The sequence below is a fragment of the Leuresthes tenuis genome, unplaced genomic scaffold (assembly GCF_036924035.1).
Source record: "Leuresthes tenuis unplaced genomic scaffold, fLeuTen1.0.hap1 SCAF_35, whole genome shotgun sequence".
NCBI classification, from domain to species: domain Eukaryota; kingdom Metazoa; phylum Chordata; class Actinopteri; order Atheriniformes; family Atherinopsidae; genus Leuresthes; species Leuresthes tenuis.
Genome location: NW_027325389.1, coordinates 1,027,945 through 1,151,570, shown reverse-complemented (window position 1 = coordinate 1,151,570; position 123,626 = coordinate 1,027,945). Strand labels below are relative to the sequence as shown.

Below are 123,626 nucleotides of genomic sequence, written 5' to 3'. Positions count from 1 at the left end.
GAACGTATAAAAGAAAAGTCTACTCACGTTTAAAAGAAAAGTCACTTCATGAAAACGTTTAAAGAAAAGTCACTTCATGAAGAACGTTTAAAGAAAAGTCACTTCATGAAGAACGTTTAAAGAAAAGTCACTCATGAAGAACGTTTAAAGAAAAGTCACTTCATGAAGAACGTTTAAAGAAAAGTCACTTCATGAAGAACGTTTAAAAGAAAAGTCTTCACTGAAGAACGTTTAAAGAAAAGTCACTTCACTGAAGAACGTTTAAAAGAAAAGTCACTTCATGAAGAACGTTTAAAGAAAAGTCTTCAATGAAGAACGTTTAAAGAAAATCTTCACTGAAGAACGTTTAAAGAAAAGTCACTAAATGAAGAACGTTTAAAGAAAAGTCACTTCACTGCAGAACGTTTAAAAGAAAAGTCATTCATGAAGAACGTTTAAAGAAAAGTCACTTCATGAAGAACGTTTAAAGAAAAGTCACTTCATGAAGAACGTTTAAAGAAAAGTCACTTCATGAAGAACGTTTAAAAGAAAAGTCACTTCATGAAGAACGTTTAAAGAAAAGTCACTTCATGAAGAACGTTTAAAGAAAAGTCACTTCATGAAGAATTTTTTAAGAAAAGTCAATTCATGAAGAACGTTTAAAAAAAAGTCACTTCACTGAAGAACGTTTAAAGAAAAGTCACTTCATGAAGAACGTTTAAAGAAAAGTCACTTCACTGAAGAACGTTTAAAGAAAAGTCTTCAATGAACGTTTAAAAGAAAAGTCACTTCATGAAGAACGTTTAAAGAAAAGTCACTTCATGAAGAACGTTTAAGGAAAAGTCACTTCATGAAGAACGTTTAAAGAAAAGTCACTTCATGAAGAACGTTTAAAGAAAAGTCACTTCACTGAAGAACGTTTAAAGAAAATCTTCACTGAAGAACGTTTAAAGAAAAGTCACTTCACTGAAGAACGTTTAAAGAAAATCTTCACTGAAAAACGTTTAAGTCACTTCACTGAAGAACGTTTAAAAGAAAAGTCACGTCATGAAGAACGTTTAAAGAAAAGTCACTTCATGAAGAACGTTTAAAAAAAAGTCACTTCATGAAGAACGTTAAAAAAAGTCACTTGAAGAACGTATAAAAGAAAAGTCTACTCACGTTTAAAAGAAAAGTCACTTCATGAAGAACGTTTAAAGAAAAGTCACTTCACTGAAGAACGTTTAAAGAAAAGTCTTCACTGAAGAACGTTTAAAGAAAAGTCACCTCATGAAGAACGTTTAAAGAAAAGTCACTTCATGAAGAACGTTTAAAGAAAAGTCACCTCATGAAGAACGTTTAAAGAAAAGTCACTTCATGAAGAACGTTTAAAGAAAAGTCACTTCATGAAGAACGTTTAAAGAAAAGTCACTTCATGAAGAACGTTTAAAGAAAAGTCACTTCACTGAAGAACGTTTAAAGAAAATCTTCACTGAAGAACGTTTAAAGAAAAGTCACTTCACTGAAGAACGTTTAAAGAAAAGTCACTTCACTGAAGAACGTTTAAAAGAAAAGTCACGTCATGAAGAACGTTTAAAGAAAAGTCACTTCACTGAAGAACGTTTACAGAAAAGTCTTCAATGAAGAACGTTTAAAGAAAATCTTCACTGAAGAACGTTTAAAGAAAAGTCACTAAATGAAGAACGTTTAAAGAAAAGTCACTTCACTGCAGAACGTTTAAAAGAAAAGTCACTTCATGAAGAACGTTTAAAGAAAAGTCACTTCATGAAGAACGTTTAAAAGAAAAGTCTTCACTGAAGAACGTTTAAAGAAAAGTCACTTCATGAAGAACGTTTAAAGAAAAGTCACTTCACTGAAGAACGTTTAAAGAAAAGTCTTCAATGAACGTTTAAAAGAAAAGTCACTTCATGAAGAACGTTTAAAGAAAAGTCACTTCATGAAGAACGTTTAAAAGAGAAGTCACTTCATGAAGAACGTTTAAAGAAAAGTCACTTCATGAAGAACGTTTAAAAGAAAAGTCACTTCATGAAGAACGTTTAAAGAAAAGTCACTTCATGAAGAACGTTTAAAGAAAAGTCACTTCACTGAAGAACGTTTAAAGAAAATCTTCACTGAAGAACGTTTAAAGAAAAGTCACTTCACTGAAGAACGTTTAAAGAAAATCTTCACTGAAAAACGTTTAAGTCACTTCACTGAAGAACGTTTAAAAGAAAAGTCACGTCATGAAGAACGTTTAAAGAAAAGTCACTTCATGAAGAACGTTTAAAAAAAAGTCACTTCATGAAGAACGTTAAAAAAAGTCACTTGAAGAACGTATAAAAGAAAAGTCTACTCACGTTTAAAAGAAAAGTCACTTCACTGCAGAACGTTAAAGAAAAGTCTTCACTGAAGAACGTTTAAAAGAAAATCAACTCACGTTTAAAAGAAAAGTCACTTCACTGAAGAACGTTTAAAAGAAAATCAACTCACGTTTAAAAGAAAAGTCACTTCATGAAGAACGTCTAAAGAAAAGTCACTTCACTGAAGAACGTTTAAAGAAAAGTCTTCACTGAAGAAAAATTAAAAGAAAAGTCACTTAAGAACATTTAAAGAAAAGTCACCTCATGAAAAACGTTTAAAGAAAAGTCACTTCACTGAAGAACGTTTAAAAGAAAATCAACTCACGTTTAAAAGAAAAGTCACTTCATGAAGAACGTTTAAAAGAAAAGTCACTTCATGAAGAACGTTTAAAAGAAAAGTCACGTCATGAAGAACGTTTAAAGAAAAGTCACTTCATGAAGAACGTTTAAAAAAAGTCACTTGAAGAACGTATAAAAGAAAAGTCACTTCACTGAAGAACGTTTAAAAGTAAAGTCTTCACTGAAGAAAAATTAAAAGAAAAGTCACTTCACTGAAGAACGTTTAAAGAAAAGTCACCTCATGAAAAACGTTTAAAGAAAAGTCACTTCATGAAGAACGTTTAAAGAAAAGTCACCTCATGAAAAACGTTTAAAGAAAAGTCACTTCATGAAGAACGTTTAAAAGAAAAGTCACTTCATGAAGAACGTTTAAAGAAAAGTCACTTCATGAAGAACGTTTAAAGAAAAGTCACTTCATGAAGAACGTTTAAAGAAAATCTTCACTGAAGAACGTTTAAGTCACTTCATGAAGAACGTTTAAAGAAAAGTCACTTCATGAAGAACGTTTAAAGAAAAGTCACTTCATGAAGAACGTTTAAAAGAAAAGTCACTTCATGAAGAACGTTTAAAAGAAAAGTCACTTCATGAAGAACGTTTAAAGAAAAGTCACTTCATGAAGAACGTTTAAAGAAAAGTCACTTCATGAAGAACGTTTAAAGAAAAGTCACTTCACTGAAGAACGTTTAAAGAAAAGTCACTTCATGAAGAACGTTTAAAGAAAAGTCACTTCATGAAGAACGTTTAAAAGAAAAGTCTTCACTGAAGAACGTTTAAAGAAAAGTCACTTCACTGAAGAACGTTTAAAAGAAAAGTCACTTCATGAAGAACGTTTAAAGAAAAGTCTTCAATGAAGAACGTTTAAAGAAAATCTTCACTGAAGAACGTTTAAAGAAAAGTCTTCACCGAAGAACTTAAAGAAAAGTCACTTCATGAAGAACGTTTAAAGAAAAGTCACTTCATGAAGAACGTTTAAAGAAAATCTTCACTGAAGAACGTTTAAAGAAAAGTCACTTCACTGAAGAACGTTTAAAAGAAAATCTTCACTGAAAACGTTTAAAGAAAAGTCTTCACTGAAGAACTTAAAGAAAAGTCACTTCATGAAGAACGTTTAAAAGAAAAGTCACTTCATGAAGAACGTTTAAAAAAGTCACTTCATGAAGAACGTTTAAAGAAAAGTCACTTCACTGCAGAACGTTAAAGAAAAGTCTTCACTGAAGAACGTTTAAAAGAAAATCAACTCACGTTTAAAAGAAAAGTCACTTCACTGAAGAACGTTTAAAAGAAAATCAACTCACGTTTAAAGAAAAGTCACTTCACTGAAGAACGTTTAAAAGAAAATCTTCACTGAAAACGTTTAAAGAAAAGTCTTCACTGAAGAACTTAAAGAAAAGTCACTTCATGAAGAACGTTTAAAAGAAAAGTCACTTCATGAAGAACGTTTAAAGAAAAGTCACTTCATGAAGAACGTTTAAAGAAAAGTCACTTCACTGAAGAACGTTTAAAGAAAAGTCACTTCATGAAGAACGTTTATAGAAAAGTCACTTCATGAAGAACGTTTAAAGAAAAGTCTTCAATGAAGACATTTAAAAAAAAGTCACTTCATGAAGAACGTTTAAAGAAAAGTCACTTCACTGAAGAACGTTTAAAGAAAATCTTCACTGAAGAACGTTTAAAAGAAAAGTCACTTCATGAAGAACGTTTAAAGAAAAGTCACTTCATGAAAAACGTTTAAAGAAAAGTCACTTCATGAAGAACGTTTAAAGAAAAGTCACTTCATGAAGAACGTTTAAAGAAAAGTCACTTCATGAAGAACGTTTAAAGAAAAGTCACTTCATGAAGAACGTTTAAAGAAAAGTCACTTCACTGAAAACGTTTAAAGAAAAGTCTTCACCGAAGAACTTAAAGAAAAGTCACTTCATGAAGAACGTTTAAAGAAAAGTCACTTCACTGAAGAACGTTTAAAAGAAAAGTCACTTCATGAAGAACGTTTAAAGAAAAGTCACTTCATGAAGAACGTTTAAAAGAAAAGTCACTTCATGAAGAACGTTTATAGAAAAGTCACTTCACTGAAAACGTTTAAAAGAAAAGTCACTTCATGAAGAACGTTTAAAGAAAAGTCACTTCATGAAGAACGTTTAAAGAAAAGTCACTTCATGAAGAACGTTTATAGAAAAGTCACTTCATGAAGAACGTTTAAAGAAAAGTCTTCAATGAAGACATTTAAAAAAAAGTCACTTCATGAAGAACGTTTAAAGAAAAGTCACTTCATGAAGAACGTTTAAAGAAAAGTCACTTCACTGAAGAACTTTTAAAGAAAATCTTCACTGAAGAACGTTTAAAAGAAAAGTCACTTCATGAAGAACGTTTAAAGAAAAGTCACTTCATGAAAAACGTTTAAAGAAAAGTCACTTCACTGAAGAACGTTTAAAGAAAAGTCACTTCACTGAAGAACGTTTAAAAGAAAATCTTCACTGAAAACGTTTAAAGAAAAGTCTTCACTGAAGAACTTAAAGAAAAGTCACTTCATGAAGAACGTTTAAAAGAAAAGTCACTTCATGAAGAACGTTTAAAAGAAAATCAACTCACGTTTAAAAGAAAAGTCACTTCACTGAAGAACGTTTAAAAGAAAATCAACTCACGTTTAAAGAAAAGTCACTTCACTGAAGAACGTTTAAAAGAAAATCTTCACTGAAAACGTTTAAAGAAAAGTCTTCACTGAAGAACTTAAAGAAAAGTCACTTCATGAAGAACGTTTAAAAGAAAAGTCACTTCATGAAGAACGTTTAAAGAAAAGTCACTTCATGAAGAACGTTTAAAGAAAAGTCACTTCACTGAAGAACGTTTAAAGAAAAGTCACTTCATGAAGAACGTTTATAGAAAAGTCACTTCATGAAGAACGTTTAAAGAAAAGTCTTCAATGAAGACATTTAAAAAAAAGTCACTTCATGAAGAACGTTTAAAGAAAAGTCACTTCATGAAGAACGTTTAAAGAAAAGTCACTTCACTGAAGAACGTTTAAAGAAAATCTTCACTGAAGAACGTTTAAAAGAAAAGTCACTTCATGAAGAACGTTTAAAGAAAAGTCACTTCATGAAAAACGTTTAAAGAAAAGTCACTTCATGAAGAACGTTTAAAGAAAAGTCACTTCATGAAGAACGTTTAAAGAAAAGTCACTTCATGAAGAACGTTTAAAGAAAAGTCACTTCATGAAGAACGTTTAAAGAAAAGTCACTTCATGAAGAACGTTTAAAGAAAAGTCACTTCATGAAGAACGTTTAAAGAAAAGTCACTTCACTGAAAACGTTTAAAGAAAAGTCTTCACCGAAGAACTTAAAGAAAAGTCACTTCATGAAGAACGTTTAAAGAAAAGTCACTTCACTGAAGAACGTTTAAAAGAAAAGTCACTTCATGAAGAACGTTTAAAGAAAAGTCACTTCATGAAGAACGTTTAAAAGAAAAGTCACTTCATGAAGAACGTTTATAGAAAAGTCACTTCACTGAAAACGTTTAAAAGAAAAGTCACTTCATGAAGAACGTTTAAAGAAAAGTCACTTCATGAAGAACGTTTAAAGAAAAGTCACTTCATGAAGAACGTTTATAGAAAAGTCACTTCATGAAGAACGTTTAAAGAAAAGTCTTCAATGAAGACATTTAAAAAAAAGTCACTTCATGAAGAACGTTTAAAGAAAAGTCACTTCATGAAGAACGTTTAAAGAAAAGTCACTTCACTGAAGAACTTTTAAAGAAAATCTTCACTGAAGAACGTTTAAAAGAAAAGTCACTTCATGAAGAACGTTTAAAGAAAAGTCACTTCATGAAAAACGTTTAAAGAAAAGTCACTTCACTGAAGAACGTTTAAAGAAAAGTCACTTCATGAAGAACGTTTAAAGAAAAGTCACTTCATGAAGAACGTTTAAAGAAAAGTCACTTCATGAAGAACGTTTAAAGAAAAGTCACTTCATGAAGAACGTTTAAAGAAAAGTCACTTCACTGAAAACGTTTAAAGAAAAGTCTTCACCGAAGAACTTAAAGAAAAGTCACTTCATGAAGAACGTTTAAAGAAAAGTCACTTCATGAAGAACGTTTAAAGAAAATCTTCACTGAAGAACGTTTAAAGAAAAGTCACTTCATGAAGAACGTTTAAAGAAAAGTCACTTCACTGAAGAACGTTTAAAGAAAATCTTCACTGAAGAACGTTTAAAAGAAAAGTCACTTCACTGAAGAACGTTTAAAGAAAAGTCACTTCACTGAAGAACGTTTAAAGAAAATCTTCACTGAAAAACGTTTAAGTCACTTCACTGAAGAACGTTTAAAAGAAAAGTCACGTCATGAAGAACGTTTAAAGAAAAGTCACTTCACTGAAGAACGTTTACAGAAAAGTCTTCAATGAAGAACGTTTAAAGAAAATCTTCACTGAAGAACGTTTAAAGAAAAGTCACTAAATGAAGAACGTTTAAAGAAAAGTCACTTCACTGCAGAACGTTTAAAAGAAAAGTCACTTCATGAAGAACGTTTAAAGAAAAGTCACTTCATGAAGAACGTTTAAAAGAAAAGTCTTCACTGAAGAACGTTTAAAGAAAAGTCACTTCATGAAGAACGTTTAAAGAAAAGTCACTTCACTGAAGAACGTTTAAAGAAAAGTCTTCAATGAACGTTTAAAAGAAAAGTCACTTCATGAAGAACGTTTAAAGAAAAGTCACTTCATGAAGAACGTTTAAAAGAGAAGTCACTTCATGAAGAACGTTTAAAGAAAAGTCACTTCATGAAGAACGTTTAAAAGAAAAGTCACTTCATGAAGAACGTTTAAAGAAAAGTCACTTCATGAAGAACGTTTAAAGAAAAGTCACTTCACTGAAGAACGTTTAAAGAAAATCTTCACTGAAGAACGTTTAAAGAAAAGTCACTTCACTGAAGAACGTTTAAAGAAAATCTTCACTGAAAAACGTTTAAGTCACTTCACTGAAGAACGTTTAAAAGAAAAGTCACGTCATGAAGAACGTTTAAAGAAAAGTCACTTCATGAAGAACGTTTAAAAAAAAGTCACTTCATGAAGAACGTTAAAAAAAGTCACTTGAAGAACGTATAAAAGAAAAGTCTACTCACGTTTAAAAGAAAAGTCACTTCATGAAGAACGTTTAAAGAAAAGTCACTTCATGAAGAACGTTTAAAGAAAAGTCACTCATGAAGAACGTTTAAAGAAAAGTCACTTCATGAAGAACGTTTAAAGAAAAGTCACTTCATGAAGAACGTTTAAAGAAAAGTCACTTCATGAAGAACGTTTAAAAGAAAAGTCTTCACTGAAGAACGTTTAAAGAAAAGTCACTTCACTGGAAGAACGTTTAAAAGAAAAGTCACTTCTGAAGAACGTTTAAAGAAAAGTCTTCAATGAAGAACGTTTAAAGAAAATCTTCACTGAAGAACGTTTAAAGAAAAGTCACTTCATGAAGAACGTTTAAAGAAAATCTTCACTGAAGAACGTTTAAAGAAAAGTCACTTCACTGAAGAACGTTTAAAAGAAAATCTTCACTGAAAACGTTTAAAAAAAAGTCTTAACTGAAGAACTTAAAGAAAAGTCACTTCATGAAGAACGTTTAAAAGAAAAGTCACTTCATGAAGAACGTTTAAAGAAAAGTCACTTCATGAAGAACGTTTAAAAGAAAAGTCACTTCATGAAGAACGTTTATAGAAAAGTCACTTCATGAAGAACGTTTAAAGAAAAGTCACTTCATGAAGAACGTTTATAGAAAAGTCACTTCATGAAGAACGTTTAAAGAAAAGTCACTTCATGAAGAACGTTTAAAGAAAAGTCACTTCATGAAGAACGTTTAAAGAAAAGTCACTTCATGAAGAACGTTTAAAGAAAAGTCACTTCATGAAGAACGTTTAAAAGAAAAGTCTTCACTGAAGAACGTTTAAAGAAAAGTCACTTCACTGAAGAACGTTTAAAAGAAAAGTCACTTCATGAAGAACGTTTAAAGAAAAGTCTTCAATGAAAAACGTTTAAAGAAAATCTTCACTGAAGAACGTTTAAAGAAAAGTCACTAAATGAAGAACGTTTAAAGAAAAGTCACTTCACTGCAGAACGTTTAAAAGAAAAGTCATTCATGAAGAACGTTTAAAGAAAAGTCACTTCATGAAGAACGTTTAAAGAAAAGTCACTTCATGAAGAACGTTTAAAGAAAAGTCACTTCATGAAGAACGTTTAAAGAAAAGTCACTTCATGAAGAACGTTTAAAAGAAAAGTCTTCACTGAAGAACGTTTAAAGAAAAGTCACTTCACTGAAGAACGTTTAAAAGAAAAGTCACTTCATGAAGAACGTTTAAAGAAAAGTCTTCAATGAAGAACGTTTAAAGAAAATCTTCACTGAAGAACGTTTAAAGAAAAGTCACTAAATGAAGAACGTTTAAAGAAAAGTCACTTCACTGCAGAACGTTTAAAAGAAAAGTCATTCATGAAGAACGTTTAAAGAAAAGTCACTTCATGAAGAACGTTTAAAGAAAAGTCACTTCATGAAGAACGTTTAAAGCAAAGTCACTTCATGAAGAACGTTTAAAGAAAAGTCACTTCATGAAGAACGTTTAAAAGAAAAGTCACTTCATGAAGAACGTTTAAAGAAAAGTCACTTCATGAAGAACGTTTAAAGAAAAGTCACTTCATGAAGAACGTTTAAAGAAAAGTCACTTCATGAAGAACGTTTAAAGAAAAGTCAATTCATGAAGAACGTTTAAAAAAAAGTCACTTCACTGAAGAACGTTTAAAGAAAAGTCACTTCATGAAGAACGTTTAAAGAAAAGTCACTTCACTGAAGAACGTTTAAAGAAAAGTCTTCAATGAACGTTTAAAAGAAAAGTCACTTCATGAAGAACGTTTAAAGAAAAGTCACTTCATGAAGAACGTTTAAGGAAAAGTCACTTCATGAAGAACGTTTAAAGAAAAGTCACTTCATGAAGAACGTTTAAAGAAAAGTCACTTCATGAAAACGTTTAAAGAAAATCTTCACTGAAGAACGTTTAAAGAAAAGTCACTTCACTGAAGAACGTTTAAAGAAAATCTTCACTGAAAAACGTTTAAGTCACTTCACTGAAGAACGTTTAAAGAAAAGTCACTTCATGAAGAACGTTTAAAAAAAAGTCACTTCATGAAGAACGTTAAAAAAAGTCACTTGAAGAACGTATAAAAGAAAAGTCTACTCACGTTTAAAAGAAAAGTCACTTCATGAAGAACGTTTAAAGAAAAGTCACTTCACTGAAGAACGTTTAAAGAAAATCTTCACTGAAGAACGTTTAAAGAAAAGTCACTTCATGAAGAACGTTTAAAGAAAAGTCACTTCATGAAGAACGTTTAAAAGAAAAGTCACTTCATGAAGAACGTTTAAAGAAAAGTCACTTCATGAAGAACGTTTAAAGAAAAGTCACTCATGAAGAACGTTTAAAGAAAAGTCACTTCATGAAGAACGTTTAAAGAAAAGTCACTTCATGAAGAACGTTTAAAGAAAAGTCACTTCACTGAAGAACGTTTAAAGAAAACCTTCACTGAAGAACGTTTAAAAGAAAAGTCACTTCATGAAGAACGTTTAAAGAAAAGTCACTTCATGAAGAACGTTTAAAAGAAAAGTCACTTCATGAAGAACGTTTAAAGAAAAGTCACTTCATGAAGAACGTTTAAAGAAAAGTCACTTCATGAAGAACGTTTAAAGAAAATCTTCACTGAAGAACGTTTAAAGAAAAGTCACTTCATGAAGAACGTTTAAAGAAAAGTCACTTCATGAAGAACGTTTAAAAGAAAAGTCACTTCATGAAGAACGTTTAAAGAAAAGTCACTTCATGAAGAACGTTTAAAGAAAAGTCACTCATGAAGAACGTTTAAAGAAAAGTCACTTCATGAAGAACGTTTAAAGAAAAGTCACTTCATGAAGAACGTTTAAAGAAAAGTCACTTCACTGAAGAACGTTTAAAGAAAACCTTCACTGAAGAACGTTTAAAAGAAAAGTCACTTCATGAAGAACGTTTAAAGAAAAGTCACTTCATGAAGAACGTTTAAAAGAAAAGTCACTTCATGAAGAACGTTTAAAGAAAAGTCACTTCATGAAGAACGTTTAAAGAAAAGTCACTTCATGAAGAACGTTTAAAGAAAAGTCACTTCACTGAAGAACGTTTAAAGAAAACCTTCACTGAAGAACGTTTAAAAGAAAAGTCACTTCATGAAGAACGTTTAAAGAAAAGTCACTTCATGAAGAACGTTTAAAGAAAAGTCACTTCATGAAGAACGTTTAAAAGAAAAGTCACTTCATGAAGAACGTTTATAGAAAAGTCACTTCACTGAAAACGTTTAAAAGAAAAGTCACTTCATGAAGAACGTTTAAAGAAAAGTCACTTCATGAAGAACGTTTAAAGAAAAGTCACTTCATGAAGAACGTTTATAGAAAAGTCACTTCATGAAGAACGTTTAAAGAAAAGTCTTCAATGAAGACATTTAAAAAAAAGTCACTTCATGAAGAACGTTTAAAGAAAAGTCACTTCATGAAGAACGTTTAAAGAAAAGTCACTTCACTGAAGAACTTTTAAAGAAAATCTTCACTGAAGAACGTTTAAAAGAAAAGTCACTTCATGAAGAACGTTTAAAGAAAAGTCACTTCATGAAAAACGTTTAAAGAAAAGTCACTTCACTGAAGAACGTTTAAAGAAAAGTCACTTCACTGAAGAACGTTTAAAAGAAAATCTTCACTGAAAACGTTTAAAGAAAAGTCTTCACTGAAGAACTTAAAGAAAAGTCACTTCATGAAGAACGTTTAAAAGAAAAGTCACTTCATGAAGAACGTTTAAAAGAAAATCAACTCACGTTTAAAAGAAAAGTCACTTCACTGAAGAACGTTTAAAAGAAAATCAACTCACGTTTAAAGAAAAGTCACTTCACTGAAGAACGTTTAAAAGAAAATCTTCACTGAAAACGTTTAAAGAAAAGTCTTCACTGAAGAACTTAAAGAAAAGTCACTTCATGAAGAACGTTTAAAAGAAAAGTCACTTCATGAAGAACGTTTAAAGAAAAGTCACTTCATGAAGAACGTTTAAAGAAAAGTCACTTCACTGAAGAACGTTTAAAGAAAAGTCACTTCATGAAGAACGTTTATAGAAAAGTCACTTCATGAAGAACGTTTAAAGAAAAGTCTTCAATGAAGACATTTAAAAAAAAGTCACTTCATGAAGAACGTTTAAAGAAAAGTCACTTCATGAAGAACGTTTAAAGAAAAGTCACTTCACTGAAGAACGTTTAAAGAAAATCTTCACTGAAGAACGTTTAAAAGAAAAGTCACTTCATGAAGAACGTTTAAAGAAAAGTCACTTCATGAAAAACGTTTAAAGAAAAGTCACTTCATGAAGAACGTTTAAAGAAAAGTCACTTCATGAAGAACGTTTAAAGAAAAGTCACTTCATGAAGAACGTTTAAAGAAAAGTCACTTCATGAAGAACGTTTAAAGAAAAGTCACTTCACTGAAAACGTTTAAAGAAAAGTCTTCACCGAAGAACTTAAAGAAAAGTCACTTCATGAAGAACGTTTAAAGAAAAGTCACTTCACTGAAGAACGTTTAAAAGAAAAGTCACTTCATGAAGAACGTTTAAAGAAAAGTCACTTCATGAAGAACGTTTAAAAGAAAAGTCACTTCATGAAGAACGTTTATAGAAAAGTCACTTCACTGAAAACGTTTAAAAGAAAAGTCACTTCATGAAGAACGTTTAAAGAAAAGTCACTTCATGAAGAACGTTTAAAGAAAAGTCACTTCATGAAGAACGTTTATAGAAAAGTCACTTCATGAAGAACGTTTAAAGAAAAGTCTTCAATGAAGACATTTAAAAAAAAGTCACTTCATGAAGAACGTTTAAAGAAAAGTCACTTCATGAAGAACGTTTAAAGAAAAGTCACTTCACTGAAGAACTTTTAAAGAAAATCTTCACTGAAGAACGTTTAAAAGAAAAGTCACTTCATGAAGAACGTTTAAAGAAAAGTCACTTCATGAAAAACGTTTAAAGAAAAGTCACTTCACTGAAGAACGTTTAAAGAAAAGTCACTTCATGAAGAACGTTTAAAGAAAAGTCACTTCATGAAGAACGTTTAAAGAAAAGTCACTTCATGAAGAACGTTTAAAGAAAAGTCACTTCATGAAGAACGTTTAAAGAAAAGTCACTTCACTGAAAACGTTTAAAGAAAAGTCTTCACCGAAGAACTTAAAGAAAAGTCACTTCATGAAGAACGTTTAAAGAAAAGTCACTTCATGAAGAACGTTTAAAGAAAATCTTCACTGAAGAACGTTTAAAGAAAAGTCACTTCATGAAGAACGTTTAAAGAAAAGTCACTTCACTGAAGAACGTTTAAAGAAAATCTTCACTGAAGAACGTTTAAAAGAAAAGTCACTTCACTGAAGAACGTTTAAAGAAAAGTCACTTCACTGAAGAACGTTTAAAGAAAATCTTCACTGAAAAACGTTTAAGTCACTTCACTGAAGAACGTTTAAAAGAAAAGTCACGTCATGAAGAACGTTTAAAGAAAAGTCACTTCACTGAAGAACGTTTACAGAAAAGTCTTCAATGAAGAACGTTTAAAGAAAATCTTCACTGAAGAACGTTTAAAGAAAAGTCACTAAATGAAGAACGTTTAAAGAAAAGTCACTTCACTGCAGAACGTTTAAAAGAAAAGTCACTTCATGAAGAACGTTTAAAGAAAAGTCACTTCATGAAGAACGTTTAAAAGAAAAGTCTTCACTGAAGAACGTTTAAAGAAAAGTCACTTCATGAAGAACGTTTAAAGAAAAGTCACTTCACTGAAGAACGTTTAAAGAAAAGTCTTCAATGAACGTTTAAAAGAAAAGTCACTTCATGAAGAACGTTTAAAGAAAAGTCACTTCATGAAGAACGTTTAAAAGAGAAGTCACTTCATGAAGAACGTTTAAAGAAAAGTCACTTCATGAAGAACGTTTAAAAGAAAAGTCACTTCATGAAGAACGTTTAAAGAAAAGTCACTTCATGAAGAACGTTTAAAGAAAAGTCACTTCACTGAAGAACGTTTAAAGAAAATCTTCACTGAAGAACGTTTAAAGAAAAGTCACTTCACTGAAGAACGTTTAAAGAAAATCTTCACTGAAAAACGTTTAAGTCACTTCACTGAAGAACGTTTAAAAGAAAAGTCACGTCATGAAGAACGTTTAAAGAAAAGTCACTTCATGAAGAACGTTTAAAAAAAAGTCACTTCATGAAGAACGTTAAAAAAAGTCACTTGAAGAACGTATAAAAGAAAAGTCTACTCACGTTTAAAAGAAAAGTCACTTCATGAAGAACGTTTAAAGAAAAGTCACTTCATGAAGAACGTTTAAAGAAAAGTCACTCATGAAGAACGTTTAAAGAAAAGTCACTTCATGAAGAACGTTTAAAGAAAAGTCACTTCATGAAGAACGTTTAAAGAAAAGTCACTTCATGAAGAACGTTTAAAAGAAAAGTCTTCACTGAAGAACGTTTAAAGAAAAGTCACTTCACTGGAAGAACGTTTAAAAGAAAAGTCACTTCTGAAGAACGTTTAAAGAAAAGTCTTCAATGAAGAACGTTTAAAGAAAATCTTCACTGAAGAACGTTTAAAGAAAAGTCACTTCATGAAGAACGTTTAAAGAAAATCTTCACTGAAGAACGTTTAAAGAAAAGTCACTTCACTGAAGAACGTTTAAAAGAAAATCTTCACTGAAAACGTTTAAAAAAAAGTCTTAACTGAAGAACTTAAAGAAAAGTCACTTCATGAAGAACGTTTAAAAGAAAAGTCACTTCATGAAGAACGTTTAAAGAAAAGTCACTTCATGAAGAACGTTTAAAAGAAAAGTCACTTCATGAAGAACGTTTATAGAAAAGTCACTTCATGAAGAACGTTTAAAGAAAAGTCACTTCATGAAGAACGTTTATAGAAAAGTCACTTCATGAAGAACGTTTAAAGAAAAGTCACTTCATGAAGAACGTTTAAAGAAAAGTCACTTCATGAAGAACGTTTAAAGAAAAGTCACTTCATGAAGAACGTTTAAAGAAAAGTCACTTCATGAAGAACGTTTAAAAGAAAAGTCTTCACTGAAGAACGTTTAAAGAAAAGTCACTTCACTGAAGAACGTTTAAAAGAAAAGTCACTTCATGAAGAACGTTTAAAGAAAAGTCTTCAATGAAAAACGTTTAAAGAAAATCTTCACTGAAGAACGTTTAAAGAAAAGTCACTAAATGAAGAACGTTTAAAGAAAAGTCACTTCACTGCAGAACGTTTAAAAGAAAAGTCATTCATGAAGAACGTTTAAAGAAAAGTCACTTCATGAAGAACGTTTAAAGAAAAGTCACTTCATGAAGAACGTTTAAAGAAAAGTCACTTCATGAAGAACGTTTAAAGAAAAGTCACTTCATGAAGAACGTTTAAAAGAAAAGTCTTCACTGAAGAACGTTTAAAGAAAAGTCACTTCACTGAAGAACGTTTAAAAGAAAAGTCACTTCATGAAGAACGTTTAAAGAAAAGTCTTCAATGAAGAACGTTTAAAGAAAATCTTCACTGAAGAACGTTTAAAGAAAAGTCACTAAATGAAGAACGTTTAAAGAAAAGTCACTTCACTGCAGAACGTTTAAAAGAAAAGTCATTCATGAAGAACGTTTAAAGAAAAGTCACTTCATGAAGAACGTTTAAAGAAAAGTCACTTCATGAAGAACGTTTAAAGCAAAGTCACTTCATGAAGAACGTTTAAAGAAAAGTCACTTCATGAAGAACGTTTAAAAGAAAAGTCACTTCATGAAGAACGTTTAAAGAAAAGTCACTTCATGAAGAACGTTTAAAGAAAAGTCACTTCATGAAGAACGTTTAAAGAAAAGTCACTTCATGAAGAACGTTTAAAGAAAAGTCAATTCATGAAGAACGTTTAAAAAAAAGTCACTTCACTGAAGAACGTTTAAAGAAAAGTCACTTCATGAAGAACGTTTAAAGAAAAGTCACTTCACTGAAGAACGTTTAAAGAAAAGTCTTCAATGAACGTTTAAAAGAAAAGTCACTTCATGAAGAACGTTTAAAGAAAAGTCACTTCATGAAGAACGTTTAAGGAAAAGTCACTTCATGAAGAACGTTTAAAGAAAAGTCACTTCATGAAGAACGTTTAAAGAAAAGTCACTTCATGAAAACGTTTAAAGAAAATCTTCACTGAAGAACGTTTAAAGAAAAGTCACTTCACTGAAGAACGTTTAAAGAAAATCTTCACTGAAAAACGTTTAAGTCACTTCACTGAAGAACGTTTAAAGAAAAGTCACTTCATGAAGAACGTTTAAAAAAAAGTCACTTCATGAAGAACGTTAAAAAAAGTCACTTGAAGAACGTATAAAAGAAAAGTCTACTCACGTTTAAAAGAAAAGTCACTTCATGAAGAACGTTTAAAGAAAAGTCACTTCACTGAAGAACGTTTAAAGAAAATCTTCACTGAAGAACGTTTAAAGAAAAGTCACTTCATGAAGAACGTTTAAAGAAAAGTCACTTCATGAAGAACGTTTAAAAGAAAAGTCACTTCATGAAGAACGTTTAAAGAAAAGTCACTTCATGAAGAACGTTTAAAGAAAAGTCACTCATGAAGAACGTTTAAAGAAAAGTCACTTCATGAAGAACGTTTAAAGAAAAGTCACTTCATGAAGAACGTTTAAAGAAAAGTCACTTCACTGAAGAACGTTTAAAGAAAACCTTCACTGAAGAACGTTTAAAAGAAAAGTCACTTCATGAAGAACGTTTAAAGAAAAGTCACTTCATGAAGAACGTTTAAAAGAAAAGTCACTTCATGAAGAACGTTTAAAGAAAAGTCACTTCATGAAGAACGTTTAAAGAAAAGTCACTTCATGAAGAACGTTTAAAGAAAAGTCACTTCACTGAAGAACGTTTAAAGAAAATCTTCACTGAAGAACGTTTAAAGAAAAGTCACTTCACTGAAGAACGTTTAAAGAAAATCTTCACTGAAAAACGTTTAAGTCACTTCACTGAAGAACGTTTAAAAGAAAAGTCACGTCATGAAGAACGTTTAAAGAAAAGTCACTTCATGAAGAACGTTTAAAAAAAAGTCACTTCATGAAGAACGTTAAAAAAAGTCACTTGAAGAACGTATAAAAGAAAAGTCTACTCACGTTTAAAAGAAAAGTCACTTCACTGAAGAACGTTTAAAAGAAAAGTCTTCACTGAAGAAAAATTAAAATAAAAGTCACTTAACTGAAGAACGTTTAAAGAAAAGTCTTCACTGAAGAACGTTTAAAGAAAAGTCACTTCATGAAGAACGTTTAAAGAAAAGTCACTTCATGAAGAACGTTTAAAGAAAATCTTTACTGAAGAACTTTAAAGAAAAGTCACTTCATGAAGAACGTTTAAAAGTAAAGTCTTCACTGAAGAAAAGTTAAAAGAAAAGTCACTTCACTGAAGAACGTTTAAAGAAAAGTCACTTCATGAAGAACGTTTAAAGAAAAGTCACTTCATGAAGAACGTTTAAAAGAAAAGTCACTTCATGAAGAACGTTTAAAGAAAAGTCACTTCATGAAGAACGTTTAAAGAAAATCTTCACTGAAGAACGTTTAAGTCACTTCACTGAAAACGTTTAAAAGAAAAGTCACTTCATGAAGAACGTTTAAAGAAAAGTCACTTCATGAAGAACGTTTAAAGAAAAGTCACTTCATGAAGAACGTTTAAAAGAAAAGTCACTTCATGAAGAACGTTTAAAGAAAAGTCACTTCATGAAGAACGTTTAAAAGAAAAGTCACTTCATGAAGAACGTTTAAAAGAAAAGTCACTTCATGAAGAACGTTTAAAGAAAAGTCACTTCACTGAAGAACGTTTAAAGAAAATCTTCACTGAAGAACGTTTAAAGAAAAGTCACTTCATGAAGAACGTTTAAAGAAAAGTCACTTCATGAAGAACGTTTAAAAGAAAAGTCACTTCATGAAGAACGTTTAAAGAAAAGTCACTTCATGAAGAACGTTTAAAGAAAAGTCACTTCATGAAGAACGTTTAAAAGAAAAGTCAATTCATGAAGAACGTTTAAAAAAAGTCACTTCACTGAAGAACGTTTAAAGAAAAGTCACTTCATGAAGAACGTTTAAAGAAAAGTCTTCAATGAACGTTTAAAAGAAAAGTCACTTCATGAAGAACGTTTAAAGAAAAGTCACTTCATGAAGAACGTTTAAAGAAAAGTCACTTCATGAAGAACGTTTAAAGAAAAGTCACTTCATGAAGAACGTTTAAAGAAAAGTCACTTCACTGAAGAACGTTTAAAGAAAATCTTCACTGAAGAACGTTTAAAAGAAAAGTCACGTCATGAAGAACGTTTAAAGAAAAGTCACTTCACTGAAGAACGTTTAAAGAAAATCTTCACTGAAGAAAAATTAAAAGAAAAGTCACTTCATAAAGAACGTTTAAAGAAAAGTCACTTCATGAAGAACGTTTAAAAAAAGTCACTTCATGAAGAACGTTTAAAAAAAAGTCACTTCATGAAGAACGTTTAAAAAAAGTCACTTCACTGAAAACGTTTAAAAGAAAAGTCACTTCACTGAAGAACGTTTAAAGAAAAGTCACTTCACTGAAGAACGTTTATTAAAGAAAAGTCACTTCATGGAGAACGTTTAAAGAAAAGTCACTTCATGAAGAACGTTTAAAGAAAAGTCACTTCATGAAGAACGTTTAAAGAAAAGTCACTTCATGAAGAACGTTTAAAGAAAATCTTCACTGAAGAACGTTTAAAGAAAAGTCACTTCACTGAAGAACGTTTATTAAAGAAAAGTCACTTCATGAAGAACGTTTAAAGAAAAGTCACTTCATGAAGAACGTTTAAAGAAAAGTCACTTCATGAAGAACGTTTAAAGAAAAGTCACTTCATGAAGAACGTTTAAAGAAAAGTCACTTCACTGAAGAACGTTTAAAGAAAATCTTCACTGAAGAACGTTTAAAAGAAAAGTCACTTCATGAAGAACGTTTAAAGAAAATCTTCACTGAAGAACGTTTAAAGAAAAGTCACTTCACTGAAGAACGTTTATTAAAGAAAAGTCACTTCATGAAGAACGTTTAAAGAAAAGTCACTTCATGAAGAACGTTTAAAGAAAAGTCACTTCATGAAGAACGTTTAAAGAAAAGTCACTTCATGAAGAACGTTTAAAGAAAAGTCACTTCACTGAAGAACGTTTAAAGAAAATCTTCACTGAAGAACGTTTAAAAGAAAAGTCACTTCATGAAGAACGTTTAAAGAAAATCTTCATGAAGAACGTTTAAAGAAAAGTCACTTCACTGAAAACGTTTAAAGAAAAGTCACTTCATGAAGAACGTTTAAAGAAAAGTCACTTCATGAAGAACGTTTAAAGAAAAGTCTTCACTGAAGAACGTTTAAAGAAAAGTCACTTCACTGAAAACGTTTAAAGAAAAGTCACTTCAGAAGAACGTTTAAAGAAAAGTCACTTCACTGAAGAACGTTTAAAGAAAAGTCACTTCATGAAGAACGTTTAAAAGAAAAGTCACTTCATGAAGAACGTTTAAAAGAAAAGTCACTTCATGAAGAACGTTTAAAGAAAAGTCACTTCATGAAGAACGTTTAAAGAAAAGAACTTCATGTCTCCTCTCCTGTGTCCTCTCCTGCCTCCTCTCCTTTGTCCTCTCCTGTGTCCTCTCCTGCCTCCTCACCTGTGTCCTCTCCTTTGTCCTCACCTGTGTCCTCACCTGTGTCCTCACCTTTGTCCTCACCTGTGTCCTCTCCTGCCTCCTCACCTGTCTCCTCACCTGTGTCCTCTCCTGTGTCCTCACCTGTATCCTCTCCTGTCTCCTGACCTGTGTCCTCACCTGTGTCCTCTCCTGTCTCCTCACCTGTCTCCTCACCTGTGTCCTCTCCTGTCTCCTCACCTGTGTCCTCTCCTGTGTCCTCACCTGTGTCCTCTCCTGTCTCCTCACCTGTGTCCTCTCCTGTGTCCTCACCTGTCTCCTCTCCTGCCTCCTCACCTGTGTCCTCTCCTGTCTCCTCACCTTTGTCCTCTCCTGTCTCCTCTCCTGTGTCCTCACCTGTTTCCTCACCTGTTTCCTCTCTTGTGTCCTCTCTTGTGTCCTCTCTTGTCTCCTCACCTGTGTCCTCACCTGTCTCCTCACCTTTGTCCTCTCCTGTCTCCTGACCTGTGTCCTCACCTGTGTCCTCACCTGCCTCCTCACCTGTGTCCTCTCCTGTCTCCTCACCTGTCTCCTCACCTGTGTCCTCTCCTGTCTCCTCACCTGTGTCCTCTCCTGTGTCCTCACCTGTGTCCTCTCCTGTCTCCTCACCTGTGTCCTCTCCTGTGTCCTCACCTGTCTCCTCTCCTGCCTCCTCACCTGTGTCCTCTCCTGTCTCCTCACCTGTGTCCTCACCTGTCTCCTCACCTTTGTCCTCTCCTGTGTCCTCTCCTGTGTCCTCACCTGTTTCCTCTCTTGTGTCCTCTCTTGTGTCCTCTCTTGTCTCCTCTCTTATCTCCTCAACTGTGTCCTCACCTGTCTCCTCACCTTTGTCCTCTCCTGTCTCCTCACCTTTGTCCTCTCCTGTCTCCTCACCTTTGTCCTCACCTGTGTCCTCTCCTGTGTCCTCACCTGTTTCCTCTCTTGTGTCCTCTCTTGTGTCCTCTCTTGTGTCCTCTCTTGTCTCCTCACCTGTGTCCTCTCCTGTGTCCTCACCTGTGTCCTCTCCTGCCTCCTCACCTGTGTCCTCTCCTGCCTCCTCACCTGTCTCCTCACCTGTGTCCTCACCTGTCTCCTCACCTGTCTCCTCTCCTGTCTCCTCACCTGTGTCCTCACCTGTGTCCTCACCTGTGTCCTCTCCTGTCTCCTCTCCTGTCTCCTCACCTGTGTCCTCACCTGTGTCCTCTCCTGTGTCCTCGGCCACTGTGATAGATGGCGCTCAGGGACAAAGCAACAGGCAGTGTGCGACCGCCAGCTTCTCTCCACGCTGGCATAATAAACCCTGATTCCTGTGGACAGCAGCAGCATGAAGGCAAACATCAGGTAGTCTGCGACCCCAGAGGAGCTGCGACCCCAGAGCAGCTGCGACCCCAGAGCAGCTGCGACCCCAGAGGAGCTGCGACCCCAGAGCAGCTGCGACCCCAGAGGAGCTGCGACCCCAGAGGAGCTGCGACCCCAGAGCAGCCCGCTTCCTTTCAGTGTCGGACATTTTGTCCGGGGATCAGTCAAAGTTCTTCAGCACAATCTGGCGCTCTCCTCCACATCACGAGGAGTCCTTCTACAGTTCATCAGCTCCTTTGAACTGCATGAAAATCAATGAGCTGCACATCTTCTGTGTGTCGTCAGCATTCCAGACAGGTACTTCCAGTACCTGAACACACGCAAAATGCACTTTTATGGGTTTTTAAGCAAACACAAATGAGCTTAAAGCTTGAAGTGTTTGTTGTCCACAAAGAATATAAATAAAGTTGCTGTATTTCATGTGACATAAATGCAGAAGAAGAAGGTTTTCTGTGGCCTCAGCGGGAGGAAACAGAGAGCTTTTAGTGGCAGTTTGGGTAATGCAGGGAAGAAGCCAGACTCCTGAGGGAGATACAGTCCGACAGAGACTTTATTTCTCTCTTTACTCACCTTCCCTTCTCTCTCCAGGATCTGTGGCATCATAAAATGCAGCTTTGCTTTGTTGTAGCATCTTTAAGAACTGTTTTTGGTCTCCAGCCATGGATCTAAACTTTGATTCCTCAGACAGACTTTAGAGAATCTTTAGCACAACATTAGCTTGTTGTTCTCGCTCTCTGCTCACTTTAAATCGCCTTTTAGCCCTTTATCTTATGCTTTGTAATAACTTTAAGGCTGTAACTCAGATCAGGTCCAGTTACTGTTTCAGTTGACCGCAGTTAGTTAGTTAGTTAGTTAGTTAGTTAGTAGTTAACTTGTTTTCCTTTTTAATCCCCATAAAGTATCATCTTGTGTACTTTATAATCATTTTTTGAGCATAATTACAAACCAACAGGATAAACTGTGTTAAAGATTAATTTAATTTGAATTTTGCATCATAATTTTTCATTTCTTTATTGTGCAGTGAAACATCAGAACATCATTCCTCTTGTGTTTTACACCAACTTATTTGAGCAAACATGAGAACATCGCATGCATTTCATGGAACAACGCTGTTTTTTGTTAAATCCAGCTCAAGGTCACTGAAAGCAGGATTAATATTGCCACATTTCTTCTCTCTGTTCTTCTCCAGGTCCAGTTTCCCGCTGCGTGTCTTCACCTAAGAAGAGAAGAAACTCAGATGCTGTCGGCCGCTTGTGTTTGCTTTCTGCTCAGCGCAGCGTTACTTACTCTGCCTTTGAAAAACGTGATTAAGTAATAAAGAGTCGTGTCTTCTTTCATCAGCGTCAGCCTGGGCTCCACTTTCAGCCTCCAGCCTCCTTAAATGTAGATTAAATGTAGCATCAACAGAGCTCACCGGCAGACAGGAGAACAGCATGATCCCATACTCAGAGGAAAAGGATATTTGCCTGTTAACACGCTGACGATCAGGCCCACACTGATCGCTGTAATGGTTCCAACTGGGCTGAAGTACAGGTAGGACAGAGAGTACCACTCTGCCAGCACAGGCCTGATGGGAGGAAGAGATACATTCATATGAGAGAAAATCTGCACAAAGAGAACAAACTGTTCCTCAGAACTTTCTCCTTATCTTAATATAAGCACAACGGATTCAAAGAGGGACTCATTTTAATAGAATATCTTTAATTATCTGTCATAAATATCTTAGCTGAACTGAAGCTGACAGCAGGGCAACAGCTGGGTCCCTCCGTTGGTCCCAGGATTGTCGTCTAGCAGCTCCTACACCACGCCTAAGACAATCCAAACTCTGTTCATGTGTCGTCCCACGATGGTGGAATGACCTACCGAGCGCTACCAGAACAGGGGCGTCCCTGTCTATCTTCAAGAAGCTCCTGAAAACCCAGCTCTTCAGAGAGCATCTCCTATCCCAGCACTTACCTTGTACTTCCCTCCCCCCTCTATCTCTGCACTTTATCTTTCTGCACTTCCTTCTATGCCTGCACCCTATCTCTACTCTGTCCCCTCTGACAGAGTCGGACTCCTGGGTTCCTTCTATGGAGCTTATTGTTAGCTTTTATAAAGCTGTTATATTTTCATTTGTAAGTCGCTTTGAATAAAAGCGTCTGATAAAAACAGAAACAGAAAACATCTCATCAGTTCACATTCAGACACTTGCTTGGTGTCATCGAGGACTGCAGAGGTGGAGCTTGGTTGTGTTGGGAGGGCAGTGGAGGTCCAGTTAAAGCCATCTGTCACGGTGAGGTTACAGCCATCGGTGCTCAGCGGCAGAGGCCGGCTCATTGCCGGAGGGGGGGGGTACATCTGGGCTCCGATGCCCACCCACAAAGACACAACCAACCCCGACACCAGACCGGACAGAGCTCCCTGGAAGACGAGAGACTCATTCACCACCACATCACTGTCCGTTGGAATATTAGCTCGAATCCGTGGAATTATGATCCTGAAAATCCTGAAAACTTACTTTTGAGTTGGCAAATGGACACAGGATGCCCAACGAGAACAAGCCAAGTAAAGGACCTCCGATGACCCCAAAAATACTGATGGTTGCCTGTTTGGGGAAGCACACGTCATTATATCATCACGATAGATCACACGGTTATTTAAGACCACTCTACCTGCAAGATCCCCCCCATGAGTGAGGCCAGTCCAGCCATCCCGATACATAAAACTCCATAAAACAGACCTGCAAACAGTTCAAGCCTGGTTACCGAACAGCTTTAACCTTATTTACTGAACATGCTGTGCCTAAGAGCTGTCCACTCACTCATTCCTTTTGAGACCCAGGATAGGTGTTTCTCAGACATGTGGCTGTGTGGTCTGATGATGTCCTCCACTGTCACCGCAGCCAGTGCGTTGATGCTGGAAGACACCGTGCTGGGGGTCAAATAGCCCCCACAGCACACCCAAAAGCAGTTCAGTCTCAGAGGGGCTGTCATACCGCTGCCCTGCTCAAGCAGTTAGCAACCACTGCATTAATTAACGCAGTTTTTGAGAGAGATAGCTTCAAAGTTGAGTATTAACCTTAGAGATCCGCTATATGCTGCAGCAACAAACAGACCAGGAAGGCCAGGATAGTCCCCCAAGATGTCCATCACCAAATATGGCATGAGCTGCGGAGAAGGTGATGCTGGGTTAGCATAAATCATCAGCTTGTCATGTTTCTGGACATACTTAATCAAAACCCTGGCGTTAATGTTTTAAACGTCCACTGAACTTTAGTGGAAGAGTTGCTACCTGATCAGGAGCAGAGACGAATCCTGTGGTCCACGGGTCACAGCTTTTATAGACCGAGTACAGACACATTCCTGCAAACACTGAGCACAGCAAGATGCACCAAAGGCCTAACAGGTTGATGTACAAGGAACTAGAAAAGATAAAGGACACACATTAAGGGCAGCAAAGATGCATTTGATCATAAATATCTCCCAGTGTTTCCCATGTGAGGTAAAGGATAAAAACAGATGCAAACATAGCAGCATGAGCTCTGACCAAAAGAGGTTAGAAACGTCTGGTGTAACTTTCCTTTAAAGTCCGAGTGAATTCAGAGATTTGTATGGAAACATATGTGAAAACTGTGTTTAATTAAAGGTGGATTCACATTTCTGAGGCAAAGCCATCCCGCTAGCTTAGCCTCAGGCTAGCTGCCAGCTAGCTAAATGTGCTGCTTTCATCACTGTAAAGCATGAGTCAAAATGCAGATGAGTTAGTTAGTTAGTATCCTTCACTGAGGGATCATTATGGATGATGAGAAAAGGGAAAACTGGGAAGCTGAAACGCTTATTCAAACCTGTTCAAACAATCTTTCTGTTGTAACTGTAGATAATCGGTGAATTAAGGTGGTGCAGAGCTGCAGGGAGATGGTTGAGGATCACCACCAACACCTGCCTCATGTTTTTAAACGTAACATTTACAGATTGTACTGCAGATAGCTGTGTGTTGGTATCTAAGAGTTATTTTCCTGTGATGATGACATCTTATCTGATTGACTAAATGTGAGTTCTTAATAACGCAGAATAACTTGGAACACTGATTTATTTCTGCTCCCACCTGCTCTGGGAAACTCTTCTCTTGGTGAAACAGGACTTACAGTCTGGCATGAGTCATGGATTTGCAGGAGATGTATCTTTGAACCTGAGCCTGGTTGATTCCATAGACACTGATCCAAATAAATGTCCCTCCAATAGTTAAAGTCCAAAAAGTGTTTCTCCTCAGAGGGTTAGCATCAAAGCTGAAAAAGAGGGACAGTTTTTAATCGAATTGGTGAAATGAACCCATTCATATCTACATCTGCAATGAATATGGTGCAGAAACACAAGATCCTCCCACTAATGATGCTTTAATCTGTGATTATCAAATGTTTTTTCTTCCTTTTCATTACCATCAGATGGATGTGGAAGGTGTTTCAGATGTTTGAGGTTATTCAACTTTTTGGTGTCGTGGAGAGAAATGGCTCAAATATTTCAGCACAACAAACATAAAACACATTTTTATAGCATCAATTGTTGCTAATATGGGATATCCACCCATGAAATGCCTCCTGGGGCAGCTGTGCTGCACCGTGAGAGTCATTCAACTTGATATTTTCCTTCATACTCACTCCAAAAAGTTCAGTCTGCCTCCATGCTGTGAGTCTGAGATAATGTTGATGACTCCACCTTGTAGGACTGTAGCCCGGATGATCACAGCTATGAATCCTGCCAGCATGACACCAAGCTGGAGAGGGAAATATTCATTTTATGGACAAGTTAACAAGCTTAAAATACGACTTATCTAACAGGATTCCACCAGCCGTGTTACCTGGATTACATCTGTCCACACCACTGCCTTCAGACCGCCCTGAAACAGTTTCAACCACAGTGATGTGAAAACCTGACTGTTGTGCACTTCAGGACTCATCCGTGCAACTTTTTACTCACCATTGTGCAGTAAAAGGTACAAACGACTCCTGTTGAAATGACCGCACCCCACAGATCCATACCAGTCACTGCAGAGAGAGGACGGTTTCAAACTGTGGTCAACCAACTGGGCAAAACCAAGTAGCCTCAAGTGTCCTCATGTGGGAATGTGTCATGAAGCCCTCTGCTGTGCACTCACACCAACATACCTTGGTTTAAAGCCAGAGCCGGAGCATAAATGACAATTCCAGTGTAGAGGATCTGCAACAACAGGTGACACGTTTGTGGTTTCACCGTAAGAAGGCTGTAATCATGTGTTGACTGGCCTGAAACTCACCGTCTGAACAATAAAGAGCACTGTTCCCAGGAGACGGGTTGCTCTGTTGAAACGCAGCTCCAGATACTTCCAGAAACAAACCAGATCACAAATTAACGACAGAACTGAGCACCAACAGGGGATCTGACATTTATTTTTTACTCTAAATTAGTCTAAAAGCCTTTTTTCCAACCAGTTAACCCTTTAATGTCACATAAGTGACTATTTTATGGCAATAAAGTGTCAAAAAACATCTTTTAACAAATTATTCCCATTATTTTTGCCCCAAGGAACAAAAAACAGGAAAGAAATGCTGTTTATCCACTCTTCATCTGTCATCCATCCGCCCCCCCACCCTCATCCATCCATCTTTCAGTTTAAGTTGAGTCTCCTTCCTGCAAACAACCAATCAGAAGCCTTTCCAGATCAGAAACCTTCATCCTGATCCATTTCCTTCACACTTTAACTCCTCATTAAACCACATGACGGGTTCTTGCTCGTAAACAGGTGAAGTTCGGATTGAATAAAGGTAAAAAGTGCTCGGTTGGATATGAAATGAACTGTCTTGGTTCACCATGACGCCCTCCAGTCTCTAAATAAGTACTTTCCGGTTCATTAAAAGTGGTAAACAAGCCTTTTGGGACAGTTTCACTGGTCGTTTGCACACAAAGCTGAGTGCCAGTTGTATGACCTTCCTCAGAATCCATCTCACTCCCATTTTCCCCCTAAATCTACTTCCATTTCAGAGTTGGAGCGCAGCCATATCTTTCTCCGACTACAACGTGCTCTTTTGTGTTTCTGTGTCACTTTTGCCAGCCCTATCATCAGCCTTGTATTTGCACTGTAAGAAATCAGATATCAGGCTCTCCTTCCCCATCAGTGTTTACAGTATTCCCCACATTGTACAGCTCTGAGCCAAAGAGAACCGTAAGACATCAGAAACAAACCATGCACAACATAAAAGAATATACACAGCAGGACTGACCTCATATGTGCTGGTGATGGACAGCTTGTAGAAGACTGGGAGAAACACCTCAGAGGTGACCAGCATTGTTATTGCATAAGAGAGGGCATAAAATCCAATGTTGGCTCCATAGCGGTACACCTAAAGAGGGGAAATATGAATGAGTGAGGCAGCGTTTGAGTTCTGGACCTGCTGAATCAGGCTTACCTCGGCCGGGTTGGACAGCACTGTGATGGCTGACATGAAGCTGGCGGTCAGGGACAGGGAGACGGGCAGAGCCGACAGTCTGCGGCCCCCCGTTAAGAAGTCCCCGGAGCTTCTCTGGCTCCTGTCAGCCCAGGCGTAGTAGACCCCGACGGAAGCAGACACCACCAGCATGAGAGCAAACACCACATAATCTGCTACGGCAAAGGAGCCGGTCACCGGAGAGCCCCCTGACATTTTTAGGGGGAAACTTTGAGGCTAATTAGAAAGTAATCCCAGCTGTCCCATGTGTTGTGTTCTGTGTGCAGGAAAAGAAAAGAGGTCCCGGCACATCACCGACTCACTGAGCTCTGAGCTGAGAGCAGGATCACAGACCGAAACCTGTGCACATGTGTGTGCATGTGAGTGTGCATGTGAGTGTGTGAGGGGGAGAGAGAAAGAGACACAAAGAGTTCCACCAGGCCAAGAAATATTTTGATATCAGCTTTTATAACCACAATATGAATATTTTGATTAAGAAATACAAATAAAAAGTTTGCAATCAGCTGTTTGGAGTTACTTTTGCACAAAGAAGATATTTAAATGGATCGAAGTTGGGTTTATGGTCCTTATAAACATCTCATATCCTAACTTTTACGTTAAAATTGTGTTTTAATTCAGAGAATTGTAGACGGTTTGTCCTCTGCTGTTGCGTCTTATCAACGCTGCTGTGAACCAGCTACTGATAACAAACCCTTCTTTCAATTTTAGACCATTTACCAAAGCGGCTGATTAATCTAGGATTTTTACAGATACGTTTATGAACGGGAAAAGGTTTTGAAATTTGTGGGACTGGGTTTTCGTGCTGGTTTTACTCTCAGACCGGCTGCTGGTAACAAAGTGCCTAAAGATCCAGTTTAAAATGGCTTCTTTGCTAAGTTGTCTGTTCTGTGTCGACACAACACTGGTTCATCCCTTGAGTTAGGAGCCTTTTTTCTGCCTGAATGGGTCAAAGGTCAGAGTTAAGTGGCTTAAAATGATCAGGTACAAGAAATGGACTGAAAATTAGTGAAAAAGCAGCAAATGTTCAAACTTTAAAAGAGTTTCAGAAAGAGAGGAGAAGTCAGGTCGCCTTAAAAGTAACTAAAAAGTCGGAAGGAAATAAGTAATGAAGGGTGGCTTATTCAATGTTTCGATTCAGTTTAATTCAGTTTATTAATAAAGGGGGCGTGGGTTGGTGACGAAGTTGGTGACGTGGACAGGTTAATTGTACCTTAAACTTAATTCTTTAACACATGTAAACCAGCGGAGAAGCAGAAAGGAGCAAAGCCGGAAATCAATAGAGGTGTACCATCTTTCCTTTTTTCTTCTTCTTCGTTTCTCTCAGTCCACCACGCGGATAAGTTTTCCCACAATGCTTTGCTTTAAACATGGCGGCGCCCTGGTGTCGGCGTGTGTGTAAACAGTAGTAGCATTAGCTACAGGAACAGAAACACGCTGCAGTTTTCATGACTGGTTAAAACCCGCGTCGGTTCTTTGGACTTTCTTCTTCTTCTCTTATCAAGCGCCGAGTCAAAGATGAAGATCAAATCCAAGTCTTCGTACCACAAATCTGAGAACACCTTCAGGGTGAGCGTCCACAAACTAAACTCAGCACGATGCTAACGGCGTAGCAGAGATGTGGTGGAAGCGTTAAAGGTTTCTCATCCATTCTGACTTATTTCTGTCATTTTCTGCTTCGTTTCTTCCAGTTTCTCACTTTTGCTGAAAGACTCGCCAACGTTAACATCGACGTCATCCACCGCATCGACAGAACCGGGTCTTATGCTGAGGTTTGAGCTGCCTGTAACAGTCTGTAATAAGTCTGTCTGCTTGGAGGTGATTTTCATTCATTTTTCTGCCTTTACAGGAAGTAGAAACCTACTTCTCGGAGGGACTCACGAAATGGAGAGACCTGAACCTGACAGAGCATTTCAGTATGTAGAAAGCATTTTTAACGTTGTCTCCTCGCACTCAGCGGGATGCAGGGACTCATTCTTGTTGTAAATCTGTAAATCTCTTCCTCACAGCTGCCTTTTTGAAGGAGGTATCCAACAACAGCCAGTCGTTCAACCTGCTGGTTTTCCACCAGAAAGCCATCGTGGAGAGTCTGAAAACGCACCTGGCTGTGAGGGACAGTTTGGCCTACCAGCCTCTGCTGGAGTAAGATGCGAATCTGGGATTTTAACAGAGGATACAGTCTGATTTTTGTCTGATTTCTGCCACCTGCTTGTGTTTTCCAGCTTGGTGGTGCAGCTGGCCAGAGACCTGCAGACGGACTTCTACCCACACTTCCCCGACTTCTTCGTTCTGATCACCTCGCTGCTGGAGACGAAGGACACGGAGGTGCTGGAGTGGGCTTTCACCTGCCTCTCCTACCTCTACAAGTACCTGTGGAGGCTGATGGTGAAGGACATGCCCAGCATGTACAGGTGAGCCTGGGCTGCAGCCACACGGCAGCAGGAGGGTTTACAGAGGACTGTCTGACATAAAGCTTCTCTCTGCAGTTTGTACAGCACGCTGTTGGCCCACAAGAAGGAGCACATCCGCAACTTTGCAGCTGAGAGCTTCTCCTTTTTGATGAGAAAGGTGGGTTAAACGCCGGCGCTCGGACACAGATGGCTGAGCGGTGTTTTGGGCGTTAATGTTCTCCTTTCGCCCCACAGGTTCCTGACCTGGACGCCCTGCTGACCCACGTCTTCTCAGACCTGGAGCAGCACCCCGATAAGGTGGAGGGAGCGGGTCAGCTGCTGTTCGAGATGTGCAAAGGAGTCCGGAACATGTTCCACTCCTGCGCCGCGGCGGTGAGTTTCTTCTTCTGTTAACGCAGCGATTTACGAGTGTCAGAAAAATTCTCTCAAAATTAGGCTCAGAGTCGCTGGAGACGATGAACACAAAACATTTATTTCTTGCAAGAAAGAGACGAGTCGGCACAAGCTGTCAGGAAGCTGCTCAGAGCTGTCTGCTAACAAAATGGTGCTATTTATATTGTTTATGTTTGCTGGCCACATAATGTTATGGGAAGAGACGTTCAATGTTATGGGAAAAGGCAGTTCTCACCTTTTAATATTATGGGAAGAGACGTTCAATGTTATGGGAAAAGGCATTACTAGCCCTTTAATGTTATGGGAAGACGAGTTCAGACAGTCAAAACACTTTTGCTTGCTACATAGCATTATGAGAATCAAAAGACAGGAGGAGGCCTCACAGAAACTCTTATTCATGCAGCTTTTCTCATAGTATAACTCTATAATTTTTCTAACAACGAGCCTTGCTTCTCGCCGTGCTCGTGGAACAGCAGATTGATTCTGTCATTTCGGTCTTTGCAGGCTCTCCCTGTGGCTCTGAGTAAGCTGGGTCCCGTCACCAGCCGGGCGGCGGCCCTGCCGTGGGACGCGGTCCGGGACGCCCTGGATCACACGGCCCAGGCTGCTGCCGGTTACGTGGACCGGGAGCACTTCCTGGTTCTGTGGGATTCGCTGCAGGTAAGGCTTCCCAGTTCATCTGAGTGGAAGGTAGTTCCTTACAGGTCCTTCAGTCCTTGGTGTCTGCACAGGTCAGCCTGGGGGAGATCTTAGCTGCTGCGGACAAACCAGAAGACACAGAGCCGGCCATAGAGCAGCTGGAGAGGCTGCTGTTTATTCTACACACCCTGGTGTCCCACAGGGACGGAGCCAAAGTCACCAAGCCGGAGGCAGTCTGCCAGGTAAGAGAGAAGTTTCAGTTAGTGCGTTTTCATCTGATCTGAAGGCGTTCGGCTGCTCATTTTGGATGTTTGGTCCAACCTGCAGACGGTGCTGCGGCTGCTCCAGAGCTCCACCCTGTCAGCCTCCTGCTCCCGGCTGCTGCTCCAGGTGACCTCCTCTCTGCTGCTGGGGGAGAACATCAGCCTGCCCAGAGCGCTCATCCAGGACACCGTCCAGAAGGTGCGTGTCAACTGGGAAAGAGCCTGTTTCCAGTCAGATTAAACGTGTGTTTGGTCATGTGATCACAGGTGGAGCGTCTGTTTAAGGCAGATTTGTTGCTATGACATCCTGAAGTGCAGCCAGAGAGGTTCTGATGCTGAATGAGTCAACAGAACTGAGCAGAACTGAGCCTCAGTCTCTCCTCAGCTGTATTTGATGCTGTCCACCTGTGATTGGACCCAGCAGTCTGAGCAGAACTGAGCCTCAGCTGTGATTGGACCCAGCGGTCTGAGCAGAACTGAGCTTTAGTGGTGGTTTTACTTTCCTCTCGTCCCAACCAGGTGTTTAGCAGCACTTTGGGGCAGGATCTGATTCTGGAGTTCACCAAGGAGATGTTCGCCATGACCCAGTTTGAGCAGGTGAGCTCGCCCCACCCTGATGAACAGCATTTGTTCTGTTCTGGCTTGTTCTGACGGAGCGTTCTCTCCTCCAGCTCTTCCTCCCCACCCTGCTGCGCTTCGCCGCTGGTTTGTTCTCCCGTGGCGATGCCCTGTCTCTGCACTCCGGTCTGGACGTTCTGGCCACCCTGATCCTGGCTAAAGCCCCGCCCCCCACGGACGGCTCCATGGCCTTTGAAACCTACCCCCTGCTGTTCACCGGTCAGACCACAGGGTGAGACGGCGCCGCCCTGCTTTAACAGAGCCTGAGCAGTTGTGTGCAGGCTGGTGAATGTGTGCTGTCCTCCTGCAGAGTGTTTGGCAGTAAAGAGGCGAGCGCCGTGACATCAGAGCAGCTTTCAGTGCCAGAGCTGGTGCTGTCGATGCTCAGACTTCCAGAGACCCGGTCCATCACGAACCTGTCGCTGCCGTGGGCCGCGCTGGTGCTGCTGCCGCACCTCAGGTAACAAATGCACGCAAAACCGTGTCCATCGAGAACAAAGTAAGGGAATTAGCCTCCTTACTGTGAGGCGGGGTGAAGAATTCAGTGTATTTTCTCAGCTTTAGTGTGTGAAATGATGCCTGCCTGCGCTGTTTCTCCTCCTCTCAGACCCCTGTCCTCAGCCAGCGTTGTTCCTGCTGTGGCAGCTTTCTTAAACCATCTGCTGTGTGAGATAGAGGCTGAAAATATGGGGAAAGGTTTGTGAAAAACACATTTGCACCACAGCAATCTGCCTGTTTTTCCCTTGTTTGTTCTTATCTAACTGAGTTTGGGATGTTTTTAAGCAGCATCTCTGGGCAGATGGGGTGTATCTACCAGTGAATGCAGCGCTGTCCTGGTTCATTATTATTTCATGAACTTTGCCTGAAAGTGAGCTGCGATGTAAAGGAGAGGATGACAGAGGAGACCCTGTTTCCTTCCCTCTTCACACGCTCTTACTCATTGTTAGCTGCTGTTAGCTGTTAGCTTTGTAATCTTGTCCCAAAGCCTTGTTGTGGAGACTGAAGCTCTGCTGTCTCCCCCCAGCGGCTCTCTTTGCAGCCAGGCAGGCCCTCAGCTGCTTGCTGTCTCTGGACAGCTCTGCTCAGCTTCTCTCTCTGGTCCCCCTGGAGAAGGTCATCGTGATCCTCCGGTGAGCATCGTGTGTCGCCGCCGGTCCGCCGTTTCCTTGCTGCTCTGTTTTAACCTGCAGCCGTGTTCACAGGAAGTTTCCCACGGACCTGTCGGCGCTGCTGCTGGGAGACCTTTACTACACCCGCCTGTCCCTCAGCGGCGTCTCGGGCCACCTGTCCCACGGCGCTCTGCTGGAGCTCTACGACATTCTGCACCCCAACCTCTCCTCCAACGTTTCAAAGGTTGGTGCCGATGAGCTGCAGCCTCTTAGTGCTGCTTGAACTCGCTGATTGTTTGCTCAGATTTAATGGATGCTTTCTTGTTCAGATCCGCCTGCTGACTTTGAGGATCTTCTCTCAGTTTGAGGCAGAGCTCCCCCCACAGGCCGAGGTATCTGTCAGTGAATGGAGGTGTAGGATTGGTCCAAACGGTGGGCGTTTTAGTGAAGTCTGTCACCTGTGTGCAGGGCGAGGAGAGCGCGGAGGTGCAGGCTGTGTTCGCCGTCTGCCTGCAGGCGGAGCTGGTGCCGGCCTCGGTGCAGGACTACAGGGAGAAGCTGCTTCACCTCCGGAAGCTGAGGCACGACCTGGTGCAGCGCAGCCTGCCGCAGGGGCCGCCCGGCGCCTTCCAGCAGGTACACAACCGGCCCTGAAACGGCAGCTTTTAGGCTGACGGGTTAATGGTCTCTGTGAGATAAACGGCTGCCCTGAAAGTTTCCACTTCTGATCCTGAAAGCAGGCTGGATGGCCCTTTGGGTCCACTTCTGATCCTGAAAGCAGGCTGGATGGCCCTTTGGGTCCACTTCTGATCCTGAAAGCAGGCTGGATGGCCCTTTGGGTCCATTTCTGATCCTGAAAGCAGGCTGGATGGCCCCTTTGGGTCCATTTCTGATCCTGAAAGCAGGCTGGATGGCCCTTTGGGTCCATTTCTGATCCTGAAAGCAGGCTGGATGGCCCCTTTGGGTCCATTTCTGGTCCTGAAAGCAGGCTGGATGGCCCCTTTGGGTCCGTTTCTGATCCTGAAAGCAGGCTGGATGGCCCTTTGGGTCCATTTCTGATCCTGAAAGCAGGCTGGATGGCCCCTTTGGGTCCATTTCTGGTCCTGAAAGCAGGCTGGATGGCCCCTTTGGGTCCGTTTCTGATCCTGAAAGCAGGCTGGATGGCCCTTTGGGTCCGTTTCTGATCCTGAAAGCAGGCTGGATGGCCCTTTGGGTCCGTTTCTGATCCTGAAAGCAGGCTGGATGGCCCTTTGGGTCCATTTCTGATCCTGAAAGCAGGCTGGATGGCCCTTTGGGTCCATTTCTGATCCTGAAAGCAGGCTGGATGGCCCTTTGGGTCCATTTCTGATCCTGAAAGCAGGCTGGATGGCCCCTTTGGGTCCGTTTCTGATCCTGAAAGCAGGCTGGATGGCCCTTTGGGTCCATTTCTGGTCCTGAAAGCAGGCTGGATGGCCCTTTGGGTCCATTTCTGATCCTGAAAGCAGGCTGGATGGTCCCTTTGGGTCCATTTCTGGTCCTGAAAGCAGGCTGGATGGCCCCTTTGGGTCCATTTCTGATCCTGAAAGCAGGCTGGATGGCCCCTTTGGGTCCATTTCTGGTCCTGAAAGCAGGCTGGATGGCCCCTTTGGGTCCATTTCTGGTCCTGAAAGCAGGCTGGATGGCCCTTTGGGTCCATTTCTGATCCTGAAAGCAGGCTGGATGGCCCCTTTGGGTCCATTTCTGGTCCTGAAAGCAGGCTGGATGGCCCCTTTGGGTCCATTTCTGATCCTGAAAGCAGGCTGGATGGCCCCTTTGGGTCCATTTCTGATCCTGAAAGCAGGCTGGATGGCCCCTTTGGGTCCATTTCTGGTCCTGAAAGCAGGCTGGATGGCCCCTTTGGGTCCATTTCTGGTCCTGAAAGCAGGCTGGATGGCCCTTTGGGTCCATTTCTGATCCTGAAAGCAGGCTGGATGGCCCCTTTGGGTCCATTTCTGATCCTGAAAGCAGGCTGGATGGCCCTTTGGGTCCATTTCTGGTCCTGAAAGCAGGCTGGATGGTCCCTTTGGGTCCATTTCTGGTCCTGAAAGCAGGCTGGATGGCCCCTTTGGGTCCATTTCTGATCCTGAAAGCAGGCTGGATGGCCCCTTTGGGTCCATTTCTGGTCCTGAAAGCAGGCTGGATGGCCCCTTTGGGTCCGTTTCTGATCCTGAAAGCAGGCTGGATGGCCCTTTGGGTCCATTTCTGATCCTGAAAGCAGGCTGGATGGCCCCTTTGGGTCCATTTCTGGTCCTGAAAGCAGGCTGGATGGCCCCTTTGGGTCCGTTTCTGATCCTGAAAGCAGGCTGGATGGCCCTTTGGGTCCGTTTCTGATCCTGAAAGCAGGCTGGATGGCCCTTTGGGTCCGTTTCTGATCCTGAAAGCAGGCTGGATGGCCCTTTGGGTCCATTTCTGATCCTGAAAGCAGGCTGGATGGCCCTTTGGGTCCGTTTCTGATCCTGAAAGCAGGCTGGATGGCCCTTTGGGTCCATTTCTGGTCCTGAAAGCAGGCTGGATGGCCCTTTGGGTCCATTTCTGATCCTGAAAGCAGGCTGGATGGTCCCTTTGGGTCCATTTCTGGTCCTGAAAGCAGGCTGGATGGCCCCTTTGGGTCCATTTCTGATCCTGAAAGCAGGCTGGATGGCCCCTTTGGGTCCATTTCTGGTCCTGAAAGCAGGCTGGATGGCCCCTTTGGGTCCATTTCTGGTCCTGAAAGCAGGCTGGATGGCCCTTTGGGTCCATTTCTGATCCTGAAAGCAGGCTGGATGGCCCCTTTGGGTCCATTTCTGGTCCTGAAAGCAGGCTGGATGGCCCCTTTGGGTCCATTTCTGATCCTGAAAGCAGGCTGGATGGCCCCTTTGGGTCCATTTCTGATCCTGAAAGCAGGCTGGATGGCCCCTTTGGGTCCATTTCTGGTCCTGAAAGCAGGCTGGATGGCCCCTTTGGGTCCATTTCTGGTCCTGAAAGCAGGCTGGATGGCCCTTTGGGTCCATTTCTGATCCTGAAAGCAGGCTGGATGGCCCCTTTGGGTCCATTTCTGATCCTGAAAGCAGGCTGGATGGCCCCTTTGGGTCCATTTCTGATCCTGAAAGCAGGCTGGATGGCCCTTTGGGTCCATTTCTGATCCTACGCAGCACAGTTTCCCACTTCCCTCTCCGGCCTCAGAGTTATTTGTGCATGTGGAGCAGCTCTGGTGCCTTGCAGTGACGGTGCCTCCTGCTTCTTCTTTCAGGTGCCGCTGCGGTATCTCATCGCGATGCTGTTTGTCAACTTCAGGCCGCTGTGGGACGCAGTTATTGAACTTCTTGTGTGAGTGTTGAGTGTTGAAGAATCCAACATGTCCACTGAAACATGCATTTAGCTCTAATCAGCTTCTCTAACAGGAGCCATGCCAGAGGGATGGATAACAAGGACTTCTGGGGCGTTTACCACGAGCATCTGGAGATGGTGGCAGAGCTGGCTGGTGAGGGGGGGGGGCTTCCTGTGGTGCCACCCCAGTTTAATTTAAAGTTAACGGACCATCATGTTACAGAGAAGGAGCTGCACGAGGATGATGAAGACGGGAGTGACGAGGAGGACCTGCAGAGCGAGCCGGGCTGTGATGTCATCGAGAGCGGCGACGTTGGGGTGCTGTTCTTGGAGCAGCTAAAGTTGACCTCTGACCCCAACGAGAGGACCGACTTCCCCAACTTCCGCAGTCTTCTGTGGCGAGCCATGACGCAGGTCCCCGACAGGGTGGAGCCCCGCAGCCGAGAGCTGAGCCCGCTGCTGCTGCGCTTCATCAGGTCGGTGCCGGCTGTTTCAGGGGAAAGATGGAGCGTCTCCAAAGGGTTGTTCAAGTTCGAGCTGATGTTTTCATGGCAGGAATGAGTTCTTCCCCGCCGACCTGCTGGTGGCGCCGACTCAGGACCTGAGGAAGAGACGCGACAGCGCCGGGGAGGAGTCGGGGATGGCTGTGGAGGCCGAGGAGGAGGAGGAGGAGGAGGAAGAGGAAGGAAGCAAACGCCAGAGGAAGGCGCTTCCAAGGAGAGCTGCTGCCAAGTAAGCATGTGTTGAGCTTAAAAGCCTGAAGGTAGAAGTAATAAATGCATCTCATGACCTGTGACCCTCTGTCTCTCAGGCAGCTCATCGCCCATCTGAAGGTGTTCGCCAAGTTCACCAACCCCCGCGCTCTCTACCAGGAGAGCAGCCTCAGGGAGCTCTACAACCAGGTAGCTCTGCTGTCTGTGACCAAAGCAGCATCCCCAGTGTTCTCCTTCTCTAATACTGTCTGTTTGCAGCTGCTCTGCCATCAGGACCAGCAGATCCAGCGAGTGGCGCTGGAGTGTGTTCTCACCTACAAAGACCCCAACATAGCACCGTACAGGTAAGACCGCTGCGCCGCAGTTATGATGGCGAGCAAACGCACGTGTCCAGCGTTCCTGCTGCAGAGGCCACGTCTGTCTTTGCAGTTTCTGTGATCAGCAAAGATGCTGCATTTTCAACAATAAGACCAGACCACAGCTGCTGGGGAAAAGCTAAAGTGGGGCTAGCATGTTGCTCATTAGCTTACAGGCGAGCTAATGGCGCCTCCAACCAGAAACACTCCCTCGTGTTTGAAAAACTTTAGCTTTTTCCGCTGGGCTAAAGTTTTTTAAACACCGAGGGAGTGTTTCTGGTTGGGGGCGCCCTTAGCTCACCTGTAAGCTAATTAGCAACATGCTAGCCCCACTTTAGCTTTTTCCGCTGGGCTGTACCCAGAGGAAAAAGCTAAAGTGGGGCTAGCATGTTGCTAATTAGCTTACAGACGAGCTAATGGCGCCTCCAACCAGAAACACTCCCTGGGTGCAGAATAAAGCTGTCTGTGACGCTCAGAAACTCCCCGTGTGCTGCCCAGCGTGACCGTGGCTTCACTGCTCCCCGGGGCGGACAGGAAGAATGCGCCCTTCTTCCTCAGAGGGGTCATTGTGGGCCTCTTCGTTATCTGGTGGCCCTCATCGTCGGCGCTCTATGGTTACAGATGCAGGAATGCTGCAGCGCTGAAGCTCTTATTAAGATATCCATTTACTGCAGTTCCGGGGAAGTTTTGCCTTACAGATTCTTCTATGTGTGGCGCTTTGTTCTGAACCCTGTTGCCACGGTGACCCACTTTAAGGATGGAGGCGTTCAGGCTCTGATCGATATGTTTCTGCCCTCCACATCCTGTTTGATCTGCTTTTAAACATGCAAAAAGAGGCTGTTCTGCTGGTTGCTGCCGTGTCTCACCGTGTGTGTGTGTGTGTGTGTGTGTGTGTGTGTGTGCACGTGTGCACGTGCACGTGCAGGGAGAATCTGGAGAGGCTGCTGGATGACAAACACTTCAAAGAGGAGATCGTCCATTTCAACATCTCCGAGGAGACAGAAGTGGTCGATTCGTCCCACAGAGGCAGGCTGATCCCGGTGCTCATGAGGTACAGAACCAGAACCAGCCGGTTCTGGTCTGCTTCTGCTTGTGTTTGGCTGGCAGTTCAGAACCTGTCAGTCCATGTTTTAGATGATGTTTCATTCATTTTGCTGCGTTTATTGTATCCAGAACCTGAGACCTTTCTACTTTCCACTTTATTTATTCATATTTAACGCCTTTTTTCATGTATTAACACCTTTTTAAAGCCTTCTTTGGGCTCAGACACATGAACATGGGAACATAAAGGCTGAACTTTGGTGCATGGATGTAGGCCGGCTGCATATCTGGGTTGTTTTTTAAAATTAGATCTATTTCTTACATTTTTTGCCAACATTAAGGTTCCTTTCAAAAGGATTTAAAAGAGCAGCTGCTTTGATTCATTGCTCCATAAGTCTGTAATTTGGGGTTTTCTTGTCATATAAAGCTAAAGGCAGCCGTCAGGTTGGTTAAAAACTGTCTTTTTGTGGTGGATTCCTAACTTCTGTGCTCGGTGGATCCAGTTGAATTAATTAAAAGGTTCTTGGACATTATGTTCTCCCTTCTAAGTATTTATAGAGGAGGATTCCAGATAATTCCCTCAGTTTTTCAGAAAATAAAGTTGGTGAATGTCAGTTAACGGCCTTTTGTGAAACAGGATCCTGTTTGGCCGCCTGCGCAGTAAAGCTGGCAGCAAGTTCCAGGGAAAGGCGAGCGCCGCCACCCGCTCCTCCATCATCTTACGTTTCCTGGCTGGTTGCCATGCCGACGAGCTGGGAATGTTCATCGACCTTCTTCTGGAGCCCGTCGGCCATCACAGCCAAGGTGGGACGCTTCTGTGGTGGAAACTCACTTTGATTGGTTCTGTATGACTCAGAAAGGGTCCAAAGAAGCTGTGATGAGGCTGAAGAACAGAAAAAAGCATCAGAAATGTGAGTCAGACCTTAGGAAACATCTGATCTGCTCCAGCTCCAGTAAATGCCTCCAAAGCTTCATCCTGCAACAAGATAATGATCCAAACATCTTGCTGAGCAGCACCAGAGTTTCTCAGAGCTGAAACATGGCCGTCAGCTGGTTCAGATCCAGCTGAAGGAGAGACTTAAAGGGACAAACTGAGGGCTGAACACGGCTGCTTTAATGCATCATTTATGGGTCTAAAGTCCCTCTTTTCTGCCTGATATCCTAATAAAGTCTGCTGTGTCCTCAGGCTCCTGTCTGGCTGCAGTCCAGAGGGCCGTTTCAGAGACAGACCTGGCTGCGGTGCTGCCTCTGGGCCGTCAGCACAGCCTGCTGAACATCATCAACGTGGTGATCCAGAAACTGGGCCACCGCATCCACGTGCACCTGCCCAAGGTGCTGCAGATCCTGCTGTGCGTCACAGCCTCCGTGTCCACCATCTTGGAGCAGAGGGAGCAGGTAAGCCTTCTTTTAACCCCGCGTTGTCTCCTCCTTCCTGTGTGGCGTTTAAAGACCTTCCTCTGCTCTGTGGCAGCTGCGGCCCGGATGCATCAGTCCTCTGAAGAACCTGAGGAGACTCGGCATCCTGAGGATTCAGGACTTCTTTGACGGCTTTGACTCCTACAGCTTCAGCCCGGATGAGCTGGACGCCGTGTTCGAGGCTGTGGTCTGGCCTCAGGTGCGTGCTGCCGTCACCTTTTAAAGTCCCTCCTGTTCTCTGTCGGCTCACTCTTTGCTTTCCTCATATCCTACTCAGGTGTGCCGCCTCCCCACAGAGAGCCCCTACTCCCCCACCCCCCTGCTGAGACTCATTCACGTGTGGTGTAAGAACAGCAGGTCGGTCTTTCCTTCACGCCGCCCCTCCAGCTCTCCTTCCTGCCTCCAGACGCTAACGTCCGTGTCTCCTTCAGGTACTTCCCCCTCCTCGCCAAGCAGAAACCGGACCACCCAGAGTGCTGCGTCCTCCTCAACGTCTTCGCCCTCCTCTCGGCCAAGAACGCGTCCCCGGCTACCGTCGCCATGGTGATGGACATAGCGGAGACTCTGGCCACGGCCGAAGACTTTGTGGCCTCCGAGGCGGAGCCTGAGCTCGGCGTGCGCGGCTGCGTGTTCGCCCAGCCCGAACAGGGCGCCGTCACCCCTGAAGGTTCCACTTTTCCTGCCCTCTGGCTGCAGGTTGAGGCTCTTTTAATGCTGCGGCTCACAGGTGAATTAACTTGTTTCTGCCTCCAGAATCGTTGACCCGGGGCTCCAGGCTGCTGCTGCCGCACATCTCCACGCTGCTGCGCTACCTCAGCGGCGTCGTGCGCAACACGGAGCGACTCAAGAAGAAGAGGTTCAGGGCGCAGGTGGCCAAAGAGCTCAACATCCTGTCCAAGGTCAGCCGCTTCGTGAGCGACGAGGAGCAGAGCTCTGTGCTCATCGGCCTGCTGCTGCCTTACCTCCAGAAAGGCTTCAACCCTCAGGTAAGACCCGTGAGGCGCTCCGACCGCCGCTGGAGGTCCGACTGCGAGCGCCTCGCTGAAGGAAACCTTTGCTTCTGCCTCAGGAAACGGAGATCGACATCCTGGCCACCGTCCAGAACCTGCTGCGGCGGTGTGTGCAGCCCGCCGCCTTCCTGCGGCCGCTCAGCAAGCTCTTCGCCATCATTCACAACAAGCTGCCCCGGCAGGCCCTGACCTCCGTCTTCCAGGTGCAGCAGTAATATTAATCCTGTGTAACCCTTTAAAAACGTCTTTAAGCCTCAGATTGGAAAGAAAGAGTCATTCCTGTGAGTTCTTCCCACTTTAAACCCGTGTTTCTTTGCTCTGGTGGCAGACTCTGTCTGACCTGGATCCGTCTCTCGCATACATCACTGATTTAGCAACGAAGGTGAGTTCATTTCCTTCTGTGCAGTTGGTTCTGCTCCGGTTCAGGATGCTTATTCAGGGTGAATAAACTTTGCAGCTCAACGCCTTCGACAGTCGTCACCTGGATGAGATCTACTTCGACGTGCGCCTGACGGCGTTCCAAGACGCCACCAGGCGAGTCCGAGAGATGCCGACGCTGGACCTGGACTACATCAGCTGCATCGTGTACAACTGTTTCCACACCTATGAGGTCAGTAGGTCTGTGCAGCCCGGCGCCGCCTCAGCTCCCAGGTTTTCTTCTTATCCTCTTCGTTTGGATGCAGATCGGTGACATGTCGCTGGCGGACAACGCCACCATGTGTCTGTCTGCCGTGATCGGGCAGATCGCGGCGGTCGGGGCCGGAGAGCAGGTCTATAAGGATGTGATTCAGCACACCATCCTGGATGCGGTCCACAAGGGGCTCCGCAGCAAGACGGAGGTTCGGCAGCACGCATTATATCACTGTGGGTCACTCAGCTGGTGGCGTGGCGTTCTAAACGCGCTCCTCTCCTTTGTTCGCTCCAGAGCGTGCAGCACGACTACACCACCGTCCTCGCCTGCCTGGTGAAAACCTTCCCCGCCAAGAAGGACTTCAGAGATCTGGTGCAGCTCACCGACTACAACGACCCCGAGTCGGACTTCTTTGAGCACATGAAGCACATCCAGGTATGAGCCGCTCCTCCGCCCCCCCCTCCTGCTTTATGCACCTGTTAACGTGCACGTGTGTGTGTGTGTGTGCGCAGATCCACCGGCGGGGGCGCGCCCTGAGGAAGCTGGCCAAACAGCTGAGGGAGGGCACGGTGGTGCTGACGCCGCGGTCCCTTCAGAATTACATCATGCCGTACGCCATGACGGCCCTGCTGGACGAGAAGATGCTGAAGGTGGGACGCGGTTTCAGTTCAAAGCGCTTTTGTTGGAAAAATTATAGTTCTACTATGAGAAAAGCTGCAAGAATAAGAGTTCTGTGATGGAGGGAGGTCTCCTCCCCCCATCTTTTCTCTTCTCATAATACCATATATCAAGCATATATCATGCACTAGTCTCTCCCATAATATTAAGTGGCGAGAACTGCCTTTTCCCATAACATTGAACGTCTCTCACCATAATATTAAATGGCGAGAACTGCCTTTTCCCATAACATTGAACGTCTCTTCCCATAATATTAAGTGGCGAGAAATGCGCCTTTTTCCTAACATTGAACGTCTCTTCCCATAATATTAAGTGGCGAGAACTGCCTTTTCCCATAGCATTGAACGTCTCTTCCCATAATATTAAATGGCGAGAACTGCCTTTTCCCATAACATTGAACGTCTCTTCCCATAACATTGAGTGGTCAGCATAAACAACATAAATGGCAATAGCACCATCTTGTTGGGGGACAACTCTGAGCAGCTTCCTAATCTTCCAAATTCCTAATTTTGAGAGAATTTTCCCAACAGTTTTGCACCGGATCGTGTGTTTTTGACTTTAACTTCCTGCCTCCGCAGCATGAGAACATGACGTCGGCGTCGGTGGAGGTGGTGGGAGCGGCGTGCCGCAGACTCACCTGGTCCAAGTACCTGTTCCACCTGAAGCGCTGCATCCACATCCTGCAGACGGGGCAGGCGGAGCAGAAGCTGGCCGTCAGGTTGTTCTTTTTCTCTTCTCCCGTTCACGCTTCAGACGGTTCTTTTCTGACTTTTTCCTGCCGTGTTGCAGTCTGCTGATCACGGTGCTGGAGGCGTTTCATTTCGACCATCAGACCCTCAGCAGAGAAATGGAAGCTGCCGCAGCCAGAGAAGGTGTCCGCTCGCTCCTCGTTAATTAATTTATTAATTTATTCACTTTATTTGAGCTTAAACTGAACTCTTTACCAGCTGGGAGCGTCGCAGTCGAACCAGAGGAGGAAGACGAAGCCGCCGCCGACGAGTCGGACGCCAGCGACGACGACGCCATGGAGATCGACGGTAAGGCTGCTTCTGCTGCTGTCTCCATGGAGACGGACGCCACTAAAACCAAAACGCAGTCGGCGCCTGAACCGGAGGCCGTGGCGAGCGGGCTGCCGCAGAGCAGAGAGGCGCTGGAGTCCCTGATCAGTGCGATCCATCAGACTGTAAACAACAGCGTGCTGCCGCGCCTGCACAAGTGTCTCACTGCCAAGGTACGCACACGCACGTGCACACGCACGTGCACGTGCACACGCTCTGAAACCTCCACACAGCTGGACTGCAACCGTGTCGTCTCCTTCAGGTGAAGCGTGACGAGGAGCACAAGGCGGTGAAGTCCAAGGACGTGAAGGACGAGGAGGTGGCGAGGATTCCCATCGCCTTCGCCATGGTCAAGCTGATGCAGACGCTGCCTCCACACATCATGGAAGCCAACCTGCCCGGGTACGCAGCCGCCGTGCACGTGCCGGTCTTTAGAGGCGGTTTCCCGTGCTAATGTGCGTCCTCGTCTGATCCAGGATCCTGATCAAGGTGTGCGTGGTGCTGAGGAACCGCTTCCAGGAGGTCCGGGACGTGGCCAGAGGAACGCTGGTGAAGATCATGGAGGCTCTGGGCTGCCGCTTTCTGCAGTACCTGCTGAAAGAGATGCAGGCGGTCCTGGTCAAAGGCTACCAGGTAGGAGCGCACACTCACGTGCACGCTGCTGCTGCTGGAGGAGGAGGCCAGATGTGTGTGTTTCCTCTGCCCAGGTGCACGTGCTGACGTTCACGGTGTTCCAGCTGCTGACCGCTCTCAGTCCCACCCTCAGCAGCGGTGACCTGGACCCCTGCATGAACGCGCTCATCGATGTAAGGACATTAGAGCTGGTTTAAACCGGAAACATCCCCTTTACGCAGACTTCATCCTTATTTATTATTTTATCAACGGGTCAGATCTTCAACAACGAGCTGTTCGGGGCGGTGGCCGAGGAGAAGGAGGTGAAGGGCATCGTCTCCAAGCTGATGGAGGCGCGGCACAGCAAGAGCATGGACTCATACGAGCTGCTGGCGCGGTTCTGCAGCAAGGAGAGCATCACCAAGCTCATCCTGCCGCTGAAGGAGGTGAGGCGGCCCGTGAAAGCTGGAGCCATATTACCCAGCATGCTTTGCTGCCTCCTGCTCGTTAAAAGCAACGATTCTGCACTTTTCCTTCCCACCAGATCCTGGAGACGACCTCCAGCCTGAAGGTGTGCAACCGGGTGGCGGCCGTGCTGCGGCGTCTGATCCTGGGTCTGCTGGTCAACGGCGGCATGAGCTCCAGAGACATCCTGCTGCTGAGCCACGGCCTGGTCAGCCAGAGCCTGCCGCTGCTCACCAGGAGAGACCGGTAGGCTTTCACACGCTCTGCAGCTGACCTGAGGTCAGAGCAGCTCCACTAACTGTGACCCGTCTGCTTCTGCAGAGAGAAGGCGGCGGTCAGGCCTCCCCCCGACCCCAGGCTGCCCCCCCCCAGCTGCCTGCTGCTGCCGCCCACTCCAAAGAGAGGCGGCCGGAAAGCTCCCGTCAGCAGCCGGACCAACGTGCACATCCTGGTGGACGCCGGCCTCAAGGTGCACTCTCCTCCTTGCATGTGCCGTCTCACCTTAAGATGGATCTGAACCCTAAACGGTGAATCTCTTCCTCAGCTGCTCCACCTGAGTCTGAAGAAATCCAAGGTGACGTCATCGGAGGCGGCGGCTCTGGAGATGCTGGATCCCTTCGTCCTGCTGCTACTCCAGTGCCTGGACTCCATGCACGTGAAGGTAGGAGCGTGCCACGTTGGCCTTCTCACCCCTTGTGCGCGGGCTCTTTAAACCCCGACTCCGCCCTCCCAGGTGATCACAGAGGCTCTGGTGGGACTCACCTGGCTGCTGAAGTTCCCGCTCCCAGCTGTGGAGCAGAACGCCGGCGAGCTGACCAAGCAGCTGTTTGTCCTGCTGAAGGATTACTCCAAGGCTGGGGCGGCCCGCGGGGAGAACTACCAGCTGGTCCAGAACTGCTTCAAGGTATCCCAGCACAGATTAGAGTGTTTTTGGGAAGCTGTGGGGTGTGAAAATAACTCGCCTCTTTCTCAGGCCATGACCATTCTGGTGAAGAACATCAGAAGCAACGCCATCTCTGAGAGCCAGCTGCAGGTGCTGCTGGGATACGCCGAGGAGGACATCTACGACCAGTCCCGCCAGGCCACTGCCTTTGGCCTGCTGAAGGTAACCAGCTGAGGTCCACTGAAACGCCCCCCCCCCCTCCAGAGCTGCGTGTTCACGTGTGTTTCTGCTCGCCAGGCGATCCTGTCCAGGAAGCTCGTTGTGCCGGAGATGGAGCAGGTGCTGAAGAAAGTGGCCACGCTGTCGGTCACCGGCAGCAACGCCATGATCAGGATCCACTGTCGACAGGTACGAACACGCCGCCGCCGCCTCTGCGGGCGCCGCCACTCGGGTTGTAAAAAAGCCTTTTGTGTGCTCAGATCTACCTGAAGTACCTGCTGGACTACCCCCTGGGGAAGAAGCTGAAGGGCCACCTGGACTTCGTGGTGGCCCAGCTGCAGTATGAGCACGACACGGGCCGGGAGTCTGCGCTGGAGATGCTGGCGTTCATCTTCCAGTCCTTCCCCCAGGTGAGTATCCCACGGTGTGGAGTCAGAGCCGCGCAGCCACAGCACCTCACTGTCCTTTCTGCCGTTCAGACGCTGCTGTTCAAACACAGCAGCATGTTCTTCGCCCCGCTGGCTCTGGTTGTGGTCAACGATGACTCCGCACGCTGTAAGAAAATGGCCGCCGTGGCCATCAAGACCCTGCTCACCCAGCTGGACTCCAACCACCAGAACATCTTGTTCTCCTTCGTCAACACCTGGCTGAACGCTGAGAAGGTGCAGAACCCTCATCTGACTTCACATTGTAACGGCCGGTGCATTCAGGGACTAAACGGAAATCAGAATTTATAACCTTTGACTTTAGCCGTCCGTTAATAAAAGATTAAATTACCGGTGGAGCATTAAGGGCCTGTTTTATCTCAGCTTTTAAATGTGGAACAGCAGGATTTGTTTAATAGAAAAGCAAAAGAGTTTTACAGGATTTGAAGCACCTGAACAGGCTCCCTAAATGAGATATTTTTAATAAGGCACACGGTAGTTTAAGTTCCCAGGTGACGAGCTTCTTTACTCCCCAGGTCAGCCTGCGGCGCCTCGGCACCCAGCTGTGCGGCCTGTATGTGGAGGTGGAGGAGGAGAAGTTCACCCCTCGACTGGACCACCTGCTGCCTCTCCTGGAAAAAGAGATCAACCCCGACAATTATGAAGATGTGAGCAAACGCAGGAGTTGTGCAGCCGTGATCAAACATGAGCGTGTTTCTAAAGGCGTGTGTCCCGCAGATCGAGGAGGAGCAGGACGAGCGGGGCGCCGACCGGCTGCTGTTCAGCTACCTGACCCTCATCTCCAAACTGAGCAAACACTGCAGCCTGCTGGAGCTCAGCAGGCCTCAGGACACGCTGCGTCTCATCTGGGGTGAGTCCACGCCGCCTCCCTGCCGTCCACACACACGTGCACGCTCACACACACGTGCACGCTCACACAGGATGTGTCTCCTCTCCTTCAGGTCACATCGAGGCCCATCTGAGGCACCCCCACTGCTGGGTGTGGCTGACCGCCTCGCAGCTCTTTGGCCAGCTGTTCGCCGCTCAGCAGCCGGAGCAGCTGCTCGCCATCTGGAGAGGAGAAGGAGACGCTTCGTCCCGGCCGACGGCCGCCGAGTTCATCACCAGCAACCTGGACAAGAAGGTACGGCCAAGACCCCTCCTCCTTCTCACTTTGTCTCATTTCTCCACCCGACTCCTCCTTCTTCTCCACCCGACTCCTCCTTCTCCTCCTGACTCCTCCTTCTCCTCCTGACTCCTCCCTCTCCACCTCACTCCACCTGACTCCTCCTTCTTCTCCACCCGACTCCTCCTTCTCCTCCTGACTCCTCCTTCTCCTCCTGACTCCTCCCTCTCCACCTCACTCCACCTGACTCCTCCTTCTTCTCCACCCGACTCCTCCTTCTCCACCCGACTCCTCCTTCTCCACCTGACTCCTCCTGACTCCTCCTGACTCCTCCCTCTCCTCCTGACTCCTCCCTCTCCTCCTGACTCCTCCCTCTCCACCTGACTCCTCCTTCTTCTCCTCCTGACTCCTCCTTCTCCTCCTGACTCCTCCCTCTCCACCTGACTCCTCCTTCTTCTCCTCACTCCACCTGACTCCTCCTTCTTCTCCTCCTGACTCCTCCTTCTCCACCCGACTCCTCCTTCTCCTCCTGACTCCTTCTTCTCCACCTGACTCCTTCTTCTCCTCCTGACTCCTCCTTCTCCACCCGACTCCTCCTTCTCCACCCGACTCCTCCTTCTCCACCTCACTCCTCCTTCTTCTCCTCCTTCTCCACCTCACTCCTCCTTCTTCTCCTCCTTCTCCACCCGACTCCTCCTCACTCCTCCTTCTCCACCCGACTCCTTCTTCTCCACCTGACTCCTCCTTCTCCTCCACCTGACTCCTTCTTCTCCTCCTTCCAGATGAGAGAGCTGGCGCTAGCTTTCTGCCATCAGCTTCAGTCCAAGTTCTTGGACACGGTGTCAGGAGAGCAGGTGACCCTAAAACAGATCCCAGGACAGTTCAGGGTGAAACGCTCCACATGTTGACGGGAACCTTTCGCTTCTTCTGCAGGTGATCAAGAACCTGCTGTTCGTCGGTAAGGTGATTTACCTCCTCTCCCCCGAGTCCAGCACCTCCTCTCAGGAGGAGGAGCAACGGGAGAATGGAAAGGGCGATGATGAAGAGAAGGAGAAAGAAATGGAAGCAGAGGAGGAGGAGGAAGAAGAGAAGGAGGAGAAAGAAATGGAAGCAGAGGAGGAGGAGGAGGATGACAAAGACAGGCCTCCCTCCCTCCTGTGGCTGATGAAGAAGCTGTCTCTGATGGCAAAGAGGGAGGCGGCGTACACCCCCAAAGTTCCCCTGAAGGTACGCCAGAGAACAGGACTTACTCCTCCTCTGAGTCCAAGCTGTTGAGTCATTTGGTTTCTCCCTGTTTCCTCCCACAGCGAACATGTGTGTTCAAGTTCCTGGGAGCCACAGCCGTGGACCTCGGGAAGGAGCGGCTCGGCCCGTATCTGACCACCATCATCACTCCCCTTTACAGAGAGCTGGACAGCACATACGCAGACCAAGGTTTCCATCTGGCATGAGCAGAATCAGACGTCAGAAAAGAGACTCCTCTCACCCTTCCTCCCCCCTCTGTGCAGATCCCACCCTGAAGAACCTGGCTCAGGAGCTGATCGAGCTGCTGAAGCGGCAGGTGGGCCTGGAGAGGTTCTCCCTGGCGTTCTCTGCCGTCCAGAAGGAGTTTTCACAGAGGCGAGCGGCGCGGAAACGGCACCGAGCCATGCAGGTAGGTCTGGCATCGAGCTGCAAAGGCACGCCGAGGACGAGCCGCCACCTCCTGTTGATCATTTCCTCTCCGTCCTGCAGGCGGTGGCCAACCCAGACATCGCCGCCAAGAAGAAGCTCAAGAAGCACAAGAATAAAATTGAAGCCAAAAAGAGAAAGATCGAGTTCCTGCGGCCCGGATATAAGGCTAAGAAGCACCGGAGCCACGCCCTCAAAGACCTGGCCATGGTGCAGTGAGCGGCGCCGAGCCGGGCCGGAGGAGGCGTGACGGACTTTAACCATTTACTATGAACCGGTTCTTCAGGGTTTGTGTCTGTGTTATGGATTGTAGATCAAAGCTGAAGCTTTTTTATTTCCCGTGTTAAATATAAAGGTTTTTCTAATTAAAACATGTGCCGTGCTTCCTGATCTGTCACCGAGCATCATGTGACCCACCGGCAGGCCGGAAACGACCAGCTGTGAGCTCCGAGAGACCGACTCTGAAAAGGGAAGGATTTAAAGTCAGAGGCTTAACATTCTTACAATCACCGACTGCATTTACTGAGAATCACTTTCACTGTACAAGCAGATATAAATATGCAACCATAAACCTTTGAGCATACAGTTAGTGTTCAGTAACTCTAAGATGCCAAAGCTGCACTCAGGGATTTAAAAGAAAGAAAAAAAAAAACCCAAAACAGAAATCAACTGGAGGAAAAAACCATAAAGATGATAAAGAACAACCAGCCCAGGCTGCAGTAACACTTGGCCAGAGGACAGGAAGTGTGTCAGCCACGGCTGGCGCTCCCACATGCAGCCCTGGCGGTTAACTCGTGGCGTGCAGCAGTCCAGGGGAGCTCATGCAGGCGGGTCAGAGGCGGGATCAGACGCTGCTTCCTGGAGGATCTCTGTACAAATCTTTAATAACACGACGCTGCAGCACAACCGCTCCGATTCCTCATAATCCAAGAGAATTTCTTTTATCGATGGATTCGTTTCCACCACTTCAGTCTTTCGGTTCTTCTGAATCTTCACGTGCGTGCGTACGTGCGCCCGGTCCAGATGTTACCGCAGCCTTCGCTTCTCAGTCCCGGGCTTGAAAGGCGTTGGGAGAACTTGGCCACGGCTTCAGATGGGTGTAAGATGGGGACAGAGAGAGGAGGAGTGCAATAAGTGGTCCAAAGGAAAGTGGAACGAGGGAAAAGGGTCCGTCACAAGGCTTTATACAGAAGGGGCGGCGGCCTTTACTGCCGACTCTTCAGGGAATCCACCAACCTGCGAGCACAGAGCAAACAGAGGTCAGGCTGAGCAAACACGGGAGCTCAGTCTGCAGCTTCTTCTTCTGCAGCTTACCACTCCATAGCCTCGTCCAGGCCCGTGCCCTTGGTGGCGGAGGTCTTGAAGATCTGCCATTTTCTGTCTTTGAGGGCAGGAAGGCCCAGAGAGTTGGCGACCTCAGTGGGCGTCATGGCCTGGTCCATGTCCTGTTTGTTGGCAAACACCACCAGGATCGCCTTCTTCAGCTCCTCTTCCTGCGATGACACATCATGAAAAGCGAACGAACAGCATCACAGCGGAGAAGAAGGGTCACACTTACCTCCAACATGGCCACCAGCTCAGACTTTGAGATGCCCATCCTGTCCCGGTCGCTGCTGTCGACCACGTAGATGACGGCGTCTGTGTTTGAGTAATAACACCGCCAGTAAGGCCTGTGAAGAGGACACGGGTTTAGCAGCAGCCAAAGAGGGAAAAGCTTGAACCTGGAGGCCAGGCTGCCAGCGGCACCCACCTGATACTCGTCTGTCCTCCCAGGTCCCACACCTGGAACTTGAGGTTCTTGTATGTGACGGTTTCCACGTTGAAGCCGATTGCTGCAGAGAGAACAATCCAGACGGGTGAGCTGAAGCCCGACTGTTCAGTCGGTGACACAAAGAAAAGCTTCTTTATTCGTTCTAAAGCTGCATCCAGACTTTAAGACAGAAAAGGTTAAAAATAATGAATCTTTTTCTGATAAACCGGCTGATTCACATGAATAAAATGTTACGATGCAGGTCAGTTTGTTTGAATGAACACCTGAAACACACGTGCACTCCCACACGTGCACTCACTCAGAGGTTCAGACGGTAAACCAGAGCAGAACCTCTTTACATCAGTTCCAGCAGCGACATTCTGAGGCTGTTTGGTATGTTTTGGTAACCGTACCTGAATGAGCTGGAATTAAATCTGTTCGGTTGGAACAAGTGAAACTAACCGGATTAGTCAGCGTTCGGTCCTGAAACACTTGTTTCTAACAGCAGCTGCACAGTTGAACTGATGCAGACCCACAGATGGTTTATGAGGAGAGATGCTAACAGGATCCACTCAGTCTGACATCCTGCCACAGCGTCCTGATGTCAGAGTCCAGCTTTGAGTCGCCCTCCTCCTGCTGAGCAAACACGTTCGACCTGTTCTTCCACATCTCAGCTTCTTATTTTAAGACCTGAGATGTTCCCCAAAAGCTCAGTGTGCCGCTTTAAACCGTCAGCAGAACGCTCACAGCTGCACTTCACTCCCTCCACCTGCTGCCTGTAACATTTAGGATCCAGTTTAAAACCGCCCCCCCTCCACAGAAGTGAAACCCTGAGGCTTCCCCAGTCTGGCAGAGCTCTCTGCCCTGCTGGAGGTTCCCCGGTCCAGGTGTGAGCAGTGGGGTGACCGATGTTTCGCCGGTCTGCTCTGACCTCTGACCTACGGCAGCTCAAAGCCAGATTAGAAACGTTTATTTAAACCTTTCTGTTGCTGTATGTTGATAATCTGCTTCTGGGATTGTGAAGCACTTTGATCACTCTCTGGTTGTTGAAAGGTGCTAGATAAATGAATGCTGATTGATTGATTTTGTCTGGTGCATGTGATCAGCCCTGAGCTAACTGATTGTTTGGAGCTTTACCCGACCGGTTATGAGAGAAATTAAACCCACTCCACACCTGACAAACATCCTGCCCGAGGACTTTTAACCACAAGCTGCGACCCTCACAGTAAGAAATTAGAAGCATTTTAATCTTCAAGATGTTTTTACATGAATCAGTTTCTAACTGATCGTTCAGGTCGCCTCTAAAATCTGATGCAAATATGTTTAATGCGAGTTAAGGGTACAACACACCTCTAATAACTCATAAAACTGATATGAATGTATTTGGAAGCAATAGAAATGGTTTAATAATCTGGCCAAAGAAGATTAGCAGATCTTTGACTTGGCAGCGTGATTCAAACCCTCCTGATAGGGTTCATCAGTCCCCTTATCAACCAGACTGAACTAAAGCTGACCGGGCCACGGTGACAGGCTCCAGGCCCGTTTCACCGGCTTCCTGAGGATCGGCTCACAGCTGGTAAACATCAGAAAATCCTCAGCTGCTAAGTGGTTCCACTCTGAACTGCTGCGATTAACAAACCACGTTCCAAGCATTTCAACCTGAAAGAACAGAGTTGGCTTCCAATCTAACGTCTCATTTTCTCAGCAGACTTTCAGCAGGTTTAAGTTCACTAACGAACCCTCAGAACAAACAGCCTGCTGTGTGGAAGTGTCCACATGAGTCGATCTGGTTCTGTGGTTCCTGAACTGGACTGGTGCACAAACAGGAACCAAACCGGTTAAACAGGAGAGATGCAGCTGTTAGTTAAATATGCAACAGACTGAACCTCGAATGCTAAAACACACGGTGAGCAGTAGCTATGAATTTAGCCCAGCAGTCAGTGTCTGACACAGCGAAGATATTTCACCTGAACCCAACAGCACAAGAGCAGTTAAACCAGGAAGTGTTTCCCAAAGTGGGGGTCGAGACCTCACCGAGGGCCGTGACACACTGATGGAAGTTAATTTCTAACGGCAGCTTCCACTAGAACTGCTCCATGAGATAAAAACAGAAGTCACAAATGGACCTGTGGTCTGTTCCTGAGCCCTCAGTTTGATTGGGCTCAAAAGATTGGGAACCCCTGTCCAAGATTATCAAGCTGAGTCATAAATGATCGGTTGGATAAATTCATGTCTAAAACTCAGCTGCATTTTCTCATTTAAAGCCAGTAGTTCAATACAGAAGAAACTTAATTGCTTAAACATAAAGGATCTTAAAGCTGATGGGTTTTTCCCTTTTATGTGTATCCATTAAATCCTTTTTATTGTACTGCTGTCCCTGTCTGCTCTTAATGGGTTTTGCTCTCGGGTTTTTATCGGACGATAGATTTTAATCTCAAAGAGAGTTCCTCTTTATTTAATGACTGAAATAATAAAAGTAATAAAGAAATATGGGCAGCCAGGACATACTTGGGATTGTGGTAACCACCTCTCCAACCTGCAGTCTGTACAGAATGGTGGTTTTTCCAGCACCGTCCAGACCCAGGATCAAAATCCTCATCTCCCTGGTGCCAAACAGGCCTGAGAAGAGACTGGAGAAGAAACCACCTGCAGGGGACAGATATGTAGAAGTTAGTCTGACTGATGGATCATTATTATGCTTCTGATCCATTCTCCACTGGGTTTGTTGAGGTTAACACCCCACTTTGATCTGTGGTAACCAGACATGCTTTGATTTATAAAAAGAATAGTTTTGGCTTTATGACATATACAGAAAAGGAACCATAAAAAACAGATAAAACATAAGACTCGCAGGACGAGCTGAGACATACATATAGAGAGAGATAATGACAAAAAGGTAGGTAGGCATTTTTCTCAAAACTGCCTTTTTTCGCAGTCAGTATGAGGCAGTTAGCTAGCTGAGGTTAGCTTACAGTGGCCGTGACGTTATAACATGAACACAACAAAAATGTGTTGCTTTATCAATTATGTCCTGAATACCGACATGTCTATGGTGTAAAACAGCATCGTTAAGAAGCTGGGAAGGTAAATGTTGACACCGAAATGACACAGAGAAGACCAACACTAAACTGCACATAGCTAACATTAGCCCACAGACTAGCTTGGTAACAGCAGCACCTCGCGTTAAATAAACGGAAGCACGGGCCAAAAAGGTGATGTATTAGGATTGAATCATCCACAAACATTAAATTAATTAGTATACTAATGAAAAAATGTACTTAGTAAACCAAGAACTCACCCATTTCGCTAAGACAACGTTGCTCGAGTCACTAATACACAACTTGGTTGAAAGTAGGTCTACTTCCGTCTGGTTGACGTGTCAATAGGTGACGTCATCCGCCGTCGCTTGGATTGAGCTTCACCACATTCGTCACGAAAAAACATCTTTTACTGTAAAATAAGACTGTAGCTCGTGATATAAATAATTTAAATGTCTCAGCAGAAGGTAGCATGTGTATTGTCTTTTATATTATTTTAAAATGAGTCGATTTAAAAAATAATAAAGCTTTGGAGCGAAAGTGCAGCTCGCGAAGCTAAGGCTAACACCAACTGACGCTGTGACGCGGGGTGCGTTCAAGAACCCAAAACGGAGCCGCGCTCCCAAACGTTTCGCAGCGGTTCTTTTTCAGGGGAATGTGACAATAAACGTTGAACCGTGTTGAATGCGACTCGCATCAGTCGAAGGAGTTGCCCTCTCTCAGCATCAAATTTATGACCACCAGAGATTAGAATGGTTTTCAGGCTAAGCGTGAGAGCTGCTTCATGTTCTGTTCATTTAAAGCAAAGTGCAACCCTTGTGAATAGTTAGGGATAACTTCATTATGCGGGAACTGCTCTGAGTTGTAATTTGAAGCGGATGGTCCCGGTGCGTGTCGCCTGAGACATCGTTTACATTTGGCGGTGAGACCGACGAGGCGGGACCGCCTAAAGGATGGTGGAGCGGTCGGACCGAGCCCCTCTGCTGGACTGGGAGGAGGTTCCGTCCACGGACGGTGCAGCAGCGGGGAAGGACCGAGTCCCGAGTCCCTCCAGCAGCGGTGCCTCAGCAGCAGGATGCTCAGCGCCGGGGTTTGGGTGGAGCAGCGGACCGGGGGGTCCCACTCCCAGCAGGTCTGTGTCCAACGCAGACGGCTGCAGCGCCCCGCCCGCCACCTCCAGCACCCCGGCGGCCACGGATGAAGCGCTGCCCCCCGACGAGGAAGCGCATCTTTCGGATTCAGGACCAGGGGAGGTGTCGCTGGAGGACAGGATGGTGAAGTGGGAGGAAAAGGACCAGATTGTGTCGGTCTTTGTAGTTACGTTCAACACCAGATCAGGTGGGACATAAATTCTGTTTTATTACCACAGCATGAAAACGCCTTTAAGTGAGAGAATATCATTCGTTCTTATTCATCTAAATGAGAGAAAGCATGATTGAAGCCAGGAGCGTTGATCCGTATTTGAGCTAAATGTGGAGGCTCGTGTCCGACAGGTGTGGCTTCCTCTGACCCTGCCATAAGTTTAGAGACATCACGGAAAGTCACGACATCTCCCGTCCGCCTGATTGCAGAAGAAACGCGACAAAGCGACAGGAGCAGGGATCCAAATCAATCAGCTGGTGCCTTCTGCAGAGTTGGCCCATACATTTTTAATGTGGCCAGGACTGGGCCGAGCCCCTGTGGATAAGGAGCCGGACAGATGCCCTACCTGGAGGGCAAATCAAATGAAAAATCAGGTGTAAATGTGAGGGAGAAAAGCTGCTGTGAACGCAGGACAGGAGCCTCCCTGCAGGGTGGAGCTGGGCTCTTTATGATTTTGCGGCATGAAGGAGAAAAGAAGCATGAACAGGCTGTGGTTCTTCGGTCTTACAACAGGCTGCCCTGCACCACCACTCTGAGGGTTTCATTTAATAAAACCATCTGTGACAAAGTGAATAAATGAAGAATTTAACAAAGAATCATTTCAGCCAAACAGTACTGAGCAAAAGTGTTTTAAATGGGTGAAAATATGCACTGAAACATGAACATAAACCCAGAATCTGAGGCAGAAACAGAGTTTTTTATCAGTTCTCAGCAGCTTTAAAGTGAATCTCTGGTCTGAGCTCCTTTATTCTCCAACACAGCCTGAACCCTCTGAGACGAGCTTTCTGTCATTTCTTTAAGGAGTCTTCAGGAATAGTTCTCCAGGCTTCTTGAAGGACATCCCAAAGCTCTTCTTTGGATGTGGGCTGCCTTTTGTTCCGTTCTCTGTCAGATGATCCCACACTGCTTCAATAATGTTGAGGTCCGGGCTCTGGGGAGGATTCATCCCTCCATAAGACCTGTTGCCACTGATTTTCAGTCCACTTCTTGTGTCATTTGGCACAGCTCAGCCTTTTCTCCCTGTTTCCCTTCCTTAAGAACGGCTTCTTGACAGCCACCCTTCCATGGAGACCATTTCTGATGAGGCTTGGGCCAACAGTAGATGGATCAGCTGAAGGTCCAGATGCATCTCTCAGGTCCTGTCAGGTCACAGCTGGATTTTTTCCTCTTTCTTAAGGACATCACTTTCAGATCCTGTTCATCTGCTGGAGATAGTTTTTTAGGCCTGACACTTCTTCTTTTGTCCTCCACTTGTCCAGTTTCCTCAAATGTTTTAAGGACACACTGCACACCATGCTGAGATATGCCAAGTTTTCAGCTAATAGCTCTTTGGGAATCACCTTGTTGCTGCAGAAATCCTATTTTCTGTCTGTCAAACTGTGTTTTCTTTGCTGTTTTTCATAGATGCAGCTAAAGAAATGGGAACAAATGATGTGTCTTTGTGACAAAGTGCCTAAAGATCCAGTTTAAATGGCTTCTTTGCTAAGTTGTCTGTTCTGTGTTACGCTTCAGTGCAGAAGCCTTATTAAGTTGTTACAATGCTTGGGAATAACATTGATTTTTTTTTTTTAAGGTATTTCAGGTTCAGTCTTCACAGCAACATCACATATCAGCAGTGAAGGTGTTTCTTTCAGCTGAAGATGACCCTAAATGGTCTTCCAGAGAGGCCTGAAAGCGTCGTGTTCAGCTGCAGCTTCTGTTGTGATCTCAGGAGATGACACAGAGACAGATCGGCTCATATTTCTGCAGAAACACTCCTGACTGATGCATGTATCCAGTGATTAGACTGAAGCGGTGTTGCTGAGTCACCTTTGTTTGTCTGCACCTGTCAGAACATATTTGCTCAGCTGCCACCGTTGGGGTCAGTGCTGCAGCGGGTTTCTGAACAGGAAGTGGACTGATTATCTCCATTTCTTCTCTGCTGTGTGGCAGGAAACATGCTGGAGTGGTGTCTGCCCAAAGACATGGACCTGGAGGGGGTGGAGTTCAAAGCCATCGCCAGCGGCTCGCACCGAGTCACCACAGACTTCATGTAAGAGCGCCTGCTTCCAGCAGCAACGAGGAGCACATCTCAAGTATTAGGATGCGCCCCCATGTCCCCGTCCTGGCAGGGCAGAGAAGGGAAAGAAAGCAGCCATCTGGCTCTGCCTGGGCCTTTCATGACTCATCTGATTCCCTCTCCCTGCTTCCACAGATACTTCCGTAAGGGCTGCTTCTTCGGCCTCGCCTGCTTTGCCAACATGCCGGTGGAGAGCACGGCAGAGAGGGGGGCCAGGATGAAGTCTGTGGGGATCCTGTCTCCGTCCTACACCCTCCTCTACCGCTACATGAGCTTCCTGGAGCACCAGGTCAGGTGAGAGCAAAGAGTTTTCATTCCCATCCGTCCTCTTCCTTCAGGAGTGGAGCCGGTACGGTGGAACAGATTATGTTTCCGTTTATCTTCCAGCTGGACACACTTTTATCCTTCCAGGTTCCGCTCCATATGAACAGGAAAGTGTCCCACAGTTGCTGCAGATCTGCAGGCAGCATCATCATATCGTCCCAGAGGGGCTTTATTGGATTAAGGTCTCGTTACTGCGGAGGTCATCTGATCAGAGGCAGGAACATCCTGCTTCCAGCTCTGATCAGAAGTGAAAAGCTGTGTTTGTTTAAGCTAAAACAAGCTCACACAGCAGGCTGTTTCTACCTGTCCAGGTGGAGCCAGCTTTTATCTTCTCCTGCTGGACCCTGACCCTGCCGGCAGAACTGATTTCCACCCTCCCTGGACGCAGTTTCCTGCTCTCAGCCGACAGCAGCTGCACCTGCTGTTAGCTCAGACCTGTGGTCACTGCGTTCCTTTCACACTCAGAGGTGTTTCCAGCGTGTTCCATCAGAATAAAACGCCGCTCCATCTGTGCATTTAACCCTCTGAGCTGAATAAACACTCAAACAACAGAGAGATGACAGATCCCACTGATGTGGGTGTGCAGACTCGTCTGCTGCTGCTTCATTTCAGGAAACACCCTGAGCACACAGCCGCTGTCTGGGGCTAAAGCCTCCTTCAGAGGCTGAACCGGGCCGCTGTCTGGGGCTAAAGCCTCCATCAGGGCCGCCACAGAGGCTGAACCGGGCCGCTGTCTGGGGCTAAACTGTCTGGGGCTAAAGCCTCCTTCAGGGACGCCACAGAGGCTGAACCGAGCCGCTGTCTGGGGCTAAAGCCTCAGAGGCTGAACCGAGCCGCTGTCTGGGGCTAAAGCCTCAGAGGCTGAACCGGGCCGCTGTCTGGGGCTAAAGCCTCCTTCAGGGACGCCACAGAGGTTGAACCGAGCCGCTGTCTGGGGCTAAAGCCTCCTTCAGGGACGCCACAGAGGCTGAACCGAGCCGCTGTCTGGGGCTAAAGCCTCAGAGGCTGAACCGGGCCGCTGTCTGGGGCTAAAGCCTCAGAGGCTGAACCGGGCCGCTGTCTGGGGCTAAAGCCTCCTTCAGGGACGCCACAGAGGCTGAACCGAGCCGCTGTCTGGGGCTAAAGCCTCAGAGGCTGAACCGGGCCGCTGTCTGGGGCTAAAGCCTCAGAGGCTGAACCGGGCCGCTGTCTGGGGCTAAAGCCTCCTTCAGGGACGCCACAGAGGCTGAACCGAGCCGCTGTCTGGGGCTAAAGCCTCAGAGGCTGAACCGAGCCGCTGTCTGGGGCTAAAGCCTCAGAGGCTGAACCGGGCCGCTGTCTGGGGCTAAAGCCTCCTTCAGGGACGCCACAGAGGTTGAACCGAGCCGCTGTCTGGGGCTAAAGCCTCCTTCAGGGACGCCACAGAGGCTGAACCGAGCCGCTGTCTGGGGCTAAAGCCTCAGAGGCTGAACCGGGCCGCTGTCTGGGGCTAAAGCCTCAGAGGCTGAACCGGGCCGCTGTCTGGGGCTAAAGCCTCCTTCAGGGACGCCACAGAGGCTGAACCGAGCCGCTGTCTGGGGCTAAAGCCTCAGAGGCTGAACCGGGCCGCTGTCTGGGGCTAAAGCCTCAGAGGCTGAACCGGGCCGCTGTCTGGGGCTAAAGCCTCCTTCAGGGACGCCACAGAGGCTGAACCGAGCCGCTGTCTGGGGCTAAAGCCTCAGAGGCTGAACCGAGCCGCTGTCTGGGGCTAAAGCCTCAGAGGCTGAACCGAGCCGCTGTCTTTCTTTCCCTGCCAGGACTCATCCAGCTCTCACTTCTTTCTGTTTCCTTCCAAGCAGCCAGACTTTCCTGGAGTCTTTTCAGTGTTCCTGAGCAACAGTTCTGCAGCTTTCTGAAGGTCTCGGCTGCTTTTTCCTTCATCTTCATCTCTTTCTACAGAGAAGCAACAATTCTGCAGCTTTCTGAAGTCTTTCACAGTTTTTATTTGGACATTTTCTGCTTTTTCCCTCATCTTCAGTCCTTGTTCCTGAGCATTTTCAGTGTTTTTTCTTTGTTCAGCCACTGAACTCTGACCTTTGACCCATTCAGGCAGGAAAAAGGCTCCTAACTCAAGGGATGAACCAGTGTTGTGTCGACACTCGATCCTAACTGTGGACAAACAGCCATTCTTTGCTCTTTGAGCAACTTTTGGACGCCTCGGAGACGTTTCAGCCTTCACGGTTTCCTCCAGGCTGAATATATTTGCTGAGGTCGACAGGCCTTCAGTGTCCCAGCGTCACATCTCTGCCACACTTCCTCCTCAGCAGTTCTTTGAACACATTCAGCCTGTTTCTCTGCCCCCCCCGTCAGCAGTTCCCACGCTCTGGCCTCCAGTCACGCAGCTCATCATTCCCTACGTGGCTCGCTCCACATTCCCTGCAGCCCTCGTCATTCCTGATGTCACAAGCTGAGTTTTCCCCTTTTCTTCGCCGGTTATCTCCCGCCAGCTTGTGTCAGTCCTGAGCTTTGCAGGGAATGCTGATGATAGAACGGCACGATAAAGAGAAAGGTGTCTCAGCAGTGAATAATTATGGTTTAAACGTTTTAAACCAGCCTTCAGTCGCACAGAAGAGGCAGAATAAATGTGAGTCGTGTTCAGTGAAAAGCTGAACAAGCAGGTTCTCCTCTTAAAGGCCAAAGATGAGCTTCATTCCACACAAAATAAACCCAGAGTAGTCTGCTTTTCTTTGTCTTTTATCTGTGTAAATTTAAAACAAAGTTTCTCTCATTTGTCCTGCGGACGGTTCGGTTTAAAGACCCGACTCCATGAAAAAACCTGATGAAGGTGCAAGTGGACGGACTTCCTGTCTTCTCAGCAGCTGAAACCTTCAGACTGGCTCAGAGTTCTTTCTGAACGTCTCAGTCGGGTTTCTAAAAATGAAAAAGCTCCCATTAATGAAACTAAAGCGGGAGCCTGGTCACATTCATTTATCATGTGAAACTCCTTCTCAGATCTCAGGATGTGGGTCGGAGTCATTTGAAAAAGAGAAAGAGGGTGTTTGGTTTCCTCCAAACGTGCTGCTGTGCATTAGGACCAAACATCTCCACTTTGCTCTGGTCTGTCCAAAGGACATTGTTCCAGAAGTCTTGAGCTTTGTTCAGATGCAGCTTTGCAAACCTAAGCTGTGCTGCCATGTTCTTTTTAGAGAGAAGAGGCTTTCTCCTGCAGCCCTTCCAAACAAGCCATCCTTGTTCAGTCTTTTTCTAACTGTGCTGCCATGACCTTTAATCTTTAGCATGCTAACTGAGGCCTGTAGAGTCTGAGATGTATGACCTTTAACCTTTAACATGCTAACTGAGGCCTGTAGAGTCTGAGATGTAGCTCTGGGCTTCTTCACCTTGGGGTGACCTTTAACCTTTAGCATGCTAACTGAGGCCTGTAGAGTCTGAGATGTAGCTCTTTTTCACCTTGGGGTGACCTTTGACCTTTAACATGCTAACTGAGGCCTGGAGAGTCTGAGATGTAGCTCTTCTTCACCTTGGGGTGAACTTTGACCTTTAGCATGCTAACTGAGGCCTGTAGAGTCTGAGATGTAGCTCTTTTTCACTTTGGAGTGACCTTTAACCTTTAACATGCTAACTGAGGCCTGCACATTTCTCTCTGATATCCTGAAATGTAAAAGCTTTTGAACACAGAATGGTTCTCTGATGCTTTACGGATTCGTTCTGTGTTCTTATTGCTCTCTGAACTTGGTATTTGCTCAGTCTTTGAGTCTTTCGACATCTCTGGATGCTGTCTCTCCTCAGGCTCCAGCTCCAGTCCCCGGGCCACTACTCCCCCCTGGAAGCCTTCTACGAGGATAAGAGAGCGCTTCTGCCCCCCAGTGGAGGCGAGGTGGTTACTGCACTCCCGGCCAACGTGTGGGGAGCTGCAATCAACCACAGCATGCACCCTGAGATGAAGGTTGGAGAGAGTTCATGGCTGCTGTGCTTTATCTTCTGTCCTCAGCCTTCAGACTGCTGCATGTGTTTGTTCTCCTGGAACAGATCACCCACCCGGCAGGCTGCATGTCCCAGTTCATCCGCTTCTTCGGGGAGCAGATCATGGTGCTGTGGAAGCTGGCTCTGCTGCGCAGACGCATCCTCATCTTCTCCCCTCCCCCCGTGGGCGTGGTCTGCTACAGAGGTAAAAACGCTCTTTCTCTGCTGGGTAATGAGTTAAAGGTGCTGCTCTGCTCACTTCCCGCCCTCTCACCAGTGTACTGCTGCTGCTGCCTGGCCAACGTCTCCATCCCCGGCGTGGGCGTGGCCGTGCCCGAGTTCCGGCCCTTCTTCTACGTGAACGTCGCCGACATCAGCGCCCTGGAGAATGAGCTGGCCTACGTGGCGTGTGAGTGGACGCTCCACACAGGTTCTGTCCACACGAATCTCTCTGTTCGGGGAGGCTTTTCACATCTTTGTACCTTTAGGCACCACCGAGAAGATCTTTGAGGAGAAGAAGGATCTGTACGACGTGTACGTCGACAATCAGAACGTAAAGACCAGCAGAGACGGGCTGAAGCCGCTGCTGCGCCTCAGCGCCGCCGACCGGGAGAAGTACCGCAAGCTGACCGAGCAGAGGTAGGCGAGCCGGAGCGTTGGGATCAGCTGCAGGCCTTTCAGAGATGAGTTAAAGGTTTTCTCTGCTTGTGTGAGGTCCTGAACTGTTTCTGAGCGGAACATCTGCATGTGTGTGCAGGCAGATGCTGCTCTACTCCCAGGAAGAGAACGGAGACTGTGTGTCCAGTGAGGAGGACCTTTTTATCCTGTAAGTGCACACTGTGGCGTGTAACTGCTGATGAACCGCTGCCCCGTCTCACCTGCCTCACCTTCTCATTTCCAAGGTTCTTCCTGGAGCAGAACAACAGGATCTTCCAGACTCTGAGTGAAGTGGCGGGGAGCGCCGACCCCACGGTGACCCCGGAGAGCGTGAGGGCGATGGGGCTGGATCCACACGGCGACCGGCTCTTCCTGCTCCACCTGCTGGAGATCTACGGCTACGACACGCTGCTGGTGTCCGAGCAGCTGTGCTGCAGCTGAGAGACGGAGGGCTGTCTGCCTCAACCCGCTGCACTCCTGGCTTCTCCGGGTCTCCCGGGCGCCATCGGAGCCTCCAGAATGCTCTCTGGAGTCATGTTTTGTTGTGTATCGCTTCTTTTGTCCGATTCCTTGAACTCTCCTGCGACACCGAGCAGAGCCGCGAGGTCAGCTGTCCTCAGAGGCTCACGGAGACGTGGCTCAGAGACATGTTCCAGGCCCCCGGACGGCCTCCTCAGAGCTCCGACCAACAGGAAGAAGCATCCAGACATGTCCTGAGGAGTGACGTATGAAAGGAGAACGGATTTCTGTAAATAACGTCCTTTAGGTGCTGTGTGTCAGTGTATGTGTGGTGTGGGTCTGGATCTCTGCTCGTGTTGTGCTCCGTATATCAAGTGCTGGATGTAAGCATCCAATTTATTTGGCCTCCACGTCCAAGTCCGGTTCTCCTTTCTTCAAACCGTCTTTGTCTCCACAAACTGATGTCTGTAACGTCACAGTTTAAGTGATTTAACTCAAAGGATGGATGTTGCTCCGTGTCAGAGGCAAAGCTTTTACTGAAGACCTTCAGTCAGGTGCGTTTAAATGGCTCATTTTGCACCTGTGTGCTGTTTGGTGTAACTTTTCCTTTATTTTCAGTGTCAGAGAGGCAGGAAGTGATCTCACAGCGGCTAACATCTGCAGAAAAGACCTCAGACCAAAGTGTCTGCATCTTAATTCAACCATTTACTGACAGAAAACCCTTAAAGTAGCTGTAACCTGTGCTGTGCAAGAGTCTTACACCCCCCCTCATTTCAAATCAGGAAATAAGTGCAGCGATTTACATTCAGTCACAAAAGGAACAGAAGCAAAAGCAAAGCTGTTCTGTCCGGGCTCTGGGGAGGATTCATCCCTCCATAAGACCTGTTGCCACTGATTTTCAGTCCACTTCTTGTGTCATTTGGCACAGCTCAGCCTTTTCTCCCTGTTTCCCTTCCTTAAGAACGGCTTCTTGACAGCCACCCTTCCATGGAGACCATTTCTGATGAGGCTTGGGCCAACAGTAGATGGATCAGCTGAAGGTCCAGATGCATCTCTCAGGTCCTGTCAGGTCACAGCTGGATTTTTTCCTCTTTCTTAAGGACATCACTTTCAGATCCTGTTCATCTGCTGGAGATAGTTTTTTAGGCCTGACACTTCTTCTTTTGTCCTCCACTTGTCCAGTTTCCTCAAATGTTTTAAGGACACACTGCACACCATGCTGAGATATGCCAAGTTTTCAGCTGATAGCTCTTTGGGAATCACCTTGTTGCTGCAGAAATCCTATTTTCTGTCTGTCAAACTGTGGTTTCTGTAGAAACAACACTGAATTAGCTGCCATTTTATCCTCAAACAGCCAGAGTTTAGTGGCTTAAAAAGCAAACTCAAACCCCACCTTCCTCTGAAAATGGTCAGGTCCAAGGAGCCTGTAGGAACTATTGATGAGAACCACTTTAAAGATGACAGGAACTGAAGGGAGCTGAAGACTTTTGCACAGGACTGTACAGCTCGCACTGATAAACCTGCAAAAATGTTTCAACTCGGTAAAAGATGCATGATTGAACCACAGTAAATATTCTATAAAAGCATAACTCGCTAAGATCCTTTAAGAAAAGCCTCCGTAGCAGCAGCTCCGTGCTAATTACAGTCTGAGTTTATATGAATATAGAAACATACTAACAGCTTTAAGAGCCTTTGTCATTCTTTTAATGTGTTTATAGCTCAGCTCAGGCTCACATTGGGAGCGTCTTTAGAGTCCATGAGGAAGGTTTCCCTGAACCATGCTGTAGTGGGAGCTCACCTGGTGCTTTTGGATGGAAGCTTTTCTCCAGCAGTGACTGTTTATTTGAGTGTTTTTGCTGTAAATAACACTTTGCTGTGTTTCCACGTGGGATCAGATGAATGTGTTTTCTACAGCCGCCCTGATCCCACAGAGCCTAAATGTTCACGCCACCTTAAACCGAGCCCAAGGGAAAGTCTGACTCCTGTTAAAACTCCACTTTATTTATTTTACTGTAAACCATGTTGGAAATAAAGTGCACAGCCACAAACATCTGCACGTTGAAGGCTTTTCTCTGTGTTGAACATGATGTGTGAGTGCTTTGCTTTCCAGCTTTTCACCGACGGCCCCTTTAACTCCAGATCCTGAACCGTGGAAGCTGCCGTCAGCGAGGCCCGTGTCCCCCCCCCACGGCAGCCTTAAGGACAGCCAGCCAGCTGCGTTTGAGCTCCGGACCGTCACAGGAGAACAAGTGGGTGCTGTTGGACTGTTTGAGACAGAAACTGTACTGACCCTGGAGCTCCTGGGGAGGAGCCTCAATGATGCAGCCGAGCAGAGGAAGAGAGAGCAGGGCCTTCACATCCTGAGTGAAAACAGACAGAGGAGGAAGCTCTAAACCAGGCTCCCCCACACACATCCTCACAGCACAGAGTCTCACCTGGGGAGCAGCTGGTTAAACCAGGCTCCATCACAGAGTCTCACCTGGGGAGTGGCGTGCAGGTGAAGCACCGGGGGATCAGTCCTGGTCAGAACACACCACACGTGTTGCCAAACCATCGAGCTGTCAGCATACCGCAGGAAACCCGTCAGGACGCCATCACAGGCCGCCGGCTGTGCCTCAGACTGGCGAGACAAGACGAGAGCTTCAAGGCAGCTGCATTAATAAGACCTTCATTAGGAACCCACACGGCTCACCTCCAGGGTTCTCCTCTTCTTTCGGTCCGCCCTCTCGCCCCTCTGGCCACTCAGGATCAGATAACAGGCTTTACACACTTTGTTCAGCTTGTTGCCGTCGTATTCCAGAGCCACTTTATAGTCCGAACACTTCCAGCACACCACCTGGGGGAGCAGAGGGGTCACCAGCGCGCTCCAGGTGCAGCTCGGCTGCAGGGAGCTGCAGTTTAAGGCGTTACTCACGCAGCCGCAGGCCCGGCAGTGGTGCCGTCTCCTGGTGAGCGCGTTAAAGGGCTCCTGGCAGGTCAGGCACAGCGTCACCTCGTTGTCCCGGATCCAGCGAGGAGCCCGTCGGCCCAGTTCCTTCGCCTGTAAAACGCACCACAGTTAGCATGTGACCTACTCTGACGGCGCCGCCGGACTCCGTGTGACGACTTACTGGATCTTCCACAGTCAGCTCCCTGGAAGCCAGTTTGAAGGTGTCATTTTTCCTCTGAAACACATCAATGGCGTCCTGAATCACCTGCAGAGAAACGCTCACTTTAAGCAGACGGTTCGTTTCACATTTAAAACGCTGCGGAGACAAATTAAAGTACCTTGATCCACTCGTCTCGGTCCTGCTCGGAGCTTAGAAACGGACAGAATAAAACCAGATAAGGTGTTTAAGGCAGAAGCTCAACAGTACAGGTGGTATGTTGGAAACTATAAGAGCACCAACGCTGTGGAAGTAGCAACTACGCTAAATAAATTTACTATTATGTTATACGGTTCCTTTTTGTGCACATTTCTGTTTCCTAAGTGTAGAAAATCCTTAAAATTCCTGCCTGAGCATCATTACACAACCCAGATGGACCCCTGATGGACCCCAGAATGACCCCAGATGGACCCCAGAATGACCCCTGATGGACCCCAGAATGACCCCTGATGGGCCCCAGAATGACCCCTGATGGACCCCAGAATGACCCCTGATGGACCCCAGAATGACCCCTGATGGACCCCAGATGGACCCCAGATGGACCCCAGATGGACCCCAGAATGACCCCAGAATGACCCCAGAATGACCCCAGAATGACCCCAGAATGACCCCTGATGGGCCCCAGAATGACCCCTGATGGGCCCCAGAATGACCCCTGATGGACCCCAGATGGACCCCAGATGGACCCCTGATGGACCCCAGAATGACCCCTGATGGACCCCTGATGGACCCCAGAATGACCCCTGATGGACCTCTGATGGACCCCTGATGGACCCCAGAATGACGGTAATTCCACTGAAACTTCCTGCTGAGCACCAGGCTCAGACAGACAGGTGCTGCACACCTGGCCTGGAGCTCCAGCGTCCTCTCCTTCCCAGACACCTGGAAGGAGTACGGGTGGTCTTCGTTGGTGGTCTGGTGCACCTGCATGCCATCCACTCCGATCCTGCAGCGGACGGCGAAACGCTGGCCGAGCAGGCTGAACTTTGGGGAGCAGCACAGCAGGAAGTTGTTGAACTGTGGAGAGAAAGCGTCCGGATGAGTCCCACCTGAGCGCCACAGAGAGGATGAAGGTGCGGCCTCACCAGGAACAGGTGTCTCTCCGTGGCCGACGTGTTCCTGGCGGCGAGCTTCAGCAGACGACCCTCTCTGAGGAACTCGTTGGTGGGGTTGACCACCTCCTCTTCTCCAACCATCTCATAGATCTCCAGCAGCCGTTTCAGACTCTCCTGCAGAGACCATTCTGATCATTTCTCCTCTCAAATGTGGAGAATCATTCGTGAAAACGTGGCTTTACAGAGTGTGACGTACGGCTTTTTGGATGGCGCTGTTTGAGTGAGTGGCTGCCATGGAAATAACCTGCAGAGATTCTGTGGGAGGAGACAGAGGAGCCGTAAAACACCGAGGAGGTCGACCTGCGGCGCAGAGACGGGAAACTCACTGTGAGCGAGCTCATAATCCGGGCTGTCCTCAGGGAGCTTCTTCAGGTAATCCTTCAGCAGCATCTCGTAGCGTGGAACCCTCTGGACCGGCTCCAGCATGTGGTGCTGCAGGGTGAGGCAGCCGCACACGTCCCGCCTCTGACAACACATGTGTGACATCATCACGCCTCAGAGCCACAGGGAAAGCATCACAGTGAGCGTTTCCCACCTGAATGTCCTGGATGATGTTCCTGAACGCAGCCGAGCGCTCAGTCCAGGTCCTCAGCAGCTCCATGGCCCCATCGAAGTTCCTCACGTAGTCGGCATACATCCTCAGGAAGGGTGCGTGCTGCAGCAGAGCGCCGCCCAGCCCGGGGCGCTCCCCCCTGGAGCGGTGAAAGTGGGAGAGTTCAGGGACAGATGGCAACACTGCAGTGACAGACCTGCACCTATACTCGGGTTCACTGTCGTGTTCAGGGGTAAAATTCCTCTTCATCTGAAGGTTTTGGGCCAAAAGTGACACATCAGACCATACCTGACCCAACATGCCCCCCAGCTCCTGCTGCAGGCCATGGTCATCTCCCACCATCACTACTGCAACGCTCTCCTAACTGGTTCTCCTAACTGCTCTCCTAACTGCTCTCCTAACTGGTTCTCCTAACTGGTTCTCCTAACTGCTCTCCTAACTGCTCTCCTAACTGCTCTCCTAACTGCTCTCCTAACTGCTCTCCTAACTGCTCTCCTAACTGGTTCTCCTAACTGGTTTCCTAACTGGTCTCCTAACTGCTCTCCTAACTGCTCTCCTAACTGGTCTCCTAACTGGTTCTCCTAACTGCTCTCCTAACTGCTCTCCTAACTGCTCTCCTAACTGGTTCTCCTAACTGGTTTCCTAACTGGTCTCCTAACTGCTCTCCTAACTGCTCTCCTAACTGCTCTCCTAACTGCTCTCCTAACTGGTTCTCCTAACTGGTTTCCTAACTGGTCTCCTAACTGCTCTCCTAACTGCTCTCCTAACTGGTCTCCTAACTGGTTTTCTAACTGGTCTCCTAACTGGTTTCCTAACTGGTCTCCTAACCGTTCTCCTAACTGGTCTCCTAACTGGTCTCCTAACTGGTCTCCTAACTGGTTTTCTAACTGCTCTCCTAACTGCTCTCCTAACTGCTCTCCTAACTGGTCTTCTAACTGCTCTCCTAACTGGTCTCCTAACTGGTCTCCTAACTGGTTTTCTAACTGGTCTCCTAACTGGTTTCCTAACTGGTCTCCTAACCGTTCTCCTAACTGGTCTCCTAACTGGTTTCCTAACTGGTCTCCTAACTGTTCTCCTAACTGGTTTCCTAACTGGTTTCCTAACTGGTCTCCTAACTGGTTTCCTAACTGCTCTCCTAACTGCTCTCCTAACTGCTCTCCTAACTGGTCTCCTAACTGGTCTCCTAACTGCTCTCCTAACTGGTCTCCTAACTGGTTTTCTAACTGGTCTCCTAACTGGTTTCCTAACTGCTCTCCTAACTGCTCTCCTAACTGGTCTCCTAACTGGTCTCCTAACTGGTCTCCTAACTGGTCTCCTAACTGGTCTCCTAACTGCTCTCCTAACTGCTCTCCTAACTGGTTTTCTAACTGGTCTCCTAACTGGTTTCCTAACTGGTCTCCTAACCGTTCTCCTAACTGGTCTCCTAACTGCTCTCCTAACTGGTCTCCTAACTGCTCTCCTAACTGGTCTCCTAACTGGTTTTCTAACTGCTCTCCTAACTGCTCTCCTAACTGCTCTCCTAACTGCTCTCCTAACTGCTCTCCTAACTGGTCTCCTAACTGGTTTTCTAACTGGTCTCCTAACTGCTCTCCTAACTGGTCTCCTAACTGGTTTTCTAACTGGTCTCCTAACTGGTTTCCTAACTGGTCTCCTAACCGTTCTCCTAACTGGTTTCCTAACTGTTCTCCTAACTGGTTTCCTAACTGGTCTCCTAACTGGTCTCCTAACTGGTCTCCTAACTGTTCTCCTAACCGGTCTCCTAACTGGTCTCCTAACTGTTCTCCTAACCGGTCTCCTAACTGCTCTCCTAACTGCTCTCCTAACTGCTCTCCTAACTGGTTTTCTAACTGCTCTCCTAACTGCTCTCCTAACTGGTTTTCTAACTGCTCTCCTAACTGTTCTCCTAACTGGTCTCCTAACTGCTCTCCTAACTGCTCTCCTAACTGGTCTCCTAACTGGTCTCCTAACTGGTCTCCTAACTGGTCTCCTAACTGGTTTTCTAACTGGTCTCCTAACTGGTCTCCTAACTGCTCTCCTAACTGGTCTCCTAACTGGTTTTCTAACTGCTCTCCTAACTGCTCTCCTAACTGCTCTCCTAACTGGTCTCCTAACTGGTCTCCTAACTGCTCTCCTAACTGCTCTCCTAACTGGTTCTCCTAACTGGTTCTCCTAACTGCTCTCCTAACTGCTCTCCTAACTGCTCTCCTAACTGCTCTCCTAACTGCTCTCCTAACTGGTTCTCCTAACTGGTTTCCTAACTGGTCTCCTAACTGCTCTCCTAACTGCTCTCCTAACTGGTCTCCTAACTGGTTCTCCTAACTGCTCTCCTAACTGCTCTCCTAACTGCTCTCCTAACTGGTTCTCCTAACTGGTTTCCTAACTGGTCTCCTAACTGCTCTCCTAACTGCTCTCCTAACTGCTCTCCTAACTGCTCTCCTAACTGGTTCTCCTAACTGGTTTCCTAACTGGTCTCCTAACTGCTCTCCTAACTGCTCTCCTAACTGGTCTCCTAACTGGTTTTCTAACTGGTCTCCTAACTGGTTTCCTAACTGGTCTCCTAACCGTTCTACTAACTGGTCTCCTAACTGGTCTCCTAACTGGTCTCCTAACTGGTTTTCTAACTGCTCTCCTAACTGCTCTCCTAACTGCTCTCCTAACTGGTCTCCTAACTGGTTTTCTAACTGCTCTCCTAACTGGTCTCCTAACTGGTCTCCTAACTGGTTTTCTAACTGGTCTCCTAACTGGTTTCCTAACTGGTCTCCTAACCGTTCTCCTAACTGGTCTCCTAACTGGTTTCCTAACTGGTCTCCTAACTGTTCTCCTAACTGGTTTCCTAACTGGTTTCCTAACTGGTCTCCTAACTGGTTTCCTAACTGCTCTCCTAACTGCTCTCCTAACTGCTCTCCTAACTGGTCTCCTAACTGCTCTCCTAACTGGTCTCCTAACTGGTCTCCTAACTGCTCTCCTAACTGGTCTCCTAACTGGTTTTCTAACTGGTCTCCTAACTGGTTTCCTAACTGCTCTCCTAACTGCTCTCCTAACTGGTCTCCTAACTGGTCTCCTAACTGGTCTCCTAACTGCTCTCCTAACTGCTCTCCTAACTGCTCTCCTAACTGGTTTTCTAACTGGTCTCCTAACTGGTTTCCTAACTGGTCTCCTAACCGTTCTCCTAACTGGTCTCCTAACTGCTCTCCTAACTGGTCTCCTAACTGCTCTCCTAACTGGTCTCCTAACTGGTTTTCTAACTGCTCTCCTAACTGCTCTCCTAACTGCTCTCCTAACTGCTCTCCTAACTGGTCTCCTAACTGGTCTCCTAACTGGTTTTCTAACTGGTCTCCTAACTGCTCTCCTAACTGGTCTCCTAACTGGTTTTCTAACTGGTCTCCTAACTGGTTTCCTAACTGGTCTCCTAACCGTTCTCCTAACTGGTTTCCTAACTGTTCTCCTAACTGGTTTCCTAACTGGTCTCCTAACTGGTCTCCTAACTGGTCTCCTAACTGTTCTCCTAACCGGTCTCCTAACTGGTCTCCTAACTGTTCTCCTAACCGGTCTCCTAACTGCTCTCCTAACTGCTCTCCTAACTGCTCTTCTAACTGCTCTCCTAACTGCTCTCCTAACTGGTTTTCTAACTGCTCTCCTAACTGTTCTCCTAACTGGTCTCCTAACTGCTCTCCTAACTGCTCTCCTAACTGGTCTCCTAACTGGTCTCCTAACTGGTCTCCTAACTGGTTTTCTAACTGGTCTCCTAACTGGTCTCCTAACTGCTCTCCTAACTGGTCTCCTAACTGGTTTTCTAACTGCTCTCCTAACTGCTCTCCTAACTGGTCTCCTAACTGGTCTCCTAACTGGTTTTCTAACTGCTCTCCTAACTGCTCTCCTAACTGGTCTCCTAACTGGTTTTCTAACTGGTCTCCTAACTGGTTTCCTAACTGGTCTCCTAACCGTTCTCCTAACTGGTCTCCTAACTGGTTTCCTAACTGTTCTCCTAACTGGTTTCCTAACTGGTCTCCTAACTGGTCTCCTAACTGGTTTCCTAACTGTTCTCCTAACTGGTTTCCTAACTGTTCTCCTAACTGGTCTCCTAACTGGTTTCCTAACTGTTCTCCTAACTGGTTTCCTAACTGGTCTCCTAACTGGTCTCCTAACTGGTTTCCTAACTGTTCTCCTAACTGGTTTCCTAACTGTTCTCCTAACTGTTCTCCTAACTGGTTTCCTAACTGTTCTCCTAACTGGTTTCCTAACTGGTCTCCTAACTGCTCTCCTAACTGTTCTCCTAACCGGTCTCCTAACTGGTCTCCTAACTGCTCTCCTAACTGCTCTCCTAACTGTTCTCCTAACTGTTCTCCTAACCGGTCTCCTAACTGGTCTCCTAACTGCTCTCCTAACTGCTCTCCTAACTGTTCTCCTAACCGGTTTCCTAACTGCTCTCCTAACTGCTCTCCTAACTGCTCTCCTAACTGCTCTCCTAACTGGTTTTCTAACTGCTCTCCTAACTGTTCTCCTAACTGGTCTCCTAACTGCTCTCCTAACTGGTCTCCTAACTGGTCTCCTAACTGGTTTTCTAACTGCTCTCCTAACTGCTCTCCTAACTGTTCTCCTAACTGGTTTTCTAACTGGTCTCCTAACTGGTCTCCTAACCGTTCTCCTAACTGCTCTCCTAACTGCTCTCCTAACTGGTCTCCTAACTGGTTTCCTAACTGCTCTCCTAACTGCTCTCCTAACTGCTCTCCTAACTGCTCTCCTAACTGGTTTTCTAACTGGTCTCCTAACTGGTTTCCTAACTGGTTTCCTAACTGGTCTCCTAACTGCTCTCCTAACTGCTCTCCTAACTGGTTTTCTAACTGGTCTCCTAACTGGTTTCCTAACTGCTCTCCTAACTGTTCTCCTAACTGGTTTTCTAACTGCTCTCCTAACTGGTTTTCTAACTGGTCTCCTAACTGGTCTCCTAACTGGTCTCCTAACTGGTCTCCTAACTGGTCTCCTAACTGCTCTCCTAACTGGTTTTCTAACTGGTCTCCTAACTGGTCTCCTAACTGGTCTCCTAACTGGTCTCCTAACTGGTTTTCTAACTGCTCTCCTAACTGTTCTCCTAACTGTTCTCCTAACTGGTTTTCTAACTGGTCTCCTAACTGGTCTCCTAACCGTTCTCCTAACTGGTTTTCTAACTGGTCTCCTAACTGGTCTCCTAACCGTTCTCCTAACTGGTTTTCTAACTGGTCTCCTAACTGGTCTCCTAACCGTTCTCCTAACTGGTCTCCTAACTGCTCTCCTAACTGTTCTCCTAACTGGTTTTCTAACTGGTCTCCTAACTGGTTTTCTAACTGGTCTCCTAACTGGTTTCCTAACTGCTCTCCTAACTGGTCTCCTAACTGCTCTCCTAACTGCTCTCCTAACTGCTCTCCTAACTGGTTTCCTAACTGGTTTCCTAACTGGTTTCCTAACTGCTCTCCTAACTGCTCTCCTAACTGCTCTCCTAACTGCTCTCCTAACTGCTCTCCTAACTAGTTTTCTAACTGGTCTCCTAACTGGTTTCCTAACTGGTTTTCTAACTGGTCTCCTAACTGGTCTCCTAACTGGTCTCCTAACTGGTTTTCTAACTGGTCTCCTAACTGGTCTCCTAACTGCTCTCCTAACTGTTCTCCTAACTGGTCTCCTAACTGGTCTCCTAACCGTTCTCCTAACTGGTTTTCTAACCGGTCTCCTAACTGGTCTCCTAACCGTTCTCCTAACTGGTTTTCTAACTGGTCTCCTAACTGGTCTCCTAACCGGTCTCCTAACCGGTCCCCTAACTGGTCTCCTAACTGCTCTCCTAACTGTTTTTCTAACTGGTCTCCTAACTGGTTTCCTAACTGCTCTCCTAACTGTTCTCCTAACTGGTTTTCTAACTGGTCTCCTAACTGGTCTCCTAACTGCTCTCCTAACTGGTTTTCTAACTGGTCTCCTAACTGGTTTCCTAACTGCTCTCCTAACTGCTCTCCTAACTGCTCTCCTAACTGGTCTCCTAACTGGTCTTCTAACTGCTCTCCTAACTGCTCTCCTAACTGCTCTCCTAACTGCTCTCCTAACTGGTTTTCTAACTGGTCTCCTAACTGGTTTCCTAACTGGTCTCCTAACTGGTTTTCTAACTGGTCTCCTAACTGCTCTCCTAACTGCTCTCCTAACTGTTCTCCTAACTGGTTTTCTAACTGGTCTCCTAACCGTTCTCCTAACTGGTTTTCTAACTGGTCTCCTAACTGGTCTCCTAACCGTTCTCCTAACGGTTTTCTAACTGGTCTCCTAACTGGTCTCCTAACCGTTCTCCTAACTGGTCTCCTAACTGCTCTCCTAACTGTTCTCCTAACTGGTTTTCTAACTGGTCTCCTAACTGGTTTCCTAACTGCTCTCCTAACTGGTTTTCTAACTGGTCTCCTAACTGGTTTCCTAACTGCTCTCCTAACTGCTCTCCTAACTGCTCTCCTAACTGGTTTTCTAACTGGTTTTCTAACTGGTCTCCTAACTGGTTTCCTAACTGGTTTCCTAACTGGTTTCCTAACTGCTCTCCTAACTGCTCTCCTAACTGCTCTCCTAACTGCTCTCCTAACTGGTTTTCTAACTGGTCTCCTAACTGGTCTCCTAACTGGTCTCCTAACTGGTCTCCTAACTGCTCTCCTAACTGCTCTCCTAACTGGTCTCCTAACTGGTTTCCTAACTGGTCTCCTAACTGGTCTCCTAACTGGTCTCCTAACTGGTCTCCTAACTGGTCTCCTAACTGGTTTTCTAACTGGTTTTCTAACTGGTCTCCTAACTGCTCTCCTAACTGTTCTCCTAACTGGTTTTCTAACTGGTCTCCTAACTGGTCTCCTAACCGTTCTCCTAACTGGTTTTCTAACTGGTCTCCTAACTGGTCTCCTAACCGTTCTCCTAACTGGTTTTCTAACTGGTCTCCTAACTGGTCTCCTAACCGTTCTCCTAACTGGTCTCCTAACTGCTCTCCTAACTGTTCTCCTAACTGGTTTTCTAACTGGTCTCCTAACTGGTTTTCTAACTGCTCTCCTAACTGGTTTCCTAACTGCTCTCCTAACTGGTTTTCTAACTGCTCTCCTAACTGCTCTCCTAACTGCTCTCCTAACTGCTCTCCTAACTGGTTTCCTAACTGGTTTCCTAACTGGTCTCCTAACTGGTCTCCTAACTGCTCTCCTAACTGCTCTCCTAACTGCTCTCCTAACTGCTCTCCTAACTGCTCTCCTAACTGCTCTCCTAACTGGTTTTCTAACTGGTCTCCTAACTGGTTTCCTAACTGCTCTCCTAACTGCTCTCCTAACTGCTCTCCTAACTGCTCTCCTAACTGCTCTCCTAACTGCTCTCCTAACTGGTTTTCTAACTGGTCTCCTAACTGGTTTCCTAACTGGTTTTCTAACTGGTTTTCTAACTGGTCTCCTAACTGCTCTCCTAACTGCTCTCCTAACTGCTCTCCTAACTGCTCTCCTAACTGCTCTCCTAACTGTTCTCCTAACCGGTCTCCTAACCGGTTTCCTAACTGGTCTCCTAACTGCTCTCCTAACTGCTCTCCTAACTGGTTTTCTAACTGCTCTCCTAACTGTTCTCCTAACTGGTCTCCTAACTGCTCTCCTAACTGGTCTCCTAACTGGTCTCCTAACTGGTCTCCTAACTGGTCTCCTAACTGGTTTTCTAACTGCTCTCCTAACTGCTCTCCTAACTGTTCTCCTAACTGGTTTTCTAACTGGTCTCCTAACTGTTCTCCTAACCGTTCTCCTAACCGGTTTTCTAACTGGTCTCCTAACTGGTCTCCTAACCGTTCTCCTAACTGCTCTCCTAACTGGTTTTCTAACTGGTCTCCTAACTGGTTTCCTAACTGGTCTCCTAACTGCTCTCCTAACTGGTTTTCTAACTGGTCTCCTAACTGGTTTCCTAACTGGTTTCCTAACTGGTTTCCTAACTGGTCTCCTAACTGGTCTCCTAACTGCTCTCCTAACTGCTCTCCTAACTGTTCTCCTAACTGGTTTTCTAACTGGTCTCCTAACTGGTTTCCTAACTGCTCTCCTAACTGTTCTCCTAACTGGTTTTCTAACTGGTCTCCTAACTGCTCTCCTAACTGGTTTTCTAACTGGTCTCCTAACTGGTTTCCTAACTGCTCTCCTAACTGCTCTCCTAACTGGTCTCCTAACTGGTCTCCTAACTGGTCTCCTAACTGGTCTCCTAACTGCTCTCCTAACTGCTCTCCTAACTGCTCTCCTAACTGGTTTTCTAACTGGTCTCCTAACTGGTTTCCTAACTGGTCTCCTAACTGGTCTCCTAACTGGTCTCCTAACTGGTCTCCTAACTGGTCTCCTAACTGGTTTTCTAACTGCTCTCCTAACTGCTCTCCTAACTGCTCTCCTAACTGGTTTTCTAACTGGTCTCCTAACTGGTCTCCTAACCGTTCTCCTAACTGGTTTTCTAACTGGTCTCCTAACTGGTCTCCTAACCGTTCTCCTAACTGGTTTTCTAACTGGTCTCCTAACTGGTCTCCTAACCGTTCTCCTAACTGCTCTCCTAACTGTTCTCCTAACTGGTCTCCTAACTGGTTTTCTAACTGGTCTCCTAACTGGTTTCCTAACTGCTCTCCTAACTGGTTTTCTAACTGGTCTCCTAACTGCTCTCCTAACTGCTCTCCTAACTGCTCTCCTAACTGGTTTTCTAACTGGTTTCCTAACTGGTTTCCTAACTGGTTTCCTAACTGGTCTCCTAACTGCTCTCCTAACTGCTCTCCTAACTGCTCTCCTAACTAGTTTTCTAACTGGTCTCCTAACTGGTTTCCTAACTGGTTTTCTAACTGGTCTCCTAACTGGTCTCCTAACTGGTCTCCTAACTGGTCTCCTAACTGCTCTCCTAACTGCTCTCCTAACTGTTCTCCTAACTGGTTTTCTAACTGGTTTTCTAACTGGTCTCCTAACTGGTCTCCTAACCGTTCTCCTAACTGGTTTTCTAACCGGTCTCCTAACTGGTCTCCTAACCGTTCTCCTAACTGGTTTTCTAACTGGTCTCCTAACTGGTCTCCTAACCGGTCTCCTAACCGGTCTCCTAACTGGTCTCCTAACTGCTCTCCTAACTGGTTTTCTAACTGGTCTCCTAACTGGTTTCCTAACTGCTCTCCTAACTGTTCTCCTAACTGGTCTCCTAACTGGTTTCCTAACTGCTCTCCTAACTGGTTTTCTAACTGGTCTCCTAACTGGTCTCCTAACTGGTTTCCTAACTGCTCTCCTAACTGCTCTCCTAACTGCTCTCCTAACTGCTCTCCTAACTGGTCTCCTAACTGGTCTCCTAACTGGTCTCCTAACTGGTCTTCTAACTGCTCTCCTAACTGCTCTCCTAACTGCTCTCCTAACTGGTTTTCTAACTGGTCTCCTAACTGGTTTCCTAACTGGTCTCCTAACTGGTTTTCTAACTGGTCTCCTAACTGCTCTCCTAACTGCTCTCCTAACTGTTCTCCTAACTGGTTTTCTAACTGGTCTCCTAACTGGTCTCCTAACCGTTCTCCTAACTGGTTTTCTAACTGGTCTCCTAACTGGTCTCCTAACCGTTCTCCTAACGGTTTTCTAACTGGTCTCCTAACTGGTCTCCTAACCGTTCTCCTAACTGGTCTCCTAACTGGTCTCCTAACTGCTCTCCTAACTGTTCTCCTAACTGGTTTTCTAACTGGTCTCCTAACTGGTTTCCTAACTGCTCTCCTAACTGGTTTTCTAACTGGTCTCCTAACTGGTTTCCTAACTGCTCTCCTAACTGCTCTCCTAACTGCTCTCCTAACTGGTTTTCTAACTGGTCTCCTAACTGGTTTCCTAACTGCTCTCCTAACTGCTCTCCTAACTGCTCTCCTAACTGCTCTCCTAACTGGTTTTCTAACTGGTCTCCTAACTGGTTTCCTAACTGGTTTTCTAACTGGTCTCCTAACTGGTTTTCTAACTGGTCTCCTAACTGGTCTCCTAACTGCTCTCCTAACTGTTCTCCTAACTGGTTTTCTAACTGGTCTCCTAACCGTTCTCCTAACTGGTTTTCTAACTGGTCTCCTAACTGGTCTCCTAACCGTTCTCCTAACTGGTTTTCTAACTGGTCTCCTAACTGGTCTCCTAACCGGTCTCCTAACTGGTCTCCTAACTGCTCTCCTAACTGTTCTCCTAACTGGTTTTCTAACTGGTCTCCTAACTGGTTTCCTAACTGGTTTCCTAACTGCTCTCCTAACTGGTTTTCTAACTGGTCTCCTAACTGGTCTCCTAACTGGTTTCCTAACTGCTCTCCTAACTGCTCTCCTAACTGCTCTCCTAACTGCTCTCCTAACTGCTCTCCTAACTGGTCTCCTAACTGGTCTCCTAACTGGTCTCCTAACTGGTCTCCTAACTGGTCTCCAGCCTGTGAAACCTCTGCAGATGGTCCAGAACGCGGCGGTGCGTCTGGTCTTGGATCAGCCTAAAAGAACACGTCCCCCCTCTGTTCATTGAGCTCCTCTGGCTGCCCTTAGCATCAGATCCAAGTCCCTGATGTTAGCTACAAAGAGCTTAATGGAGCGGCTTCATCTACTTGAAGGCTCTTGCAAAGGCTTCTGTCCCAACTGGGTCCCTCCGTTGGTCCCAGGATTGTCGTCTAGCAGCTCCTACACCACGCCTAAGACAATCCAAACTCTGTTCATGTGTCGTCCCACGATGGTGGAATGACCTACCGAGCGCTACCAGAACAGGGGCGTCCCTGTCTATCTTCAAGAAGCTCCTGAAAACCCAGCTCTTCAGAGAGCATCTCCTATCCCAGCACTTACCTTGTACTTCCCTCCCCCCTCTATCTCTGCACTTTATCTTTCTGCTCTTCCTTCTATGCCTGCACCCTATCTCTACTCTGTCCCCTCTGACAGAGTCGGACTCCTGGGTTCCTTCTATGTAGCTTATTGTTAGCTTTTTATAAAGCTGTTATATCTTCATTTGTAAGTCGCTTTGGATAAAAGCGTCTGATAAATACAGAAACAGAAACTCTATGCTTGACCGAATAGTTCATAACACATTTTTCTGCAGTTATTTCAGTTTTACTCTGACTTTAAGGTCAATATTGAGAATCCTGGCACCCAAAAGAAAATCCTCGGTGCAAGTAGGACCCGAAAATTAGCCAAAATTCTACAAGAAAAGGTCACATTTTGTCTAAAAATGGATTTGTCAACCAACATTTCACAATGATGTGGTTGATGATGCGCCTTTGTGACAACATCTGCACTGAAATTAACCAAATAACTGCTAAAACGTGAATAATAAAGTCTTTCTGCACCTCCTTCTATGCCTGCACCCTATCTCTACTCTACTCTATGGATAAAAGAGTCTGATAAATACAGAAACAGATAAAGAAAAAGAGGAAACTCCACCCCAAAGCATGACACTGCCACCACCGTGCTTCACAGTGGGTTCGGCACTCTTTTGGTGCCGCCTTTTGGCCCAAAAGTCCAACCGTGGTCTCATCAGACCAGAACACATTTTCCCACATGCTTTTGGGAGACATTTAAGTCAGTTTGTGTCCTGTCTCAGTGGTTCAGACACATGGAAGTCTGTTTTCTCCTGAAACAGCTGAACCGAGTCAACAGGAACCGTGTGAGTCTGCATGAACTGTGCGACTGACCAGTGGCAGATGCAGGCTTCCAGGTCCGGGAGCAGGAACTGGCTGTGGAAGGAGTAGATGGTAGAAATGTTGGAGAAGATGTTTCTTACGACGTCGGCCGGGAACGAGCCTCGTTCTGCTTCTTCTGTCAGACGTGAGCAGAACACCTGAGTTGGGAGTGAGAACATTTCACCTCAGGAGTACAGATGGGTCATAAACGGTTTTTCCACAGCCTTACCTGGTCCAGCAGGTGAAGACGAGCCACGTAGGCCCTCTCCGTCTGCAGGAGCTCGGTGGCTATCTGATACAGCTTCTGATCCAAGTCTTCCTCACCTTTTGGCTCCGCCCCCCTCCCTTCCTCCATCTTCTCTTCCTCCCCTGTGGGCTCCTGGAGGATCCTCTCACCCCCAGTGGTGGTTTTGGTCCACTCGCAGGAGAATCTGGACCCGTGTCTTGTGGGCGCCCCGCCTTCCTCCATCTGGTCATACATTCTGCTCCCGTTTTCCACGGAGCGCCGCTTCCCCGCCACCCGTCCTGGGGAGTGTCCTCTGCTGCTGCTCGGGGCGCAGCCTTCATTCGCAGCGGGTCTGTAGTTGGTGGGCGCCCTGATGGTGATGCCAGGCCCGTTACAGCTGGCTGACTGCAGCAGTTTCACAGCACAGCTCTCAGCTTCAGCAGGAGTCCTGGAAATCAAACTGGAGTTAAAGCAGCACTCAGAACACATTGGGTGATGAAGACGGCGCCACACACCCCACCTGTCCTCATTCATGTGGATGATCAGATCAGGCACACTCAGGGATTTCCTCCTCTTCTTCTCCCGTCTCTCCGGGTTGTCGCTGGAGATCCGGTGCAGTCCCAGCCAGGACTTAGAGCTCTTGGCCGGGCTGTAGCTGCCCATCCTCTTCTGAACGGGACTCGGGGTCCGCAGCTTTCCCATCAGGGGGCTGCGGTTCCTTGGGGACAGCTTCGCAGGGCTGTGGCCTCCCTCCCTCAATGGACTGCAGCTCTGAATGCCTCTTTTGCCTGGACTTGGTGACCCTGAAACTGGACAGCTTGAGAGCTTCGTAATCCCCTGAGCTTGCCTGGCAGGGCTGACGTTTGCCCCAGATGCTGCATTCAGAAAGTTGCTTCCTCCACCTCGAACTGGACTTGGGGAGCCTTGATAAATCTGTGTGAGGGTGCCACAGGAAAGAGAGCCTCCATAATCTCTGTGAGCGCTCAGGCCCGGCTGTGCACCAGGAACTCGCTGAGGAGCTGCTTTTCCTGTAGCGGGACTGCGGGCTCGGGCCTGCCCTCCCCTCTCAGGGCTCTGCAGGTGAGCTGGTTTTGGAGGCACAGCAAAAAAACACAGCTTCACGACTCGACCAACAGGGGTTATCCCAGATAATGAGATTACGGACCTCGGCTGGTCCTACCTTCTGGTTCAGGAGGTGATCTCTGAGCTGGGCCCTCTTCATGGCCTTCCTCTGCGGTCGGTTTTGGTCCACAGAGACCGTCAGAAGCCCGGCTCCCGCTGTACGAACCACACACTCCACCGCTCGCATCTGGGAACAGACGGCGTTGTTATAAACGATCGGTGCTGATCCGGGGTCGCTGACACCGAGCAGCAGAACCCAACATGAAACACTTTAACCATAGAACCATGTTTAAAAGAGGCTGCTGTGAATAACTGCAGCTGTGCACCGCGGTTAGTTCTACAGAACCGTGCTGATGAGGCTTTAAAAGGAGGATAGACCTGGAGAAAGCCGTGCTTTCAGCCTCCTGAAGGTTTTAATCACACCAACACACCATGTGTGCAAACCTGGGAAATCTCCCTGCTGATGGTCTCTGCTCAGCAGAAAGAAAACTCGGGTTGGATCCTCCGACATCTGACCCCCAAATCCAGCGTTAGGGACACAGAGTTCTGCACATCTGGCCCCAGCTGCGCCGGTTTTAACCTCCTTCCTGTCTGCACATAGCAGCTTCTGTAGCAATAAACCATGAATTCACCTCAGAATTACTTCCCGTCTTCTACCTGCTCCACTCTGCTTATTGTTTCTGAACTTTCCCCTCATCCTGTGCTACTTTTCTATTCTTCCTCTCCTCCATCAGCTGATCCTCAGACATGAATTAACTGGTTTTTCTGTTTAACTGCATCATAAACTGTAAACTTACCTGCTTCCACAGCCAAAGTCATGCAGGTTGATCCGTTTCTTGTGGAGTAAAGCTTCTCACTTCACTCACGGCTCGGCTTAAACGGGCTGATTTGTTGGTCATGTGGACACGGCTAAAGCCTGATTTCTCAATATTTCTGCTTTCTCACTTCTGCTTATTCTCCAGAATCTAACCTCTGCCAGACTTTAAACCCTCAGCAGTAACTCAGCACCATTAACCCATTTTAAAGAACTGTATTAATATATTCAGAGTCTGAGATTCCTTTGTATGAAATAGTGTCATTTCTGTCCAGTTAAAGCAGCTCTTTATCAGGCTGAGAACAACTTGCTTCAGTTCATTGGCCCACGTTTGGATGAACTGTTGAATTGTACCATTGGAGCAAACATGCAGTTCTGCCTCACTAAGGGAACAGTGAGGCTCTGTGTGAGTCTGAATCAGGGGTTTTACTGCTTTAATCCAACCTAAAGAAAGTCTTCGTGCACGAGAACACAAAGACTTTATATTTACGAGCTGAAAGCTACAACAAGCAGAGTTAATGCTCTTAAATTGTAGCTCTGCTGAGATCTAACTGCATTTAAAGTGATGGACGATGAAAACACCAACAGTGCAGAATTCTTCAGCTCACCTGAATTTCTTTATATAATGTCAGGAAAACAGGAGAAAGATGCAGCGATTTAATTCAACACAGCCTGAACCCTCTGAGACAAGCTTTCTGTCATTTCTTTAAGGAGTCTTCAGGAATAGTTTTTATGGGTTTGTGGCCCAAATTCAAGGGTCAAGCACACATTCAGAGCCCAAGTGTTTGACCCAGGAGTGTCTGAAGTGTTGATTCTTCAGCATGTCAAAGGTCGGGTGGAGAGTGGTGAGTGAGTTGCTCTGAAAGCTTTGTTTAAACTGTGTTTTTACATATTTCACTGAGCCATTTCGTTTAATTCACTTTTAGAGTAACGTGCAAGAGTCTTGAGTCCTGTCTCATTTATTTAATATATTGCAGGGAAACAGGAAATAGATGCATAATTTTACTGAAACATGGACATAAACCCAGAATCTGAGGCAGAAACAGAGTTTTTCTCAGTTCTCAGCAGCTTTAAAGTGAATCTCTGGTCTGAGCTCCTTTATTCTCCAACACAGCCTGAACCCTCTGAGACAAGCTTTCTGTCATTTCTTTAAGGAGTCTTCAGGAATAGTTCTCCAGGCTTCTTGAAGGACACCCCAAAGCTCTTCTTTGGATGTGGGCTGCCTTTTGTTCCGTTCTCTGTCAGATGATCCCACACTGCTTCAATAATGTTGAGGTCCGGGCTCTGGGGAGGATTCATCCCTCCATAAGACCTGTTGCCACTGATTTTCAGTCCACTTCTTGTGTCATTTGGCACAGCTCAGCCTTTTCTCCCTGTTTCCCTTCCTTAAGAACGGCTTCTTGACAGCCACCCTTCCATGGAGCCCATTTCTGATGAGGCTTGGGCCAACAGTAGATGGATCAGCTGAAGGTCCAGATGCATCTCTCAGGTCCTGTCAGGTCACAGCTGGATTTTTTCCTCTTTCTTAAGGACATCACTTTCAGATCCTGTTCATCTGCTGGAGATAGTTTTTTAGACCTGACACTTCTTCTTTTGTCCTCCACTTGTCCAGTTTCCTCAAATGTTTTAAGGACACACTGCACACCATGCTGAGATATGCCAAGTTTTCAGCTAATAGCTCTTTGGGAATCACCTTGTTGCTGCAGAAATCCTATTTTCTGTCTGTCAAACTGTGTTTTCTTTGCTGTTTTTCATAGATGCAGCTAAAGAAATGGGAACAAATGATGTGTCTTTGTGACAGGCTGCTGGTAACAAAGTGCCTAAAGATCCAGTTTAAAACGGCTTCTTTGCTAAGTTGTCTGTTCTGTGTCGACACAACACTGGTTCATCCCTTGAGTTAGGAGCCTTTTTTTCTGCCTGAATGGTTCAAAGGTCAGAGTTTAAGTGGCTGAACAAAGAAAAAAACACTGAAAATGCTCAGGAACAAGGACTGAAGATGAGGGAAAAAGCAGAAAATGTCCAAAGAAAAACTGTGAAAGAGCTTCAGAAAGCTGCAGAACTGTTGATCAGGACACTTTAAAGGTTTCAGAAAGCTGCAGAACTGTTGATCAGGACACTTTAAAGGCTTCAGAAAGCTGCAGAACTGTTGATCAGGACACTTTAAAGGTTTCAGAAAGCTGCAGAACTGTTGATCAGGACACTTTAAAGGTTTCAGAAAGCTGCAGAACTGTTGATCAGGACACTTTAAAGGCTTCAGAAAGCTGCAGAACTGTTGATCAGGACACTTTAAAGGCTTCAGAAAGCTGCAGAACTGTTGATCAGGACACTTTAAAGGTTACAGAAAGCTGCAGAACTGTTGATCAGGACACTTTAAAGGTTTCAGAAAGCTGCAGAACTGTTGATCAGGACACTTTAAAGGTTACAGAAAGCTGCAGAACTGTTGATCAGGACACTTTAAAGGTTTCAGAAAGCTGCAGAACTGTTGATCAGGACACTTTAAAGGTTACAGAAAGCTGCAGAACTGTTGATCAGGACACTTTAAAGGTTTCAGAAAGCTGCAGAACTGTTGATCAGGACACTTTAAAGGTTTCAGAAAGCTGCAGAACTGTTGATCAGGACACTTTAAAGGTTACAGAAAGCTGCAGAACTATTGATCAGGACACTTTAAAGGTTTCAGAAAGCTGCAGAACTGTTGATCAGGACACTTTAAAGGTTTCAGAAAGCTGCAGAACTATTGATCAGGACACTTTAAAGGTTTCAGAAAGCTGCAGAACTATTGATCAGGACACTTTAAAGGTTTCAGAAAGCTGCAGAACTATTGATCAGGACACTTTAAAGGTTACAGAAAGCTGCAGAACTGTTGATCAGGACACTTTAAAGGTTTCAGAAAGCTGCAGAACTATTGATCAGGACACTTTAAAGGTTTCAGAAAGCTGCAGAACTGTTGATCAGGACACTTTAAAGGTTACAGAAAGCTGCAGAACTATTGATCAGGACACTTTAAAGGTTTCAGAAAGCTGCAGAACTGTTGATCAGGACACTTTAAAGGTTTCAGAAAGCTGCAGAACTATTGATCAGGACACTTTAAAGGTTACAGAAAGCTGCAGAACTATTGATCAGGACACTTTAAAGGTTTCAGAAAGCTGCAGAACTATTGATCAGGACACTTTAAAGGTTACAGAAAGCTGCAGAACTATTGATCAGGACACTTTAAAGGTTTCAGAAAGCTGCAGAACTGTTGATCAGGACACTTTAAAGGCTTCAGAAAGCTGCAGAACTATTGATCAGGACACTTTAAAGGTCTCAGAAAGCTGCAGAACTGTTGATCAGGACACTTTAAAGGTTTCAGAAAGCTGCAGAACTGTTGATCAGGACACTTTAAAGGTTTCAGAAAGCTGCAGAACTGTTGATCAGGACACTTTAAAGGTTACAGAAAGCTGCAGAACTGTTGATCAGGACACTTTAAAGGTTTCAGAAAGCTGCAGAACTGTTGATCAGGACACTTTAAATGTTACAGAAAGCTGCAGAACTGTTGATCAGGACACATTCTGTGGCTGTTAAACCGTATCAGGCTTAAGTTAATGGAACTGAAAATGTAAATAACAGGTTTTAACGTGAGAATAAACCTGTATACAGTATGAAATGACTGCAGGGACTCGTGCTTGCAGCCAGAATATGTTCAGTCAGTTTAGGACTATAAATCTTACTTTGTATTAATGGCTCATCGGTTTTTTTCTTTAACGCAGTAACTAAATCAGCTGGATGTCAGAAAGTTGTTTCATGTTTGCAGGATTCCTTCTTAAACCAATGAAGCCCTTTCTATCCATAAATGAGAGGTTATCTGCCCCACTTTTAACCGTTGTCCCTCACCTGAGGCGTGGCAGTCCACCGCTGCACCTTTGTCTTTCCGTCTGACCGCCACGCGCCTGAACTCCTCCGCCTCGCGGCTGCCTCTCAGGGTCAAACTGTTCCTCTTTTTCAGGTCAAACATGGTTGGAAACTTTCTCCACTTTCAGCTGCAGGGAGATGCAGTAAAAGTCCACAGGAACCTGCTGCTCACGCGCTCAATCACCGCCACTAATATTGATCCAGCTGATAAGATGATAAGCACCGCCTCTGATTTAAATGGCCACGCGCCTGACCAATCAGCGCCCTCTCATCTCTAAGGCTGCTGCCATTAAAAACTAAACAACTCGGTCATTAAGAGCTTTATATGTGAGGAGAAGAAGCTTAAATTCTATTCTGAATTTAACAGAGAAGCTAAAACTGGAGAAACATGATCTCTCCTGTTAGTTCTCATCAGAACTCTGGCTGCAGGGTTTTGGATCAGCTGGAGGCTTTTCAGAGAATATGTGGGACAGCCCAATAATAAAGAATTACAGTAGTCCAGTCCTGAAGGAACAGATGCATGGAGCAGTTTCTCTGCATCACCCTGAGATGTTCCTGATTTTAATGATATTACGAAGGTGAAAGAAGGCAGAAACCTGTTTTATATGAGAGTCAGAGGACAGATCCTGGTCAGAAATAACTCCTCACTGTTATATATATTTAGCCCGTTTTAATCAATCTCGTTTGTCTGATCAGTGAGTGAAGACAGAGGTCTTTGCTGCCCTCTTGTGGATTTACTTGGTACAGGATCGGCCGCACGCATGCGCACTCTATACATCTGGTAAGAAATGCACCTTTCTTTTCGGCTGAAGAAAAGAAATAGGAGAGAATGAGAAATAGCAGACAGTTGAGTTAAATGACTTGTTGTCTCAAAGACAAAAATAAAGACAAAGACAAAAAAAAATAAACTCATGTCAGAAGTGGGATTCGAACCCACGCCTCCAGGGGAGACTGCGACCTGAACGCAGCGCCTTAGACCGCTCGGCCATCCTGACTGTGGAGCCCGTCTCTTCAAAAGGTGGTAAGGTTCGCGTGATGCAGCCCGGAACCAACTTCTGTGTGGTCCAGAATATCGTTCTGACAGAATAAATGAATAAATATGCAAAAACCAGAAGCCTTCAGACATTTCTACATTGATGGAATAAATTCCTGCAGTAGCACAGACTATGAACGCAACACTGGGTTACCTAGCAACATTTAACCCATAATGTAGAATTAGGTTCTGTGAGCGTGTCTTTTTCCATCCTAAAACGGAAAATGGACAACGTAGATTTAACCCTGGCTGGACGGACAAATACTTGTTTATCATCCAAACGTGTTTAATGTGTAATGAGCGCGTGGCGGTGTTAAAATATCCCTCAAAGAAGAAGAAAAGGCCATTAACTGTGAGAGACTGCACGCGAGCGGTCCTATGAGGTGACAAATGATGGCAAAATTAAAACAAGGGTGACATCTGCCATTAAAAAAAAGTTCATTTTTAATTAGTCTTTGTCCGATCTGACAAAATTCAAAAGAAAAAAATAAGAAACTTTGGTTATTTTTCAAACCATACATTTATTTTCTATTATCTGTTCATTCATTCGACTTTTCGCTGCTACTTTCTGGTCAAAGACTGTTTCTGGCCCCGTTAATTAAACCTGATCCACCTCAGTATGTAACTGAGTAGCCCTGCTGTGGAAGAACCGATTTCAAATCAATTTTACAGTCATGTTGGACACCTTATATGGTATAATAACTATAATTATAAATGGGAAATGACATTAAAAGGCGTGCTTGTGTTCTACTGTTATCACTGATATTTCACAGGCTCTTTTTTAGATGCATTTATTTATAGGAAATGTATTTATTGGTATTAATTTGCCTCTCAGTGACTGTTTTAATGGTTCTGTGTTCTGATGTTTCTACTTCAACCAGTGAATAAATTAAAGTTTTGAATTTCAAACTTCAGAATCAGAATCTGCTAATTCTGTGAGACTAAAAACCAAATATCAGAATTAAGAGACTGCAGTCTGAACACAGAGCCCAGATCACTTTTACCGCCTTATTGCAAGTAATTCTGCTGCTTTGCTCAAAGCTGATCCAGACTGAGCAAAATCTGTGAATCCAGTCTGAATGCAGAGATGATGAAACATTAAACAGCATTAAAACCGTTGCTGATACCTTCTGTTCGTGTTCATATTTAAGTTATAAGAAGTTATTGGCAACTTGTAATGTTGTTGTTGTCACTAAATATTTAAGGAAAGAGATTATTTTGCTCCCACGTGTCCAAATGTGTCGCTTCCGGCTCCAGAAAACAAGATGGTGGCAGCGAAATGCCAAGAGACCAGTGAGAAATACGTTGAAATAAAGTCTGATTTAAAGACATAAAGCGTCATAAGTCTGTTCGTTCAGTTCAGTTTTATCTATGAAACACAACCGAAGTCGTCTCAGGGAACCTTTAAGATTCAGTCCGATTCATTCAGAGCCAATTAAAAAAGCAGCAGTGAAGCTTCTCTTTGATCCTGAGCTGCAGGAGGTGGCTGTGGAGAGAAAAAACTCCTTTTAACAGGAGGAAGAATCAGCTGAGCTCCAACAGACACAAGTCAGAGGCTCAGAGATCATCGGTAACTTTCACCAGAGCTGTGACGCACTCTGAATCCTGACTGGATCCGTTTCACATGTAGACGCTGATTAGTCCGATTATGGAGATATCCGATAAAGCCAGATCTGTGGAGAGCATCGGTGCTCCTGATCCGGCTCCTGAACAGTGCTCCATGAGATGCTCAGAGCTTGGGGTGTGTTTTAATAACTAACCCTGACCTGCAGGATGCTGTTCGGTCAGTTTTTAATAACTAACCCTGACCTGCAGGATGCTGTTCGGTCAGTTTTTAATAACTAACCCTGACCTGCAGGATGCTGTTCGGTCAGTTTTTAATAACTAACCCTGACCTGCAGGATGCTGTTCGGTCAGTTTTTAATAACTAACAGTAATGTTCTCAGAAACCTTCCAGGCCTCAGAACAGCTGCAGTTACTCAGATTTTCAGGAGAATCGGAGTAAAGGAGCTGAAAGCAGCCTCACTTTGAACAGCATCGATCATTAGACTTAAAAACGTTCAAGTTTGTGGTTGTGATGAGATAAAATGAGTAAATGAGTGGTTAACATGACACAAAATGCAGAATTCTTGTTTTTAATCATAATTCATGTTCATAATGTCGCATAATATAAAATATGGTGACTCTATCACATATAATTTCCTGTTTTTAGACCTGAGCAGCGGGAGGGGCGGCGGTGAGGGAGGGTGAGATGGTGTAAGGAGTGGGGAGGGCGCGCGGAGGGGAGGTTCGGGAGAGAACCGGAGGGGCTGGGCAGTGAGTGAGTGGCCAGTGCGGTGCGCGCAGCAGCAGACAGCGGCCCATCTCCCCGCTTCCTTCTATCAGCCCTCCTTTCTTTGATTGTCTGTCTTTTGGTCGCCGGCCCGGAGAAATGGCGGCCAGACCGGGATTCTACCGGCAGGAGCTGAACAAGACTGTGTGGGAGGTTCCGGAGCGGTACCAGAACCTGACGCCGGTGGGCTCCGGAGCGTACGGCTCGGTGTGGTGAGTTTGTTTGTGTGCGTGCGTGAGGGCGGGCGGAGGGCCGGCTGCTCCGCTCATAATGCATCAACAGAACAGAGCTCGTGTTTCATCCTTCCTGCGCGCCTCAGTGAGCTGCAGCAGCCACACAGGAGCAGGTCCGCGGGCTCGGTTTCATCACCGAGCGACTCCCGCGTGAGTGGAAGCGAAACGCAGGCACCCCCCCCCCCCCCCCCCATCCCCACCCAACCCCCGCATGCACAGACACACGCTCTGAATTCCTCAGCAGATGCATCATTTAAGCCTTTGCCTTCACCAGGAGGTGACGGGCAGGTGGGATGCCGTTGCCATGGCGATGCGTCACGGCGATAACCTCCGCTGACAGTCCATCTTAATTAAGCTCCTAACAGCAGGCGGATGGCTACCTTGGAAACAGACTTTCAGAGGGATGCTTGGGCTGATGCTGGCAGCTCGGCCGAACCTCGTAAAAAAGCTTGTAGACATGAAATGACCCAAATCCCGGAAGCCTTTAGACACGTTTAATGGAACCAAATGGATGCGCGAGGTGGAAGGTTCGCTGGCAGCTCGTCTCCACAGTCATCACTCACTCCCTGCCTTCTGCTATTAGCTGTTACATCTCGGTTAGATTAGTTTGGATCTTCTCTGTGCAGCTTTTAGTTCCCCCTCCTGCTGAATTAATGGTTTCACTTTGTCAGGTTTGTGTCACAGATTGAACTTATTTTCATTTTAGCGCACAGTCAGGCCATTTAACCACACCTAAAGTTGCCTTTCCTGCATGTTCTGAGTGTTTTTCTGCCAAACAGCTGACTTACTGTAAGCCTGATGTCAGTGTGCATTAGTCATCTTTCAGATAGAAAAAAACAGCGGGCTGGAGCACGATTTACGTAATTTAGCCACAGGAAGATTCTTAAATCGATAAACGCTAAAGATTTTTTTCCCATTTTGAAAATCCGATCAGAAGATGAAAATATGACAGAATCTGCTCAGCATGGAGCTCAAAGCCTGCCTGAAGCTTTAGGGTTGATGCGCTCAGCTAACTTTTAGCGCTTTTTTTACCCGGAAAAGCACTTTCTGCAGTTCTCTGAAGGGTGATTCTGGCTTTACGCGCTGCTTTCTTGGGCCTTGATTGTTGGCATAGATATATTTTGTCTCATATACAGTAAATAAACCATCACAGTCCCAACTAATAATGTTATTCTACACTTTTAGCTCTTATTTAATCTACTTTTCAGCTGATTAAACAACAATCTGCAGGTGTTTTTCTTCCGTCTCATAGATGTAACACAGAAGGCGTTTCTCTAAGCGTCTCATAGCATCACAGGCCAGCAGTGCCCTGAGTTTCCTGAATTATACAAAAACACAAAGGGAATTCGTGCACACACCACTGAGAGCTCCTCTGCATGTGATCTGCAGCCATTGTCACTGACTTTCTCATTGCAAAACGTGATCAGGATGGGAACGAAGGCTGTGCATCAGTACAGGGGGGGGGGGGGTCTGAGGCCATATTAACAGAATATATCAGCTGGAAATGAATAAATGTGGTGATAAATATTTTAAAGCTCACATTTGATCGGTTTCACGTGCACCACCTCCTGAGTTTAGACACTTTGGGTCTATTTCAGCCTCTTCCTGAACGGTTTTGGATCACTTACGGCTGCTTTCTTATATAATATCTATATATCTGATATAATATCTGTGCCTGTTGAGATAAAGCGGACAGACGTTTGTTCTGATCGACGGTTATTATGTGACTGCAGAGTCATTTAGAGGCTTTAATAATGTCACGAAGGCTGTAATTACCAGAAAGATGTGTTTTATTGTTCATTTTTTCTCCTGATCTTCGTAGATTTGCTGCTTTTCTTCATCTTATTTCTCTTTGGAGCCGTTGGCCAAAGAACAGAAAATATAAAGTTGTTATCAGAGATATTCTTTATCTAACAGGCCAAAGTTTATTTAAGGAACAATCTGCAGAATGAAAATGGGTCAAACTTTATTGAATAAAGCTGCTTTTTCAATCTTTGCCCACAGTGTTTGTCACCTGCAGCATCTGCTCAGTAAACGTAAAGCAGGAAGCAGCGAGTCAGCTGGAGCCTTCCTCTGATGTGGTTTATCCCGCTTCTCAGTCTGAGGCTTCTTTAACTTCTAATATTCACCTGAATGTTCTTTATTGAGTTGAAAAGCTTGTTCCAAGGTGCATTTGGGTAAATAAAGATAAAAATAGATCATCATTGCAGATCATTTAGAGAATTAATTGTCAGGTAAGATTTACAGGGAATAGTTTTTAATAATTTAAGTTGGAGATACTGTAATCTATTAATAATCTCTAATAATTGTCAACAAATGTGTTTCTTTGATTCGGTTCATTCGTGGCTGTTGCAGCATAACACAATAAGTTTGATCCCTCACTTTTAAACCTCCTCACAAACATCTTCCTGCACCGTCTTCTTCTGGCCTTTTATGGCGGCAGTGATCCCACGGAGACGGACCTGCTGTGCAAACACATAAATGGCTCATTCCCAGGGTAATAAAGACATAAAATGTCATTTAGCAAAGCAACTAGATTGAAAGCTACTTTTTAATAATGTGATATTTCTGTGGTGCCACAGCGAGCTGAAGCTGTTCCTCATGCAGACCTAAACTCATTCAAAGCTTCTCAGCTGACCGTTAACAGCAGAAATGCATGCAGTGCACATGCACTTTGATGCAGTGTCCTGCATCAGAGGAAACCTATTACAGACCCTCCCCTCCCCCCCTCACAAAGGCATGGAAATCAGCTGCGGTTTGCTCAGATAATGTAGATAAAAATAGTATTTCTTGGTGCTCAAACAATGCATGTGAACCCTCCACCGCCGGATGTTAGCTGCTCGTTCTGCCTCCTCCTTTTTGAAACCTGAGCCGGGATACTGAAGGGGGGGGGGATCAATGGCTTCTCTCTGTGGCGTGCACCCATGGACGGAAGCTGGCAGAGGAGGAAGGTGAGCGTTGGTGAGGCCTGCTTCGTGTCAGATGGACTTGGCCTGATGGGGGCATCCGGCCTGGCAGCAGGTGATTTCAAGAGAGCCACATGGAAGCATTCAGCTGTGCAACAGTTTACTCAAGCATGTAAGCATGTAAGCATGTAAGCATGTAAGCATGTAAGCATGTAAGCATGTAAGCATGTAAGCATGTAAGCATGTAAGCATGTTAGCATGTAACCATGTAAGCATGTAAGCATGTAAGCATGTAAGCATGTAAGCATGTAAGCATATAAGCATGTAAGCATGTAAGCATGTAAGCATGTAAGCATGTAAGCATGTAAGCATGTTAGCATGTAAGCATGTAAGCATGTAAGCATGTAAGCATGTAAGCATGTAAGCATGTAAGCATGTAAGCATGTTAGCATGTAAGCATGTTAGCATGTAAGCATGTAAGCATGTAAGCATGTAAGCATGTAAGCATGTAAGCAAGTAAGGCCTTCAGGAAGTGATGCAGTGGTATTTATGCTGGATTTATATGGTGAACAAACAGGAAGCATCATTTGGTGAGCAGGTCCTGCTGATAACAAAGAGCTGTGTGCCCCATAAAAAGTGAAGTGGAGAAAATCACAAAGCCTTGTGTAACACATCTCCAGGCTTCCTTTTCTCTATATTAATGCCCACGTTTTCCAGTAAGCTTCTCACTTCTTGTTGCTCAACTTCTGCTGTCCTCGGCAGCATTTCTCAATTCCAACCCGTGTTTCCTTCCTGCTTCTCTGCTCGGCTCTCTGATGGCTAAGTCTGACTCTGGCACCTCAAAGGCAGCAGAGTTTCAGTAGGATGACATTTACATTTCAAAAGAGGCAGACTCTTGTTCCACCACATCCTCCTCCCTGCTCTCAGGTTCATCTGATAGCATAAACTCATTAGAAGCAGGTTCTAATAAAGGTTTTAATGCTCCCTTTTCTCCGTCTCCCCAGCTCTGCCTACGATGTGGTCTCCAGGCAGAAGGTTGCAGTGAAGAAGCTGTCCAGGCCTTTCCAGTCTCTGATCCACAGTCGCCGCTCGTACCGGGAACTGAGGCTGCTCAAGCACATGAAACACGAGAACGTTAGTGCGCCTTACAGAAATAAGCAGAGGCAGACAGACGCAGCAGGTTTCTGAGCCTTGTATTGATCTCATCTCTGCAGGTAATCGGGCTGCTGGACGTCTTCACACCTGCTGCAGCGTTGGAGGACTTCAATGAGCTGTAAATCCTTCCCCCTCCTTGTTTACCACGAGCTGCACAGGCTGTATTTGTTGTTCGGGGCATGCTGATGAATACAGGCGACCCTAAGGGGAATTAAAGGCTTGCAGGGATGTCTGATGGTTGCCATGGCAGCACTGGCAGCTCCTGTAACTGAAGCTCACCCAGCCCCCACTTCAACCGTCTCCTTTTCTTGCAGCTACCTGGTGACGAACCTGATGGGAGCAGATCTGAACAACATCGTTAAGTTTCAGAGGCTGTCGGACGAACACGTGCAGTTCTTAATTTACCAGCTGCTCCGCGGCCTGAAGGTAACACGGTGACATGTGTGAAGTACTGTGTGCACGATGCTCAAAGCCCTCATTACAGTGGGTTTAAGATGTGTTTTACCTTTACTTTGACCTTCTACCCGTCGGTTTCAGCTGTTTGAAGTGAACCAAACCTTCAGAACGACCTGGGCTTGTTATTTCTGGTGGAACTTAAAAAACACTCTTATTTTGCCTGAATAACATCCGGTGAAGGCGGCCGCTCGGTCCGTCCAGCTGCCGGCTCAGTTTCCATGGAGCAGACAAAAGCAGCCTCCCTTTAGGCAGGAGCTAATGTGGTGAACTGCCCTGTTGACCTCTGCCTGCTCTTTGTCCTTTTCTCTCTCCTCCTCCTGTTGAACAGTACATCCATTCAGCTGGATTGATCCACAGAGTAAGTCCCCTTTTTGCCATTTTGAGCAACAACTTTGAGAAACACAAAGTTTTTTGTTCTGTTTCGTCTCAGTTTAACGTTGAAGGCTCCAGATCTTTGCAGCTGGAGCTCTGCATTGTTTTATTCCTGCAGCTAAATGTTTTATGTATATTGATACAATGACTTTAAAGAGGACTTCTTTATTCTTAAACTCCGCTAAAGATGCTTAAGTTTATAAAAAAGGATCCTTATTTATCTAAATGTTTTAGCCAAATGATAAAAAGTACAAAAATCTTCTGTTTTGGATGTTAAATCCAGTTTTTTTTCTGTAATTCATCTGAAAACAAATGCCAAAACGACATCACGTCTGATTTTACAGACTAAAGGCTGCTTCACTGGTTTTCTTCAGTCACAGATGCGTTCGAACTTGTTCTCGTTTTGCTTCCAGGACCTAAAGCCAAGTAACGTTGCAGTGAACGAAGACTGCGAGTTGAGGGTAAGACTGACTATCAGCTGCATTTCCTTTACTCCACCCCATTAAAAGCATCACTTAGACAGAAACACCGCCTGCTACCCGACAGATCCTGGACTTCGGATTGGCCAGGCAGACGGACGATGAGATGACGGGTTACGTGGCGACTCGCTGGTATCGGGCGCCGGAGATCATGCTGAACTGGATGCACTACAATCAAAACGGTGCGATGCCTTCACATTCCAGACGTCTGAAAGACAAACTCATTGAACTCTAATTGATTCTATCTTTGCTGTCTCTCTTTCAGTTGACATTTGGTCAGTGGGCTGCATTATGGGAGAGCTGCTGAAGGGAAAAGTCCTTTTTCCTGGCACCGACTGTATCCTTTGTCACGGGTCCACAGCGGTCTGCAGGACGCTCACTTTACCTCTCTGAAGGGCTTCATGGATGCTGTCCTCTTGTAGACTTTTTTTATCGGGGGAGGCTTTGCAACACAGAAAAAACTGGAATGAAGTCTGAGATTTTAGAGATTCTTCTGTTTGAATGTGATGCTCTGCCTCAGATGTGAGTTCATGACTTTCAGGCCTTTAACTCCTCCTCCTCTCAGATATTGATCAGCTGAAGAGAATCATGGAGGTGGTTGGGACTCCAACACCAGAGCTGTTGAAGAAGATCTGCTCTGAACACGTGAGAGAACTGGATGATTGATGCTGCTCTGATTGATTGGTCAATCTGTTGACTGAATAATCAATATGTGTAATGGACCACAGCCTGTCTGACATCATGTGATCGGCACGAGCTGAACGCTGCTTGTATTTGCAGGCGCAGAAGTATATCCAATCGCTGCCCTTCATGCCCCAACAAGACCTGGGAAAGATCTTCAGAGGAGCGAATCCACTAGGTGGGTGAAGCCATGAATTCAGCCCAAATCCTCCCTTCAGAGGTTTTCGGTGTGAACTTGTTTCCAGTTGAGTCCGACTTGTTTCTGTGTCTGTGTCAGCTGTGGACCTGCTGAAGCGCATGCTGGTTCTGGACTGTGACGGGAGGATCTCAGCCAGTGAGGCTCTGTCCCACCCCTACTTTGCACAGTACCACGACCCAGATGACGAACCCGAGGCTCCGCCTTACGACCAGACGCTGGAGAGCAAAGATCGCACTCTGGAAGAATGGAAAGGTAAAGTTTAAACCAGCTAAGAGCAGTGCTTAAACCTTCTGTTAAAGTGACCGCAGCAGGAAAATAATGAGGATTTTCTCTGATTTTTTCTCCGCAGAGTTGGTATTTGAAGAGGTGAACAGCTTTAAAGCAGCAGGAAGCAAGACGGATAGCCTTCAGGTGGAGCAGTAAGCCTCCACCTGGAGAAGGACCTCATACTCTGCAAGAAGGACAGTGGAAGAGCGAGAGGGGGAAATGACTTGTCTAAATGGGATCAGACGCACACTTTACAAACACAGGGAGCATTCAGAGTTCAGAGAAAGGACCTCTGCAGTGCGGGAGGCTGCTTCCTGTCATGTTTCCATTCACAGGATAAAATAAGGAGTCAACCTCGAGTGACTGAGTTTACAGACTGAAGGAAGAAAATAACGCACACTAGGATTTCCAAAGCAACGACGGCTCCACCTTCATCAGTGTCCGTCTTTCATTGAAGGAGGTCACCTTTAAAGGCTTAGAGCGACGCTTTTCACACCACAGAACAGCGGAGCATTCTCCTGATGCATGATCTTTGTGCGTTTCCTTATCACAGCATATTACTGGCAGCGTATTATAATCACTAAGTGTCCATGTTGCATTATTGGTATTTAACCAGAGCGAGAGACAGAAGAGGCTTCACCAGGAAAACTAACCAACCTTCATCGTTTCTGTACAAAAACACAAGCTCCCTGCACTCCTCTTCCTCTCCTGCTTACAACATCATAAACACCAACTGTGCTATTAATTAGCAAGGTAATGAATATATGCCAAAGCTGGGACAGAATGACTGTGCTGCAGGTCTGTGTTTACACTCTAACTTCACCTGCTGGCTTTGGCCAGGTTTCCGGGCTGCTTTTCAGTGGCTTTTACGGCCCGTTTACAACTTTACAGCCATTAGGGAAATGTGTGAACTTTTAGAAAAACAGCTCCCTGTAAACCTGGATAATAATTTGCATTATAACCTGTAGCTTCGTCAAGGCAACAACTGGTCAAACATCACAGGAGACACACAAAGCAACCATGTTTGTGTAGTTTTTAATTACTGACTCAGATATCAACGCCTTTTTCTTTGCATTGATTTCTGTATTCCAGCAACGCTGTAGATCATAGCTTAGTGCAACTCATATTCATCTAAAGCTACTCTTAGACAGGTAACATTTGTACAAGAAGCATGAGCTGAAAGCATTTACAGAATATCGCAACAAATGATGGACTTCCTGTGTCATTTGTCTTGCAGCAGACTGGAGTTTTAGTTCTTCAAAATTTTTGCTGAGGTGGAAATAATCTCTTTGTTATCAACCACAATCTGCAGAGACACGAATCCACAGGTTCCTGCGCAATTCTGGAGTTCAGTAAAAATGCCAAGAGGTTAAAGGAAGACAGTAGAAGAAGAGCATCCTCCAGAAAGGCCAGAACCAGATCATTTTAACTGGTTCTTCCTATGGGAATGCTCCTTCTATCCAGCAAGTTATCACAGTTTTTGTGTCGTCTTGTTGGCAAAGTTAAAAGAAAAACTTTCACTTGTTTTTAATTTTAATCAGATACACTTTTAAAGAAGTTTTCTTTCTGTCAAAGGTATCCACATCTTTAAGCATTAGCTCTTACCTGCTAGCTAACTGAAGCTAGCTGACAGTTTGGGAGATCAGAAGCTAACAAACATGTCAGAACTGCACATTTATTATTATTATTATCATTTATTATTATCTGGATACCAATGTCAGAAAACACACATGCAAACTTATCAGTTTAATGTTAATCTAACTGACCCTCTGATGTTGTAGCGCATGTAGCTCATTCAGTTAGCTAAGTGCTAACGTTTTGCTAGTTCAGTTTAAATTCTACCATTCATTCAGCTGTAACACAAATGGGACTAATATGACTATAGAGTGGAATATACTCAACTCATTGAGGTTTAATCATATATGAAGTAAAGTCAAGTCAGAAATGTGGATATAAACTGCTCCCAGCTCGGCTAAAATTAGCATTTTAATGTAAAGCTTGTGCTCCTTCATATAAACAACATAAACGCCATTTTTGGCTCAGTCTGCTGAGTTTAACTAAATCAATGTGATTATTTTTGCCTCACCGAAACTTTAGCACGACTAAAACAGTATTCCTTCGGGTTACATGAAGGGAGATGTATTGTTTCACGCTGGAGTGCTACATGTAGCCTTTTGCGCACTGGATGCAGCATTTTGAATCCAGACTGTGTCTCAGACAGAGCTCTGAATGTTAAAGTGTTATTTGCTAATGTGAATGTCGTACATGTGGTGGATTTGCAACTGGAAACTGAATGTAAGTGTATACTGTGCGTAAGTTAGTGGTGAATACATGTCGGCATGTGATTCAACTGTGAGTTTCAGATCATTAAAATGAATGTCAGCTCTGTTTGCAAAATGTTGATTTTCTCAACAGGTAACTTTGCAAGTTTTGGCTTCAGTAGAATAAACACTTTCTGTTTGCCATTCTGATCTGAGTCTCACATATTGTCTGTATCAGTAACTATTTTACACTATATTGTTGAATGCATTTGGCCTTGACTACTTTTTTATGGTTCTGGCTGGAACTCGTAATTCTAGAAAATTCAGGACCGCAGCTGTGCACAAAGCAGGGTTTTGGAAAAAGATTTTTTAAAACGTACTTTCAAGAATGGGCTCCTATGATTGACCAGCATGTAATAAAATCTTGTGAAATGTTGTCCAGTCTAGTTCTTAACTTGGACAACGTCTTCTGCTCCTGTCAGGTAGTTAATTTGCTCCATTTTTATCATAAATTTGTTGAGTCTGATGGAATCCGCTGCCCTGAAACATCTGTCCGAGCAGCACAGAGGACAGAGACTAACCAAACATTATGAGTCATATATATATCTGTCAGCAGCTCAGAAAATACACACAGGTCAGGCCTTTATTCTGAAAATCCCCGAGATATTTGCCAACATCTACAGACACTGAAAGAGAGATTTACAGAAGCAAGAGTTTCACAGTCATTGGTGTCTCAGTCTGTAAGTTATCGGTTCCCCGTCTCTCTATTTCTGTTTCAGTTTAAACTGTAAAGCAGTTTTTGCCACATTACTTTTGCATGAAAAGTGCAGATTGGTTTATAATCTATATTCAATAATTCATTGTCGGGTGTTATGTGGGCTGGCTACAGGGGTGCAAAGGCCCCCCGTGGCCACCTCTTGGCTCCGCCCCTGCCGCTTCACCATATATTATAATTAAATAAAGTTTCATTAAACTAAATATTGCTTTTAAGGACCAAAGTAGAACTTTAACAGCTTACTTCAGCTCTACTTCACAGATGTTTTTTCTGTGTATTTTTATTCTATGGCACCGTCAGATGCACTAAAACTGTTAAATGGACCGTGTTTACATCCCGTTTTTAAATAGTAGTTCTAATATGATCAGATCCTGACAGTAAATCAACTTTATCAGGTGATCCAGGTGCTACAGCAACCCTGGGCCGGGTCTTTAAGCTCTGCAGAAGGCTGAGGACCCAGGTGTTGAAGCAGGTGTGCTGGAGCAGGGAAACATGGAAGGACCGGGCTGCAGAACCAGGCTGAAGAACCAGGCTGAAGAACCAGGCTGCGGGACCAGGCTGAAGAACCAGGCTGCGGGACCAGGCTGAAGAACCAGGCTGCGGGACCAGGCTGAAGAACCAGGCTGCGGGACCAGGCTGAAGAACCAGGCTGCGGGACCAGGCTGCGGGACCAGCTCAGATGGGCAGATGTTCTGCGGCTTTCTCCCCCACATTGTAGACACACCCACAGGTTGATCAGGGCAACCGCGAACAATGCGCGTGAGGATGTGTGTGTGTCAGAGACACACGAGCAGTCAGCTGGTCCATCTGGAGGAATTTCAGCTCTGCGGGACGGATTGCGGAAACTTCTTCTCATGAGAACGGATCGGACCCGCAGCCTGACCTCAGCGTTGACTTGTCGGTCGGGTATGGCCATAGCTGTGCGGTCCAGGACGGGCTTCTACCGGCAAGAGGTGAACAGAACCGTGTGGGAGGTACCGGAGAGGTACCGGGACCTGAAGCAGGTCGGGACGGGAGCCTACGGGACCGTGTGGTGAGTTTAATTCGACTGTTCCCAGGTTCTGTTTAAAGCTGACCTCTGAATTAATGACGTCAGATGACGTAGTTTCACTGAAACTAACACTTTTATTTCTTCCGTTTTAATTTGTGCTGAAACCGGTCGTGTTGCAGCAGGAAGAGTTCGTTCTGCTTCCTTTACCTTCACACTTTTAGGGCTTCTTTCGTATCTTTGGTCCCTGCACAGCTGGCCCCTCTGCTTTGTGTGTTTGTGGCTGAGGGTCAACAAAGAAAAGCACCCCCCAGTCTCATTGTTCAGGGGAAAGAGCCCAAGTTAAGTGCAGAGTGCAGCACTCAGAGGGGCCTTTTCCCACAGCATCAGACGTCTGTCTGAGGGTTGAATTCAACGTGTTTTGCTCATATTTCCCATGTGTGTGTTTCAGCTCGGCGTGGGACCGCCGCTCAGGGGCACAGGTGGCCATTAAGAAGCTTCACCGGCCCTTTCAGTCCAAACTTTTTGCCAAAAGGGCTTACAGAGAGCTGCGGCTCCTGAAGCACATGAAGCATGAGAACGTAAGAGCTGCTGCTCGTCTGTTCCTGCAGCCTCTGAGCTCCAGCTTTAAGAGGAAGGTGTGGAAGTCATGTCTCTTTTCTTCGGCAGGTAATCGGGCTGCTGGATGTTTTCACTGCTGAGATCTCCTTGGACCGGCTCCGGGACTTGTAAGTTGCTCTGCTTTGGTAACGCGCGCCATGTTTCGTGCACGTGTGCTGACCCTGCTTCCTGTGCTCGGCAGCTACCTGGTGATGCCGTTCATGGGCACCGATCTGGGGAAGCTGATGAAGATGGAGAGGCTGTCGGAGGACAGGGTGCAGTTCCTCGTTTATCAGATGCTCAGAGGCCTCAAGGTGAGAGACGATGCTTCCAAACGTGGTTAATCATCAGAAAAGGAGGCTTCCCAGAATGCAAAGCAGATATAACGTTAGTTTTAAATCCGTCCAGCTTGTCCTCGTGTTCCTGAAACGTTATCTGATGCTAACTGCTATTCAGCCTTCCATAAACCCACTGATTTATCTTCTCTCTCCACAGTATATCCATTCGGCGGGGATCATCCACAGGGTGGGTGACCTCTGACCTCCCAGACTTTGGGGGCGGGGCCTTTCTCTTTCACACTCTATCCCATTCATCCTGTTTCCCACACTCTGTTTGGGTGATATTCTGTGTGTTAGCCTGGCATGTCTTCATTTTCAGGGATTTTACTCAGATTTTTTATGCTCCCACAGGACCTCAAACCAGGAAACTTGGCCATTAACCCAGACTGTGAGTTAAAGGTAATTCAGCGTGGGGTAAAACAGTCTTCATGAGATATTTCCACACCTCTCTGTGACATCTCTGCCCTCTTCCTGCTTCAGATCCTGGACTTTGGCTTGGCGAGGCAGGCTGACACTGAAATGACGGGCTACGTTGTGACTCGCTGGTACAGGGCGCCCGAGGTTATCCTCAACTGGATGCACTACACTCAAACCGGTAGGGGCCACTCTCCACAGGGGGTACAGAGCCGTTTATAACAGAGAAAGATGACCTTCTGCTCTGCTTTGCAGTGGATATCTGGTCGGCAGGTTGCATCATGGCAGAGATGCTGCTGGGAAAGCCGCTGTTCAAAGGGAACGATCGTATCCTTGATCCAAGCTTTTATTTTAGATCCCAGAAAAATGTTTAAACCCCACCTTTAAACAAAAACAGCACAAGGAATGATAAAACTGTGAATTAAAAAGGATAAATATGTATGTTTATGTTCTATTTGATGATTATTCGCTTTCTAAAACTTTAAATATGCAAATGAGTCTTCAGTTAAAAGAGAAACGTCTAAAAGAAGCAGGAGTCTGTGTTTGTCTGAACTGTAAGAAACTGACTGAAGGAAATGGGATTTCCATCCAGAGAAGCCAAAGTAAAGCATCAGTAACACCCGAAGAGGAGAAAAGCAGCTGAAGAGAAGCAGCCAGACTGTGGATGGAGGTGAGACTCAGAGATGAATCACCAAGGAGACGATGCTGGAGCTTTAGTTTGGTCCAATGAAACAGGAAGATGATGAGATTTAAGCGCTCTGTTGTTCTTCACTGGTAAAAATCTCATTCTTAACCATAACTGCTGTCAGATCTGGATCAGCTCAGAGAAATCATGAAGATCACAGGAACTCCGACGCCCGACTTTGTCCTGAAGCTGCAGAACCAAGACGTAAGTCAGTCAGTCGTCATCAAAGAGTGAAAAAGCCCCAAACCTGACCATAGATGGAGTCACATCAAGTTATTTTTCCTGAGTTAATCCAGTCTGACCTCATTGGTTGGAGTCCACCGCTGAGGACTGCCGTCAAAGTGTTGTGACGTCCTTTCAGGGCATTTACCATGTGATATTTCTCTGCCAACAGGCCAAAAACTACATCAGAAGCTTAACCAAAGTGCCCAAAAGAGATCTGCACAGCCTGTTCTCCAAGGCCAGCTCAAACGGTACCCGAACATACCCCGTCCTGGCGTCCCCGAACCGCCGCCGTGCTGACTCTGATGTTTCTGTGCCCTGCAGCTGTCAGCGTTTTGGAGAAGATGCTGCTGCTGGACCCCGAGTGCCGGGTCAGCGCCTCGGAGGCGCTGGAGCTGCCCTTCTTCAGCGAGTTCAGGGACGCAGACGAGGAGACCGAGGCGCTGCCGTACGATCAGACCATGGACAACACGGACCTGCCGCTGGACCAGTGGAAACGTAAGGCTCCATCGGTGGGATGGGAAGGAGTCAGTGCTGCGGTTCCTCTGGTTTTAGACCAGGGTCCGAGTCCTTTACCGGCCTGAAAGAGCGCCTTTGGGTCACATGACCCAAGGCCGTGAAGCTGCTGGTCAAACAGAGGCTCCTCTCTCAGAAACAGTGTTCTGGACCTGAAGAGCTGGTTCTCTGCTGAATAAAGGTCCATCACATTGGTTCTGTGGGTGAAGCAGCCTCTGGCTGAGGCTGTTCTTGGGTTTGAAGTGTTTGGAGCAGATCCTTCTCAGTTTCTCCTGCCACAGACGGAACCACAGCATGTTCTCCCCGGTTCTTCTTAGCTTCCCGACCCGTGCGGTTTGGTCCATTTGACAGAGGTCCAGTTTGGAGACCCACAGGTTTGAAGAGCTTTCTTGGAGTGTTGATGCTCCTTTTGTTTTGCCTCAGTTTCAGCCCGCTGCTGTAGAGTTCTGACGACAGCCAGTTTGGGTTCTGGTGGATGCTGTGAGCCCAGGTTCTGGTTCTGGGGTTTGCTGTAAAGTGTTCAGAAGTGAACAGAACAGTCCAATCCTCCCTCATGAACTTGGTGTCCACTTCTTGAGCTTTGATCTTGACCCAGGTGTCGTCCACATGTCAGAACCAGGATCTGACCAGGTTCTGTTGTCCAGAACCTTCGGATGACAGCTGAAATGGCTCCATGTCACACAGACACTGCTCCACAGGCAGCTCAGACCCGACTCTGAAACCTTTCTTCTCTGTTTCTGCAGGTCACACCTTCACAGAGATTCTAACCTTCAGGCCCTCCAGAGACTCCAAGGAGACGTCGCTATAAGAGCTGCAGCCACAACCGTTTCTGTTCTTCTTCTTCTACCTTTTTGTATTCGGGGTCAGTATTATTAGTTTGTCACAGTTGTTTAGAGAATGAATAAATAGTATTTGTTTCAATGTTTCTATGTGTGCAGGATTATTTAATCTGGAACTAAGAGTGAGGAAACTGATCATTTTGTTCTTAATTTAACCTGAAAAACCAGCTGAAGAACATCCTTAAAGTGACGCTGGCTCCACCTGGTGGTCACAGTGTGGCGGTGCAGGCCAGACAGACTTCAACACACACACATATTACAAAATACAACTTTATTTGCACTTCATCTTAGTGAATTCTGACCAAAATCTGTCTGAGTTGAAGGAAACAAATTAATCTCCTGCACAGTCCAGTGTTTTCTGTGAGTTTAGCCGACAGAACACACAGAATCATTCACTCTTTTCACTCTGCAGATGGCAAAAAGCTGGAAAGAAAATAGAAAAATGTCCCTCTGGATTCACTTTACTTCACTGAGCCACAGTGCGTTTGCCTCACTGTGAATTCATGAAGTCACTTAGATATATATGCGTCTTTATAGAAATAAATGGTCCAGAAGGAGCGAGATTAGACACGGTTCTGTTGTCACTGGCCTTTGTTTCATTAATTTGCACCAAAGTGAACTTCCAGCCTCTGGTTTTGAATGATCAGCGCAGACAGAAGAGTTAACCAGCTAAGGACTGTATTCAGCTCATAAAACTAGATGAAGGTCTGTTTGGAGCAGAATCTCCCCCGATGCAGGCGTCACACGCCGTACTTCTTCTGCAAAGCTGCCACCAACGATGGGTCCAGCTCGGCTTGGAGAAGGAAGTCAAACAGCTCCCTGAGCACTGCAGAGGAGAAGAACAGTGAAGTACAGGATGTTAAGAAGATGGAGACACGGAGGGGAGAGGAAGTGCAAGCTGCCTCCACCTTTCTTCTCCGGGGGCGAGCTGAACATGACGGCCATGTCGAAGCGCCTCACGCCCGACAGACAGCTGAGAGTCTCCAGGACGACGGCCGGAGCTTCGTTCCTGCAGAAAAGCTTCATTTAACATGTGAAAAGACACCAGCAGAATGAATCAGGCTCAGCTGGACCACAGCTTACGGCACATAGAAGTCATGCAGCGTCCTCAGGATCTGGCTGAGGATGTGCGGCTCCAGGGAGTTGTTGAAGATCTTGAGGTACGCCTCAGGCCTGATTTGCTGCCAACAAGGATGAGAAGTTTGCTTGAAACAAAGCTCTGATGAGTGCAATCTGTTGGTTTCCTTGGTTAAGCTACTTTTAGTAATTGGCTCTTTATGAATTAAACTAATTTGGAATTGAATGAATCGGACTGAGGTGGCATTTGGTGCTTTATGAATAAAACAACATAAAATCACCTAAAACGATGATTAAAGTGCTCTGGTTCCACAGAAAAAGCTCAGCCGGTAACATCAGATCAATAATATCTTTGATTTAAACCTGATTCCAACCTGAATAAAACAGCTTCGTGTTCAGGTCAGCAGCAGGAACCATCAAAATGAGTTGAAATGGATGAATTTAACTGGGTTCTTTTGACTTTTGGTGTCGGCACAACACAATAACAGACTAGTTTCCACCCAAGAGATCAGTAAGCGGTTTAACTTAAAGGAGCACGACCCGTTTCAGTTCATCTCAGTTCATCTCAGGACCCTCAGCTGACGTCTCTCCTGCTCTGAAGGTAATCTTAAACCTTGAAGATCTTAAATCACTTGTTGGTTGGTGAATATTAGCACAATAGGTTGAGCTACAGTTAAGTAAAGGCAGATTAGTTATATGCTAAATATGCTATGAGCTGTGATATCTCACAGATTCACAGCGTCTCAAACCATGACGTAGTTTAAGAACTGCTCAAAATGTTGGATTTGTTTCCAGGGAAGCAGCCACCGTCCAGCACCGATGGCTGATAACAGTCTGCAGAGCTTTAAGGTAACGAACACACAGCCTGGACTGCACTTAGCCTCAGTACCTGCTCCAGGTGCAGCATCTTGATGATTTCTTGGCTGCCGAACACTTAAAAATCCCCGCTGTTGGAAGTCTATTCGAATGCTAAAGTCAGACGGAGCGGGAGCAGCTCACCTTCAGGTATCTGTAGATCACTTCGGGCTGGTTTCCGATCTTTCGGAGGTCCGACTCCAGCTGGAAGCTGTTGGCGGGCGGAGGAGGCAGGCCTGTTTCTGTGGAGGAGGGGGGGGGGCAAACGCTTTCCTTCGGCGCCGGTCGGACGGAGCGTTCAGGAGGTCTGGTGACAGAACAACAAAGTGACGTCACAACCACAGGAGAGAAGAGGTTTACGGGCGATGAAGCAGCGCCGCTTACAGCTCAGATCCATCCGCCACCTCCTCCATTTTGATCATCTTGGCGCTGGGGGACGTGGACAGCGGAGAGGACCCGTCCTCAGCTTCTCTCGCCACTTCCTGGACCAATGACTTGGACCCCTCCGGTTCCCCCTCAGGCACCGTCACCTCCCCGCTGATCTCCTCGATATCGAGCCTCCTCAGAGGTTTCTGAGGGTCAGGAAAGAAGAAGAAGAAGAAGTCACAATAAGGACGATTCCAGTCTGCTCCGGTTCTTTGATGCTTCCTGCTGGAAAATTACTGTTAAAGCACAAAAAGACAGTTTAAAGTCCTCATTTCTTTCTGTTTCCCTCCAAGCAGTCAGACTTTCTGTAATCTTTTGCTGTCTCGGCTGCTTTTTCCCTCATCTTCAGTCCTTGTTCTTGAGCATTTTCAGTGTTTTTTCTTTGTTCAGCCACTTAACTCTGACCTTTGAACCTTTCAGGCAGGAAAAAGGCTCCTAACTCAAGGGATGAACCAGTGTTGTGTCGACACAGAACAGACAACTTAGCAAAGAAGCCATTTTAAACTGGATCTTTAGGCTCTTTGTCACAAAGACACATCATTTGTTCCCATTTCTTTAGCTGCATCTATGAAAAACAGCAAAGAAAACACAGTTTGACAGACAGAAAATAGGATTTCTGCAGCAACAAGGTGATTCCCAAAGAGCTATTAGCTGAAAACTTGGCATATCTCAGCATGGTGTGCAGTGTGTCCTTAAAACATTTGAGGAAACTGGACAAGTGGAGGACAAAAGAAGAAGTGAATCACTGCACATTTCTTCTTTTCCTGATAATATATAAAGATATTAAAGGCAGACATCATCATTCATTTATTAAACAGTAACTTCAGAGATCTTAATGCTTTGGTCCAAAATAATTCACTGAAACAGAGAAGTTGGAACTCACAGCCGAGCGCAGATGTTCTGGTTTGTCTATCGGCAGGACGGTTCTCCTCTGTGAGCTGTCCTCCGTTTGGAGGAGGCCAGCAGAACCCGTCTCCTAACGCAGGAGAAAGAGCTCAAACTTTATCTGACAGGGACGGTAAAGGAGCGAGTGAAGACATCACAGCCAATCGTCTGGTTTTACGTACAATCTGCAGTTTCTGGAGCTCATTCAGGGCCTGCTTGTTCCCTGGTTCAAGTTTTAACAGCTGCTGAAAATCTGTGGGAGGCAGAGCTGAAGGTGAAAACTCACCCAGAAGCAGGCAGACATAAAGGAGAAGGCAGCTGCAGGGCTTCCAACCTTGTTTGGCCTCCTCCAGCTTCCCTAACGCCGCTCTGGCTGTGCCCCGGCGGGCCAAGGCTTTACAGTAAGTGTTGTCCATAGAAATGGCTTTAGTGCAGTCCTCCTCTGCCTCCTCATACCTGAAAGGAGCACAAAGGGAGACATGAAACTGCTCCTAAAGGGGTGAATAAATCAGTGCTTCCTGAGTCCTCACTTCTCCAGCTTCAGGAAGGCCATGGCTCTGTTGGCAGGAAGGAGGACGTTCATGCTGTCCGCCTCCATCCCTTTGCTGTAGAACTCCACGGCTGCTTCATACTTCCCTTCTTTGAAGTACGCGTTCCCCTGAAAGACAGCCAATCATCATACAGGGCCGCAGCACTAAAACCTGACTGTTTAACCACACCGAGGCTTACTCTGTCCTTGAACACAACTGCTTCCTGTTTCCTCTGCTGTTCCTCCACCAGCCGCTGCTGCTCAGCATCTGTGGCGGGGGCCTCGTCCGGCGGCGTGGCTTCACCCGGGACATCAGGCGGCTCATGTCCAAGGGCCTGAAGCAGCCAGGACACAAGACATTAAAGGAGGAGACCAGAGACACAAGGCCCACCCTGAAGCAGCCAGGACACAAGACATTAAAGGAGGAGGAGGCGGCCAGAGACACAAGGCCCACCCTGAAGCAGCCAGGACACAAGACATTAACAGAGGAGGAGACCAGAGACACAAGGCCCACCCTGAAGCAGCCAGGACACAAGACATTAAAGGAGGAGACCAGAGACACAAGGCCCACCCTGAAGCAGCCAGGACACAAGACATTAAAGGAGGAGACCAGAGACACAAGGCCCACCCTGAAGCAGCCAGGACACAAGACATTAAAGGAGGAGGAGACCAAAGACACAAGGCCCACCCTGAAGCAGCCAGGACACAAGACATTAACAGAGGAGGAGACCAGAGACACAAGGCCCACCCTGAAGCAGCCAGGACACAAGACATTAAAGGAGGAGACCAGAGACACAAGGCCCACCCTGAAGCAGCCAGGACACAAGACATTAAAGGAGGAGGAGGCCAGAGACACAAGGCCCACCCTGAAGCAGCCAGGACACAAGACATTAAAGGAGGAGGAGACCAAAGACACAAGGCCCACCCTGAAGCAGCCAGGACACAAGACATTAAAGGAGGAGGAGACCAAAGACACAAGGCCCACCCTGAAGCAGCCAGGACACAAGACATTAAAGGAGGAGGAGACCAGAGACACAAGGCCCACCCTGAAGCAGCCAGGACACAAGACATTAAAGGAGGAGGAGACCAGAGACACAAGGCCCACCCTGAAGCAGCCAGGACACAAGACATTAAAGGAGGAGGAGACCAGAGACACAAGGCCCACCCTGAAGCAGCCAGGACACAAGACATTAAAGGAGGAGGAGACCAGAGACACAAGGCCCACCCTGAAGCAGCCAGGACACAAGACATTAAAGGAGGAGGAGACCAAAGACACAAGGCCCACCCTGAAGCAGCCAGGACACAAGACATTAAAGGAGGAGGAGACCAGAGACACAAGGCCCACCCTGAAGCAGCCAGGACACAAGACATTAAAGGAGGAGGAGACCAGAGACACAAGGCCCACCCTGAAGCAGCCAGGACACAAGACATTAAAGGAGGAGGAGACCAGAGACACAAGGCCCACCCTGAAGCAGCCAGGACACAAGACATTAAAGGAGGAGGAGACCAGAGACACAAGGCCCACCCTGAAGCAGCCAGGACACAAGACATTAAAGGAGGAGGAGACCAGAGACACAAGGCCCACCCTGAAGCAGCCAGGACACAAGACATTAAAGGAGGAGGAGACCAGAGACACAAGGCCCACCCTGAAGCAGCCAGGACACAAGACATTAAAGGAGGAGGAGACCAGAGACACAAGGCCCATTCAGAGACCCCCACCCACCTCTTTGATTTTCTTCACTTCGTTCTGTGCCTCCCAGTTCCCAGGATCCAGCTGGAGAACCGTCAGGTAATCTGTTCAGAAACAGAGCAGCGCTGTCATCTCAGAGCGCTCACCTTAAACCTCCGCTCAACCTCTGCTTTGCTACCTTCTAACGCAGATTCAGCTTTGTTCATTGCAGAGCGAGCTGCTCCTCTCCGAGCGTACGCTTTGTGGTAGTTTCTGTCGAGGGCGATCGCCAGGTTGCAGTCGGACTCTGCCACGGCGTACCTGTGACACGGAGAAGAAAACACCTTTCAGCCAGAGAGCGACCGGCGGAAGCAGCCTTCCAGGCCGGCCTCAGGACGCACTTTTTGAGTCTGAAGAAGGAGGCGGCTCTGTTCGTGGGAAGCACGGGGTTGTAAGGATCTGCATCCATCCCTCTGGTGTAACACTCGATGGCATCATCGTACTTCCCCTCCTTAAAAAACCGGTTACCCTGCAGATAAAAGCACGACCCAGATCAGCTTAACTGTTACCACACGGTTTCTGATGGTGAGCCACGCCTCGGGCGTTTTCTACCTTCTCCTTGTCAGCCAGCGCCTTCTCCTGATCAACAGCAGCGTCCTCTGAGTCGGACTCATTGGACTCTGCGTGAGATTCCTCCTTATCCATCTCTTCCAGAGCTTTGTCCTACAACCACAAGTAAAAGCCATCTGAAGTAAACTGACTTTCAGTTCTAAGACTACGTTTAAGCTCTCAAACTACAGCTTTAGATACCACATCAAACTTGTCCCATGATCGGTAGTCGTAGGCTTTTATCCTTGAAGCTTGTTGGGACTCCTCTGCCTTTGTGTCACCACAGCTCAGCTGCTTCTTCCTCTTCTTTTGCCTCATCTTTGTTTTGAAGTCCTTGTTGCGCACAGGTGGAAGCTTTTTCTGCAACACAACAGACAACAAGCGGCTGATGGGATACCACATCTGTCCCAGGCGTCTGGCTCTTTATATTCTGCAGCAGGAGCATACCTGAACTTCTTGGATTCCGTCTGTCCTCAGCTCCTCATCCTTCTCCTTCATGTCTGCCTCCCAGCTCTGCAGCTCCCGCATGAAACTGTGCAGGTCCTCCGCGTTTTGCTTCATCTGAAGCTGTAACTCAACGGCTTTGTTCCCCCCGGACATGTTGCCTCCTGCGAAACAGACATTTGTTTTGGAAATATTCTTAACACCTGGTGCTGTTGTACTTTTATCTTCAAGTCCAGGTAGCAGTAGCTTGGTGGAAAACACGAGAATCACGCTGTCATGCTTCTGCAGCTAACAGCTAACGCTAGCTAACGCTAAATATATGGAGAACAAAGCGAAGGGAAAGGACTCTATGTTACTTTTACTTGGTAAAATACCTGTTGCTTCCTTCCTGGTTTAAAAGTTAAAACGTAGTTGCTGCCGTTTGACAAAAAACTACAAAAAAAGAGTCGCTATTCACAGCTTTGTGTTTACGTTCGGAGCCATGACAGCGAAGTACCGGCAGCCTTTGCGCTCCTTACGTCGGACGTAACCAAAGATCGCGTATATTAACAAAGCGGTCATTTTCAAAGTAAGTTGAAGGTTTGCCAACGATCAGCTGCCGCAAAAAAGAGGACTGTATACAAAAAGCTAACCCCCAAAACAAAATATAGCCATAGTTTAAACTAAACTAGCCATGTAACTTTGTTCGAAGAGACTAAACCCGGAGAAGCAGCATTTAGCTGTTTATGCTGCAAACAAGTGGAACAAACTGCCAGAGGAGATTAAACTGTCACCAAATGTTTTTAAATCCAGGTTAAAAACATTTCTTTTCTCATGTGTCTATGCAAGAAATCTGCATCTTTTTATATTCTTTTATGTATTTTTAATGCTTCTTCCACTCCCCGCTGCAATGATTTTATTCTATGTGCAGCACAATTGTTTTGTATATGAAATGTGCTATATAAATAAATTTGACCTGACTTGACTGGACTTTGTCCGACTGACTTCTGGAAGGCATAAATTATTTAGAAAATGCGCTGTACATGTTCGGTGAGTCGGTTCTCATTTTGGTCCACAGTTGTTTCATCGAGTGATTGACTGTCCTGCACATTCCGAATAGACGATCTATACAAAACTACAAAACTTCACCGGGAATAAAGAAAGCATATTTAAATGTTTATCGTTGGACATTTCAGTTAACTTTATTAATTGATTTTCTGTACAAAATTATTTTAATTCACATCTCAAATTAATTATATTTTTTACCTATCTTTAAACCAGTACTTCTTTGACTTACGGTACCACGTGATCTACAAAACAGTGATGACCTCTCTTGCCAGCTAGTGGTAGCAAACTAGGACTTTTTATGCTAACATTTCCACCTTGTACACATTTAACACAATGGACCAGACTAAACAAGATGAGGAATATGGATATGATTTATTCCCTGAGAGAAACAAGGGAACGCACCAGGAAAAATCATTGGGTCAGAAGCTGTTCACGTTCAACCACAAGTGTCAGGTCATGTTGCAGTTCTCAATCGAAACGAGTAAGTATCGATTCTTGCTAATTTAGCCTTTTAGAGGAAATGTCAGCTCATTTTAACCCAGAGACACTTCTGTTAGATGTGTTTCTGAGTAAAATATCTGGGCAATGACAGCGTTTAACACCCAGTATTAGGGTAGCAGCACGTAGCGTTAGCTAATGAAGCTAATGTAGCTCGCTGCTAATGAATGCTAATTAGAGTTAGCTCAAGCTAACAGCTGTCTGTGCTTGTGTCAGGTCCGTACGCCAAACTCCTCCTCAGCGCCATGAAGAGCTCAGGCTGGTACGTGTAACCTCTAAATAAATCTTTCTGTAAAGTTACCTGCTGGTGTGTTCACGGCATGAACTTTCAAACAAGGTGAACACAAATCATTTCAATTGGACCACAGATCATCTGCTGTTTCACCTTAAATATGATTTCTGCTTCTTTGAATTGTTTTTTAGAATTTTAGAATGATCAAGAAAACTAAAATCATTTGGAAAAACCTTCTGTTTTCTGAGTTTATGCTTAAACCCTTTAGAATTTCATATATTTACACTTTAATCATTAAATTGTCATAAGATTTAATATCATATGAAGTATTTTGCTGATTCAGTAAGTTTGCTCCTCCTGACTCAGCTCATTTAGCTAAAGGACAGATTCCTTGAGATTTTGCTTTGGGATTTCCTGGAATAATTCACCTCCGGTGGCGTATTTATCTGGCCCAGATGCAGCAAACCCGGAGCCCATATTATGATGCTATCGCCACCGTTTTTGGCAGCTGCGATAAGGCGCTGTTGGTGGAATTCAGCTGATGTTTTATCTCCAAAAGTAAAGTTTCTATGAAGCATTTTACCACCAGCTCTCCGGCGCCTCATGAACTCTGGGAGAAATCTCCCAGAATTGATTTGGTTCTCCCTCTGCACAGCGAAGTGTCTAAAAAGCGTCACTTCTCCTGTGAGGACTGCGATGGGACGGTCAGCGGCGGCTTTGACGCGACCTCCTCTCAGGTAGGACAGGTGAGCCCGTTGCAGAAGATGTGAAACGCCGCGCCGCATCATGACGACTCTCCATGTTTCCTCAGATTGTTCTGTGCCAGAACAACATCCACCAGCAGTCCCACATGAACCGAGTGGTGACACACGAGCTCATCCACGCCTTTGACCACTGCCGGGCCAACGTCGACTGGTTCAACAACTTCCGACATCTGGCGTGTTCGGAGGTGAGAAACGGTTTGTGCAGGCGAGTGAATGCGTTCCCTTCCTCAGAAGATCTGAGTATCAATCACTCTGTTTCCTAATCGCTGCTCATCAGATTCGAGCAGCTAACCTCAGTGGAGATTGCTCCTTTTCCAGCGAAGTTTCCAGATTCAACTTCGGCTTAAAGCAGCATCAGCAGGTGCTTAAGTTCGGCTGAAAGTTCATTTCTGAGCCCCGCGGCGCCGGTTCACGCCTAACTTTCCCGTTTCCTTCCTCAGGAGTGTGTCCGAGGCCGCGCCCTGCGCTCCATCCTCGCCGTGAGGAAAATCAGCCGCGAGGAGGCGGAGAAAATCGTCGACGAGGTCTTCGACTCGTGCTTCAACGACCTGGCGCCCTTTGGGCGGATCCCGCACAGCACGAGGGAAGCCAAGTTCGCCTACAGAGACTACGTGAACAGGGATCGATACTATTCAAGTCTTTAGTGTTTGTCAGTCAGGTCCTGAAGGTGCTGAGGAGGAAAGCTGTGTGCTGAATCTTCTCTTTAAAAGGGATTTTCAGAGAGTGATTGGTCCCTGGGACAGGAAATAAGACCGGAGGTACGGGGCATTTAATTTCCCTGCTTCTGGTCCTCTGTATAAAGACTGACTTTTGCTCGAGGTTAAGCAGTAAATGAGGTACCACTGATATTTGTTTTTAAGCGATTAATGGGTGCTATCCAACCAATCTTTGCTGTCAGTGATGAGTGTGGATGTGTTTCTTCCACTGGTTCCACTCAGATTTCCTGCATAAACAGCTGATTGTGCTCAAATGTGTCATCGTTTTGCTCCTGCTTTGATTTATATGAAGCCGTGACTCACTGGGAAATGTTTGAAGCATAGATATTTGGCTTTCAGGTGTCGCCATCTTGGCCTTTTCCTGGAGCCAGAAGTGACCATATTTGGACAAAAGGGCCAAAGCTGGAGAGCGATGGGGTCATTCAGGCCTAATTAAGTGTTTATAGGAGTGAAACCACCAGAATGAGGAGGTTTCAGAACTAAGGACGGATCTCAGAGGTGCATTTTAGGCTAAAACTCGCCTGTTGCGTTTGTCCTTGTCAAAAAGTAACTGCTGATGAGAATATTTTACAAAGTCGGAGCCAAATCCTTCAAATGAACATGTGGGACAAGTAAGATAAGTAAAGTGGGAGAAGTTCTTGTTCACATCTGTGCAGCCTCTGTAAAATGTCATTGCTGACATCTTTATAGGGCATTAGCATTTTGATATTCTCATATCCCTCCGCAGGGATTAACGAGGGACAAAGTTATGAATATTATCCTCATAATCCCCGTTTTTCCTCTAACTTTTCCTCCACTATCTCAAAGACAACAGGCCCTGCATCCTAATCAAATCACCCAGAGTTTCTGGTGTAATGTTCAGCTCTTAAATTCATCAACAGGATGAGCGTGGGCTTGAACAACGGGGCGAGTGGGCGGGAAAGGGTGAGCGGTGGAGATTAGGTTAAATTTGGAAGCTTATCCGAGGAAATGATGAGAACGGCGTGGAAAGCAGTGAGATTAATGCGAAGCAAATCCAAGAAGACAAAAGAGAGAAATGATATTCGGTTTGTTCACCCATGCAGGCTAAAAGAAGGAATCATACAAAACAACAGCATTACTGATGGGAATGAATACAAATCAAAAAGCAGCTGATACAGTTCGACATGCAAAACAAGGCTGTGAATGTGTAAGATTCATTTAGTTCCCCACAACAAGCTGAGGTTATGAGTCCAACCGCAGCAGCTCTTAACTCCTAAATTACTGGAATGACACCCTGAAAATGTCATTTTCTAGTCTCTGTCCTGGACAAAAGTGACTTTAAACTCTTCAACAGGAGGGAAATAACAGCCAAATGCTACATTTTACCCACAAACCTTTGTGTTTCTGCCTCTCTGGACTTGGAAGGAAGGGTTCAGTGAAAGTTTCAGTGTTTCTCACTAAAAGTTCAGAAGTAAAAGCAGCGAAGATGAGGCCTGTGAGAGTGGATTAAAACAATGAAACTAAGAATCAACAAACAGGTGGGTTTTAATTTGTCATACTGACGTGTTTTACATTACAAATACCTGTTAAATAATGTGTTCAGGTAGAGTTATGATATGCTATAGCAATTTAAAGCTTCATGGGTTTCCATATCAGGATGAATATGCACAATAATAACGATTGAATGATTAAAAAATACTACACAGTGTCTTTTTATTGTGTAGCACTGAAGGATGCTGCTATAATAAAACCTCCAGGACTGCAGTATCACCCCAGTTCCTTTAGATGGCACATTTCACCCACTTCTCACCATCAGCTCCCAGAGAAGCTGCTGTTTCTGTTTTATTGATACATATAATTGAATTAATTTCGTTGTGTCCTGTTCTAGGTGACTGCGGGGCCTTTTATGAGCTGAGATAGGGTGCAGCAATCAAGTTGCTGCTGAGAAGAGTGACGACTTCCATTATTCCATCTATTCAAGCAGGCAGCACCCACTGTGATCTAATTAGGATGCTCCAGGAACACTAAAATCCCCTCACTAATCAGCAGTAGGACAACACATTAACCTCGAGAGCAGTAATGAACTCATCTAGTTAATTAGAACAAAGTCAGATTTCTCAGTGGCAGTGGTGACACTTTGTTGAAAAGCGAGGACACACAGTTTTTAGGTGTCGATTATGGGAGGCTTTAAAATGATTTGGCTGTGGATTTTTAAAGTATAGTGAGATAAGCATAGCTGTCTGAAATAAAGGCTGATGTGTTGGTGCTATCCATCCTCTCAGAAAACAAAGGGACGAAGGGAAAGAGGGCATTTTATGTACATTTTCCTCTCAAGGTCTCAAATGACTTTGAAATGAACATGACTGAGAGGAAGAGGCAGAGGGGAAAGTCGATTAAAAGACTGGCTGACAGTGTGGCATCCTTCTACCAAGATGGTCATTTCTCTGTCCCATCTCCAGCTCTCTGGGGAAATGTTTGAACAAAGAAAATATATAGAGCCAAGTCGCCTCTTCTGTAGCCTGAGGAGAACAATCATATTCAGCCGAATGAGGACAAGAGCACATCTCTAAAGATGGCTACACTGAGCCTTGTTTTATGAGCTGACATCATGTCTATCAGGAAAAATATCCAGTAAAGAAATAAGAACAAATGTAATGTCATAAAAACGTAACAACAGTGCTAGCAAGCTAGCAATACTTAGCCTTCTGAAAGAAAATGCTAATTGGAATTAGCTTGGAGTACTGTCATTGATTGATAATTGTAGTATTGGTAAAATAGTTTGTTTTTACAGAAATACTAGGCTACTGTTACTATCATTAATGATTGATACAGTCTAACATTTAGGAAAATAAGGTTGTCCGGTTTTGATGAGAAACCACTGCTAGCTAACATCGTTTAGCTAAAATCCAGTTTAGTATTAGAGTAAGTCTTGGTAAAAGCAAACCTCATAGTACCTAAAAGTATCAAAATGTAACTAGTAACCAATAAAAATCATTAATCATAAACCAATTTTACATTTTATTTTATCTGTACTAAAACTAACACGTAAAAAGAGTAAATATAGATACACTAAGCTAATGGCTAAGCTACCAGTAGCAGCCCCATATTTACTACACAAAGATGAACAAATAAACATATTTTCTATTTTGTAAAACTATTTCTTTAATTGTAATGTTGTTTGCAACAGTTCTTGTAATACAAATAGTAAAACTACTTGTGCTTGAATTATGTTTTGCTTTCTGAGCTGCAGTTTTGCATTTCTCAACATCAAAATATCTGAAACTTTGGCTGATTCTCGAGAAGAATCTTTACATTTCTACCTCCCCTCAATCACTGAAATCCACTGGTGACCATTAAGTGCTCATAAGCACAGGTAAGCAGTAGCAAATGTTGATGTGTCCATCATGGCGGTGGATTTGAGTGGGAGAAAAAGTTTAAATCATTATAATTCACAGCACAAATTCTCTGGAGGCTTATCTCCAACCTGACAATTAAGTTTCCCAGCGGGGAAGCCCTGCTGGAGACAACTGTGTGTGTAAATCAATTAATTATGAGTGCAAGTTAAGGATTAATTAAGGAGTTGCTGAAAGTTAGCAAAGATCATCTTTGAATTACTACTGTTTAATGAGTTTGTGTGATATAAACAGTTCTGGCTTGACTTCCTCTAAGTTGGGCCATATTGTATAATTATGCAGATATTCTCTCACTTACTCTCTGACAGAAAATTGTTAACAACATGGAGGCAGCATGAACTCAAAGTACTATTTAAGGTTGTCATGTGTGGCCGTCATGCTTTCGTTCATTTGCAGTCAAACAGAGAAGAAAGAAAAAAAGGCTGTGAGTTAGTAAATGTCCTTTTCCTTTTCCCACGTAGCCTCAAAAGCATCAACAAGTCAAGGGATTTGTGGCACACAGAATGAGGTTTATTAGGAATGAAAGGACTGGAGATTATAGCAGGAAATCCCCCTAAAACACACACATGGTCACACTGCAGATCATCTTGATATTGCAAAACATCCTGAGTTAAGCACAGACTTAGCATGAGACTCGTACAGCAAAAGCACGTTGCATTCAGGTAACATGAACATTGATGTTGTTTAAACAGAAATATTTCCACTAGATTACACCACAGAGCTGCTGGTTTTCTCCCAGTAACCCTGAAAACTTAAAATATGTAATTCACACATCTTCTCCTGCGGATGAGAAGGTTTCAGGTAAATTAGTTCTGGCACAACCTTAACATTCATGGAGGAAATGTAGGCTAGATGACTTCTACAACAGTAATTACCACGCCGTGGCATTTAAATCTTCATTTTGCTAATAATATGCATGATATTAATTAGGCCGAAGTGATTAACATAACAACCGCGGGACAATGTCCCTGGGTACACGAGCAGGGCTGCTTTTCTTTTTATTAACCCTCCCTAAAGCCAGAGGCTCATTAATAAACCCTGACAGTCATTTCTGCTAACCTTGACAAGTATTGAGAGTCATGTATTTTTTTCTGAAGTGATTTGATTTTACTGGAGCGAACCGAAAGGAAGCAGAGGACAGGAAATGAAGGTGTGATTGAGCCAAACAGGACACAATCAGGCTGATAGATAGCAAACACACGCAGGTTGGAGGGGTTTTCTCTTGGTTTGTCATCACTGCGACAGGTTCTTTGTGAATTAAAACTCGACTGGTTAAGGAGCCTCTCTGCAGGTGACTCTGTTGTAAAGTAATCTAAGAGGCCAGGAGACTCAGCTCGAACTGAAAGCTCTGCTGCCTTTGAATACTCTGTCATGCGGAGCTCCAAGGACACTGGAGGATCACCTCGTTCTCCTCCTCGCCCCATTTATGAAATGTGGCCGGCCTTCTCTTAGCTAAGAGGCCGATGGGAGCTCCGATTCATCGAAGGGAGGAGCTGGAGATTGCCTGGAGGGTGGACTCCGCTCCCTGGCGAGCCAATTTAGTTTGACCTCTCGTCTCCTGTGTTGCAAGTCCAGATAACTGTCCTTCAATCTGGAGGCTTTGTCACAGTTGTGTGGTTGAGCTTTGGCAGCGAGCGGAGCAGCTGAACCTGAACGTCCACAACTGCAGGGATTACCGCGTCTTCAGTGAGGACCTGTGCGAGGGAAGGATTAACGGCATTTTTTCCTCCCCTGACATTTGCCCCTCTCTGACAGGATAGATAGGAACTGGGGCAGCAGATTGAGCTAATGGCCAAAGAAAGGCCTGCAGCGCTGCATCTGAAAGCTCAACTTTTGATGTGTCCTGAAACACGGAAATGAAAAGTTGACTTTAGAGACACTTTTGGTCAAAGTTTGGTAACTTTTAGTTTTTTTCAGGTTCAAATTGTTCAGTTACAGAAGCCCAGAAAGGTCACATGACTCATAAGGACGTGCTTTATTAGGAAGTTTGAAGATTTAAGATGAGGAAAGCTACACCAAACCAATGCCCCAATAATAGCAGGACTTTATATCTAAAGGCAAACATCTTAAACACGCTGGAAGGATGGTTCTGACCCCGAATCCTCATCCTCACCTGTACACGAGGCCCTCATCACTATCAGTTTCAGGAGAAAACACCCAGAGAGTAACACCCTAACACACATGATGAAAACATGGATAATTTAGTAAACCTTGGTGACTTGAACAAAAAGAAGAATCAAAGTGATTAATATTAAAATACTGATAATCTGCAGCTGTTTTCCAATGCTGGTGCCGTGACTTTTCTCTTTGTCTGAACTGCAGCAACACAAAAGAAGGCACAATTAACAGTGAAGTAAGGCTTTCTTTCTATAAGTGGTTCTGTTGGGTCTGGACCAGGATTTCATTTTAAGAAACTGACCGTTTGTGCCGTAAAGCACCTTTTAAAGGTGCTGAAATCATTACAAGTGGGTGAATAAACATCAGCTACAAGCGTGAAATCAAGGCTACATTACCAAGGTGGTAAAGTGGGTCAAATCACACACCCTGGATGTCTGTCCCTGGTTTATCTGCAGTTTCATGCAGCCACTGATTAGGGGCCTTGCTCAAGGGCAGCTCTGATTTAGCTGATGAGAAAAAATGGAGAAGGATATGATTTCCCTGGAGACCGTCCAATCACAGGCCTTTCCCTGAAGCCTCCACTCGCCCATAAATGATGGCTATACATACATTTATTTTAGATCTATTCATTTTTATCATAATTACATCCAATCTGTGTTGTAAAGGGCACATTTTTAACAGAAAAACATTTTGCACAGAACCTACATAAAGTCTGAAAGACTCCGTTTCTCCCTCTCTGAAGTTCCACATGGAGCCACTAGGGGTCCCTCTGATGCAGCTTCCCTTTTCACCGACTCCTCACTTCAGAAAGGCCTTAATCTGTTTTATCAGCTGAGCCTTAACTTCGGCACCTGTTTTACAGGGTAAATACTCAGAGAGGTGTGGCAGAGCACTGTGGGAAGGCCTGATTGATGCTCAGGGCCTCCTGGATGATTTGTTTTCTTTTCAAAGCCCTGCACTAAATTGACTAATTGTGCACAAGACCAAACTTGAAACCAGAAGAAGACACACAAAAAGAGCTGTTCTTTTAATGTGACTTTAATGACTCATCTCACAGTTGGTTGAGAAAACCTTTTGATCGATTTGGCCTCCTCGGGGCACGGTGACCTCCCTCATACAGGCTCCCCCAGCAGTAAATCTGCATGATTCAGGAGGTTAATAAACAGGCATGGACTGTACCACTGAGTACAAGGCACTTCTTACTTTTATCTGCAGCCCCTGAGATCCCGTCACTCTCCTTTCCCTTCAGGAAAACAGAGGAAAATCTCCTGAAACCACTTCTGATGGAAAACACAGCTGTTTGTTCGCTGAGAGAGCGTGGAAACGTCTCCCAAGGCACGCTCCGACGGTGCTGTAGGCCTCCTGGCAGAATAACACAGGGGCACAAAGCTGTGGTTTCACATAGTTCAAAATGCTGCATGAGTCACGCACCAGGAACACGTCTCCCCCGTCCACCGGCTGAGGCCTGCTGACGTACCGACTGGTGGGAAAGGGCCGGAGACAGCAAGCCAGGAGCTGAATAATGGCATCATTCCAGCGATGTCCTGCAGAACAGTGCATGTCAGTGCCATTCGAACACATGGAGCTGCTTAAAAAGTCACCCAAACAGTGATAAGACAGTAAAGTTTTTCCATTTCAGGCCTAAAAGTTTGTATTTGATTCTGGTCCAACAAAATGAAGAAATGCAAAGAAACTATTTTGCTTTAAATGTTTGTCTTAGTGCAGAAGTTAAAGGGTTAAACTCGTTAGCAAAATGGTTCTTGAGGTCATAAACCAACGAAGAAGAACTTCCTTCCATCAGATCTTGAGCTGCAGCCCTGTGCTCTCTGTTGGAAGGATGGAAGTTTAAGGCATTACATCCAAGCTGTTCTGCGTCTTTCACTGACTGAACAACAAAAGAATAAATCTTCGGCCTGCATGTGGAACCGGGGTTAGACTGGGTTAGACTGGGTTAGATTTGGTGGAGACCCGGTTCAGCTCTAAAACCAGGGTTCAGGTCAGAATGATGTTCAGTGAGTCGGCACAAACACAACTCTCAGGGTGTGTTCACACTTGCTTGGTTTTCTGGTCCAAACCAAAGCAGAATTTTAGTCCCAGTTCATTTCACAGCATCAGCTTTGCTTTGCTGTCTCCAGCATTTCTGAGCTCAAACCCAAATGTGCCCGTTAAAGGACGTATGAAGAAGCTTCGCCCTGATTGGACAGTTTCTGATAGACGGGTTGTTGATTTAATTTACAAACTTCCACATGAATAATAAAGTTCTCCTTTGATCTTAACAGGCTGAAGATGTTACAAATAACTCAAAGGAGTCCAAATAGAACAAAGAAGTCCTGCAGGAAACAGTGGATCTGCAGCCTTTTCTGATCTGTAAAGAGAGGGAGGTGAGCGTGAAATTAAAATCAATGTTTTGGTCCGTGCTGCGTTCAAGCTCAAGCTTTTTGTTGGAAGAGGACCGAGACGCATCTGTTCGATGTTTACCGCTCATCAAGGTTCATTCAACTCTAACAGCATCTGAGTTGGTTTTAATGCAACTAAAGTCAACAGGAGCAGAAAGAAGTAAAGTTTTAATTCAGTTTAATGACACCTTATTCACTCTGTTAGCTCTGCATACGCGTTACACTGGGGGCCACACACAGGGGCCTCAGGGACCTTTTACACCCATCTGATGAGAAGCTGTTATCATGCAGTTAAAGTACTAGTTAAAGTATTAAAGCACATCCATCATGGTTGGAATGAGCAGCAGAGATTCATCAGGAACATCCAGATCATTTTCAGTAACCAACACTGACAGCCTCAGAGTTTAAAGGCCCCCAGTGTCTGGAAGTCATGTCGTCTTCACCAGTCTCAGATTGTATAAAGTTTCTCTGCGTTGACAAACTTTACACAATCTAATTTTTGTGTTTTTATTTGTGGATTGTGGATATGAATAAGAGGATGAAAATACTAAACTTGCACCAGACTGTTACTCATTTTAAGGAAAACAGTGACAGCCGGCATCTGTCGGGAGCTTTTCCCTCAGAAATGATAGTTTTTAATATCCCTCTTTCCCCTCTTTTCAGCATGTAACGCTCAGCTATTTTGTGGGTGTTAAAATGGTCGCTGCAGCCATGGCGAGGTGATTAAAATCAGGTGCCGCTGTATGATTGATGCAGTGTGTGTCACATATGTTGCATTCATGCTGGTAATTACAACACTTTCAAGAGATGTGGAATTCGCCTTTTGAAGTGTGTTGGCTTGCCAGGACTTTAAAAGAAGTCAGCGAGGGACCATCTGGGACTGAAAGTGGCTGGTGTGTCACACTGATGTCTGAAAAGGGAATGCAACACGATCCCAGGCTGCATGTGTCCACATCATGTTCTACCATGTAAAGTAAGACAATACCCACATTTCAAAGGCTATGGCTAATTAAAGGAAGGGCAGTTTGGATGATAACCTTTAGATAATATCTAAATCTATGTGCCTATTTGTCAATAGTAGCTTTTGGTCTGTTGTAACAGTCAAATTTGCTTTGATTCAAATTGAACTTCAATTATCTCAGATTTTTAGATCTGAAATATAAAACGACAGACTGCTGAATCATGGCTACATTTGCATGCTCAGCAATATTCTGGTCTGACCGGTGTTCACATGACTAGCAGATAAGATGTTCAGTTCATATTACTGTTCACAAGAGTATGAGTGAAACCTACGGCCACATTACGGCTCCACCACTGAAACATCTGTGCACATTAAAAGCCTTCATCATATCCTTCAAAACACAGAGCATTACTTCAACTATGCTAAACTACACTAAACACACTAAACAAGTCTGCTCACTCTGAAAGTCAGTACTGTATTTTCCAGACTATAAGTCACACTTTTTTTTCATAGTTTGGCTAGTCCTGCAACTTATAGTCCGGTGCAATTTATATATTTAAAAAAAACAACATATAATTAAACAGGGGTCTCACTCTTGCCTGCATTCAAAACTTGAGAGCCCTGTAATTGAACATGTTGAAGTGACTGACACGAACCAAGGAGTAAACACTGATATCTACAGCCCAAGAGGACACCAGACATCCCCCATTTTCCGGGGACAGTCCCCGTTTTGGGTGACCTGTCCCCGGTCAAAGCTGTCCCCGAAAATCTCCCCGATTTTGACACTGAATGGGGGAAATTGCGCGCAGACATAAAGTAACACCAGTTATTACGGCAGCCATTTAACGCATCGCCAGAGACGACGTCATATGACGTAAAGACGCAGCAGCGTCAAAAACAACAATCAAAGGCGGCAAAAAGGAAAGAAAAGGAGACCAGTGGCCGCCATAAATGGTATGTTGTGTATTAACTTATTTATTTTATGTGAACTGGCAGTAGACTGTGAGTGTGTGTGAAGTGATGTAACATTAAAGTATGATTGTTTTTATGAATTCGCTATTTTCTTTTATTGCCACCTTTTGTGTAATAAAAGCTGGTTAAGATACATGAAAAAGTACTTGTCCCTGTTTTTTTTAAATTTTATTTCATAATTATGATATTTGATGATTTTTCACCACTGCAATGATTGTCATTTCAGAAATCTGTTCACCTTAGCTTGCGACAACGATATGCTAACAAAGAAGCTAACCGCGGGCTAAAAGCAAGATGGCCAGAGCTGGAGGAACAGTCCACAGGTGGGTGTGGGAACAACTTACTGCCGGGAGAGGCTCCTTAATGGTGCAGTTATGTCTCCACAGCCTGTTACTTGCCAGGAGATGAATATAAATGCCTTTGCAGACGGACCTTCTTGGTGTTACCGCTTCATGCAGCGGACCGACAGGTGTGCCGGGAGCTGGCAGCAGACTTCAAAGTCCCGGTTTCTGTGAGTATATTGAAAAGCAGGTATATATAATCATATAATCAACATGGACAGGTCTGTTCTTGGTCTTGGATTTAGTGAAATACATTTCTAAATAAGTGTGATGTATGTTTTTTTTTCTCTTCATGATGCATTTTTTGAACGGTGCGACTTATAGTCTGGAGAATACGGTACTTGGAGCATTGCTGTGCATGAGCAGCACAGCTCCTGCTGTTTTCTGCCATAAATAGAAGTTGTCTTACGCTTTTTTTTTACTTTATTCACTAAAGGAGCAAATCTGAAGGGATTTTTTTCTAAAAGAAAAAAGTTAATCAGACACATTTGAGTGATTTGAAGTGAATTATTCAATTTCTAACGCTCAGAAATGCACCAACCTGGTAAGAAAGCAGCTTCTTCTGAGGGACTCGTGTGAAAAACCAACAACTTCTGACTTCTTAATGCTAAATTACACAATACAGGACAAGGTTGTCACTTTTTATGATGCGTCATGTCTTATATTTGGTGCGTTACCCACAATTCAGCCTGCAGGAAATCGACATGTTGCTCTTTAAAACAGTTATTTTTTTACAAAATTCCACAACATAGATGTTCATAGATTTCTAAAAGCTTGTGTTGAAAATAATCCAGGACTTTAAACGATCAGCATTAATGTCTGTTTCTGAGACCGTTACATTAAAGGCTTTATTGCTAAAGCCACCCATTTGCAAAGATCAGAAGCTGAAACCTTGAAAAACAAAGTTCCTCAGTTTGACTGAGCAGATTTAATGCTGCTCCCTTCTTTGAGACACAGCTGTGTTGTGTAAGATGAGATGGAAATAACTTTTCCCAACATTTGAACATCTAAAACATGATTAAACACGTTAAAATAACCCAACACAGCTTTTTCAGGCCCAGCTTCTGAAGGCTGCTGTTTGGAGCAGAAAACGAGCCAAAGCTACACAGAATAAGACGGAAGGTGAGACAGTTTTTATTAGTCTGGATCGGAGCTACTATCATCATCCTTTCTCAAAATGCTGAGAGCAACAAGTCCAGGCATGTTCCCTGGGGAAGGGGTGGAGCTAACTGAGCAGTGCAGACATGTAGAGAGCCTTGATTCCACTAATTAGGTTAGTTAATAAGATAGAATTTGCTCATAGATTAAGCAAAGACATCTTACCTAACAAACCCCAGCACCTTAGTAGTGGACCTGCTCAGGAATCCAGGACTTGTCTGAAAGCAACATCTGGCTGATTTTAAGAGTCATGGACAGTTAGCCGCAGGTGGTGGTGGGTGGAGGTTCATGTGGGTTATATGGAGCGTGGAAGTTTAAAGGGTCAATACATGCCGATCCAACACAGCTCACGTTGAGAGAAGAGGGGAGAGTGATAAGGCAGATATAACCTGCATTTCTTCCATATTGTTGCATATAAAAGGACCTTCAGGCTCACTGCAGTGCAGCATTTAACTGTTCAATAAGTGCTGAAAAGCAGAACTAAATATCTTATTAGCACATTTCACTTGATTTCTTTGTTTTAT

The 123,626-nt window shown here is 45.3% G+C and overlaps 9 protein-coding genes and 1 non-coding gene across 11 annotated transcripts; 5 read left to right on the top strand and 5 right to left on the bottom strand.

The window, feature by feature from the left end:
• Positions 1 to 21,750: 21,750 nt before the first annotated feature.
• On the bottom strand, positions 21,751 to 27,402 carry slc5a8 (solute carrier family 5 member 8). The gene is made up of 17 exons (XM_072379131.1): positions 27,119 to 27,402; positions 26,933 to 27,052; positions 25,969 to 26,034; positions 25,841 to 25,892; positions 25,653 to 25,720; positions 25,534 to 25,572; positions 25,334 to 25,449; positions 24,824 to 24,964; positions 23,971 to 24,100; positions 23,758 to 23,846; positions 23,501 to 23,610; positions 23,352 to 23,419; positions 23,198 to 23,284; positions 22,892 to 23,100; positions 22,164 to 22,264; positions 21,985 to 22,073; positions 21,751 to 21,913 (listed from the first exon to the last, which is right to left on the bottom strand). The coding sequence occupies exons 1-17, from the start codon at positions 27,350 to 27,352 to the stop codon at positions 21,794 to 21,796; spliced, it is 1,839 nt and encodes a 612-aa protein (XP_072235232.1). The 5' UTR covers positions 27,353 to 27,402; the 3' UTR covers positions 21,751 to 21,793.
• Positions 27,403 to 28,529: 1,127 nt separating this feature from the next.
• Positions 28,530 to 48,566, top strand: utp20 (UTP20 small subunit processome component). The gene is made up of 60 exons (XM_072379128.1): positions 28,530 to 28,723; positions 28,846 to 28,926; positions 29,004 to 29,070; positions 29,164 to 29,296; positions 29,377 to 29,565; positions 29,641 to 29,722; positions 29,800 to 29,937; positions 30,463 to 30,618; positions 30,690 to 30,839; positions 30,925 to 31,059; positions 31,380 to 31,457; positions 31,532 to 31,710; positions 31,789 to 31,938; positions 32,086 to 32,174; positions 32,503 to 32,608; positions 32,681 to 32,831; positions 32,917 to 32,979; positions 33,056 to 33,223; positions 35,835 to 35,911; positions 35,986 to 36,065; positions 36,135 to 36,387; positions 36,467 to 36,643; positions 36,723 to 36,813; positions 36,883 to 36,968; positions 37,906 to 38,031; positions 38,659 to 38,825; positions 39,208 to 39,416; positions 39,493 to 39,636; positions 39,715 to 39,794; positions 39,869 to 40,104; positions 40,191 to 40,423; positions 40,507 to 40,650; positions 40,776 to 40,829; positions 40,905 to 41,057; positions 41,131 to 41,286; positions 41,373 to 41,513; positions 41,591 to 41,728; positions 42,335 to 42,474; positions 42,546 to 42,628; positions 42,704 to 42,987; positions 43,077 to 43,216; positions 43,291 to 43,447; positions 43,522 to 43,620; positions 43,705 to 43,872; positions 43,971 to 44,137; positions 44,213 to 44,360; positions 44,436 to 44,552; positions 44,625 to 44,795; positions 44,865 to 44,996; positions 45,072 to 45,182; positions 45,254 to 45,403; positions 45,473 to 45,655; positions 45,955 to 46,086; positions 46,157 to 46,289; positions 46,381 to 46,562; positions 47,327 to 47,398; positions 47,478 to 47,771; positions 47,852 to 47,978; positions 48,053 to 48,198; positions 48,279 to 48,566. The coding sequence occupies exons 1-60, from the start codon at positions 28,673 to 28,675 to the stop codon at positions 48,432 to 48,434; spliced, it is 8,403 nt and encodes a 2,800-aa protein (XP_072235229.1). The 5' UTR covers positions 28,530 to 28,672; the 3' UTR covers positions 48,435 to 48,566.
• Positions 48,567 to 48,712: 146 nt separating this feature from the next.
• On the bottom strand, positions 48,713 to 53,363 carry arl1 (ADP-ribosylation factor-like 1). Its single transcript, XM_072379130.1, has 6 exons — positions 53,264 to 53,363; positions 52,474 to 52,611; positions 49,966 to 50,047; positions 49,774 to 49,885; positions 49,530 to 49,708; positions 48,713 to 49,451 (listed from the first exon to the last, which is right to left on the bottom strand). The coding sequence occupies exons 1-6, from the start codon at positions 53,265 to 53,267 to the stop codon at positions 49,421 to 49,423; spliced, it is 546 nt and encodes a 181-aa protein (XP_072235231.1). The 5' UTR covers positions 53,268 to 53,363; the 3' UTR covers positions 48,713 to 49,420.
• A 234-nt stretch (positions 53,364 to 53,597) lies between these two features.
• Positions 53,598 to 63,855, top strand: LOC140285359 (DENN domain-containing protein 11-like). Its single transcript, XM_072379129.1, has 9 exons — positions 53,598 to 54,341; positions 56,298 to 56,397; positions 56,560 to 56,718; positions 60,514 to 60,670; positions 60,754 to 60,892; positions 60,965 to 61,096; positions 61,176 to 61,326; positions 61,445 to 61,513; positions 61,590 to 63,855. The coding sequence occupies exons 1-9, from the start codon at positions 53,957 to 53,959 to the stop codon at positions 61,783 to 61,785; spliced, it is 1,488 nt and encodes a 495-aa protein (XP_072235230.1). The 5' UTR covers positions 53,598 to 53,956; the 3' UTR covers positions 61,786 to 63,855.
• Positions 63,856 to 63,923: 68 nt separating this feature from the next.
• LOC140285357 (FYVE, RhoGEF and PH domain-containing protein 4-like) lies at positions 63,924 to 84,387 on the bottom strand. 2 transcript variants are annotated; one of them, XM_072379126.1, is made up of 16 exons: positions 84,263 to 84,387; positions 79,637 to 79,765; positions 78,977 to 79,541; positions 78,460 to 78,904; positions 78,243 to 78,388; positions 66,600 to 66,756; positions 66,391 to 66,529; positions 66,261 to 66,319; positions 66,035 to 66,178; positions 65,794 to 65,966; positions 65,071 to 65,101; positions 64,914 to 64,997; positions 64,718 to 64,843; positions 64,496 to 64,639; positions 64,283 to 64,423; positions 63,924 to 64,163 (listed from the first exon to the last, which is right to left on the bottom strand). In XM_072379126.1, the coding sequence occupies exons 1-16, from the start codon at positions 84,381 to 84,383 to the stop codon at positions 63,966 to 63,968; spliced, it is 2,802 nt and encodes a 933-aa protein (XP_072235227.1). In that variant the 5' UTR covers positions 84,384 to 84,387; the 3' UTR covers positions 63,924 to 63,965. The 2 variants fall into 2 exon arrangements, with proteins under 2 accessions (XP_072235227.1, XP_072235228.1); XM_072379127.1 differs by lacking the exon at positions 84,263 to 84,387 and adding an exon at positions 80,376 to 80,451.
• An 805-nt stretch (positions 84,388 to 85,192) lies between these two features.
• On the bottom strand, positions 85,193 to 85,275 carry trnal-cag (transfer RNA leucine (anticodon CAG)). The gene has a single exon. It is a non-coding gene; the product is annotated as a tRNA-Leu (tRNA).
• Positions 85,276 to 87,645: 2,370 nt separating this feature from the next.
• On the top strand, positions 87,646 to 97,091 carry mapk11 (mitogen-activated protein kinase 11). The gene is made up of 12 exons (XM_072379115.1): positions 87,646 to 87,857; positions 91,789 to 91,918; positions 91,999 to 92,057; positions 92,254 to 92,365; positions 92,724 to 92,753; positions 93,181 to 93,228; positions 93,314 to 93,428; positions 93,512 to 93,583; positions 93,812 to 93,891; positions 94,027 to 94,105; positions 94,205 to 94,378; positions 94,476 to 97,091. The coding sequence occupies exons 1-12, from the start codon at positions 87,745 to 87,747 to the stop codon at positions 94,547 to 94,549; spliced, it is 1,086 nt and encodes a 361-aa protein (XP_072235216.1). The 5' UTR covers positions 87,646 to 87,744; the 3' UTR covers positions 94,550 to 97,091.
• Positions 97,092 to 98,337: 1,246 nt separating this feature from the next.
• Positions 98,338 to 102,048, top strand: LOC140285342 (mitogen-activated protein kinase 12-like). Its single transcript, XM_072379110.1, has 12 exons — positions 98,338 to 98,462; positions 98,869 to 98,998; positions 99,087 to 99,145; positions 99,220 to 99,331; positions 99,513 to 99,542; positions 99,707 to 99,754; positions 99,836 to 99,950; positions 100,025 to 100,096; positions 100,579 to 100,658; positions 100,849 to 100,927; positions 101,001 to 101,174; positions 101,936 to 102,048. Exons 1-12 carry the CDS (start codon positions 98,338 to 98,340, stop codon positions 101,998 to 102,000), a joined length of 1,089 nt encoding a protein of 362 aa, XP_072235211.1. The 3' UTR covers positions 102,001 to 102,048.
• A 270-nt stretch (positions 102,049 to 102,318) lies between these two features.
• rpap3 (RNA polymerase II associated protein 3) lies at positions 102,319 to 109,030 on the bottom strand. The gene is made up of 17 exons (XM_072379119.1): positions 108,900 to 109,030; positions 108,529 to 108,689; positions 108,283 to 108,441; positions 108,085 to 108,195; positions 107,874 to 108,001; positions 107,672 to 107,793; positions 107,527 to 107,597; positions 106,004 to 106,138; positions 105,805 to 105,932; positions 105,609 to 105,730; positions 105,457 to 105,527; positions 105,273 to 105,365; positions 104,348 to 104,535; positions 104,108 to 104,270; positions 103,115 to 103,212; positions 102,940 to 103,040; positions 102,319 to 102,857 (listed from the first exon to the last, which is right to left on the bottom strand). The coding sequence occupies exons 2-17, from the start codon at positions 108,679 to 108,681 to the stop codon at positions 102,772 to 102,774; spliced, it is 1,929 nt and encodes a 642-aa protein (XP_072235220.1). The 5' UTR covers positions 108,682 to 108,689; positions 108,900 to 109,030; the 3' UTR covers positions 102,319 to 102,771.
• Positions 109,031 to 109,781: 751 nt separating this feature from the next.
• On the top strand, positions 109,782 to 113,465 carry atp23 (ATP23 metallopeptidase and ATP synthase assembly factor homolog). The gene is made up of 6 exons (XM_072379120.1): positions 109,782 to 110,053; positions 110,287 to 110,332; positions 110,958 to 111,039; positions 111,114 to 111,251; positions 111,344 to 111,427; positions 111,507 to 113,465. Exons 1-6 carry the CDS (start codon positions 109,906 to 109,908, stop codon positions 111,708 to 111,710), a joined length of 702 nt encoding a protein of 233 aa, XP_072235221.1. The 5' UTR covers positions 109,782 to 109,905; the 3' UTR covers positions 111,711 to 113,465.
• The last annotated feature ends 10,161 nt before the right edge of the window (positions 113,466 to 123,626 follow it).

Excerpts from the sequence above, each read along its gene's own strand:
- arl1 (XM_072379130.1), bottom strand. Across the intron at positions 49,886-49,965 it reads GGAGGACAGACGAGTATCAG|GCCTTACTGGCGGTGTTATT; the intron begins GTGGGTGCCGCT and ends TCCTCTTCACAG. Across the intron at positions 49,709-49,773 it reads AGCTGGTGGCCATGTTGGAG|GAAGAGGAGCTGAAGAAGGC; the intron begins GTAAGTGTGACC and ends GTGTCATCGCAG.
- rpap3 (XM_072379119.1), bottom strand. The coding sequence starts at position 108,681 with ATGTCCGGGGGGAACAAAGCCGTTGAGTTACAGCTTCAGATGAAGCAA. Across the intron at positions 108,196-108,282 it reads CATGGGACAAGTTTGATGTG|GACAAAGCTCTGGAAGAGAT; the intron begins GTATCTAAAGCT and ends TTGTGGTTGTAG. Across the intron at positions 103,041-103,114 it reads CTGCATGACTTCTATGTGCC|GAACGAAGCTCCGGCCGTCG; the intron begins GTAAGCTGTGGT and ends GCTTTTCTGCAG.
- utp20 (XM_072379128.1), top strand. The coding sequence starts at position 28,673 with ATGAAGATCAAATCCAAGTCTTCGTACCACAAATCTGAGAACACCTTC. Across the intron at positions 36,388-36,466 it reads CTGCTGCTGCGCTTCATCAG|GAATGAGTTCTTCCCCGCCG; the intron begins GTCGGTGCCGGC and ends TTTTCATGGCAG. Across the intron at positions 41,514-41,590 it reads AGCACATGAAGCACATCCAG|ATCCACCGGCGGGGGCGCGC; the intron begins GTATGAGCCGCT and ends GTGTGTGCGCAG.
- LOC140285357 (XM_072379126.1), bottom strand. The coding sequence starts at position 84,383 with ATGTTTGACCTGAAAAAGAGGAACAGTTTGACCCTGAGAGGCAGCCGC. Across the intron at positions 78,905-78,976 it reads ATCCACATGAATGAGGACAG|GACTCCTGCTGAAGCTGAGA; the intron begins GTGGGGTGTGTG and ends TTTGATTTCCAG. Across the intron at positions 66,530-66,599 it reads ACATCATCCAGGACATTCAG|AGGCGGGACGTGTGCGGCTG; the intron begins GTGGGAAACGCT and ends ATGTGTTGTCAG.
- atp23 (XM_072379120.1), top strand. The coding sequence starts at position 109,906 with ATGGACCAGACTAAACAAGATGAGGAATATGGATATGATTTATTCCCT. Across the intron at positions 110,333-110,957 it reads GCCATGAAGAGCTCAGGCTG|CGAAGTGTCTAAAAAGCGTC; the intron begins GTACGTGTAACC and ends CCCTCTGCACAG. Across the intron at positions 111,428-111,506 it reads GCTTAAAGCAGCATCAGCAG|GAGTGTGTCCGAGGCCGCGC; the intron begins GTGCTTAAGTTC and ends TTCCTTCCTCAG.
- slc5a8 (XM_072379131.1), bottom strand. The coding sequence starts at position 27,352 with ATGTCAGGGGGCTCTCCGGTGACCGGCTCCTTTGCCGTAGCAGATTAT. Across the intron at positions 23,611-23,757 it reads GCATATAGCGGATCTCTAAG|CACGGTGTCTTCCAGCATCA; the intron begins GTTAATACTCAA and ends TTTGACCCCCAG. Across the intron at positions 22,265-22,891 it reads GCAGTCCTCGATGACACCAA|GCCTGTGCTGGCAGAGTGGT; the intron begins GCAAGTGTCTGA and ends TCCTCCCATCAG.
- LOC140285359 (XM_072379129.1), top strand. The coding sequence starts at position 53,957 with ATGGTGGAGCGGTCGGACCGAGCCCCTCTGCTGGACTGGGAGGAGGTT. Across the intron at positions 56,398-56,559 it reads CGAGTCACCACAGACTTCAT|ATACTTCCGTAAGGGCTGCT; the intron begins GTAAGAGCGCCT and ends CTGCTTCCACAG. Across the intron at positions 56,719-60,513 it reads TTCCTGGAGCACCAGGTCAG|GCTCCAGCTCCAGTCCCCGG; the intron begins GTGAGAGCAAAG and ends GTCTCTCCTCAG.
- mapk11 (XM_072379115.1), top strand. The coding sequence starts at position 87,745 with ATGGCGGCCAGACCGGGATTCTACCGGCAGGAGCTGAACAAGACTGTG. Across the intron at positions 92,058-92,253 it reads TTGGAGGACTTCAATGAGCT|CTACCTGGTGACGAACCTGA; the intron begins GTAAATCCTTCC and ends CTTTTCTTGCAG. Across the intron at positions 94,379-94,475 it reads CACTCTGGAAGAATGGAAAG|AGTTGGTATTTGAAGAGGTG; the intron begins GTAAAGTTTAAA and ends TTTTCTCCGCAG.
- LOC140285342 (XM_072379110.1), top strand. The coding sequence starts at position 98,338 with ATGGCCATAGCTGTGCGGTCCAGGACGGGCTTCTACCGGCAAGAGGTG. Across the intron at positions 99,543-99,706 it reads CGGCGGGGATCATCCACAGG|GACCTCAAACCAGGAAACTT; the intron begins GTGGGTGACCTC and ends ATGCTCCCACAG. Across the intron at positions 101,175-101,935 it reads GCCGCTGGACCAGTGGAAAC|GTCACACCTTCACAGAGATT; the intron begins GTAAGGCTCCAT and ends CTGTTTCTGCAG.